Source organism: Mauremys reevesii, linkage group 3, assembly GCF_016161935.1.
Source record: "Mauremys reevesii isolate NIE-2019 linkage group 3, ASM1616193v1, whole genome shotgun sequence".
NCBI classification, from domain to species: domain Eukaryota; kingdom Metazoa; phylum Chordata; order Testudines; family Geoemydidae; genus Mauremys; species Mauremys reevesii.
The window spans coordinates 10554863-10676758 of NC_052625.1; the positions used below are offsets into that span (position 1 = coordinate 10554863).

At 44.1% G+C, this 121896-nt stretch overlaps 1 protein-coding gene and 1 pseudogene across 2 annotated transcripts; one reads left to right on the forward strand and one right to left on the reverse strand.

Annotated features, from left to right (window-relative positions):
- The first annotated feature begins 24679 nt into the window (after window positions 1–24679).
- On the forward strand, window positions 24680–118836 carry SNAP25 (synaptosome associated protein 25). Of its 2 annotated transcripts, none has more exons than XM_039532865.1 (8): window positions 24680–24863; window positions 78605–78740; window positions 80824–80865; window positions 92686–92734; window positions 103989–104106; window positions 108455–108580; window positions 111574–111718; window positions 117511–118836. In XM_039532865.1, exons 2-8 carry the CDS (start codon window positions 78669–78671, stop codon window positions 117577–117579), a joined length of 621 nt encoding a protein of 206 aa, XP_039388799.1. In that variant the 5' UTR covers window positions 24680–24863; window positions 78605–78668; the 3' UTR covers window positions 117580–118836. The 2 variants fall into 2 exon arrangements, with proteins under 2 accessions (XP_039388799.1, XP_039388797.1); XM_039532863.1 differs by lacking the exon at window positions 103989–104106 and adding an exon at window positions 104245–104362 and having other exon boundaries at window positions 24683–24863.
- On the reverse strand, window positions 39057–39748 carry LOC120400447 (annotated as a pseudogene).
- Window positions 118837–121896: the final 3060 nt, after the last annotated feature.

Here is a 121896-nt window from a genome sequence, read left to right on the forward strand (position 1 = left end):
TTTTATTTATTAGCAGAAGCAGGATGAAGACCATCGCAGTAGAGTGAGAGGCAGTTGTCCTTGGTGTCCTGCCCAGGCCTCACATAAACTTTCCCCTGATTTTCAACCCATTTTCCTTCTGGCCAGCACCTCTGAAAGAGAACGGCTGCCACTGAACTCTGGTCTGGTGCACGGTAGCAGTGCAGGTGAGGAGCTGCGGTGGACGATGGGCTTTCTCTGAGCCACTGCCCTCCATCTCCGAAGCTGGGGGACACAGGTCTTGTCTCAGCATCGGGATTCAAAATAGGAAAAGCTCCAAACTGTATTGGCCCTGGTTAACCTGCTCCCATGCCTTCTGGTAGACTCTGGTAACAGTGTCTAATCCCATAAAGTGCATCACTGCACGTGCATGGCTCTCATAATTGTTTTATTGCAACTGAAAATGTTAATATCATCATGCAGTTTTCTGGCCAGCCCCTGAGGAAGATTAAGCGAATGAAAGGAAAATCGGATTGCGTCAAAACACATTCGTTTTGTATTCTTTGCTGCTGCCTTTTTGTACAAAGGGATTGAGCTGTTATCCTGATGTGAAATGGGACAGCTTCCTGGAAACTAACGGCTGCTCAGCCCAAAATGTGACTTACTCCCTTGCCTTCTACCTGGTTGCAAAGTCCATGAAGATCTTTCTATGTGGCACCGTTCCCCAGCTCACCCCACTCCAAAACAATGTGTAAGCAGGCTCCCACGCTGCTACCTTTGTGGTACAAAGGGAGTGGATCCTGCCCACAATCCCCTGCTCTTATGTAGAAGAGTCCCCAGCGGGCTTGACTCCCTCTCCACAGCCCCTGGCTGAGTGGGAGAAGAGAAGAGTGGTTGAAGTGTGACATATTCTGGCTATTCCAGCTGATGTATGGTCACTATGAGACCACAGCAAGACGGTTCACTTTAGAACAGCTCCCAGTTGGCTCAGACTTGAGTCCAGGGTCATGCAGAGAAATAGGAAAACATCACTGGCTTGCTAACAGCCCCCGAGCAGAAGCTCAACTCAGTAGAGAATCTGGCTTGATGCTTTTAAAAATTGAATTAAAATAAAAAATTGCTAGCAACCCAGCTGTCACGAGCAATCCTGCAGTAACAAACTAGCAGGCTTGCCCAGTTAAAGGAATGGCTTGGTTAGGAAAAAGATTTCTGTTTCCAATCCCAGGGATGCTATTATCTAATGCTGGGTGAGCTATTTGTGTGTCAGAGCGGCCCAGACTCATTCACTTTAACCAAAAGAGATTCGAAGAATTGTTTCCTTTTGTGAATGAGCACATGATCAATTGTAAAAGATTTATTACACTGGATCCTATATGCTACACTGCACTAAAGAAATTGGCCTGGTCCTGTGGTCATTCCCTTACAAGTCCCAGTTATTGTAAAACCATCTCTAGGCATGGACAATCTTATTAGATTATCCATTTGTTTTGAAACTCACTAGTTTGTGAAAAACCGATGAGAAGGTTGAAGTGTCACTGTAACCCTAGTGTTTGTGTGTTCATAGACGCATATTTTAAAGTCAGAAGAGCCCATTCAATCAGTCTGACCTTCTGTAGCATACCAAATTTCACCCAATTACTTCTGTATTGAGAGCAACAACTTGTGTTTGACTTAAGCAATGGCCCTCAACCTTTTCAGACTACAGTATCCCTTTCAGGAGTCTGATTTGTCTTGCAAATTTCACCTCACTTAAAAACTACTTGCTTACAAAATCAGACATAAAAATACAGAAGGGTATTACTGCAAAATTGCTCACTTTCCCCTTTTTACTATATAATTATAAAATAAATCAATTGGAATATAAATATTGTACTTACATTTCAGTGTATAGTCTATAGAACAGTATAAACAAGTCACTGTCGGTATGAAATTTTAGTTTGTAGTGATTCTGCTAGTGCTTTTCACGTAGCCTGTTGTAAAACTAGGCAAATCTCTAGATGAGTTGATGTACCCCCTGATCAGAACTTCACAGTCATATAATAATACTTTGCATTCATAGATCACCTTCTATCTCAACCCGTAAATTTGCCACACTCGTGAAATCATTTAGCCTCCCCCCAGCTGTGGGGAAACCAAGGCACAGATAAAGCAACTTGCCCAAAGTCACATACGGGAAGTCTGAGACAGAGCCAAGAACATCCTGGTCTCTGCCCAGCTCTTTTTCCTCCCTTCCAAGAGAGGCTGATCCATTTGGAAGAACATCATGCACTGACTTATTGGCCTGGGATGAGGGCCATTAAGAAGTTAGGAATGTTCTGTATAACGGCTTCAATAAGCGCTGTGTGTAGCTTAGATTTAGCCATTTTTTCCTCCACTTCTGCATATTCCCTATTTGATCATCCCAGTTTCCCAGCTAGCCCAGTTCCACTTTTATGTAAATGAATTGAGACAGTATCCTGAAATCTACATATTCAAATGTGCAAAGGCAGTTCTTTAGTTTGCCTTAAAGAATACTGTTCTAGGTAGAGGCTAAACAGTTTTTTTTTAATCCCCTTATATTAGGGGAGTAAACACCAGAAATTCTCTAATAAATAATCCTTAGGGTTATAAATAGTCTTAGGGATATAGTAAAATATGTTGATGAGGGTGGGGGGAGACAGGTGGCAAGAGAAGCACTTCTGCTGGATTTCCTTCTCCATCAGAGCAAAGGAAATTCTTGACAAAGGACAAAATTAATTAGGAAAAAGCAACATTATTTCCAAGGTTCTAAGATCCTGTGACAGTGATGTATAACAATAAGGCTGGGATACTCAACGGGGCCTAAAGCCTTACGTGGCCCATTCTCCCTGAAATGAGTTGGGTGCCTAATTCCCTTAGGCACTTTTGGCAATCCCACCCCTGATATTGTAAGGGAAACACTCGAGTGGCAATACTCATATTAAAAATCATTGGCTCCGTTGTGAAAGCCCAGACTCCTATGACTCGTGCCTGTAATGTGAATGGGGTTACCTATGTAAGGAAAGGCTGAGCACATGTGTGAGGGCTGTCTGGACAGCATAGGGCTGTGTTCATAAAAAGTCGGCACTTGCATGCACTCTTCTTTTTAAATCATAGAATCACAGCATCATAGAAGATTTGGGTGGGAAGAGACCTCAGGAGGTCATCTAGTCCCACCCCTTGCCCAAAGCAGGACCAACCCCGACTATCTATCTATGTAACTAATCGTTGTATGCTTGTTGTGTGCGCAAGGCAGGGCTGCTCTGCAGTGCCTCCTTGAGGGCTACGTGTGGTGCATGGTTTGGCCACCTGCTTGGGGCAGGGTAAGCCTGAGCTGTGAGCTTGGCATAAGTCTCTAAACAATCAAATAACAAAAGAGCACTTCAGGATCCAGCTCCCTGTACCTTGAAATAAATGGGGGTGGAGGGAAGCCTTCCAGATGCAAACACTTAAATGCAGTACTTTGGGCAAGACCCCTGGCCTGGTTCCGGGTTAGCTGTGAGGAACTCTTCCTCTGCTCATGAGCAACCGCAGGTAAGCGTTTTTAACCGGCCTGCTGGTTCCTGATTGGTCAGTATTTCCTCCTGACCCTGCTAGGCCTCTGGAGGACTGTCTTGTTGGTCACTCGGTCTGAGAGGCAGAGAAGGCCTGATAGACCCGTCACATTGTGTAAAATGCTGCATGGACAGACCTGAAGCACAATGGTGCCCTGTGAATGGGCACATTGAATTGAGAGTTAAGTGCTTAGGAGCTTTTGGAAATCAATGGGAGTTAAATACCTATCTGCCTCTTTAGGAGCCTTTAAAAATCTGGGTCTTATTCTCACTGTGCCTCAGTTCTCCATCCATCAAATGGGCATAAGAGCATCTCCCTACCTCACAGAGGTGTTGTGAGGGACACTATGCTAATGGGGGCTATGTAAGCACCTAAGAGCGATGCTGCAAAGACATTTTATACACATATGCCTGGCCATGGACAAAGGGTGGGGGAAAGGAGCTAAGCATTTGATTTAGGTGGGACTGCTCCTGTAAGTAAAGTCAAAAACACGGGTAGGCTTCTTTGCATGCTCTTCAAATAAGTAAGACACTGTGCACAGAGAAGTAGTCATTAGCTTCCATTCCAGAGCCTCCTTATCACTGTTGTTTTTTATGATTAAAGCTGGGTATTTGTCTCAAGGATACTAGCATCTCCTGCCTCACAGGGATCTTGTAAAGGTAAATACATTCCAGGCCGTGAGATGCTCTGTTACTATGGTATTGGGAGTGAATAATTCCTAAGACAGGGAGAGAATGGAAAAAACTCAGACTCTCCCTATTCATTGGGGAAGGAGACCTTTGGGGGACACTCCAGGGTCCATGCTGAGGTGGATTGCTAAGCCAGATCACTTGCCTCCTCAACACCCTTTTCTCTAATGAAGATGCACCCATTGATGCCACGCTGTCCTCCACCCTCGGGGGTAAAGCTGTAGCCCATAGAGCGAAGTCTGTCTGGGGGCCCCGTCTGACAGGGCCAGCGAAAGCCATTTGGCGACACAGTCATTGCACTGCACTGTTTTGTGTGCCTGGTTTGCATATGTTCCATTATCATCTAATGAAGTTGCAGCCAATTTGCTGAGACCATAAATCATGTGTGGAGTCTTTTCAATCGACCTCTCAGGGACGATATCCCAATACAGGCTGATTTGTTATTTATTTGTTCATTTCTGATGGTGTGTTCAGCAGCAGGGTAACTCTACCTGTTGCAGTGTATGGGGGTAGGGGGCTGGCTCAGCCCCCGCAAGTTGCCAACCTGCTGGTTGATTCTATTGCAGAGCACACAGCAGTAACATGCAAACATAGCAGGAGCGTTGTAAGCAAGACACGAGAAGTAATTCTTCCGCTCTACTCTGTGCTGATTAGGCCTCAGCTGGAGTATTGTGTTCAGTTCTGGGTGCCACATTGCAGGAAAAATGTGGACAAATTGGAGAGAGTCCAGAGAAGAGCAACAAAAATGATTAAAGGTCTAGAAAATATGATCTAAGAGGGAAGATTGAAAAAAATTGGGTTTGTTTAGTCTGGAGAAGAGAAGACCGAGAGGGGACATGAAAACAGTTTTCAAATACATAAAAGGTAGCTACAAGGAGAGAGAAAAAAATTCTACTTCTTAACCTCTGAGGATAGGACAAGAAGCAATGGGCTTAAATTGCAGGAAGGGCAGTTTAGGTTGGACATTAAGAAAAACTTCCTAACTGTCAGAGTGGTTAAGCACTGGAATAAATTGCCTAGAGAGGTTGTGGAATCTCCATCACTGGAGATTTTTAAGAGCAGGTTGGACAAGCATCTGTCAGGGATGGTCTAGATAATACTTAATCCTGCCATGAGTGCAGGGGACTGGACTAGATGACCCTCAAGGTCCCTTCCAGTCCCATGATTCTATGAATTGCTCAGAGCAGCCTTCATCAAACCCCGTATCCTCTCTGACTGTGTCAGCACCACCTGTTTCAGAGGAAGGTGTTAAATATCCTGCAGTAGGTATTGATGGGATAACCTACCCCAGGATCAGTCTCTCCCTGACCTCCATTACTTAGAAGTTAGTTTATGCCCGGAGCATGTGGGCTTATATCCCTCCCAAAACGCTTGGCTTTTTAAAAACCCTTACTCTTTGGTTTGAAAGTCAATCCACATTCAGACCAGGGTCGATAACTCCCTTTCGCCCACCTTTTGTCAGTCTTGTCTATTTAGACTACAAACTCTACAGGACAGGGATTGACTCATTCAGTGCATATTTGCAGCCCCCGCCCCCCGCGCACGATGCTTGGCAAAGGCACTACTGTCATACAAATAATACAGAATGATATAGTATTATATTCAGATTGTGGTGAATTTTTGTTTGTTTGTTTGTTTGTTTTAAAAACCTAATAATGCTTCTGTGGGAAAGTCCCATAGAACACAAGAGAATGATAACCTTCTTATGGAGGTTTTAAACCAACCTATACAATATTATAGCAGAGCTATCATTCTCCAAGGCCCAGATAGTTGCAGTCAATGCTCCTGTACATAGGAGTAAGGGGTCACTGAGTTGTAATCAGCTTCCCATTCTGTTGCAGGGGTGCTGCCCTCCTACAGTGGTCTTGTGATGAACTGCCATTTACCCTGACTTCCATAGGCTGGATTAAAGAGAAAGAGAGACGCTATCATTCATCGTTACGTTTTGATTTTTGTAGTGATGAAGTTTGGGGTGACTGTAGCAGACTGCTGCCTGGGAGGGCTGCAGCTTTAAAAGCTGGGCTGATTGGGGAAGCCGCTGCAGCTGGGCCACCCCCCAATCAGGCCACAGCTGGCCTGTATAAAAAGGCTGGGAGCCAGGAGCTCAATAGTCTGTCTCTGTTTGTAGAGGGAGAAGGGCCTGGCTGCAGGGAGCTAGAGACAGGGTACCTGAGTGGAGCAGGGCTGGGGAGCTCCAGCCTGGAAAGCCCCAGGCTGCGGCCTAGCAGAAGGCAAATAGGTATTGGGGGTTGCGGAGGGCAGCCCAGGGGTAGGCCAAGGCAGCAGGTCCAAGCCCAACCTTGCCAGTGATGAGTGGCTGATACTGCAGTCGGGCGCAGGGGCTAGACAATGACTGGCAGTAACCTGATACTGAGGTGAGGTGGGGTTAGTGGTTGGGGGTTCCCCTGGGTGGGGAGACCCAGAGTGTGGGGGTATTTCCAGGGGGGCAGCAACCCAGAGAAAGGGGCACCAGGGTCCTGGGAGGGACCAGTGGTAAGGTGGATCACCAGCCTGCAGGGGGCGCTCCAGGATGCTAGAAGAGCTAATTCCCATAGAGACCAGCAGGAGGTGCCACAAGGGGTGAGTCCACACCCTTACAGTGACAGCCAGGGTGTTGCATTTTCCTGGCATACAGCTGTTTCCCAGGGCTTGTTTAAATGTGTGGGGTTAACAGAATGCAATGAATTAAGGGATTCTGGGACTATTCATAACAGATGAGCTTTGAATCAGATCTAATGTAATCTCAGCACAGAAGGACAAACCTCATTTGATCACAAAATGGGTCAGATGTTGAGACTGACCATTTTCAATAATACTGTTAATATTCTCTTCAGATCTCTTCTCCCGTCCCATGCACAGAAATCTAATGGTGATATATCATTAGCTGTCTTGGAAAAAAGATTAAAATGCAGAATTTAAAAAAACAACACATTCAATCAACACCTTGGGTAGGCATTTGGCAGTAAATCTGTTCTTTGTTGGTGTGTGGGAGAATTCCTTTTGATTATAGATTTGTACTTAGTACCATGCAAGACTACTGTGTCTGCCAAATAAGCAATAGAACTGGTGCATAGCATGGCAGGGCTCCCATCGGCTCTACGCAGAAAAAGAACAATGCCAGGGGTGCAAACTCAAGTGCTCTTTTTCATCCAGGTAAACTAGATTCATCTCCTTTTCAATGGCCAAGTGGTATGTGGTAGACTAATATTACACAGGGTGCTGCTGCCTGCAACGTCTACAGGTCTGTATGTGTGAAGAAACTAACCAGCAAAAACAACATGCACGTCCAAATTCTAATACCTTTACTCGTTCTGAGCTCCACCTCCATCCCTTGATGTCTGTGGGGCCACTCAAGGAGCAAGGGACTCTTCATCGTAAGGAAGGCCATGATTATTTGGCTCAGACTGAGAGTAACTGACGATCTAAAGCAGTTGGGCACATTGCACTGGTAGGCAGGCACTGTTGACTCATAGTCTGGCTGCTACATTGCTGAGAGTACTGCAGTGCTTTTAATAATCCAAGTAAAGGAAGATGCTAGACACTATAATCACTGTGAAAGGCTAGACCCTGTGCCCTTATGGCAAAGCCCAGGGTAACGGGCATGGCAGAGCTGCACTGCCCTAGAGAAACCACCAGGAGGGGTTCTCCTGAATAGCTCCTGCAGCTTCCCAGCATGCAAGTGACCATCCATCAGCTGGAAAGCAGACCCATCCATATAAGACACAGACCCTAATCAGGTAGAGAATCTAGGGCCTGATCCTGCACCCAATGAAGTCAGTGGCAAAACTCCCCAGTGTTGCTTTCTTTCATGAACCTTCTGATATTTGGTGGGTTTTTTTTCCCCGAAAGCTCCAGCTCTTGGACTCATGTGAATACTCCAGAATCTCAGCAGTCGTTTAAAACAAAGTAAGTTTTCTAGCCCTCATGACGGCAGAGATAAGCTTGGAAACATGCCCCCCAGAAAGCAAATAAACTGCCCTCCAAGGACTGTACATTGTCTTTCAAATCTTATGATGTTTAAGTCAGTTGTATGATTTGGGGGTACCCGACTCGTGATTGTTTAATGCTTGGGGTTGGCAAACCTGACTCCCGCAGAGTTCAGTGCTGGAAGATCAGGAGCTTAGTGTGTGCAATGATGCTGATATCTACCAAATGAAGGACTCCTGTGCTGAAAGCGACTTGGCTCCAGTTCGAGACTATTGCTGCCTTTGTAGGGTAGAATCAGACCTTACAAACCATGAGGGTTTATTGTATGGGAGATCTTAGGGAGGCGCTGGAGGGTATATTCTGCAGATAGATTCTCCTCTAGTCAGACAGAAAACAATGAGAAATGATATGCATGTACCTAACTCGCAGAGGCCAAGTGCCAAGACACCCGTAGGAACAGGGGAACTCTCCAAAACACAATCATAGAGCTTGCCTGGACCCTCTTCATCGTTGCTCTCTGCCCTTTTATGCTTGTTAGGCTGGTGCAGTGGGACCACAGAGCAGGCATATAAGCCCCCTGTTGAACACCCCAGGGCAGAGACTCAGGAGCAGCTGTATACTATTTCCAGTAGCCCCCGGCACAGGGGGTGTTCCTAGTGTGGCTGGAGGCTGGAGAAAAGTGTGCCATTGGTGGGCCAGAGTAGGGAAGGGCCATATCTGGATGGGAGGGGATGTGGCCAGGACATTCTCACTCCCTTGCTATTCTGCTATTGAAACAGACCCTCAGAGCAGCCCTCCGGGGCACCACACCAGCCCGCCTGCACCAGGGCCCAAGCAAGTCCTTGCCACCACTAAGCTGTGAAACTGACTCTCTTCTGTTCCTGAACTGATGAATACACCAGGGCAGGGATGAATTTGGCTTATGCTGTTCTCTTGACTAGGGAGTCCTGAGAAGTGCTGAGCATCCAGAGCTTCCACCCAGGGGAGTGGGTGTTGCAGGTGCTCAGGACCAAGCTATCACTCTTCTGACAACACCAGAAAGGCCAGTGTACAATGAAAACAAATCAATCAGAATTTTGGGGTGGGTGGGAGGGGGGAGAATCTTAACCTGTAAAATAAGTCACATCCTATAATTTTTCTAGAGAGAAGAGCTGACACTTCTGGCTCTGCACCGAGCAATCCATAGACACAAGGCAAGAGCAAAGGAGGGAAAAATTGCTTTGCAATATTTATTATAGAGGCTTCACGCACACGACCTATGATGATAGTCAAATCTAAACATAATCATAGCTGTGCGGCCCCAGTAGAGTAAAATACTACACGGGAATGAATGAATCACCTCCAAGGAATGCAGGAGAAATTACATGCTTTGAATCTACAGTTATGTCAGCGCTATAGTTATTTGTGGAGAAAAAAGCAAACCCTGACGCATGCCAATTGCTAACTAGTCTTAAATGCTAGACATGTTTCTGGGCAGTGCTGAGTGGTGTGCAGCATACCTGGATTTACATCTCTGAGCCTAACACCAGAGATGAAATACAAGGAGATGGCACTGGTACAGCATGCACCGTCTGTATGTGCATGGGGGGGCTTCTGTAGAATCACTAGGGTGGTCCAAATCTGCTGTAATGCATGTGACTTCAAAGAGAGTGACTCCAGTTTTACAATGCTCTCTGTTGCAATTAGTTTTACAGCAATGCTTCTCCGTTGTCCGAAGTCAGAACACTCCTGATTTACACCATAGGACTGGAGCATCAGGCCAATTTTCAGTTGTTTCTCCTCTGTGCTCAGCGCAGAGAGTCAGGGGAAGGGTACATGTTTCAAAAGGGGCTTTAATCCTCCTCTGTGCTCCCTGTATTCTGGGGCAGTTCAAGGGACAGCATCGCCTCGGTCAACAGTCAGAGGCGTTTCAGGGCTGTTCTAACTTACGCTTGGCTTCCCGTGGCCACCTAGGGGCCTTGGGAAGCAGAGAATAGCTGGAATGCATCGTACTGCTCTCACAATGTGTGCTCCTTTGCAGAACTGTGGGACAGAATGCACTAAACTGGTACAAGGTGTGAGTCATTGGGCACCAAATCATGGATCCCTTTAAAATTAGGAATCACGGACCCCCTTTTTGCAAGGATGAATTCACATTTAGCTATGATGCGGGGCTGAAAACTGAACCCTCTATGAGAGCCTGGTTAGGAAATAGCTATCCTGAGTGGCTTGGATGTTTAATTTGGTGTGGAGCACGTGTGTATTCTACATTACCTGGGTCTTGGACAACATAGCAGGAAGACATTTTGAATAACCAGCATCCTTGATATTTGAGACTGCTCTGATAGCCTGGGAAATGTATTTCCAGAAGAAATCTTCCATTTGAGTTAGATACCTATACCTAGGCTCCTATTACCACAATCTTTAATATAGGTATCCTCACAACAGCCCTGTGAGATAGAGAAGTGAGGCACCACGAGGCTAAGTGACATGCTCATGGTCCCAGGAAGCCTGTGGCAGAGCAGGGAATTAAACTCAGGTCACCTGCGGGCTAGGCTAGTACACTGTTCATTAGACCATCCTTCCTCCCACTAGCTGAGGCCTACTGGAAAAGCGGGAGATGCTCAGGCCTTTTTGCCAAAGTGGGTAAGGGGAGAGAGGACAAAGGTTATGCTTGGCAAAACCTGTGGAGATCGGCAGAGTCTAAGGAGCCTTTGGGGCGGCTCTTTTATTTATTTATTGGAGGGTGATGTTTTGTGGTGGTTTGTTACTGTTAAATCTTGTGCCTTGTTTCTCTCTCACTAGCATATGGAAGTTCTCATCGTGCCTTAGTTTTGCTGTCTCTAGGCCAGGGGCTCTCACAGCACATTTTTTGGTGGCCTCAGAGTGCGGCCACCAACTCTTGCTGGTGGCCGCTCTGATAATTTTTCCTAAAATACTTAATTAACTTGAGGAAAAACAAATAAATATGCACATAAACAGGTCCAAATCATTGTAATTTACTTCTGTAAGGTTTTGCAGACTCAATAATAAAATAATGTACAGTTGTCTCTATTCTTTACTGGACCGAAACAGAATAGAAACACAAATAATGTGCTTTGCATGTTTCACTTTTTTTAGTTGATTCTTTTTCAGACTTGCTAGCTAGTAGGCCTGCTACTGTGAAAACGGATAGTTGTATATTTGTTAATATCATTTTTCACACCAGACTTACTCAGCCCTAGCAAGCTGGAGGACAAATTAAGCCCTGGATGAGGAGGTGGAGGGGGGAGAGGGGGGTAGGGTGACCAGATGTCCCGATTTTATAGGGACAGTCCCGATATTTGGGGCTTTTTCTTATATTGGCTCCTATTCCCCCCCATCCTCCGTCCCGATTTTTCACACTTGGTCTCTGCAGGGTGTGACCCCGGGGCTGGAGCCTGGGGTGCTGCCGCACAGCTGGGGACTGGAGTACGCAGTGGGGTCAGGGCAACATGGGAGGGCGAGCCCAGGGCCAGAGCCCGAAGCCCGGCGGCTGGGGGATGGAGCCCACCACTGCACAGCTAGAGCCTGCTGCCCACCACCCCGGGGCTGAAGCCCGATCCCCACCGCCCCAGGAAGGTGGAGAACTCATACGGGTTGCCTGCCCCTGCGGTGTTTGGGGCTCCAGAATGGAGTAGGAACCAGGCCCTGGGGGAGGGGCCACTGCTTCCTCCCACCCCCATCATCCCCCAGAGGGTGTGGCTGCAAGAAAAGCCCCTGGTGGCTGCATTTGAGAAACGCTGCTCTAGGCTAGGCTTTCGCCATAGGCACTGCCCTGTGCAAGGGCTGGTGAGCGAACTGCTGTACTGCCCCAAGAGGCACTGGGACTCGGACGCACCCCTCCAACACAAAACTCCTCGCCTGCTTCCTCCTTGCTCCCAGGAGCTCGTCATTTACTGCTAGTCTACACCAACCATAAATTACTACCCCAGGCCGGCTCGGGTACTCTGGGCAGCGGACAGGAACGGGGGAGGATGGAGCCAGGAGTCTAACCACAGCTCACCTGCTTTGGAGGGGGAGTGAGAGATTATTCCCAGGCAGGTTGGCAGTGAGCAGGTTTGGGTGGGCAGCTGGAATGGCAGGTGGGCAAGTCTAGAAACTGAGCAGGCCGCAAGCCAGAGAAGGGTTGCTAACCAGCAGACACGTTAGTGTCCACAGCTATGCTGAACGGATGAAGAAGATGGAAATGAAGAGGTGGTGATGGAAGCGGAAGGAAGAAAGGTAGAACTATTGGAGGGGGCCACATCTTTGCTGTGATCTTTGATCTGCTTTTACCACAGTGCATCAGAACTAAAGGGCCATGTGCCCTCTTATCTGTCGATTATTTACTACGCTTTTTGCTGTCCAGCCTGCGTGTGCTGATCAGAGTGTCAGAAAGCCTCTTCTGTTGTTCTAAAGCTCCTCTGAGCTTTCTATACTCTTAAACCCATTATAAAGATTAAACCGCAAATCCTCACATATTAATTCCCCTTTAAAAACCAGGTGAACACCTAGCTGTCATTAACCCATCTGTTGGCTCCGATCTTGCTTCCCCTCCCAGCAGGTGTTCAGACCTTCTCCCAGGCGTTGGTTGCTCCTCTACGGGCAGCAGATTCCCTTTTTCCTGCCTTGTTGTAAGTGCCAGCAGCCTGCTTCCCTCAAGGGTCAGGCATCGGTCAGCAGCAGAAACCCAGATCGCCTGGAGAGAGCACGACAAGTCTCTGGGAGGGTTTCTAGTAGCTGAGAGGCAGCCCAAGGCTTACTTAACTCAAAAGTCTTGATCCTTCATCACTGGCATAGTGCTTCCTTTCTGGCTCCTGGGTAGCTAGGAGATCAAAACCTAAGGGTGAACAAATCTCAGGTGCCAAAGGAAAAGCTTGTAGGATTGTGACTTCAGGCACAGGCTTGAGTAAGGGCTGGGCTGGGAGCTGCCTCATGCCAGCAGCAGCCCTAGGAGGCACAACCCTCTTAGCCACAATGCTTCTCAACTTCCTCATTGCTCCCAGGAGCATAGTAATGCACTATCGGCCTTTACCAGCAATGAATTGTTATATTCCCTCTGTGCCAGCTCAGCTACTGTAGCCAGCGAACAGGTGGGATGGCACCCAGGGTTCACCCATTCCCGGACCACTTCTGACCCAGCTGCTCCCGTGGTCGATTGAGCTCCTCTCGCTCTTAGGAATCAGGACCCAAGTAGCTCCTGTAGAGGCATACAAGAAGGTTCCGGTTCCTTTGCCTGGGCACAGAGTCCAAGTGACAATCTAGCCCTGCGTGCGGATACATCAGCTTCATGAGCGGAGGGGTGAACTCACAACAAACCAAATACATTATGACTTTGGACTCCCCAGCCCCTTCTTCGTAAGTTAGGAGTGATGGCTGTGAGCTGGGATAGGTTTGGCAGTCCCAAGGCTATGACCATTTTGTCTTGCAGTGTTTACTGGATGCACACACAAGCATCGTCACTTGTGCAGACACTGAATATAGCTTTCAAGCTCTACAAAGGAATATGCCAGAAATAAGGCCTGCCTCCCTGCTGAAGCTGTGTCAACGCTAAGCTTCCAAAGCGAGGCTTCTAGAACTACAGCCAGAAGCCAGACAGCCCAGAGGTGAACTCCATCTCCCTATCACTCCACTCCTGATAGACCCCAGCAAAATCCCTTATGAACCTACAGCCAACTGCTCTCCCAGGGCCTGGCGTCACTGGGAGTCTTTCTATTGCTTTCCATGGGCTTTGGATCAGGCCCTTGGATCATAGGTGGCTGCTTGGCCAGAGTACCCAAACCATAGGAGAGATTTCTGGTCATTAAGGCTGTAGTTTTAAACAAACTATTTTGTATAACAATCCAAAGCATCCTTCAAATGTATACGGCTGCCTTAGGACCTGATCCAAAGCTCACGGAAATCAATGAAAAGACTCCCATGGACTTTGAATCAGGCCCCTAATTCGTTTTCTTAGTCTCTATTTTCTTGTTTTCTTAATCTTTGAAAGCACACAAGACAATGCAATCAGGCAATGTAAAAGCTTTCTCCTTACTCCACTAATGCACTGAAATCCTGACCTTCAGGAGCCCCTGCTAGGCCAGTACAGGGCTTATCATTGGCACTGATTATCCAGTACAATTACATTGAAGTGTTTGGTACTTATGTGATGTAAAAAATGTAGTTGAGGCATTAAGATGAGACCTCCTGGACTAATCTCTGTATTAAGCATTGCTGTTTCATGGACTGAGTGAATGCCAGTTATGCAACAAGAGTTTGTTTTATGCATATTGGACAGAGAGTTGGGCTAGTCAAAACATTTTTCATGGAAAATTTTTGATGGGAAAAATGGGATTTTGGTTAAATGAAAATTTTCACAGAGAAGTATATTTTTTTCCACTGGAAAGCTAAAAACCTGAAAACTGGGTGGAGGGGCTCAGTTTTTTTGCAGTTTTTGACAGAAATATTTTCAGTATCCAGCCTAAAATGTTTTGTTTCCATTTGCTGAACCCTGAAAAAATGTCATTTTTTGATTTTCTGACAAAAGGCCAAAATATGCTACTGGAAATTTGCAAAAAAAAATTGCAAAAAATGTTTCACTTTTATGTAAATTATCCATGGGGGGGAAAAAGCACTTTTTTTCACTCCCACTCAGTTCACACTCCCAACACTGCTGGAGAGGCATGGGGAAAGCTTCATGCATAAAGCAAACCTGTTAGAATGTGCCTTTTTGCTGGCTTGAAAAAGAGGTATAAAAATGGCCTTTTTGCCCAGTGCAGACTGAGAAATACCATCATGGATTATACTCAGCTTCAGATTTCAATATGGATGTGGAGAAAAAGCACAAGCTGTAACATCCTATTCAAAATCATTGACTGGACATTCATAAGGCCAAATTCTTCTCTCATGTATATTGCTGTAAATCCAGAGTAACTCCCTTTAAGCCTTTGGAGTTACTCTGGATTTATACCCACATAAACTGAGAATAGAAATTAGGTCACAACACAAGATTCCTGTGCTTTCTCCCTTTTTAACTTTTCTCTCTTTTCTGGAGTGTTATTAAACAAATTTCCTATGATGTGGGTTGTGACTCTGGAGGATACAGTGGGGTCATGATGGGTCTCCAGAGGGATGAAGGAGTTTACATGATTAACATTTTAATATCAGAATGATTCCGTTTCTTTAATAAAGAGGAACCTCCCCACTAGTCAATCTTAAATACAGTTCTTGTGTCCTGGAAAACGGTCACCTGCTGGAGTCTTGGGTGTGTGGGAAAGAGGAAACATTCTTGGTCAGCTCCCAATCAAACAAAATGGGAATCACTGAAATGTAAGCAACATGGAGGCTGTCCTGACTCTAATCTCTGAGCATCACAAGACCACATGGGCAATCTCCACTGTGGCATTTCCTGACTTTTGAGTGCTTAATCATGCCACCTGAACATGGTTTTTAATGCAGTATTACTACACTAGTCATATTCTAAGATATAGTGTCTACTGCATTCTTTGTACCCAATTTTCAATCAGTATTTTTCTCAGCTCTCATTTTGTGTTATGCCTGTTTTCCTGAAGAGATAAACAATAAAACTCAGGAGCAGCTTACATGATATGTTGTTATTTGTGTTATAGAAGTGTCCAGAGGCACCAAGCAAGTCCCATTGCTAAGTGCTATACATTCACGCACTAAAAGACAGTCCATATCTGAAGAAGTTAAAATCTAAATAGAAGAGGTGGGGGGAAAAGATAAGGGAAACCAAGAGGTGACTTGCTCAAAGTCCTCCAGCAGCTCAGCGGCAAAGTTGGGAGTAGAACCTAGGCCTTCTGAGTCCCCGTTCAGTTCCTAATCTATTCTGCCTCTCCATACAGCAAGTGAGAAGAGAATCTGATTCTCTCCAATACTGACAGGGAAAAGTAGCCTGTCTGGTCTGATGCATTAAAATCAAAGCAGGTTAAGTTCAAATTAATAACAGAGTATTCCTGACAGCTATCTGACAACCCTTCCTGATATATGATGGGCCCGGTGAAGAGGACAGGAGGTTTTTAGTTCTTTTAGGGTGTGTTACAAGCCCAACACATCCTTCTTCTTGAGAAAATATTAATAAAATCCTGTCTGGCATATTGGCTAGGAATAGTCACCACGTCCTTCTGACCTGCATATTCTGGATCTAAGAATGTTGCTTGGGCCCATCTGATCCAAAGATTCTAGCTGGATTTTGAACTCCCCACCACCCAAAGTCCAGAAGTGTTTTGATTTGGGGCTTGGGCCATTGAAGCGGTACAGGCATGGCATGAGACACACATCTAGATCTAAGCCTGGATTCCAGTTTTCCCTGCATTTCAGGGGAGGGGTTCATAGGATTATATTCTATACTTTTATTTTCTTTATCCTGTTGCAAGTGATTAGGACCCAACCTGCCGAAACACAAACCTCACTGAAGTCACTGAGACTATTCACATACTTATGAGCAAGCACAGGCATTGCTGGACTGGGGTCTCTTGAGTTTTTCAGGCTCTTGCAAGCTGATGGAGATCCATAGTCCTGTTAGTGGTGAGCAATAAGACCCAGACGTTGGTTTGCAATAAGCTGAAAATCTTCACCTCTTTTCCTTGAGAATTGCTAAAATCCCTGAAATCACAGTCAACATTGTATCTACAATACAATATCCATCTTTTTTTTCTCTATGCAAGCATGATCCTCCTCATTGCAATAATTTGTGAGCTCCAATTTAACCCCCCCCCCCCCCACTACCTTGCTTTCAGCTTGCTGAGTCACTTAGCCTCAAACTGAATTTTGACTCCAGGACTAGAAAGCAGCAATTCCCGTTACAGCAGGGAGGTCATTGGAAGAGAAGGGAAGGGTGGAAATGATGCCAGCCAAGGAGTACAGGGAAAGAAAAAAATAGCTTTATAATATGCCCAGAATAGGTGACATTTACCGATTTGTTCTGTTAAATGCTTCTGGGTTCCTCTAGGCTAGAGAGAACGAGCTATGAAATGAACTCTTTTCCCCTGTGTGGTGCAAAGAGAAGAGTGGGGAGTATTGGAGGAGGGATTGTACAGGAAGGCAGTTGTAAGGAATAAAACCCTATAACAAGGGAGAAGGCTAGGAACAGGGTAAATGAGGATGACCCAGTTTAAGGAAGAGGAGAGCATGAAATGCACTCCGATCAACTGCCAACACCCACCCAGCCTCCCACACACGTTCACTCAGATTCCTCTGTGAAAAGAAAACAGCAAGGAAAAGGAGCAGGAGCAAATGCAGCAACGGTAGCACTTTTTCATGCTACTAACTCATTTCTTGTGGTCAAAGATGGCAAATGGCAAGCACCACAGTGGAACAGGTTGCCTATCCCACTGGCTTGCTGCTTACCAGCATGCATGAGGTGACGAGGGCAGACCGCAGGCCTGGATGCACAATGCAGCTGAATACCGAGGCAGAGGTGGGTAAAAATGAGGGCCAGATCCTCAGCTGGGGTAATTGGGTACAGATCTATTGAAGTCAGTGGCTTTAAGCCAGTTTTTACCAGCAGAGGGCCTGTTTCTCTGTCATTTTAGTGGAAGCCTCTGGGGGCTTCTGCTCTTTCTGTCCCGTAATCTCACAATGAGGAGCAAAGAGAAGATAATACTTTTTCTAGGCTGCCTGTGGTCAACTTGTGGAATTCACTGCTGAGAGATGTTACTGAGGCTAAGAACTTAGCAGGATTTCCAAACAGTTCAATGTTTCCATCAACAACAACTATACCAGCTCAGTCCAGAGGTATTTAGGAGGAGCCAGGGCAGCTCCTCAGTTGTTGTTTAGCTCCATTCTGATCTCAGTTAGAGTAGTGCAAATGCAAAATAACTCTACTGAAGTCAATTGAGTCAGAATCTGACCTTCTATGTGAATGAATGTCATCATTAGCTTTTTTAAAATTAGTACTCCCAAGGGGAAATGAGTCTAGAGGTATGGAAAATGATTATTTACTTTGGATAAGCCAATCGGAAAGTAGGGATTTGCATATTCAATCAGATTAACCACAGAATAAATCCAAGGGATAGTTTTATCTGCTGCTGAGGTATGAATCAGGATACGGTCATTGGACAAGTAGTCTCATTAGTTAGCACTGTACTAGAATACATACATATTTAACTATTTTCAAACCAGCATGAGGCAAGATTTTATTTTCACCTATGTAAAAATGCACGTTGGTAGACTCTATGACATCAGCTCTAGGAATACCTTTTTATTCGGTCATGTTAAACATCTGCTGCCTCCAGAAATTCACTTTTCCTGTAGAGACATGAAATCAAATTCAGATATGACCTCAAGTGATACAACTTCCACTGAAGTCAATAGGACCTGCGTTCACTTATTCCACAGATAAATTTGACCCATCATATTTTGAGTGAGTACCCAAAGACACTCCAAGAGCTAGAGGTTATAGTGTGATGAAAAGTTCTATATAGGAGCTGGGTGGTTTTATTATTTATTCGTGCATGAGAGGTACAATTCCCATTGAAGTCAATGGAAGTCAAGCCAACACAGACTGCTTTTGTAAATCCCACTTTAAGGGGCTATCACAATGCAGAAATGTTCAGGTCTTGCACATTTCCATGTTGTTTTACAAATCACAGCTGGTTTTAATTGATATTTATATTAAAGTTGCTTCCTCTGGGATACAGCACTGTCTCTTATGGAAAGCATTAAAATATTATGGTTCTGCAGTAGAAATGGATTATTATTTATTACTAAGTTAATTTATGATACCTTTGAAAAAGCATGGAAGGGCGTGGCCTCTTTCCCAGGCAGCTCACAATCTACATTCTAGTTCGGACACAGCCAGCCAGGGTGACTGTTACAGGAGTGCTGTATGTTTGTATATATGTAAATAGTTAATTTAGAGAGAACATTCCAGTAGATGGCAGCCAAGAATACGTAATATAGTTCCTGGGGCTTGGAAGGCCAGTAAACATTATTGTGCAAATGCAAATGGCTCCCTTTGTGCAACCTTTACATTAGTTCTTAACAGTGACAAATGGTAAAGAAGCGGTGTGAGGACAGGCAAGGGTTACAGTCACATGGCCACGTGATTATTCAGTTTAGGCACGTGAAATAAGATTTTCGTTTCATTGCCCATTTTATATTCCCTAGGAAATCCATGATGAAATTGATTCACAATAATAGCCCTCCACACCGCTCTAGGTTTCTGCTTATCGGAATTTCCAGCCTTTGAAAATCTGTTTGTTAAGCTTGGGGCCTTCCTGCTCCATCACCGAAAGTTGATAACTGATTATGGGTAAGCATTTTTAAAGCACCTATCGACTTAGGAGCCTAACTCTTGTTGACTGTCAATGGGACTTAAGTGCCTAAGTCACTTGGGTGTTTTGGAAAAATGTTGCCCCATGTTAAAGCCCCATACATAAAAGGAGAAGAATTTATAACAAAAATATTATTTCTTTTATCATAAATGGTAGATTTTTAAACCTATCTCTCTCTTACACACACACACACACACACACCTCTTTCCACAACTTCTTAAATAAAACAGAGAGAAATAGAGAGCAATGTTGCCTTTCCTCGTTTATCAGTGTATATCATTCCCTTAATAGCTAGTGGGATTTGTCACAAGCCCACTTTTGATGTTAGTAATGAATGAGTAGTTTATTATTTGTCTTGATGGTGTGCCAGCATTGCTTTGATTGCATTAGGGTCATTTCTCCTTTGTGTTTATTTGCATTTAAGAAATATTGAATGACCCATGCTGAAGTTTATCATCATTGGAAAGATCTAAATTAGATCTACCACTAATTTCACTGGTAAAATATTTGACCAGCAATCCTTCATTACAAAGGTTTACTGCCTGAGTGAGAGCCACTCCAGTCTGCACTGAGCCCGTGTATCCAGACCCTGTGCAGGGTGAGTTCAGAGTAATTGGGGGTGTGAAATCCATTCCCAACCCAGGGCTGCCACACAGCACCCTCCTCCCCCCCCCCCACAAGCTGCTATTAATGCTAGTTGGACAAGTTACTTGGGCCATGGGCTCGGTGTAATTGTCCCTGCCAAAGGAACCCCCATGGAGCAGCTTTGTGAGGCCTGGGAGCTGAGGAGTTTGTGCTGACCTTCCCTCCACACCACAAGCAAATTTTGCCATTTGTGAACTAATACCACTCTCGCCTATAATAAAAGATACTGCCTCACCCACCTTGTCACTCTCGTCTATAGTCTTCCATATTGAAATTACCTTAGCAGTGGTGTTGTAGGTAAGTTCCTCATCCTACAGTTCATTTGAGCACATATCTCCCATGGAAGTCTTTAGAAGCTTTGTCTGAGTAGGGATGGCAAGACTAGGGACCAGAACTAGCTGTCTATTTTAGGGATTTATGTAGTCCTCATTACCATAATATCTGAACTGCTCACAGTCTTTAATGTACTTTCACAACACCCCTGCGAAGGACAGTGCATTTTACAGATTGATGTCTGTGGCACCAAGAGGCTAAGTAACTTGCCCAAGGTCACACAAGAAGTCTATGGCAGAGCAGGGACTTGAACCAGGGTCTCCCAAGTCCTAAGCTAGTGCCCTAGTTACTTGAGTGCCCTTCCTCTTTTTAGCTAGTGTCCAGCGAAGTCAATGGAAATCTCTCCACTCATTTCATTGGGCATTAGATCACACCGTACATTAGAATTTTCATTTTAAATCTCTTTCATTTTAAATCTTCACCAAATAAAGTTGAATTGGATCTTGGGTATGCAAATGAGATGGATTGAATCACAGATTCACTCTTTAAAAATATGGTTTTACTATGTTGTTCTATATCTGTATATCCTGAAGGTGTAAAAACAATGCAGCTCAGATCTAGTCAGGGCTGAAAATTTAATCAAATGCAGCCTGGAGTAGGTAGTTGCTGCTCTCATTTATGTCTCTCAGACAAATTCAGTGTAAGATACAAAGCAGCTATAAATTGGACATAAAGGTCTTGATCCTGAGATGTACTGATCACTCACATCTCCCATGGTAATGCTCAGCTCCTCTAATAATCAGGCACAAAACAAATGTAAGTGGTTCATCATATTGATGAGACAGTTAAAAATAAGGGGAGTTGAATGGCTATTCTTTCACAGACATTACTCGGTATAGGCAAAATGTCCAAATTTGGATGTACAAAGTTAAACACCTAAGGCAGTATCTGAGTACCTAAATAAAAATAGCTCAATTTTCAGAGCACTGACAGCTCCTATTGCTTAGCTGCTCTGAAAAGTAGGTCACTTGCATATAGGTGCCAAAATATGTATTTAGATGCATAATTTTATGCACCCAGGTTTGGAAACTGGTAGCCTGTGTGTCTTCAAACATTCAAATACTCTGTGAAAATTCACATTCCAAAGGAGAAAAGCTGTCTCTCTCTTTTGGCAAGTAAGTCAGGAGACTCTATTACCAGCCTATATATTTTCAAGCACAAATCAATCAATCAATCAACAGGATATTTGTTTAAGGCATTTCAAAAATTCCTAGGCTTGGAAAACGTGGACATCTATCAGTGGGCTCTGGATCAGGTCTTATGAGCACTGGTGTGTGTATATATATCACAAAATATAAAACCTCCCTGTTAAAAATTCTACCCAGCATAGCCTTGCAGCACACAAGCATTTTTGGAGGCTGCAGATGAAGAGAGAGATTATTTGTTTTGGGTTTTTTTAACCAGCTGAATAACTTTCACTATCTAAACCCAGAAATCTTTCTGATTTCTTGAGTGATGTATGAAAGCTTTGTGTCGTGTATGAAACAAAAGTGGTTTTCACACTATCAATTTGCTACAGGTTCTGCATTCAATATCCTCAGTAGACTCGCTGACAATAACGTAGGAATCCTGTTAATATAATGTACATTTGCATCCAGCAAAGCATGTTCATTTTCTCATTACTCATGGATTGTGCCTGCATGTTCTAGCTGTTCAGCTTGTTGAATATTTTCCTGAATAATGATGAGGGAGCTGAATCATTCTTCGACCAAATTTCGGTTCTTATCTCCTGTCTCTCCTGCTACCTTGTTTTTAGGCTTTGTTTCTATCCAGTCTCATACTTACTATGAAATGAATGTTTAAGTATTATCATAAAGAGGTGATAAACTGGCATGCATCTCACTTGTTCATTTTTTTGAAAACCAAGTATCAGACGAGTGCTCCTGAATCAGCTAAAATTTGCTTAGTAGTATTTCTTTCAATAGAATTCTTAGTGCTTGGCTGGAAAAGGCCGCCTCCTTGTATCTCTCAGAACAGATTATTCCACCTTTGTAAACAACATATAACATATCCCTTACCCATAAACACAAGATAGATAGTTACTCTCATTAGGACCACTGGTCACTGCTCATGGTCTAGTTAATTATTTGGTCTCACTTTGTTTTATTAAAATATGTGTGTGGTACAGTGGGTCTTGAAAGCTCATTTTATATCCCAATCCAATTTTCTTACAGTTGACCTTGTAGTAATGCTTTTGTCTGCGTAATGATACTCCCCATCTGTGACATCTCACTTTTTGCACATTTTGTATGGATTTCCCCTTCCTTTCCCCTGGGTCACAAAGTCTGCCATTAGACATTTTTAGTTTTTCTAAAACTGAACTTTATGTTGCCATCAGCACTGTTTCCACGCCCCCTCCCCCTACTTTTGTTATAATGGACCAAATTCATCCAGGGTTTAATTCTAATGGTCTGTAATGCTCCTCAAAGGCATTCTTTGGAATGAATCCAAAACCAACCAGGATTTTGCAGTGCTACTGACCTAAGCAAAGCAGCAGTTTATAACTTGCCTTTTGCTTCACCTCTTTATTCTTAATTATTGCATATTATTCATAATGATTAGCATTGCTCTTTTGGAAATCAAATTTCATTTCAAAGAGCCTGTCTAATAGACTGTTTAATTATTTTTACTTTAGATTTGTATTGAAAATTTACAAACCATAGTAAATGTATCTGCAGACTCTGGATTTTTGACATTCTGTATTTTATCTAGACAACTGGAATCTTTACCTACTCAAAACAATGGATAATGTTAATACAAACACGAGCTGGATGGAAAATGGCCTGCTTTTCAAAATTGGCATCGATGTTAATAAATCTTCTTATTAATTAGTTTTAAAGGGGATATTTGTCCAAATGTTTTAACTGGATACATGAGATCTACACAGTCATAATATATTTATATACTATTCTTACAAACCTTAAACCTGACCAGATGCTTTTCATGTGCATAGACTATTGGATACTGTCATGTATCAGAGAGCCCCTCTTGTCTGAGAAATTCTTTGTGGTATAATTAGCAAACTTTTGATGTCTTATTTAAATGAGGACATATTTTTGTGGGAGGGGGTATGAGCTGCTGTGATTGCCAGGCACGATCGATAATCACGTTTTTCTGTGAGGCACAACAGAGCATGAGAGGAGAAATCACCCGCATTTCTCTGTTCTCTCCCACTCACTCCACCAGACAACCATAACAGGAGATGCAAAAACAGCTGCATAGCATTTAATCTCTCTCTGGGTTTTCCCTGCCATGCCAGATGAATTTGATTAGGCTAGAATTATCCCTAATCTGGGAATTGCATTTTGACTCAATATTATCCACACTTTATTAAAAAAGCCTGTGAATTGAGTGTCAGGATTTAATGTGTGCACTGAGCAGTTACCAAATCGTTTCTGGTTACAAGAATGTCTGAGACTGGGAAATTAATGAAGCCTCTTGTCTTATATTTGTTTTAATTTTAGGTCTAGATGGTTCCATAAGAAATCATATAAATCTGTATAGAATAAGATGGGCGCTATAGTCAATGGCATGAGGGAGACCCAAATACTTTATTTAAAAACAGCCAACATTTCGTATGAAACCAGAGGACTCTTCTCTGCATTTTGTTTTCCAGTTTTAAAATTCAAATTAAATAAAGGAGTTGTTCCAAATAGGATGTGCTCTGAAATGATCATTCCATTAATTAATAATAAATAATACCTTGTTTCTCTTGGAACGGATTAAGCATTTTTATCCCTGCTGGGGGTGGGTTTGTTTTAATTGATGATGCTTTCCCCCAAATGATCAACTATGTCGTATGTCTTTAAATCTAGTTATTTGGTTGGTTTTGCTTTGAGGGGGGAAATGATCAGATTAATACACAGAGACCCCCTGACATGATGCTCTGGAAAAAAAAAAGGAGAAATCACATACAAAAATAGCAGCCCACGTAGATTGGCCATATATGGAGTACCAGAGCCTTCACAGGGATACCCTCTTCGGACCACCCCTTTGGCGAAAACAAATCACTACTGCATTCTCTCTCTGCCCTCCCCCTCCAAAAAAATGATTAAAGCAAAGCTTCGCTCAGCAGCCCCTCCCCTTCCCCCCGCACACGCAAACACCCCCCCCCCCCCAGAACACCAGCGGCTGCATGCTGCACATGGATGCTCACAGCCCATCACATGGTTGCGGAGCTAATTCTGGGGCCAGTTTTCTCTGTTATTCGCTGGAGGGGAAATGCAAAGGATTGCAGTGCAAGCAGCAGCCTCTGACGACTCAGGCTCCCACAGACCTCCCTCTCCCCCCTCCTCTCCTCCCCCCACCCCCTGATAGATGTCTATTAAAAGCTGCTGACGTGGGAAGGGACGGCCATCTTTGATGAGGGCACAGCTCCGGTTCCATTGAAGAAGGAGGCTTGGGGAGGTCAGGAGCGACTGTCCTTCCCTCCCAGCCGGAGCCGCAGCCCAGGGGCCGAGAACCCGCCGCCGGGCTGCCTGCACCGGCCCCCGCAGAAGCCAAGGTAAGGGAGCGCGCCCGGACAGAGCCCCTTGTCTCCTGCCTAGAGCCCCGGGCACGGGGCGGGCAGGGCTGCTGCAGGCTGCGAGGAGAGCGGTCACCTCCACACCAGGGTATTTCTGCCCGCGGACGGGGGCGAAGCTGTTTATAAAGCCCTGTTTTCCTGGGATTGATCGTGGCGCCTTTCCACCCAAGGGGCTGTGGAGCTGGCTCTTTTGCACGGGGGGGACAGGGGTTAGCGGTTGCATTATCCCCCCCTCCCCTTTGGGGAATTGCGCCTCTGTTTCCCTGGGGTCAGCAGCCTCCATCCCCGGCCGGCCGCCCTGTGCACATTGCAGCGGCGGCTGGGGGAGCATCTTGGACAGCGGCGCTCGCTCGCAGAGGCAGAGCCCGGTTCAGCACCTCGGAGAGCGACAGAGCCCGGGCTGTGCAGCTCAGCACCTGGGACAGCGACGCTGGCGGGGGGGCCACCGGTGCAGAGCCGGGGGGTGCAAAGGGGGCAGCGTCCCTGTGACAGACGCTGCAAAGTGCTGGGGGAAGGTGGGTGGGCGGGGGGCTGCCTCGCTCCCCCGCCCTTCCACACCCACCTCTACAGCAGCAGGCTTGGGACGGGGGGTGCGCCCGTCCGGATCTTATTTATACCTTCCTCTGCCGCCGGCAGCCCGGCAACTGAGCCGTTTGCCCAAATCAAATTGCTCGCCACTTCCCGTCCTCCACCCCTCGCCCCCTTTCTGAATCCAGCCGTATCTGCCTTCCTCCCCACACCGGGGCATAACACGAGTGTGCGCGCCCACGCGTGTGACCCCGGACTGCTCGCCTGTCCTTGGGGCCCTCCCGCACCGAACGGCGTGAGTTGCTAATCCGGGGCTCGAACCAGGGCACCGGGCAGTAGCTGTGGTTCGCGGATGTGCCCCGGGCCCGCTGTGTGTCCTGAGCCAGAGTCGGGCTGGGGCAGAGCCCTGGTCTTGTTCGAAGCACAACCCAGGCGAGGGCGCCCGTGGAACTATGAATTAACCCCCAGCTCCCCCCCCCAGGAGGGGAAAGGGGGCGTCCCAGCCTGCAGCCTGTGCCCCGGTGCCTGGGCACTGCAGAGCTCTGCGAGCAGAGCGTGCCCGCTTATGTAACCTATTGCTGGGCTGCAGCCCAAACCCTGCCATGTCCTGGAGGGGTGGGGGAGAGCAGAGCCCCAGGCCCGCTGCAAGGGAAGTGGGTCACTTTGCAGGGGGGCGGGGTCAGCAAGGGGGCGTCCCCGCCGGGTGGGAGAAGGGACCGGGCGTGCAGCGCTGGTTCGGCTTCCCGCGGCACCTCCCGCCCGGCCTCTCGCGTGGCTGCGTCAGAGGAGCGCGGCTGGCGCGCGGCTGCCCCAGGCCCGGGCCGCTTCCCGGGGCAGGAGCGCGGCGCGCGGGCGGGCGGGCTCTGCAGTGCGCCCGAGGCAGGGGGCGGGGGCGGGGGCGGTCACGGTTTTAAGGGCGCGCTCGGGGGAGCGTCTCTCTCTCTGGGCTGCTCGGAAACCCCGGGCCAGTTGCTGCACGTCACGTTGCCTTGACTCCTGCAGAGGTGGAGGCGATCTCCTGGGGGGGAGCGCCAGAGACTGGCTGAGCAGGGGGAGGGCCCCCAGGGGGAAGACACCAGCTCATGCACGGGTGCTGGAATTAGGGGGGGCTGCTGCACCCCCTGGCTTGAAGGGGTTTCCATCATACACAGGGTTTGCCGTTGGGTTCAATGGCTCTCAGCACCCCCCATCCCACGTTCACTCTGCAGCAACCTGACCAACCCCTTTAGTGTCAGTTGCATCTGCCAGGCAGGCTCAGGGCCGGATGAACCTTTTGTGGGCCTGGCACCAAACATATTTGTGAGCCCCCTGGGGCCAATGGAGCATGGCATGGGGGGGTTGGTCCCCGGAGTGAGGGGCTGGCCAGGGGCATGGCATGGCAGGGGTGGCCCTGCTCTTCCCAGCCCAGTGCAAGGGCACTATTTACAAACCAGCAGTTGCCAGATGCACAATGGCCCGCCCGACCCTGTGCTGCCAGCATGCCCCTTCCCCTCTGGGGCGGGCCCATGCTGCCCAACACCGGAACTCCCCCACCCCCTGTTTCCCTAGGACCAGAGCCCCCACAGACTCACTATGCCCAGCGCCCCCGACTGTGCCACAAATGCACAGCGCCCTGCACATCACCACAACTGCCCATCAACCGACACAGACCCCCCCCCCACTCACAGAGATCTTTCCCGTCCCCTCACAGCCCAGCCCCAGGCCCTCCAGTGACCCACTCTGCATGCCCTGCCTCCCGGCCGGCAGCACAACCAGGGCCGGTCCCAGGGCGGGGAATCGCTCTGGCCCCTCAGGAGTGGCGCAATCAGCCAGGCCAGGGCCTGCACCGGCTGGGCTCTTTCAGAACCCACTTGCCTGGAGGAGTCCAGCCAAGCCCCCCACACTGCCCTCCCCCAATTGACTGAGACTGGCCAGGCTTCTGCACCAGTTCCAGGCAGCTCAGCTCCAGGGAGACAGGTGGGGCCCCCCAAGGTGGTGGAAAGCAGAGACTGCCTGGAGCTGGAGGTGCACTGGGGTCTGGCCAGGAGGCAGAGAGAAGCCGGCAGGTGGGGCCAGGGGGTGAAGAGGAGACCTTGGCCAGTGGGCCAGCCAAGAGGAGCAAGTGGAGGGGGACCCAGCGGGCTGGCGGGGTGGAAGCAGAGGAGGCCAGGGCCCCTTCTGAGCATGGGCCCGGCTCCATGGCGTCACTGACGCTATTGTAAACCCAGCACTGGGCAGCTACGCTGGAGATGTGGGAGATCAAAGAGCGCTGCTAGGAGGCAGGGAGAGCCCCCTGCCCCTCTTACCCTGGGCTTGCTCCAGCCTTTGGACAAATGCAGGATCTGGCAGGAAATTGACCATGTCCTGGCTGGGTTCTGTCTGCTGCCTGCACTGGGTGAGTGACGCTGGCATTAACAGGACGGGTTTGCTGTCCCCTCCAGGCTGGACACGCTCCAGCCTGGTTTTACGCAGAGCAGGCAGGGCTTGGAAATGTACCTACCAAAGGGGTGGGGGGAGAGCTCTGCTTTGCCAGTGCCTTGCAGGGAAGGTAATTTTCCAGGGCTTAATTTGTGCTAGCAGGGCTGAGCCCTGGCACCTCTGGGCTTGGCAGTTCATAGCTCTCCCCCACCCCCTAGCACCTCTGGGTGGCAGTTCATAGCCCCTCCATTGCTGGGCTTGCCAGCTCAGTTATAAAAGTAAAAAAATTGCTTGAGCCCCTGAACCTAATTGAGCCTGGGCACCTCTTTCATTACAAATTAAGCACTGTAATTTTTCCCTGCTGGCCAGTGCCAGAGGCAGAAAATGTGGCTCAAACTTCAGTGCTGACGTGGGGGCAGTTTCATCCTTCACTGGCACTGTGACTCTGGCCGGGAGCTGTGGTTGGCAGGATAGAATGACATGACTGAAGCCCCTTCCTGGCAAGAGCTGGGAGTCCAGCAAGTCTGTTCAGGGGCCAGGGGATATGTGTGACTGCCAGGGAGGGGAGGAGGAGACCGCAGTGTGCTTAGCAGGGAACGCACCGATCCAGGGAGAGAAACAGAGTAAAAACGAGTGACAGAAGAACAGGAAAGGCAAAAGGAGTTAGGAGAGAGAGGAGAAGGGGAAGGGAGAAACGAAAGTGTTGCCTCTCTGAAGAGGGTCAGGAATCCGGTCCCGGGCTGAGTTATTCTTGAAGTCCACAAACCGGTTCTGACACCCTTCTGCAGTGTCCCAGCAGCTGCTTTTACTGTCTTTTTGTGCCCAAATCGTATTTCAAAATACTTTGCCAGATGCTAGAAAAACATGGCTGGGAAATCTTTCAGGAGCACTGCGTGTCTTTAAAGAAACCCCAGACTCCTAAGATCAATTGCATTAGCTGAGAAGGAAGAAGATGCTGCAGTAGAAGTGTGCGCGGGGAGGGGGCAATCTCGCCCCCTGCCTGCCTGGTTCCAAATATTTGGCAACCTCTTTGTAACATTAGGGGAAGGAATTTCTTCAGAACACAAAACACCAGCATCAATGCGAATCTAAACCAAATGGGGGGGCTGTGGGGTGGGTAAAATATGAGAGTTACTATGCAGACAGATGGTCTTATTATTTATTCAGAGACAAGGGAGCATCGTTTCTGGAGTTTCAAGGGACTCTTGCCATCCACCTTTAAAAGACACAGCTGCCAAAATAGAGTTCCACAATGTCCCATCCCATTGCCAAGAGATGCAGTCTGTGAAAATTAGAATGAAGCATTTTTTAAAAAAAATTGTTGGTACTTCTGCATAGTGCAGACAGAGGTCAGCCAGGAGGACATTCCCTGCGTGTTCAATGACTGAGATGACTCAGGAGACTCAGTTTGTAAAGGGATGACGGGGACACATCCAAAAAAAAAAGAGAAAGAAAGAAAAAGAAAAAAATAGATGGCCAGATTTTTCAAAGGTGCTGAACTCTATTTGCAGCTCCCTTCGAACTCAATGAGAACTGCAGCGGCCTAGCACCTTGAAGAAATCAGATCAATATTATTTAACTTACTGTGTCAACTGGAGCAAATAAAAGGGTGGGTTTTTCAAAAGTGCTTAGTATTAGCCTAAGGCGGTTACCACTGAACTCCTTGGGAGTTTTACCGTTAATTTCAGTGGGGGCAGAGCTAGTCTGATGCTGAGTCCTCTCGAAAATATCACCCTGAGGACTTTCTCTTTAATGAGAACAAGAACTGATGTTTTTTTTTCAGAGCGGCTTCCCTAAAACTGAGAGTCAACATGCAGCTGTAGGTTTAAGCAGTAAGGACTTGATCCAAAGCTTTCTGAAGTCAATGGAAAGTCTCCCACTGACTTAAATGAGCTTTGGATCCAGCCGTAACACTGTATTGTTAAGGCAAATTAAGCCTGGTCTCCATGCAGCTTTTGTGCTGCTTTAACTATATCTAAATTTAGAGGAATCCGCTATATCAATATAAGCACTTTTATACTAGTATAACTGCATCCACACTGAGGGGTTGTACCTCTTGAAGTGTTTCTTCACCAATATAGGTAAAGTGGCACAAAAACTGTGCGTAGACCAGCCTTTAGAAAATAAAATCTCCCTCAAAAAAAAATGACAATTTTTAATAGACTCTTTTATTTGTAACGATAAGGCGCAGCCAATGCGTAGTAACTAGGACTATGGCTCCTTTTTAATTAAAACATCATTTAGGGTCGGATCTTGCGCCATGGAGGTCCATGGGAGGTTTGCCATTCATTTCAATAGGAGCAGGGTCAGATTCTTATACAACCAAGTTCAGACTGGGAATTTTTTTTTACAATTTGTTAATCGTTTCTCTTCCAGTTGAGCCCAGGAACATAAGATATTTCAGAGAAAGAAGCAGCTGTGCAGCTAATTAGCTGAGCCCACATCTCTTATTTAGCAGTGGTACCCCACTAAGTATTGTCTGTTGAATTTCGGCCTTACTTCTCTGTAATATTATTTGAAATAGTTGCGCCTTGATCATTTAATCCCGGATTTAGCAAAACACTTAAGCACATTATTAACTTCAAGCACGTCTTTAAATTCTGTGAACTAAGAGTATGCTAAAATGAAGCCTGTGCTTAAGTGCTTTGCTGTGCTGGGGCCTTATTTCTGTATTTTGTAACTGATTCCCTTTGGGCCTGATGCTGCAGTATTTGCCCGGGCACAATTCCCATTCAGATCAGTGAATTGTTGGCCACACAGGAGTGCACGACTAGACACTTCATTCGCTAGAGAGATCACCAACATTCTTTTAGTGTCTGTCTCTATTTTATCTTAAACAAAAACCTTTTTAAAGGAACACCTTACCAGCAGTGTAACACAAGTGATGATACCAATATTACTTTCATAAAACAGCTTTCATCTTAAAGATTTATGAGCTGCTCTAAAGACAGTGGACTAGACACTTCCCACTCAGTCCCTCCGGTTTCTCATTGGTGTAACTCCGCAGTTGTCAGTAGAGTGACTCTGGATCTATGCTAAGAATATAACTTTATGTACAAGACTCATTGCTTCACTCACGGCTGAAATGCAAACCCTGCTGGGGACACTAGAGCTGGCAGGCCTACTCTTGATCAAAGTCAGATGTGAGCTTCCCTGGCCATAAATTGTCAAAAATGTAGCTCAGCAAAGCACTCGCGCATCTGTAGCCACCTTCCTTTCATCCCTAACTATTGCCCCAAAGCACCCCCAAGTTTGATAAACTTCTGTTTCTTACTTATTGGCCTTGCAGATGAGGCTGCTGCATTGCACTGCAGCAAGAGTTTTCCTGAAGTCCACATACATTATATTCATAGCGTTATCCCATCAACTCCTGCTTGTTCCTTCATTCCAAAGTACTTACTCATGTTCTTCTTTTTGTGAAGCCTATACTTAATCGGACCACAACTTTCCATACCTTGCCCTGTCCTGTCTCATTGTTGTTTCTAACATTTTCCTCCATAGTTGAAGGCAGATTTATAGGACTGGAAGTTACTGGCCCTCTCCTGATCCTCTTGGATGATGATAGTCATTCTCCATAGCTAAGATGGCAGGGCCCCTTGCATTCTGAGTGCTATTTTTGTCTCCTTTCTTATCCTAAAGCATTTTTAAATGTCTGTTTTTTAGGTTTTCCTTTGTCATTTGCCACTTTCCTTTAGCATTTTGGAATGGAACTCCATTTTGGTCTGAAGAATGTAATTATATTAACTTCCTAATCACCTTTTCAGTCATGAGCATGGCTGTCTGCAACAATAATCAAATAGGAATCAACGGATGTTATAATGAAATGTCAAGTATGAGTTCAAATGTCACGGGAGCATTAAGTCGATGGTCTAAAGAGAGAAACGCTTTTGCAGTGTACTAGGGGCCTGATCCAAGGGCACCTCCCATTGACTTCAGTAGACTTTGGATGAGGTCCTAAATGATAAGGCCATCAAGATTTTAACTTCTTAATGATGAGAGCAGGGGATGGACAGGTAACGAAAAGATACCATTCCCCAGTGCAACATTTACTGATTGAATACATTATCCGAATGGAAACCGTGCACACCATTCATCTTTACACCAGGGCTTTGTTGCACATTTTAGCAATTTAAATTTTAAAAGGGCCAGCAGAATGATCTTTGTATGCCTCATCTGAAATGTATTGTTATGCTGTAGTCCTAAAAAGAATAGCATTTATTAAAGCTTTATAGCTTTTCTTCAATGGTAATGATAGATATGGTATCTCATCTTATGCAAGAAAGGAGGTCGGATTCTAATCCAAATGAAAAAAAAAGAGGCACAAAGTAATTAATCATGGATGTTTCACTGTTCCTTTGGAAGCTGAATGCTCATTTGGCATTGACCAAACTGACTATTCTGGCCACGTACTTGGGGAGCACTTAGGTTTTCGGTTATTCTTTTATTATTGTTTCAAGCGATGGTTAGTTATTGGGCCAGATCCTCAGCTAGTGTAACTTAACAGAGATCAAATTGACCGACAGTCTGGCCACAACATTATTTTCCAGTCAATAGTTGCTCTTGAGTTTTAAATGAATTGATAATTTAGTCATAGGCTCGGAGACCTATGACTTTTCAAGGTATTTCCTTGGGAGTTGGGCATCTAAATACCTTTAAAAATCTGGTCCTAAAATCCTACTCTTTTTGCATTAACATTTTCGTGAAATTGAAGTTTCAAATATTATTCTTTAACAGAAAGATTTGGAAAAGTTTATATTTCTTATAAATGGGGGTGATGATGATGACGGTAGGAAGAAAATGACGGTGAAGAAATATACACACCTGTACTGATTATAATTCAGTTTTGGGTTCTGCTGCAGTCTTGTGGTATATGATATCAGCTGAACTTTTTAATGAGGTTAACAGCGATGAGCCAGGTTCGGTTCTCAGTTACTGATGTGAATCCATCTGAGTTTCAGCTGATGCCGCTGGATTTACCCAAGTGTTCAGAAGGTCAAATCAGAGACAAGAATCTGACCCAAGCACTCTATAAATACATGCATACACAAGTAAATCTGTTCCTCTAGAAAGGGTAATGCATTTTGATTCCTTATGTTGACTTTCCATGTCAGTTTATTAGTCCTGTCTAATTCTTCAGTTTTGCCATTTTTCGTTATCAAGGAGATTTGACAAATATCTTCTAAATGATAATCCATATCACTGCCACAGTACCAGATCTTTAAAAAAAAAAAAACATTTAACCCTTTAACTCCCACCATTTCTCATTCTACCAGCAGCGTGATTCAGCTGTCGGTGGGCTAAAGTAGAAAAAATGAAGCAAGGGAACTGATATTTTATATGTATTTTTTTTATAATTATAGTTTTCCTTCTGTTTTTAATATGGCAAAATTATGGTGCCCTAAATATACTAGTAGAGGCAATATTATAATTATCATAGTTCTGTGTAATTGCTAATAACAAAAATGTGTTTGCTAGCCCGTGATTACAGAAGGACGTTTCACATATGTGATTTTTGACATTAATGCACGATTTGCCCTTTCTTAGCTCAAAAACCTACCAATTAACAGGGAGGTGCATATTACCGCTAAAAACACTACAGAAGCACTGCATATATTTTACCAGTATGCTACAGAGCATTTGCTAGGGCATATTTGTAATTCTATGGTGATTGCTTTAATCTCATACCATAATAGCCTGATTCTGCAAAGTGCGGAGTGTTTCGTGAGGGATGGTGTACGCCTTCAGTTCTCGCAGAGTCTGACCCAAAGCCCGCAGAGGTCAACAGAAACACACCCGTGGGCTTCCGTGGGCTTTGGATCAGGCGCAGAGATATCAGAGTGGGATGTATTCTAAAGGCTCTCAGTACTATACAGCTTCAGCTGCTGCCATTCTTTATAATGTTTGTGGATCTGAAATCCTTTTAAATGAGAAGAAATTCTGGGGAACGTTTCTCTGGGTTGTGATATGAGTGCACCCAAATAGGTCATTTCATTTGTTCTCATACAAATAAATCAATCCTTTGTAGAATAGGTGAATTGCTTGTTTTAATTTTTTCCCCCAAGGAAATCACAGTTTATAATGACGCCAGTACACATGCCAATTTATCGCTCTGCTTATGAGTTTGCTTGACCTACAGTAGAAATCTATTTGAACAACAGAACTGATCTGTCAAAAACGGAATGACTATTCATAGATGGATGTTTTAAAACAAAAACAAATGAACGTTATGGATTTCTACTGTAAATTACACAAATAGGTGCCTTTTTACTTGCTATATACCATGTGTATCCCAACAGACTCAAGGGTTAAGATACATCAAATGCAAATGTTGCTCGTATACTTAACCTTTTTTAAAGGAAAGCTACTGCAAACTGATTCCTGAAAAAATGTTTTAGTTGCATCTACAGGATTAATTTGTATTCTGCTTTGCCTTGTTTTTTGTCAGTATTAATATTTTAGGTCCAATCCTGCTTTCATTCCTATCGGTAGGAATTTTGCTTATTACTTCAAAGGCAAATAGGAGAAGTTCCTTTCTTCAGAAAGCAGGGCATTGAAATTGATCAGCTGGTGAGAGTGCTTCAGAAATATACCCTACATCTCTCAAAGCTCAGAGTTTGGTTCTTGGACTATCCAATATATTACAAATCATGTGAACAGTGAAATTTGATTCTTAATTTATTAGACACAAACATCTCTCTTTGCAATAGTTTGTTCTTGAAGGAAATGCAAGCAACAAAATTGCTGTTAAAATAAATTTGGGCCCATGTGTACCAACTATTTTGTTATAGGAACCCTAGTCTAGTAATTAAAGCATAAGACTGGCAATCAGGAAATCTAAATTCAGATCTGGGTCTGCCACATGCTAATTGTGCGTGACCTTGGACAAGTTACTTTGACTCTCTGAGCCTCATTTCCCTCATCTGTAAAAATGAGACTAATGGCCTACATGTTCAAAAAGTGATTTTGTTTTGGGTGCCTCACTTTTTGGCACCCTACCTGAGACATTTTAAAGGGGACGGATTTTCAGAAAGTGCAGCATACATGTGCTCTTAAAATCTGGCCCCTTTAAATTTGTCTCAAGTTGAGCACCCAAAAGTTGAGACACCCAGAATATTTAGCCACTTTTGAAAATGTTGGAAGGAAGGTGCAATAGTATTCACCCACGAAAGCTCATGCTGCAAAACGTCTGTTAGTCTATAAGGTGCCACCGGATTCTTTGCTGCTTCTACAGAACCAGACTAACATGGCTACCCCTCTGATACTTAGCAAGACAAAGTACTTTTATTAAACATTGCTAGGAATGTATTATATTTATGGTAGCATAAGGAAAAACTAATGGGGGAAGGGAAAAATAGGATGAAATATGTATAGGTCTGATTCTGATCTCACTCTGGTATATATCAGAAGTAATGCCACTAATGTAAATGGAGTTACAGTGGTTTTAAACCCATGTGTGTAGGAAAGAATCAGGACCTACGGATCCAGCTCTGACTAACTGACACAGTGCAAATTCCAAATTGAGAACACTGCAGTTGAATGTACAAGTTGAAATTTTCTTTCTGTGAGCATTTGAGCTTGACATTTGCTTTGTGCAAGTATTCATACACGTGACACGCCAATGCTTGAAGGCTCTCAGAAAGCAAACCTAAAAGGTGTGTGAACACAAATCAAAATCCACTATCGAATTGCAGCAAATATCCACCAGAAAACATTCTCACTATTTGCTCGCCTGTATGAAAATGTTTGAAATATACACATTGTCTCTGCACAGCCTTTTCATGGATTTCTTTAAAATCTTTAGCATTAAGAAGTTGGTCCGATGAAAGATATCACCTCACCCACCTTGCCTCTTTAGCATTAAGAAACGTTTTCTTGGGTTCTGCCACCCACTTCTGCCCTGGCTGAAAAACATTTCTGTCTCCTATCATAAGAGGGTATTTTAAAGCCAGATTGGATGGCTCTCAGATGTGGTAGCTTTTGTTGTGGAGGCCTGTCAGTTTAGTACATTTTTGAGATGAGTACATCAGGGAAAAGACAGTGTGAAAAAAACCTCTTAAGGCTTTGAGAATGTGCTGAGTATAATTTAAAATGCTATATAGACAACTTCTTTAACGTAACACAGTAGGGACAGCTCAATGCCTCTTTCAAGTTATTTTCTTTATTAGCAGGGGATTTTGCAGTCATCAGATCTTCTAGTCGCTCGTTTCTCAATGATTGACTGTTCTTAATACTATGAGGCTGTTGTTCTGGGAGCAGGTAACTAACTTTCACAGGTCATGCATCTGTTCTGAGAATCATTTGCTGAATGTGATAACGCTACTATTTAACAGGTTAATGACTAAGAATGCAAAAGGGCTGCATGGACAGTGAAGTGGATGTTCATTACTGTAGTACCCAAATGGCCAGATTAGCCCCTGGGGCATTTAATGCTGGTATATTAAGCAGCCTGGCAGATGGTAGTTATAGAACAGGCTAGTGGCACTTCAGGTTCTCAGAGAGCATCAGCTCTGTAGCCTTTTTGTTTCTTGAAAATGTAAGGCAAAAAGCGACCCTCTCTTCCACAGTGCTTTACAGTGACAGTGATGTCAGTGAGGAAGCCACACACATAAGAAGAGAAGGACTTGTGGATCCAAGGGGAGAAATTTAAATAATAATACACTGCGTTTTGATATGATCAAAGCACTGTACAGACATTAACCAACTAATCCTTCCAGCAGCCCTGTGAGGTGGGTAGGTTACTAGGATTGCCCCTATTTTACAGACAGGGAAACTGAGACAGAGAGGTGAAGTGACTTGCCAAGGCCATAGGGTGTTTAAGTGGCAGAACCAGTAGTACAACTCAGGGCTGCCTGAATCTCAACCCTGTACTCATTTCTCCAGACCACGTCACTGTGATAGCAGTAAACACGGATGTTGTGTTAGCACCCCACGGTTCCAGTTAGGATCAGTGGCCTCATTGTGTTTGGTGCGTTCCAGAAAAGACAATCTCTGCCTTGAGGGCCTTACAGTGTAAAGACACAAGCAGATGAAGGGTAGCAAATGGGGGGACACTGTACAATCAAATGAGTCTGGTGACGAATTGGCTCAGCTTTGTTAGTTCTATGAATTACAGTCATTCTTCGGGTTTGGTTTGGTGTGATTGGCTATGACCCCTGCCTTCCTGTTTTACCCAGAGATTTAAAAGTCCATAACAATGTCATCATGGCTTACAGTTAATTGTGTTACATTGTACATGCCATGATATTACTTGTAATTTTAATAAAATTGTTACCTATGTTGGAGGATCTTGCAGCTTGGACATTGACTGTGGGAGGGGGAAATGGTGTTTGGTAGTCTAGATTTTTTTTTTTTTAAATTACCTCTGGAGGAGGAAATGAAGCTGGTTTTTTGATGCTGCTCCTTTTCAGATGGTTAGAAAAAGTATTTTCCCGATCTTTTCAAAATACACTCCTTATGCCAAGTCACACCTTCCACCTCAACTGGTAGATGGTGGACTTGCATGTCCTGTTTGGGAGCCAGCTACTGCATGTTCCTTCTCTCTTGACTAGATGTTTGATGTACTGGCTCTCTCCTCTAACTTACTGGACCTCAGCAATTCATTCCCCTTCTGTCTTGATTACTCTATTTCTCTCTGACATCCTCTCTGCTCATTTCTCACATACAGAAGATCCTTTTGTCATGTACCTTTGTTCCATGGATTAGGCACTGACCTCTGTGGCTGCCCCAGGATTCATTCTTCCATGTTACCTTCCATTTCTGCTTCAGATCCACTCCTATGCTCTACTGAACCCCACTGCTCTTCTCTGCACCATCCATTAACTTGATCATTACATTCTTCCTTATCAAGTTGATTCTAGAGTCCTGTTATTCTTTGCTGTTTCTCAAAATGTCCTCCTGAGGCTTTTCTTGTATTGCCCAGTTCTCCTACCAAAAAAAGTAGCTCTCAGAAGCTCTCTCTTTAACCAAGAGAAACAGCCAGAAGACATCTTACTGCACAGCACCATGGGACTGAGAGAAAGAATATTGCTGCTATAGTGATTAAAGGCAAGATTTTCAAAGCACTCAGTATTGGTCTAACTCCGCTTCCATTGCAATCAAATTCCCATTGGCTTTAACAGGAGCAGAGTTAGGCCAGCACTTCTTAGCGTATGCACAATGTGTCTCAGGTGACACGTGACCAAGATTCATCACCGAATTTGGTCTGCTGGTTGGATCATTAACTTCTCCATCCCAGGCGGGGTACTGATGGGGAGTACGATGTCAATGGTGATCCATGCTACCCAGGCCAGTACTGAGAAATTCTGAAAATCCCACCTCAAGTCTTATTGTTCATCTCCCAATCATTTAGCAAGGCGTCCGGATTGTAAACAGCAAGAGACAAGGACAAAGAAATCTTCTTGTGGTGACTGTATCTTTACATGCTAATTGCTCCCGCTACATACAATGCATGTGCAATGACAATTACTAGTTGTATGTTATGTATATAGTTTCTAAATGGTTAGTGTTTCATTTGTTGCTAGCAACCTGGTTTCTGTGGTTAAACTATTCTTGGAACTATGTTTAAATAAGGAGTAGTGTTTGGGTTACAAACTTCCTAGATTACTGTGGTTAAATTGTGTATATTGTTTTGCTCGGTAGGTTTTATTATTATTTATTCTGGCCTTTTTCCCTTCTAGACTAATTTACCATATATCTCGAGTAAAAAAATGTAGCCAAAATTTTAGCCAACACCAAACCCACCTCTGAATTGGTTTGCCCATTGCTTTGCATGCAAAATTAGACATGCTTCTCATTTGGAGCCTCAACACCTGGATCTGGACATGCAGAATGAGCAGCTGGAAGCCCACCCATCTAATTTGCTTTTGCATGTGACTATGTGCAGATTCAAATCGGTGCATGCCCATTTTGGCAGATGCAATCAGCTGGATCCACACATTGGTAGGCTGGGGCTATCCTGCTGTTTGGTGCGTGCATGTTCCATTTGTAGCAAAAATATTCCAGGGACATTTTCCTAAACCTCCTTTTTTGGACCTAAGTATGTAATCTGTCTGCCACTCAGACCTCCCATGGACTTCACAGGGAGTTCCGTAAGGAGGATGCTTGCAGGAATCGGTACTTAATATCTGATAAGGTAGATATATAAACTGTTGATTTTTATAGGTAACCCCTGCTTGCTTGGAGAGGCACTCTGTCACCCCCTAGAAACTGATTAGCCTGCTACAGCCTTGGCTAAGAATGATGTGTCATTTAGCTCCAAAGGTCCAAGGTTTGATCCCCATTGCCAAAGTCACTGTGAAACTGGATTATTCCCTCCTGGGAAAGGCACAAGTACATTCTTGCTGTATCTTTAAGGTAGAATACACATTTATGGAGCTGTGATGCTGGATCATTTGCCTCCAGTAACGCTGTCTCTTTATCCATTTTTCAAATAATCAGTCTTGAGAATGCCATGCCAGTATCTGAACACTCATGTTTGACAGTCTGTCCATAATGAATGGAGCCATCTCTCCCTGCAAATTCCTCTCCCTCTATGTGCAAGTATCTGGTGCTACCTGTTCGGGATTGAAGTCTATTAAATAGTGCCACTTTTGTCCCTGATGCAATACATAAGTCTGAATTTTTCAGTGATTTTGTTTCTTTTTAGAAAGTTTGGAGATGACTTTGATCCATTTACTGAGGAACACACCGATGTCACTATTGCCAGAGAACGTTTTTACTGATAACATGAAGTGCTTTCTCTTGTCTGAGTCAGAGATGTCCAATGTTTTGACCGTGCACTAGTTCTTTCCTTCCAAATTCAGCTGTTGCATTCCTTGGTTGTGGTGTCCTATTCCAATGAAAGCAGATGGTTGTGACTCTTGTTCAGCACAACCATCACATTCCCTTTGTTCTTTTTTTCTTCTTCTTCTTCTTCTTCCATCCACTGCCCATAAAATCATCTCCTCGTTTCCTGGTTTTGGTACATGTCCTGAGTGCCTTGTTCAGGGAGATTCCAGGGCACTAGATTACCATAATCCAGCCTGTTCACTGGTGTTGCAACACTATATCCTACAGTTAATATTATTCTAATAGGGCCCAGGATAATTTGCTTTAGGAAACTGATATTGTTCCAAAAAATTAGGTGCTATGTAGGCTTAGTAAAAATCTTTAGTACTTGAATTTCTGGCAATGGAGCCTCTAAAGGGTATTAATCTATTAGGGTATACAGGCTCTCTCCCATTGGGTCTGATTTTAGCTTCAATTCTGACTTAATCAGAGTCCTCTACTTTAGCTCAGCATCATAATCTGCGGTCACCATTATTCAGCCAGATTCCTAAAAATATCCACTCTCTCTTCACAGGGGTGTGGGCCAGCTCCCACTGATGTCAACAGAAGGATTCCCGTTGAGTTCAGTGAGTGTTGTTTTGGGCGTTAGGCAATTAGCTTTGCAAAGCATTTTTATGGCCTGGTAGGATGAATCTGACATCCCTTGAGACTGCTTCCTAAACTGGCCAGTACATTGACCAACAAAGAGTCCTAATTGGACAGATGCTTATAAACTTCCGGAATTTCTCTTCCTTAGCCCTAAACCTTACAGAGCCTACAAGGCAGAGTCCCAAGGCCTTTCTGCTAAACATGATCTCCACAGGGCTATGCATCCTGTCAACACAAAGATTCCCCGCTGCTCTGTTAGTGATGGTAATATAGCATTTGGGTCTGTATATTTGCCTGAAATAGAATTTGGGGTTTTGCTTGCCTGTTTGACTTTTGATATTCTTATATCCTTACTAACATGTGTGAACAAAGACACTATATGTTGCTTCTACCCAACCAGATGGGTTTGTTAGTATAATGAGAAGACTCTTACGGGTGTCTCCGAAGCACTATGCTGTGTATAGATCACCCCTTGCTCAGGACTATGCCTACAGGCATAAACTACAGCATAGTTGGCAGATTTCAACAAAATCCAGCTACACGTCTGCATGACATCGTTTCCCATCTGTGAATTAGCCCCTTGTGCCATTAGTTTTTGGCACAGCTAGAACCAGCTTACATATACATGGATGTCTGCAGGAAGCCAGTGTTTGCAGAGTACAACCATTGTATAATAGCAGCGTAGTTGTTTCTTAAACAGAGAGAGAGACCGGTGAGTGAAGTGGTAAATATTGCCATCTACTCCTTGGAAATGCACATTTCCTATACAGCTCTGAGTCAGGAAATCAAAGCAAGTCACCATGTGTAATTATCACAAGGGAAAAATTGGACTTTTTCTTTAACTGAAAAAGCAAATGAGATGGAATAAGAATTATATTTCAAAGGCTGCATACGTAGATATCTGTACAGAATCCTGGATGTGTTTTGGGAAAAGGCTTTGCATTAAAGTGTTGCTTCAGTGGAAACCATGATACAAAATGAAAAAGAGACTAAAAAGTGCATATAATAGAGGTGATCACATACAGCTGCGCTGGTAAGCAGTCACTCACAGTGTAGTTCCATTAGAGAAGATGATAGCTGTTTGGAAGATTATGTTTAGTAGCGACCTTATGACTCTGACTTCCAGGCTGTTAAAAACTATTGGTGTGACTAACTGCGCAGCGGTGCTACTCCCCCGCACTCCCGCCTCCTCTGTAACCCAAACCACAAACCTCCCTGGAACACCCATACCACAAACCAGCCCCCCTACCTAGTGCCCCAGTGCCACATGGCTGAAGTAAGCAAGGCAGCGACCCGCAAGCAAAAGGAAAAATCAAACCCAAAGCAGGCTTTTAAGCTTTTTATTGGCCGTGTGCTCATGCGCAGAGAAGAGGATTGCACAACCAAGAGCCAATCCGCTCTCCGGAGGGAAATTAAAAAAAAAAAAAAAGGTGGAAGCCCCTCCCCTCCCTGGGAAATGCCCCCCAAAAATCAACAAGCAAGTATAGGCACAATAGAGCAATTACACAAAGAAAGAAGCCAAAATCCGCTTACTGTGAGCAGGCTTGGCAACATTCTGAGTCGGAAGGGATTGACAGTATGGTCCTTAATCTGTAGCTGTAAACAATCTTCCAGTGCAGGTTCCTTTGCAGCCTTTAAGTTCCAGTGAGCCGTGATAAGGAAGATGGGCCTGGGATGCTTGCAGTTTGTTCCAAACCTGCTAGTAAGTTGTCTCATTTAAGAATTAATCTCACAGCAGCGCTGAAAATCAAGAGCAATTGATTAGCAGTAATTAGAGTTGGCTGGAAAAAGGTAAATATTTCATGACAAATTTAAAACAAAATTCATTCAGTTTTTTTTTCATGAAATTGTTCATTTTTCAATGCAAAAAGATTTTTTCTTTTTTTTTCCTCACAAATTCCAAAACATTTCATTTCGACAGGAAAAACAATATTTTCTCTCTCCTTTTTTACTTGTTTTGTCTTGTTTTCAGTGGAAAAAAATAAAAGTGTGAGAAAGTGAGGAATGGGAAAACTCTTCTCATTTATTTTGCACTGGAAAAAGGGGAAACAAGAAAAAATACTATTTTTTTTTCATTTTGTATTTTTATCAAAATGGAAACATTTTGAAGAAACAAATAGTTTGGCAAAACATTTTGATTTTTGTCAAGGCAGTATTTTCAATAATTTAGTTGAGTTTTAAAATGTTGACCCGCTCTAATAGTAACTAGATGGCTCACTATAATCATTCTGGGTCAGATTATGACAACTTTATTCACATTGAATAGTATCTCCATTGAGCAGTTAATGAGTGGTGTTACCTGTGGAGTTAAATGCCACCTAATATGAGTAAGGGTATTAGAATCTGGCTTTATAGTAACAACCAGGATTGAAGTACTATATGTTACTTCTAATGAAATGGATGATATTTGTATAATAGGTTTACTCCTATCTATGAGAGATAATGGATGTTCTTTTTCCCCTCCATGGTGACACCCAGCATCATATACCTTGTCTCAGTCCAAAATACCTATGCACATGTGCCAAGAGCACTTGCATTTTGCTCAGGCAGTGGGCTTTGATGGTTGGAAGACTGGGAACAAATTGTACCCATGTCCCATCAGCCAGAGGTATATTTCCAAGTCTGATCTCGCAGCCAGGTGACCTCCTCCAAATGTTAGTGAGATATGCTGCTGGGCTGGCACACTGTCGGAACACACACACATAATTTAAAAAAAAGTGGTCGATATTTTGTCATTATGACTAGGTATTTAGGGCCAGCTCCTCAGGTGGCATAATTCAGTGTAGTTATATTGCAGTCAAAGGAGCTATGTCAATTTATACCAGCTGAGGATCTGGCCCATTTAGTTTACAAAAAAAACCTGACAGAAGAAAAGGAAAAACATGCAGTTTTAGCTCAAGATGCAAGAACAAAAGACGGGCTGTGGAATTGCTCCTCCTTTATAAAGAAAGCTCAGTATGCACCTGGGATGTGTACTGTAAAAGGAGTAATTACGAGTGCATAATTCTACACATATACTCACAATCACCAGCAAAGGGCCAGATCCTCAGTACCGGCACACATCAGTGCAAAACCACTGAAGTCAATGGAGCTATCCTGGTTAACACCAGCTGAGGATCTAGCCCCCCAAAATGCATAAATATGTACATATATTGGCCTGAAGGAGGCAGAAAAAAAAATTTGATTACACACTTCAGGTGAACCCCTGATTCTATTGAAATCAATGTGGGTGGGGGGTTGCCACTGACTTCAGTGAAGCCAGGATTCCTGCCTTCATGTCAGTGAGAATTTGCTCAGGATATCTTTCTGAAATGGCTGAATATGAATGAATCACTCCTGATTAATCAGCTGTTAAGAAGAAGTATTAAGCAGGGGGTGGGTTAGCCAATTTGCTTATCAGCAACTCAGTAACCACATGACTATCTGAAGAGAGATACTTAAAGCATGACTCAACTGTCGAAGTGGGAGAATGATTAGCGCTGAAACGTTTATGTGGTGAATTTTCCCCTCTATTCTGGTTCATGAATTGCCTGCCACCGGATCATGATTTTCTCAGGCTTACTTGTTAGTCAAAGTTATTTGCTGAGTAATTTCTGCAAATAATTTTTGGTCCTCAGATTGTTCGTTGCACATATTCAAAATTCGAGCTGCGTTGCCTACTTTTAATAGTGCATGAAAGTCACATGACATGTTTCGGTTCCCTGATTGGATGACAGTAACTCTTAGAATCAGGTTGCTGGTGCAAAAGCTCCTTGTTACTGTAACAGAGTGGCCTGCCCCTTTTAGGGGCTTGGGGTCTGGGGCTACCCCAGCACAGTTCAATCAGCCCCACTGGTACCATAATTAACTGTATCCTTGCCTGATGAGGAGGGACTAAGGAAGTCAGGTGTTAGTATGGTGAGCACCTGAGCCTCTTAATAAAAAAGGCTTATGAGAACACAGAAGGAAGCTGAGGAGGAACCACAGGGAGGTGCCTGGATTCCTGTGGACAACCCTGGAGTAGGATGTGGAAGTGGGGCTGAGACAGTGAGGGACTCCCGGGAAGGACCCTGGGAGTCAGGGGTCTATCCCAGAGCCCAGAAGGGGCTGGGAACTGAGCCCACAGAGCGGGCTGAAGAGGAGCCCAAGGCAGTGCAAGACCCTTTTATTTGTGTTAACTTTTGGTTGGACTTCTCTTACCTGGAAGGGGGTTAGAACTAGATGTAACTTAGCTGGAGGGCTAACTCATGGACAGAAACAGGCCATCAGAGGCCGAAGAAGCAATCAGCAGGGAGTGTTAGCGGCAAACCCCCCTGCAATGCCATGCACTAATGCCAGGGGGTATTAAGATCATGAGTGGAATTGTTTACCATTACAAATTCCAAATGTACTTTCCAGGAATATCCTCCAATGGTCACTTATAATTTGCTGTTTCTACAAACATATCTGCCAGGAAACTTATTCACTAGAACTTTCATTGGAAGCAAAAAAACACAAGGGATGTGAATCTAGCATTATTTAGAGTCATCCGATGATGCCATTAAAAATAATATTGCAATTTCAGGAAGGTATTTTGGTCACATTCTCCCATATGAGGATACCAAGCCCTATTCTGCAAAAATAGCAATAGATACTTGAGATGTAGCCACCAGAGTACCACCCTGAGCAAGAAAAGATATTGAGGATGATGATTTCCCTGTTGAGATTATACCATGTCTTGCAGGAGCTTTAGCATCACTAAGAGATCTCTGAAAGGAAGATCACAGCAAAACAAGGTCTGGTCTGCACTTAAAATTTAGGTTGATTGGAATAATATCTGATTAAAATTTGCTAATAGCTCAGAAACCACCTGGCTAACCAAGAGCATGTTAAACATTAAAGATATTATTGAACAGACAGTTTTAGCCTCCTTCACATATCTTCATGATAAATACCAGCTGCCGACAGAGCAAGGTCCTTTCTACAATAAGCTTTGACTCAAAATTATGAAGGAGCTGGGGAATTGTTGACAGGCCACAAATAACACCCAACGTGAAGTGCAACTTAAAAGTACGCTAGCCAGAAACATTTTGTGGGTAACGTATGCAAATGGCTGAACTCCGTGATTTATCCTATTGACTAGCCCATAAAATAAAAATGGAAGAAGAAGCTAACCATCTCCATTTCCTCTGATGGGTGGGACAATGTCTGACACAATATATACAGGTTTCAGAGAGGTAGCCGTATTAGTCTGTGGCACCTGAGAGACTAACACATTTATTTGGGCATATGCTTTCATGGGCTATAACCCACTTCATGAGATGCATAGAGTGAATTAGGCCTGAACAAAGACTGGGAGTGGCTGGGTCACTACAAAAAATTTTTTTTCACTCTGTTGATATTCACCCCTTCTTGTCAACTGTTGGGAATAGGCCACATCCACTCTGATTTCATTGGCCTCGTTGGCACTCACCCCCAACTTGGTAAGGCAACGCCCATCTTTTCATGTGCTATATATTTGTACCTGCCTACTGTATTTTTCACTCCATGCATCTGGTGAAGTGCGTTAGCCCACGAAAGCTTATGCCCAAATAAATTTATTAGTCTCTAAGGTGCCACAAGGACTCCTCGTTGTTTTTACAATATATACAGAACATCCTGTTCTCTGTTTTTGCGTTTCTTTCAGAACAAAATTCTAAATAGATATTACTGGACCCCTGAGTGTTCGCATACAGCTGGACTCACCCAGCCCCAATGCAAACCTGTCTCATATAATCTTTGAATGTCAAAGTATATCCACATTTGGGAAGGAAGTATTTGATGCTCTATCTAAGGAGACTGGGGTCAGGATTTCCCCGATGTTTGTGTTTTGGGCATTCTAAAAGATCTACCTTGTTTGAGTCATGCCAGGAAATGGATTGCTGCAGGATTTATAGTGGCCAAAAGAGTCATTTTATGAAAACGGTAATCTGCTATCCTCCCCCCTCCACACACACACACATTGTTTGATTGGCTAACTGCGCTAACCAACACCACTCTCATGGAAAAACTGACATTAATCTGTAGAGGCACAAGATCCAGCAACGAAGACATTTGGTCTTTCATGAAAGCATTACAAACTGACTCCAGGTAGACTGGGCTTCTGATGTGTCTCCCCTTTTTTTCTTTTGGTGGGCATTGGTAGGGAATTACTTTTCATAACGTGCAGGAGTATTTATTTATGAATATTTGACACTGTGTTATTGTAACAGCTGTTGCGTTTTCTTTGTCATTATATTTGAATCTGTCAGTATGGATATATTAAAACTTCTGAAAAATAAAATGTAAAATCTTTATGTCACCATAGCTTTGTCATTCACAGATGGGAAAAATCCCCACCCCCACGCAATGGAAGAATGCTTCCTCGCTTGGTGTTTCTACAGAACTACCCTTTCTGTCAGTGTAGGCTCTGTCTATTCTATAGAGTTATGTTGGCATAGCTACAGTGCAGGTCCATTGTTGAACCTCTCTAGTCTGGCACCCTCGCCACCTGACTGGTGCCAAACCAGAGAATTTGCTGAACCATGGAAGGTCAATATGTATCGAGCAAGTCTCTTTTTATTTTTATCTCGCTGAGGCAAATAAACGGAACAACGCTTGCAACGCCACCTAGCCAAGGCTTACTGGATCTCTTCATAACAAAGTGTTAGTGTTGTTACACAATTTTACTGTATTGGCACGAGGAAATAAATAGATAAGGCATAAAAAACATAAAATAAAATCATGCTGGACCATAGATGTTGCCGGACCAGAGTGTTTCAACCTGTACTAAGATGTAAACGGAGCTGGACAAAAATTGAAAAATCGATGTAAAAAATTAAAATTCGGAAGTTCTTTTTATTTTGGAAGGTTCATAGAAGATATTTATGAATTTTTTTGAGCATTTTTTCAATGTCTTTTCATAATTTTAATTGAAAACATTAAAATTTAGAATAAGTGGTGTGGGAGCGGGGATTTCTGGCAAACAAAAAAGTCAAATGTTTTATAGCATTTTTTAATTTACAAAATTTTGAAAAAATATTGGGTAAAAAGCATGTATATTTTGTTAAAAAAATAATTGATAGCGGTGGTTTTGGGCTCTCATTTTGGAAAATGAGGCCATTTTTCAATGATCAAACTTTTTGTTTGAAAAATTTCTACCAGTTCAGATGGATGCATCCCATCTAGGACTTGGGGTGGGAGATGTACTGCAAGAAGAGAAGCCAGTGGTTCATGTGTTCAAGTCACTGTGCATAAATCGCAAAAGAGATGTCCAGCTGTGCACACTTTTCTCAATATGTGGCGGGGGGACTTACACAGGAGTCTGACCATATTATCTTTGGTGGCAATCATGCGAAAATAAATTGTGGCAGTTCCCACAAAGCTAAAAAGAATGATGGAGAAATGCAATGCTGTAATTAAACACAGACCAGGAAAGGATTATCAGTTGCTGATATCTTAAGCAGATTGTCTTGAGCAGGGCAGGACAATATGGAGGAGTCATTTGAGGAACTAATTAATTCATCTAACAGGTTACTTGTGTTGGACCAGAAACTGACAGAACTACGGCGTGCCACTAAGCAAGACCCCATTTGTCCACATTGCTGGAAAATATCCTGGCTGGTCAAAAGGAAAACATTAATAAATGCCCTGGCTTTTGAACCTGGTGGTTGTAGGCAAGTTCAGGGGGGTTACCACCACCTTTCATGTCTCTAAGGCTAAATATGGGAGGAACCTCAAAACTTGTTTCTTTTGTAACATGGAAGGTGGATAGTATGGAAAAGGCTGAGAACTGTGATGATTTCCACAGTAACATCCTATAGGTAGAAAATTGTTATGGAGGATTTGATTTTTAAAGGTCCAAAGTTCGTGGGTTCATGATCACCGAGACTGAACATGACAGAGAGACATGTGGGATTAGAAAAGTACACATAGAGGGCCAGAGATGGGTTGATAGCGGCGGTGTGAATGCAGGAATTAAAGATGAGATCCACCAATTCAAGCACTGTAATAGGAATGCTGCTGGGCCTCCTCTCTCCCCCAGGAAGGAGAGAGAGGGTATGCATGCAGAATGCTAATAGTCACTGGCACTGTTGCAGCCAAATTACACATGCTGAATTCCTATCTGGTACAGATGGACACTGGGGGAATGTTCAGATGTAACTGTGGACATTTGCTCACATCACAGGAAATCAGTCCTTTTCCTTTGTGATCATAACTCAAGAAGCTCTGTTTCCAGAACCAGATGTCAGTTTTCTTAACCATTTTACAAACACCTTTGACCATGCCTGAAGTTTTGCAGCCCAAAATTCACAAAGAAACCAAAGGACACACAAGCATGGTTGTGTGCTACCTGAGCTGATTGTATTGTAAAAGCACAGGAGAGATTCAGTCTATGAACATTTTGTAATGAAATTAATATTGGAATAATATAAGATGTTAAATGGTGATGTTCTGAAATACTCAGTAGAGAGAAATATCAAGTCTATGGAAACTAGATATACAAAATGTTTTCTTGTTCTTTCTCTGAGAAAAGGGAGTAATATTATTCTCACCAGATGGTATTATTACAGATCGTTTTGCTAGTTCGGTTTATGTGCAGGAGTAAGAGTTAGCTCTTGGAGGAATGTTTATTCCCAAGCAAGTGAACAAAATGAGGTGAACTCTCTGCTCATCTTAACTTCTGTCTTGCTTCTGCTTGACCTGGGATCTCTTCGGTAAAGGAGATTTTAATCTCACTGGCCCCTCGAAGCACAATAAATTCTTAGTGGTTTGATTTTAAAGAACCATAATGTCACTGGAAACCTCATATACATTTTTGGAGGGGCAGGAGGGATTCACAATGGATGTCCATAAAACCAGGGAAGTGTGTGCTGTGTTTTCAGGACACTTCTATCTAGGGAGATTGAAGGTTTCATCCAGTAAAGGGGACGGACAGGCTGCATGGCATTTTTAAAGGAGATTTAAAAAAAAAATTCCTTGTATAGTTTGTCATCAGTCTGTAATAAAATAAAACAGGGCTGCTTGCTTTCACGGCAGCAAATTATAGACAAGTCTCTGTATCCTTTAGTACCTTACACCACAAAAAGTCAGGCTTACAGCGGGTTCTGGGATCAGTGGCAACGACTTGCAGAGTAAAGTACTGATCAGTGTGAGAATGTGGGGTGGAATTCCACCCTCCTTCAGTTATACAACAGGACGGTCTGTGCAGTTATTTTGCATTACACTGAACAGGGTCCAGTCACCTTTTCCCCTCTTCTTCCTATCCACTGCCTTCCTCTGCTGCTCTCAATCTACATGCGCCTCTTCGCTCCTAAAGAAAGCTTGCCACTCCAGCATGTTTGTATCTCTGGTGTGGTAACAGCAAGGGGCAGTATTTAGAGCACAAAGGACTAGATGGGAAGGATGGCCTTGTGGCTAAGGCCCTGGATTGATGCTCAGGAGCAGTGGATTCAATCCCTCGCTTTATTACTGAGCTCCTGGGGTGAATCAAAAGATCAAAAGCAAAGTCACCACGAGAGAGAGCACGGTGTGTGTGTCTTATCTGCAACCTGCTGTATCACACCACCGCACAAAATGGCAGTCCTAGAAATGCGTCATGTATGGGAATAGAGTAGTATCCCTTTAAAGCATTTGTGTATTACCTAGTAGTAGCACTCACTGTGTTCTATCTTTTAGAAGCTGCCAGAAACTAGTCACAGCAGGAGGATGGATGCAGTTAGGCCTGGCATGTTTGTGTATATTTGGTAAACGTAGTGATTTGGGTGCCAGCTGGACCATTGTGGTTTCTTCATTTTGCTTCTGGTATATAAAGAGCAAAAACACAACCCCGTGTAACAGTGCAGTGTGCAGAAAAGTAATTGCTAACAGCTATGCAGCTTCACACTCCCTAATGGGAAGGGCAAGAGTGAGTAGATTGTACCACTTCCCCCATAAGGAGCCCAATCTGCATCCCTTTCCCTCCCAGCTGCCACACGCACCCAGACTGTCCCCAGGAGTGTGAAGCAAGGCACTCGAATTTCTCCAGCACTCGATCCTGTAGCAAACTACAAATTCTGCTGTAGCTAAGAACAAAGTCCAGAGAAAAACGTTTTGCTGCATTAAATATTTAAATGGCTACCACTATATACCCTGTATGGCTATGCCTCATCAGATTTAATACAACAGACACCTCTCTTTCTGCATCTGTTCCCTGCCGCCGCAGAAATTACAGTCACTACCGCAGAAGTTAGCATGGGTGCCCTAACAGTGGGTCATAACTGCAGAATTTAGACCCAGACTGACACCCACAAATCAGTCGTTGAATATTTAACTAGCAATAATACTCATGGGTTCTTAGCCGCTCAGGCCCAGCCCATCTTCTGCAATGACAAAAACCCCTTTGAGGGTGTTCTGGGGGAGGAAAACTCTTTGGGGTTGACTGAAGCCAGATTGACAGAACTCCACCTCACAGCAGCTGCCTCCTGAGCCCTACAGGAGGGTTCCAATGAAATCTCCATAGAGAAGGGGTTGTTTCCCCAACAAGCCCCTCTCACTTCCTCCACAGCTCCTTTAAGTCTCTGCCCCCTCCCCGGCGCAGCACCCAGACTCACAGAGGGACCTCCCGGGAATCTGCAGGAGGTTGGAGAAGATGTTATGAAGGCAGCTGCCCATCCTCCCTCTCTGTTTTCCAGGTCAGGTAGGATAGTCTCTGTGTTGGACCTGACAGAGGAGCTGATTGCAAGGGAGAATCAGGGAAAGCAGCAGGAGAGAGAGGCAATATATTGTATTCAGTACTGTGTATTGAATCTGACCTGGCACTGGAGAGAGCTGCTGCTGAGTTCTCAGGCTCCTCTGAGAGGGAAACGATGATGGTTTGCAATATACTTACATTTAGAGGAAGGGGATGTGACATTTTCCCTGGCAAATACCCTAGTTCCCTCACTGCAATAAATTCACAAACAGGATTATTTTATTTAAAAGTCGAGCATGCACTCCCACCTTCACCCCTCTGATTCCTTACAATGAATCTCACGCCTCTACTCTGTTCCGCCCGAGGTCATCTGGCACTGCCGCTTCGTCATTTGTCTCCAGATATTTCATGAGCCCATTGGACAAGTCTCGAGAGGCCTATAATTACAAGCACGCTTGTTTTGTTTGCATTATTGCATAAAGTGACTGGTTTAGGCTGGGATGTTCCAGAACATGGTCCTGCCTTCATAATGGTAGCGGGCTGTGAAATACGTGTCAAGCCACTGACCCTTGGCTGTGTGAAGCCTATAATGACTTTAATCAACATAAAAGTTTTTATTTTTCTAGCAATGACAATTTGTATATGCTTAAAATGAGAGGTTTGTAATCCACCAGATGCTCCCCAGGTCAAATGTCCTTGAGAATGCCCTTTAGATGTATATGTAAAGCTTAAGAGAGTAGCATCCCTTAAAGCTGCAGTCCTTAATTCACCGTACGGTCAAGTGTGGAGGAGGCTGCTGTACTGAAAGATCTTTAACATTGCTTGGATTTTCTGCAGCGTGCCAGCAGAGACTCTGATCTCAAAGGGAGGAGGTAATCATTGGGGTTTTTTTCCTATTGAAAAATAAATGTCACCATCGTGAAAACAGTCCAGCCTAAAACATCTGAACTAAGTACTATGTGGAGAGAGTATGTTCTATCTGAGGTATGGAATTGTTCTTGCCATTCAGATTGTTCTGCTGAAGAGCCAGAGACTCTCTGATTCTTTCCACAGGAATCTAGATTATGTAACCTATGAGGAAAAGGGATGTCTGCTTTAGATTTCCATTGTTGCAATAGAAGTTTAGGGTCTGATTCTGCTACTTTGCACATGTGAGTTCAACAGAAGTCAGTAGCACAGCTGATCAATATTATTTGGTCAGAATTTTTTTTTAATCAAAAAAGCCCTTGTTTGTGGGAAAAATTGTTGTTTCTTCCAACATTTTCCAGTTTTTTGACCAAAACCAAAACCCTCGAATATTTTTTGGTTTTCAAAAACCGAAAGCAAAGAAAAAACAAAGTATTTTTTGCTATTGTTGAAAACCCTGAAAATTTTTGCTAAAAATGCAGAAAACACTTACAGTTTTCCACTAGCTCTAGTCATTTGGCAATCAATCAGATTTTTTGTGTAAATAAGGATTATGGAGTTAAGTGCTAAGGAGTCATGGGTTTGGTCTGTACTCTGGAATTTTCAAGGAGTATAAGGGAATTTGCTACCCAGATCCCATTGATTTCCCTTTGAAAATCCCAGCTATTATTTGTAAGCCTTGCACAGTGCTTGTATAACTTCACCAGACAATGTATCAGCATGCTGCATTTCATCTATGCACAATTCCTAATGCATTGCTATTATCTTTGCAACACAACAAAATGTGTATCTATCTATTACTTAGAGACAATAGTGTGGATTTACATGGAGAGTTGCAAAAAGGAAGACAAAAGAAAATAATATGCAAAATATTAAATAAATGAAGTTTGAGATTTTAATCCCACTAAAGTAAGGAAATTCAGAGGGAAGGTCCCCACTGCTATCTTTTATCTCTGCCCCTTTGTGTGCATGGATTACAAACAAGGTCTTTCATCGCATGACATATGTTCAGCAACATGCTACGCGGAGCATATGTGCAGCTGTTCATCTTATCCCTACCCACAGCAGTTTATTAATGTCAAAATTAAATTAAGTAATTGCATTCAAAAAGCTAAAATCAAAGCAATATCAAGGGTAAAGGCCCAGTTCTGTGAAGAGACTTGGCACTTAGCCATGTTGCAAGATTGGGCACTAAGATTGCTGAGTCAATGTTAATTTGGCTGCATTGCACATTCTGTATATTTCAGTGGTTCTCAAACTTCTGTACTGATGACCCATTTCACCTAGAAAGCCTCTGAGTGCGACCCCGTCTTATAAATTAAAAACACTTTTTATATATTTAACACCATTATAAATGCTGGAGGCAAAGCGGGATTTGGGGTGGAGGCTGACAGTTTGCGACCTCTCATGTAAGAACCTTCTGATTCCCTGGGGGTCCCGACCCCCAGTTTGAGAACCCCTGGTATATTTTATGGTACTATATTCATTGATAACCTAACAGCTAGTCTGTTCCGCAGTGCTGGTTGCCAGGAGAACATTACCCCAGTGCTCCACTTTCTGCACTGGTTCCCTAATGAATACAGAGTCCAGTTCAAAGTCTCTGTCCTGATATTCAAAGCCTTCGATGGGACTGACCTTGGCCACACCAGAGATTGCCTCTCCCTCAGCAACCGTAACTTCCCACAATAATTATGCTCCATTGGAACAATGAAACTATTAGCCAACTGGGAGAGACTTGGGAGCATAGGAAACAGAACTTTCCCAGGAGCAGGAACTAAGCTATGGATCTCATTCCCACAGGAGAAAAGAACCTCCCCAGTTTTGGAACATTTCTTTGATTCAGCTTTCCATGCTCACCTACACCCAATATAAAACAGCCAATCAACAAGAAAGGAACCTCTTAACGACTTCTTCAGTGTGGGGAGAGAAAGAGAGAGTTATTGTAATGACTAATATTAGTTACTTGTTAGGAACTCAAAATTCTGTGGTGATGGGGGCTGATGAGGCTATTTACATACCTAACTAGCTAGCTAACTAGATCAAAGAGTAATATGCTAGGGTTTAAGTTTTGCAAATGAAGGAGGATTGAAAAATATCATATATGTGCTACTTGGCCAGTTTACTGGTACTGGAGCAATCTTACCTTTTAAAACTTCCTCACTATTGAGTGCTTGAAGTCACAGCTTTAACATTGCACTGATTCTCTTTCTTTCATTAATACATAAAATGTATGCTTAATAGCAATATCTCCTATTGCTTTTCTATTCTCACCCTATTTATTGATTGGCACATGTATCCATTACCATTCCTATACCTACGCATTTGCAGTCAGTGGTGTCGTCATATTCTTTTCCTGGCCAGACATGCTGTATGATAGAAGCTGGGCACGCTCAGCTCTGCTTTGTCATGGAGTTTGCCCTGTGGTCTCTATCTGTAGCTTTGTAAGCAAGGATGCCTGTTAATCCCAGTAGAGGACTCATGTTTTATGCCACTCTGGAGACAGTTTTATTGATAGCCTTCTGTCCTTGGGCTAAATTCTGCTCTCATTTATACTTAGGCTACATTTTTATCGGTAAATGTCAGTAAACATCAATTTCACCGAACATGCAAACCGATGAAAAAATATTTCTGTCAATAATCAAAATTTACAGATAGGCAAAATAAGAAAAATGTTGGTTGAGAACTTATTGAAGTTTAATTTAAGAATATTTACTTTGTATATTTTGACAATAGACTTTGTATATTGTTGACAATTTGTGTTTTGGTTATGAAGTTTTATATTTTTAAATCTCGGTGTCTATTGTCATTAAATAATTATTGTCTGATCATCCATAATTTCGCACAACTGTGAAAATTTAAATCGAACATTTTAAAATGCTTATAATTAAACATCAGTTTTATCCATCAAAAATATTTTTTTAAATCTAATTCTGCCAAGTCTATTTATACTTTTGTAAATCCAGAATATCTCCACTGAAATCCAGACTGACTCCGGATTTACATCAGTGGAAAATGAGAACAAATTTGGCATAATAAGTATGAATCTGGATGTGTTTTAGGAGTCTATGGGCTTGTAAAACAAACACCGTTCCATAGCTTAAAAAAGTCAAAGCAGCTGTTACTATTAATCTAACAGAAGAAATGCTTTATTCCTTCATGATAGCATCACTCATGCCTCTGGTCTTAAAGGCCCAAATTCTGCCACCGCTTACATCCATGTAGCTCCCACTGATATCAATAAGATTTTTAAGGGTTTAAATGATCTTTCTTTTATAGTCAGTGAAGCAAACTTTCTTTGCCCTCAGCTATACAATGCACATTTTGCTCCCCAGGCTGCAAACACTAGCACTGACACAGTCTCTTCATTGGCTAACTTATAGGGACACCTAAGCAAAGAGTTCACTGGTTTTCATTTACTTGACAGATTTCGACATTTTTTGCAAATTGTCCAGAACTGGTCAAAAAATTTTCAGACTTAACTGAAATTCTTTGCTGAATTAGTTCTTGGAATAATTCTGTAGATGGTTCATGAGCCACTTCACTGTTGTCATTCACCATCCAACATCCGAGGTGAGTTGGTTAGTTTTGATTGGACAAATGCTGTAAGTCACATGGTATTTTATCTGTTCTCTGAAGGGGCAAGTGTATTGCTTACAATGAAGTTTCCTGCCATTTCATATCCCCACCTTTTCTTCTCAGCCAAAGGAGCCATTTGGTCATACCATGGCCATTCCTTTCTGCATGTCCTCTTCTGAGTAACTCCCTTGCCTGGGGATGCTTCTCTCTCTGCACCACTTGAACATGGTGGGTAGTGTTTTTTGTGAAACTCCCCATTTTCTTTGGTTGATAAGAAAGCTTGGTGCGCTATAAAAATGAATGAAACGAAGATCCCCTTTGGATGTCAACAACAGTTGTACCCGCATTTCTCAGGGCAGACTTAGGCACTGAGCATTTATCGGGTTTTATGGGGATTCCTGCTTCATCTTTTCCCTTTGGAGTACATTGCCATCCGCTTTCGTCACACTGCTGGGACACTGGGCTCGTCTACACTTATGTGGGGATTGACGAGTGGCAATCGATGCACCGGCAGTTGATTCAGCAGGTCTAGTGAAGACCCGCAAAAGGGACCACAGATCGCTCTCCCATTGACTCCTGTACTCCACCGGATCGAGAAGAGTAAGGAGAGTCGATGGGAGGGCATCTCTCGTTGACATCGCATAGTGTGAAGCCCACAGTAAGTAGGTCTAAGCTATGTCGATTTGAGTTACACTATTCACCTAGTCAAGCTAAGCAATGCAATTTGAGTTTTCTCCTGTAGTGTAGACGAGGCCTAAGAGTCAGTTCTTATTTACTGTATTTACATGATCTAAATTAATCCCATAGCCAACTGTTAAACTGAACCCGATAGAGCATGAGCAGCCCGTCTCAGTACAGTCCATGTGCGCCTGGGTTTTCCCCTGAAAATTGCATCATTGCCTCGTTCAATCTTTTCATCTCAGTAATTAATGAATATAGACTTTGTCAGGGAAAGAAAAGCAGCTGCGGTAACTTTTACTCTTTTTCTTTCAGGGCAACATCTGCGGTTTGATTAGGCCTCAGTGCAAGGTATCAATTGTAATGCAATCACAAAGGTTAAGGAAGGGGCAAAATTCCCAGGAAAAATTTGGCAAACATTAAACTAACAAATAAACCCATTAGGCTGCTTTACTGAGAGAGGACAGCACCGTTCTGGATCATTGTGCATGCCTTTGAGGGTCTTAATTCCCGCAAGAACATGTGCAAAATGGAATGAAAGCAACTAAATACAATCTTACATGCAGAGGGAAAGATTTTGATCCTCTGTTAAAACAATTTGAGCAGAAATGAATCTGCAGCCTCTCAGTTAATCTGCCGATCACGTGATTGAAAGTGATGGCCTTGAGGCACAATCCAGACTGTTGTTGTTTAGCTGATTGGTTTTCTAAAAAATGCCACCGACAAACACCCAAAACCCCAGAGTAGATGGTGTGCTTTTATATTAATACAGCAGAAATCTTCTCATGCAAGGCTGAGGAATCTTTGGCATACTAAAGCTTGTGCATGAGACTCTCCATCAACCTATGAAGGCTGAAAATGTAGTTCAGTGGAAGGGGAGGTTTCTAAATCAACCTCAGAAGCAGTAATAAAAAATGACAAGTTCTCCTATGCTGCAGCAGGGAAAGCCAGTGTGCATGTGTTTGGCCTATTCATATTTATACTACTGAGTACTGAGAAGTGAGAGGCAGCTAGGTATTCGTCACAAGTATGAATCAGAGAGCAGCAGTGTGCCTTGGAAATGATTGAGTAAGTATCACAAGGCTGTGGGGCACTATTAAATATTCCTGTGGCTAATATAATTTTTTACTCAGCCTGGAAATGGCAGATGCTTTCAATATTCGACTTATGTATGTATGTATATGGAAATCTATGTTTTTAAACAGTCATCAACCTGGGGTCTAATAATCCAAAAGCAATACTTATCCCCACAATTAACTGTGCTTCTGTATTTACACCTGCAATTAAGTGTGAGGGTGAGTGCTAGGAGGCAGCCATCTAATAACCAGATCATGTCCCCCCAGTGAGACAGCTGGGCAGCTAAAGCCTGTCCCTTGCTCCTATAATCAACTGAACTAAAATCAGAGGCTGTATTTCAGAATGAGCTCCAGCATGCTCAGGGGCCAGATTGTGAACCTCTCACTCACAGTGGTAAACAGCGACTCACATGCGTAGTGCCACTGACTTCGATGGAGCTAAGCCAATTGACAGCAGCTGGAGATCTGACCTGGAATTTTTAGTGCTTTGTGGCTCTGCAGTGAGGTTTGAAATAAAGTCAGAGCTGAAAAACTATTAGAATAAGGAAGGGGTGCTCAAACTTCTTAACAGTATAGGCCACACTTTAATACAGAGATTTTCTTGCGTGCTTTCTCCCTTCTAATACGTCTGTCTGTCTGTCATCTGTCTATGCGAACAAAGATATAGAGAGACAGAATCCCTGGAGGTCTGACTGATGAAGGCATAAGTTAGTTAGGCAGATCATCTCAAATGCACAAATAATGGTCAATTAATCGTTATATCTTTACACCACTGTGTATCCTATATAGGCCCAATCCACAGCCCGATGAAATCAAGGGGCGTCTTGCCATTAATTTCAGTGGGCTTTGGATTAGGCCTGGTAAAAAGCTATTTCAGAAATGCTGGAGATATTTTTCCAGTTTTTTTTTTTTTGGTTTTCGTTTTGAAGGAGAGGGGCTGTTTGTCATTTCCCAAAGCCTCCCTGCAGCTTTAACTTGCACTTCTGATGTAAGTTCCCTGAGCGACCACAGGCCACTGGAGAATCAGGCATAGCAGAATCCAACTCTGTCATGTCCCCCATCTTCCTTTCCTTGGACAGGCTCCCTCCCTCCCTTCATGCCAGTGGGAAGGGTTCCATGGCAGGAGGCAGCAGAACCGGTGGCTTAGCTGGTCCATAGGCAGCGCAAAGTGACTTTCAGATGGGAGAACCCAGCCCTGCCGTCTTCTAACAGGAAAGACATTTAATGGGGCACGTTGGAATGTTCTGGAGTGGAGCCTCTTAGATCGCCCCACTGTTGTTTGCTTTTCCATCCACACACATTCACCATCCTGGGAGAAACTAGTGGGCAGCACCAGGGATGTGCCCCTAGACTGTAGACAAAGTCGGGTGCTTCTGTTTGGGCCTGCTTAGGGACGTGAACCTCTTGTGGATACATTTAGAAAGGGCTTATGTTGGCTTAAATGGGCTTCATCTCTTGTGCCCATTCTCTTCCCTGTGTTGCACTCCATTACCGCGAGATGGTGCACTGTGCCATCAGCGGCTAGGCTAACCCTACCCTGCCCCAGGGGTGTAACTCCCAGCTCAGGTCGATGTACAGGCCCTAGGTCTAATTGAGTGAGCAGCTAAAAATAGTGGTGTGGCCATAGCAACATGGGTGGCAACCTGGGCTAGCCTACCATGTACGATCCCATCTGAGATCCTAGGGCAGTGATTCAGCCACCATCCACGCTGCCTCCGTATTGTAGCGTGCTCACTTCAGCAGAGCAACCGCATGTCTACGTACCTGAGCTGGGAATTGCGCCCCCCCAGCTGCAGTGTAGACACGCCCTTAATGCCGTGACCCCCAAACTTTTCACATCACGCCTCCCCTTACCCCTGTCGGCTCCCTTCCCCCCTCACCCCTCAGAATCATGGTCAGGAATCGGGGCCAGGAGTGGGGCTGTGGCTTCTAGGGGGGGAGTGGCAGACAGGGGTAAGGGAGCCGAGGCTGGAGCCAGAGCTGCAGCCGGCCAGGAGCCAGGGGGTAGAGCCGGGGCTGGGAGCGGAGCCACGGCTGGGGGCTGAGGCTGGGGGGTGGGGCCAGGGCCAAAAGCGGGGCCATTGCTGGGCCGTGGTCGGGGCCAGCAGCCTGGGCCGCAGACAGGTGCAGGACCACAGCTGGGCTAGGAGCGGAGCCACAATTGTTGGTGGCTAGGGGTGGGGCCAGAGCAGAGCTGGGGGCAGAGTGGGGCTGGGTGGTAGTCCCTCCCCACCCCCCATGGGGCCTGGCCTGGGACTCACTACTCGTCCCCAAACATTCCTCCACAGTTTGGGACCCACTGCCCTAATGTCTGGCTGTGGACAGGCACTAAAATTGAGGAGCTCCTTCTCTTATTGTGGTTTATTTCTACTACTGTCAGATAGAGAGAGAGAGAGAGAGAGAGATGGGAATGGGGGGAGGGAGGGATTGACAGACAGATACTGAATTCAGTGGAGCTACTCTGATTTACAGCAGGTGAGGATCTGTCCCTCTAAATCAGGGGTCGGCAACCTTTCAGAAGTGCTGTGCCGAATCTTCATTTATTTACTCTGATTTAAGGTTTCGCGTGCCAGTAATATATTTTAACATTTTTAGAAGGTCTCTTTCTATAAGTCTATAATATATAACTAAACTATTGTTGTATGTAAAGTAAATAAGGTTTTTAAAATGTTTAAGAAGCTTCATTTAAAATTAAATGAAAATGCAGAGCCCCACCGGACCGGTGGCCAGGACCCAGGCAGTGTGAGTGCCACTGAAAATCAGCTCGTGTGCCGCCTTTGGCACGCATGCCATAGATTGCCTACCCCTGCTTTAAATCAAATGGTAGTAAAATATTCATTAGTAAAATATTCATCTTCATCAAATATCACAAGGGCTATGGCATCTTCCCTCCACCCTCACCCTCCAAAAAACCTTCTTCAGCTGAAAATTATACTATAAAAATAATACCAACCATCCTGTTTTACAATGTCTATATTTTGTCAGTAGCTAATTTGAGTCTGACGACTTAGCTAAAGAAGATTTGTTCTTTTGGCTAAAAATATATCAGGTCTCTGATTAAAATATGTGCACATTTACCAGCAAGCAAAACTGAGGGGATAAATTAACTTGAAATTTTATGACACCTCCCCCCCTTACCTATTTCTGGCCACTGTTGCTTATTTAGGTGTTCAGGGTCAGAAAATCCCTGAGGAGTCACACAGAAGCAGATATCTGCAGTAAAGGGTGAGATCCTAGCTCACGCCAATTCACCAAAATAGTTTCTCTTCCTAGTAACATCACCTCCATCTTTCCTAGAGTTAGACTGAGCCTAGATTCCTTTCACCAGCTTCCAATTTCCCTCATACACTGCGACAGCTGGGAATTACCATTATACCTGCTCGATGGAAAAAAATGATTTGCTTGGGGTTGTCAGCACATTGACTACACATCTCATGATCTCCCCTGCCAATTGAACATAAATGCTGGGCAAGAGAGGTGAAAGGACTGGGCTTATTAATCACTTATTCCAAAAAATACATGGTTATCAAGTTGTCACCGCACCTCTGTGGGTCACAACTGAGATACTAAATTCAGGACAAGCTGCTGAGGAAAAGGGCAGACACACCCCAAAGCTGGTGGTTATTCTTCCATGAAATATACCAAACCAGCAACAAAAGTAAACTTCTGTCTCACCACACTGGCTAACAAGAAGTCAAAAATGCAGTCTCCTTAGGTGTTCCAGTCCTGGATCACCACCAAAAACACTGAACTTAATGGTGAGTGGTTATATAAAACCAATTTCATCAAACAAAAGGGTTCTTCTGATCCTAAAGGACCAGCCACATACCCAGGTCAATATATAACCCTGATTTTACCCAATAATCACACTGTTTCCAATCCTCTAGTATCTAAAATCTAAATATTTGAAAGAAAGAAAGAAAGAAAGAAAGAAAGAAAGAAAGAAAGAAAGAAAGAAAGAAAGAAAGAAAGGTGAGAGTTAAAACTGGTTAAAGGAATCAAATACATAAAGTAATTGCAAAGTTCTCGGTTCAGGCTTGTAGCAATGATGGGATAAACTGCTGGCTTAAGTCAAGTCTCTGGTTGCTTCCAAATCATTGGAAGGTCCTCAGTCCCTTGGTTAGAATGCTCCCATTAGTATAAGTTCATAGTCCAGAGGTTTGACCAGGAAAGAGACAAAATGGAGATGTTTCCAGGGCCTTTTATAGCTTCTGCCAAGGGGCAGGAAACCCATTGTTCTCAATGTGGAAAATTACAGGTAACAAGATGGTGTTTGGAGTCACATGGGCAAGTCACATGTCCATGCATGATTCGTTTAGTCATAGCAGAATCCATTACCCATACTCCAGTTAGAACATTCACAGGAAAGTTCATTAAGTGTAGATAGGCATCTTCCATTGTGAGTTAAGTGTTCTTTGATGGGCCATTCCACTTGAATAGATCCTTCACAGCGTGCTGGCTAAACACCTTGTTGGCGTTTCCACATGAGCAAAGATTTGTTGCAGTTATATAATAGTGGTAGCAACAATGCTCTACATGGTCACATTTTAATCAGATAATGTCACACACCATCCCAAACATGCAAAGCCAGGCTCTTAGAAGTGTCTATTTGTGCCATACTGTTGAGTGTGTGTTTTTGAGCCCTTATTGTTGCAAAGAAAACATTGTAAATGTGAACCAAGTACAAACCAATGCATTGTTGTCTTCCTGACTCCATAAAGAGTCTGAAGCAATGACTTGGAGAGGTGTGGTTTGTCATATTTATCTCCATGAGCCTGAAATCTAAGACATGACCAATTAAATGTCAACATAGTTAACTATCTTACTGCCAATCATTTTAGCACAAATATCTAGCTATTATGCAATACGCACAACCCCAAACGTCTTCCCATGCTTCCCTATATACCAAAATCCACAGCTACCCCTCAGCCAGCTCCCGACAACACTAGATTCATCCTGACAGCTTCTCTGATGCAATTATGCATCATCAGGATAGAAAATGAAGGGACAGAACAAAATTAAGTGACTTTAATATCAAAATAAAGAACACAGGGCTACTGTACTGACTGTATCACTGTGACATTACCCAGGGTACAATCTGGACTGTTGAACACCTGTGTCCCCTCAGTTCTCCAACTTGGGGTGCCTTTTACACTGCTTTGCTGAGAGAGCAACCACTCCGGGTCTGCTCACACACAGCCTCCAGCATGGAAATTACTCCCAGCTATAGTGTATGAGGGCAGTGGCCAGCCCCTCTTGAATTACACTACAGAGCAACACCAGCAAACTCCCAGTCCCAGAGTTTCCCCCAGAAATGTGTGTCTTGTTCGGCCCAGCCCTTTCCTGTGCAACACCAACTCATATAAAGTCTGTCATTTTATCAGTAGGAAATGAGATGCACAAATCCTGTTATCTCAAACGGAGTTTCCCAAACACTTCAGTCCAAGCACACTGGTTTAGAGAAAACAATAAAACAAGTTTATTAAACAACAGGAAGATGGAGTTTAAGTGATTATAAGTAAGGAGTAATAAAAGTCAGAATTGGTTACGAGAAAATAAAAGTAAATGCAACTAATACCTAAATTAACAAGCTAAGTGAATTCAAAGCAAAAGTCTCTCTCACCAGCAGTCTGGCTGAATTCCTTTCTGCCAGGACCCCTCCCTAATCCAGTGAGGATTATTTTGTCCTTCAAGTGTTGTTGTCATGAGTAGCGATGAAGGGAGAGTTGATTTGGGGTGCCTGCTCCCCATTCTTTCTACTTTGTCCTCTTCTTTGAGAATTGTCTCCAGCTGGGCTTCAGGAGACAGAAAGTCTGTGGGGACAGGAACCTCCAGCTGTTTCTTTGCCAAAATGTAATTTTCTCACTTGTGCCCTTTTACCTGCCAAAGAATGGCCGCTTAACCAAGTGATAGTCCATGTGATTTCATTGACACCTGGCTGAGGGATCAGTTTGCCTTTTGTCTCTGAGGAACTGGTTTGTGGTTGTGTCCCCAGATTTAGAATATGTCTTGGTAACATCATAGAGTAGAATCATATAACTGTACATGAAATGTTGCCCCACACATTTTACCTGGACAGTAATGATCAGCAAATGTTTTTCAAATGATACTTCACAAGGCATGCTTTGTACAAAATTGATCATAGTCCTGTAAAGGGGGTGGACGTAGGGATACAGACTGTCACAATTACTCATTTTCCTATTTAATTAATTAAAAACCTCCCTGTTAATTAAAATGAAACTGCCACAGAATGTCCATTTGGTCTCATCAAAGGATTCTAGAACACAGAAACTGCAGTAATTAGGTCTAGCCTGCCACAGAATTTAATGCAAACAAATGCTCTGGCCTCCCTGTTTGGTTTCTCCTTATATCAGCCATACTGTTGGCTGATGTCATACAGAATCTGACTCTACTTTCATGCATGTCTTGGACCCCACTAAAAGATTTGGGGTCTGATTGGTCATTGCCTGGCATTTGGTATCATTGTTTACACCTGGCAGAGATAAAATGCTACCTTTCTGCTCTGATAGTGTTTTGCACCAACTTTGCACAGGCACGATGACTGTGCAAGGGTAGGGCAATGGAGACTCGGGCCCCTGGTTTCCTTTGAACAACCGCTGCTATTTAATGTCCTTCTGCCAAAGCACAATTTTCTTCTGACTCATCAGTTGCCAGTGGGCCTTCTCTTCTTGTTTTACGAAGAACCAGAACGGGGACCCTTAACCTGAGAGGGTAGAGTGACATCAGCAACTCTGGCTCTTAGGGCACTGGGCTTCAAGGCATCCAGACTGGCAACATTAAGAGCAAAAGAATTAGCCGACTTTGTTGAGATACTGCAGTTCTCTCATCTGATGTTATATGATATGTATCCAAAGTGCTCTTGACTCAGAGACACTGCCCGAAGCGCCTTTGGGGGTCTGAGTAGTCATTGGCACCGTTAATTTGGGGTATTATACAATTATCTTCTGGAGTCAAATCAAGGAATTCCTTCTGCTTGCATTTGAGAAACTGCCTAAATAGGCTGTTGGGTGTAATCTACCTGCTCCTCCATTACCTGACTTTCTTGTTGACTGCCGCCGTGCATATCACACTGAGTGCATTGAACAGTGAAGATAACATGGCATAGCTTAACCAGTTATAAAAAGAGCATGGTCTGATGCTAACAGGTGCTGAGCCCTTTCTGGGCTGGGACACGTCCCTCAGCACCTTGCAGAATAGTCTCTTTCTGTTCAAGTTGCATGACATAAATGAAGGTTGTCAGACTCTTGGAGATGCGCTGTCCTTCACATGGGACTGGCTCAGACACGCGTACAGTGCACTGACTGGAAACAATACCACTCTCTCGTTCGTCTTCCTCACCCGTCGTTTACATTCTGCTCTGTCATTTATTTTCATTTTCTCACAACCAGAAGAGATCCGCTGCATTATGCAAAAGAAAGGTGATCCAAATGTTTTGCATAATGATTAATAAAGATGTAGAAGACATGAGAATGTTTGGATTTCAGCACATCTCCTCCGTGCAGGAGCCAGCTAGGAGAACTCACAGATGAACTCCAGAACATCAGCCATATGAACAGTTGTGTATAAAGGACTTGATTGGGCCTGTTTGAGCACAGTCCCATGTTGGAGGGCAAAAGACAGATGCATTGCCCTAGTGAGCACTCCAGGAGATTTTATGTCTTCTGGAACTTCCAGAAATTTGATGGAACTTGGCTGCTGCTTCATCTTCTGGCAGAATCCAGAGTTTGCTCCCGTTTGCACCCAGCCAGAGCTGGGTCACCTCCACTGACCAACGTGGAGGTGGTCAGTCCCATGATCTTTGGAGCATCAGGCAGATACCTTTGAGGCCCTTTGAAGGAGGCAAGATCATGACTCTTGCCTCATGGACCACAGTCCTACCAGTGGCACCAGCTTTGCACCCAGTGAGAGTAAGAACCATCCATTCATACACACACACACTCTCATGACTGTCCTGCATATATTGCCACCAGAATGTTGTCATCCAACAACTAGAGTGAAATCCTTGCCCCCTGACATCATAAGAACATAAGAATGGCCATACTGGGTCAGAACAAAGGTCCGTCTAGCCCAGTATCTTGTCTTCTGACAGTGGCCAATGCCAGGTGCCCCAGAGGGAAGGAACAGAACAGGTAATCATCAAGTAATCCATTCCCTGTCACCAATTCCCAGCTTCTGGCAAACAGAGGCTAGGGACACTATCCCTGCCCATCCTGACTAATAGCCATTGATGGACCTATCCTCCATGAACTTATCTAGTTCTTTTTTTAACCCTGTTATAGTCTTGGCCTTCACAACATCCTCTGGCAAGGAGTTCCACAGGTTGATTGTGCATTGTGCAAATAAATACTTCCTTTTGTTTGTTTTAAACCTGCTGCCTATTAATTTCATTTGGTGACCCCTAGTTCTTGTGTTATGAGAAGGAGTAAATAATACTACCTTATTTACTTTCTCCACACCCATCATGATTTTATAGACCGCAATCATATCCTCCCTTAGTTGTCTCTTTTCCAAGCTGAAAAGTCCCAGTTTTATTAATCTCTCCAGTGACTTCCAGACTTGAACTCCCAGTGACTTCAGTGTGGCATGGATTTTATCCCTTGTTACTAGTGCTCTCTTTTAACAATGTTTAGTGACTCAGCAGTAGAAGTGTGAATAAGCCAGTGGTCCCCAACCTTTTCATCTGGCGAATGCCAGATGAAGGACTGTAGCAGCAATGGAGCACCCACCGAAATGCCACCAAATTTCTGCAGCGTTTCGGCGGCGACGCCTCTCGATGACGTCACATGTCGGCGGCAAGTGGTGTCATCGAGAGGTGTCGCCGCCGAATTTCTGTGGCGTTTTGGCGGCGACGCCTTTCAATGACATCACTTGCCACTGACATGTGACATCATCGAGAGGCGTCGCCTCCAAAACGCCGCAGAAATTTGGTGGCATTTCGGCCGATGCTCCACCGCCGGCCAGGATGCAGGCGCATTTAGATGGCCCCGCACTGGGGACCCCTGGAATAAGCCTTGACTTCTCCTAGAGGAAATATAATCAAAAGGAGAGAAAGAGTCTTCCTGAGGCCAGACATGTTTCTTTTTGTTTACTCTAGCAATTAGGGGTAGGGATTTTCAAAAGCACCTATGTGATTTAGGAACTCAAATCCGATACGTCAAGGGGACTTATATTTCTACATCACTTAAGGCACTTTTGAAAATCTCATCCTCTAGCTGAGGAAATTTCATTTGCTTCCAGGTTAAATTCTGGGTAAGGAAAGCAAACAAACTTTGTTCATTGAAAGTAAGGGTCAAGACATTTTCTTTAATTATCCACTGTCTGGAAGTAAACTACACCTATGACCATTTGAATGCCCTACACCCTGTGGTGATTCTTTTGTTTAGCTTCCACCACTGTGGTAGGTCTGTCACTTTCAGATTTTGATATCACTTTGTGATATTGTTTTGTTGCTGACAGAAAAAAATGAGTGGATAAATAGTTGTGAGAAATGGCTGTGAAGAGGTAAAATGTTGAAAGGTTTATTTTCAAAAGGTTTTGATTAACAGAAAAATGTACAGAAAGCAAATCAATTCTTTGAGATGAAAGAATGACAAAATGGCTGCCCTTAGCTTTCTTGTCTTCCGCATAGAAGCCAGCTAAAGAAAACTAGTGTGTGAATTGCAGCACATCACCCACCTGCGCTGTTGTTTAATCCTTATAAAACACAAGTGTTGTCAGCCCACTGGCAGAACAACAATGAATTGCTTTGTCATGTGGGGGACATGGCTCTGGGTGTACATTTTAGGTCCTATTGTTAAGCTCCGAGATATCAAAAGCAACTTTTTTTCAGCTGTCACTTCTATCCTATTTCAGTGCCTGGGGGGAAAAGCCGTGGGATGTGTTATTCATTGGCCCCTTTATTTGCAAGTCCCAGGAGCTAAGAGCATTTGAGTCAACAGTACTTGCATACTCCACAGCAACCACGCATTTATAAAATAGTGATCTGGGGTAGGTGATGATCCTTCTTATGCCTTGCATATCTCAGGTTTCAGCTTCACGTCGGGTTTCAGTCTGAGATAATACTGAGTGATCATGGCATATCATCTGTTATATTTAGCTCCAAAGAACCCTCGGACAGGTCTAACTCCACTACAGGTTGCAGCAGCTTCATGATTTTGGAGACTTCCAGTGCCAATGACATCCCTTTCCCCTCTGTCTTGCTCCCTGCAGAACCCAATATAAAAAGTCTCTCTTTTGGTGTGGGGAAGTATTTGTTGTTGTTATATATTATTTGTGTTACCGTAGCACCTAGGAGCCCTAGTCATGGATCAGGACCTCATTGTGCTAGGACCTGTACAAACATGGAACAAAAAGACGGTCTATGCTCAAAAGTGCTTGCAGTCTAAGTATAAAACAAGAGGCACAGATGGCTACAGATAGTCAGGGAAGTATCAGGAAACATCAGCATGATAGAAAAGTGGTCGTGGCACCACAGCAGCCTAACCATTGTCAATTTCTTGTAGGTATCATGTTATTCTTTCCCTTTGATTTTGGGAGAACTCTTGCCACAATATTTGGTGCTACATTTTCACAGAGGGCTACACATTTTTTTGTATAACTATGTCAGATAGTTAAAGTGGTACAACCCTCTACTGCAGATGCAGTTATACCAGTACAAAGATGCATACCTGTATGAGAATAAGCTATACCAATAGAAGTACATTTATACCAGTATGAGTATGTCTACACTAGGGTTGGACCACTTTAACTTTATCCGTTGTGATATAGTTATAGCATTAACCGCACAAAAATTGCGTAGACACCAACCCGTAGGAAAATTCATTTTGAATTTATTTTTCCAACATATTGGGTACGGTCTCATGATTCCATCTATTTATGCTTCAGCAAACATCTTTGTTTTGGCCTTTGAAGAAAGAATGCTCTTTCCAGTTAGATGTGCGCTCTCTTGTGCTCCTCAGGCAGTAACTGGGGGAAAGGTGCAGCATGGGGTCATATCACACCCCTGCTATTATTTAAAATGTCTATTACAGTAGCATCTAGATGCCTCAACTGAGATTAGGCCCACCTTGTGCAGGTTCAGTGCTTACACGTAGGCAAAGATCGACCCTGAGCCAAAGCGCTTGCCAGCTAAATAGACAGGACAGACGACGGATGAGAAAAAAGGAGTATTATTATTCCCATGTTACGGAGGGGATACTGAGGCACAAAGAGATCGAGTGACTTGCTCAAGGCCACACAGGAAGATTGTGGCCAAACTGGGAATTACACCCAGGTCTCCTGAATTCCTGTCTGCGAGATCATTCTTCCAATCTTTTCTAATATGATTCCTTTTCGAGGCTCTCCTCGTAGTGGTTGTTACTCTTTACTATTTTCTAAGGCAGACGGAGATTAATTAGTCACATACTTTGTTGACCTGTGCAGGTCCAGACAGGGTCCCAAGTGTTTACATTAGCACAAATTTGCAAAAATGTAGATGCTGCAGCTTTGAATTAAGCAGAAATGTATCCGTGGCAAACGCACTTTCTTTGGAATTGCTGGATAATACCAATTTCCCTAAAAAAACTGCAGGATCCTAGACAATCCAGGCAATGAGCATGACACAGTTTTTATATAACACAATTTTTACTCAAAATCTTGAACTCACATATTATATCTATTTATTTAAATATATTATCTAAACTGCCTGTCTGTTAATAATGCTTCATAGCAAAAGCATAAATCTTTAGATAGGATTTTTCATTACAGAACAGACTGGATAGTTTTCAGAGAGTCTCTGGCTCTTCAGTAGAACAATCTGAATGGCAAGAACAATTCCATACCTCAGACAGAACATGCTCTCTCCACATAGTACTGTTTAGTTCAGATGTTTTAGGCTGGACTGTTTTCACGATGGTGACATTTATTTTTCAATAGGAAAAAAAACCCCAATGATTACCTCCTCCCTTTGAGATCAGAGTCCCTGCTGGCACACTGCAGAAAATCCAAGCAATGTTAAAGATCTTTCAGTACAGCAGCCTCCTCCACACTTGACCGTACGGTGAATTGAGGACTGCAGCTTTAAGGGATGCTACTCTCTTAAGCTTCACAAATACATCTAAAGGACATTCTCAAAGACATTTGACCTGGGGAGCATCTGGTAGATTACAAACCTCTCGTTTTAAGCATATACAAATTGTCATTGCCGGAAAAATAAAAACATTTATGTCGATTAAAGTCATTACAGGCTTCACACAGCCAAGGGTCAGTGGCTTGACACGTATTTCACAGCCCGCTACCAGTATGAAGGCAGGACCATATTCTGGAACATCCCAGCCTAAACCAATCACTTTATGCAATAATGCAAACAAAACAAGCGTGCTTGTAATTATAGGCCTCTCAAGTCTTGTCCAATGAGATCATGAAATATGTGGACCCAAAGAGGTTAAAGGACAAAACGGGGCCCAGGTAGCTCTGCCCTTCCAGGCAGAGCATGCTCCAACTGGAGAGGAAGCTTAGAAGGAAGCCACTCAGCTCAGAGCAAGGGAGAAGACCGACCGACCTATCTACCTACCCTGAGGGATCCTGAACAAGGACACCAAAGAAGCCTCCCTGTGAGGCTGAACCCATTTGGGGATGAAGGTGTCACTGTTTTTTCTTTCCTTTTAGTATCTTATATTGGACTGGGAGACATTGGGGGAGATGGATGGTAGGAAGTGACCCAGGGAGGCAGCTCTGGGGCACACTGTTGTGTCTCACAGGGCCCTGGGTTGGAGCTCAATGGAGTGGGAAGGCCTGGCTCCCCTACCAACTTCCCTGTTGCGGCAGGGCATAAATCTCTAGTAAGGGGTGGGTAAGGGATGTTGAAAACTCTGAGGCAAGGATAAGCCACATACAAGGGATAGGATCTGGACTAAAGGCCCTGCCTGTTGGGAGGTGAGAGACTGGAAACCAGGTGCACTAACCACTAGGCCCCCTGGCCCTCTGAGGACTCTACTACAAGTAGACCGACGTTAAAACCTGGTGAAGAATTATAACCTGTGGGGGAGAATTTCAAGAGCACCCACTAGTTTAATAGCACGTGTTTTCATGGCATCTGTTTTTAGGCATGAGGGTCTCAAGACACTATCTGAGCTGGAATTCAGATGGGCAGGGCTTTGAGGACAAGGAATGGCAGGTCTACAAGGTGAAGCCTCATGCAGTAGCATTATTCTTCCTTGACTCAATGGGGTCTCCCGGACATAAGAAAAGGGGGGGTGGGTAATGCTCATTCTTGGCAGCGTGTGGAGCTACTGGAGTCCAAAGGACTTTTCCCAACAGCTTCATATTCCTGAAGTCTCAAAACAGCCTTTCTTTGCAAGGGGTTGGTGGACAGTCTCTGGGCTAGATTTTAGCCTCAAGTTTATGCCGGCTTCTTCTAGTATAACTCAGCACTCACAGTAGAATGTCTGACTTTAGAGGGCTGGCAGTGGTACAAAGGATTCCCCACCTGCCAGCCAGCACAGCTCCAAAAGTGGGCAGCGCTAGCTGAAGAGGAGACAATAATGGCATAGCAGGTAGGTGGATGTGCTAATTCCACATGTCACTGGAGCAGCCCCCACAGATGGGGCTCCTGTGAAGCAACATACAGCGGCCTTGTTCCAAGGATAGAAACCCTTCCTGTGCAGTTATGCGGGGAGTAAACTGCGGACACAGAACTCAGCAGACATCTCTCCCCCGAACCTGGCTCCTGATTACATCACTGATCCCTCTGATTTATAGTTTCACTTCTCTACAGTTTCTCTTCCTTATCTGGCGTTCTTCAATCAGCCTGTGCGTCGCCCTCTGTGACAGAGTGCAGAGAGCGAACGGGTGCGCCTGCACTCTGATCACTCAGATGTTAATCAGTTCCCCTGGAGGAAGCTGACGGAGGTCATTAGGCAACCAGGCTGGCCGGCTGAATGGGATAAGGTACCAATTAGCCCATCAGCCCAAGGCAGATAAAGAGGCAGGAAGGAAGTCCCAAAAAGGGAGAGAGGGGTTTAGGGCTAACACAGAGGCCTCATGGAAGGGAGACGTCTGTTCCCCTCAGGTACTGGGGGAGAGGGCCAAAAAGCACTGTTGGTGCTGTAAATAGACTGTTGCACGGAGGTTGTTGTGGAAATGGAGGAGGGACTTTAAAATAAAAGGATACGGTGAAGGTACAACCATAGGAGTCTGTGCAATTTCTGCGGGGAGAAGGCAGGAGAGGAGCCGTGCCCCAGGACATGCTGAGGCTTGTCCGGCAGCTGGATTGCCCTGGTGGTGGCCTGAGAGAGTACTGGGTGCCCGGATGATGGAGCAGACTCTGCAGCGGTTGGTGGGCCAGCAGAAGGAGCTGCAACAGAGCATGCAATCTTTCCAACAGTCACACCAGCTGGAGAGAGACTCCCTGCTGGCCCAGCAAGCAGCGCAAGAGAGGAGCTTGCAGGAGTTTATCAGGGAGCAAGCACAAGTGCAGCAGTTACTTCTGGTGAGTCCCAGTATGGGGAACGGTAACCAGAGCCCTGTGTAAAATGGGGCCTGCGGATGACCCTGATGCTTTTCTAGTGACATTTGAGAGGGTAGCAATGGGAGCTGGCTGGGACAGCGGAATGGGAGCGCTCTGGTTTGAACCCTATTTTTGCAGCGGTTCTATTCTGGGCTTCTCCATTGGCTTGCTCTGTAACTTTGGACAAGTCAGTCAGTCTCTTTGTCCGTCAGTTTTCCCCTCTGTAAAATAGGCATAATAATGCTTGCCCACCTTTGCAAGACTCTTCCAACGCTACAGAAGAAAAGTCTCTATATAAAGAATTGTTATTGGCAGTCTTCTCTTTTTATATATATATGTGTGTGTGTGTGTGTGTTCTTTGTGTAGAATATGCCAATGCAGTCAGCCTCTAGCTAAGAATATCCAGGGGAAAAAATAGATCTGCACTTTAATGCAGTGAGCGTGCTTGAAAAGAAACGGTTGCTTTATTGCGGTGTTGTCTTTGCCATGGTAAACTGCTGCATTTTCATTTTCCTATATTTATTGTGTTGAAGAGTTTACATCCCAGTAAAGTAAATATTTCCTTTTAAAGGTCACCCATTGTATTTCTCCCTCTTCAGGGATAGACGACGGTTCCCTTAGAGCTTCAGAATAACCCCACATAGATAAAACATTCTAGCTACCTGATTCTATATGGCATCTGAACTTTACCTGTAATATAATAAATGCAGCGTTCAAACTGAAGTAGACAGTGTGTTCGCCTCAGTCAGTTTCTTCATTACTTTCTCTTTAACCCTGTTTCCTACTGTTCTATATCGGAAATACAGCATCTGGTATCAGGGGGAAAAATATTAATCTAAATTGTAGGAGAATAATTGCTTCCATAAATCAAATCTGCAATATCTAATGAAGCTGAAGGGATTTTACCTGGCATCAGTGTTTAGTTTAGCTTAAACTGGGATAAGCACCCGACTCCCTTTGAATTTCAGTGGGTGTTGGGAATCTAACTAAAGAATCCCATCCCCAATGTATACTATCCCCTGTGCTTAAGGAAGATCATTGCAAAGATATGAGCAGTAACCAGTATCAACTTCAAAATCTACACAATTTCAGCCTGCATCTAGACAAATTACGTACCATATTGTGTGCCTCTGAGTAACCTGTATTGATTACTGGGCCTGGTTTTCTATAAATGAAGTTGAATCAGCACCGCAGTAGGGCACTCATGTTTATGACTAAAACATGATGTAAAATGGCTTGTCTGTAAGAGGGCTTTGTGATGTTTCTCAATCCATTCTAAGTGCTTTCCAAAAAACCACCCAGTTTCAATCAACCTGTCAAGTATAATCATTTTGCAACAAAACACCTCTGCAGTTATAACCTCTGACATTTTCTAGGCTGATGTAAAATGGGATGAATCTATCCCTAAATGTAAACATGGTGGGATTTATTAATCAGAAACTATAATAAGAGTAAGTCACAAGGGCTCCATATCTTTCTACTTTTTATCACCATCCAAACTTACTGTTCATTCATGATCATTAAGTGCTGTAATCAAGAGCCGGGTTGAGGGGAGAGATGTCTGCTGGAGAACTAATTTACATGTGCAATGTTTAGAAATTATGGTGATTCATAGAATCATTATTTTTGTATTAATTGCCCGAGAACTCAGCTCAGCATCAGTCTGCTCAGGCTCCGTTTAGCACCTAGTTTACACTGGGTATGCTCAGAGGTTTAAAACTGGTCCCATATTAGCATTGCATCATCTTATTTACCTAGCATCTCCCATGCTAGGAACACAATGCCAATCTTAGCAATGTAGCACTGGAAGGGATCTTGATAGGTCATCTAGTCCAGTCCCCCCATGCTGAGACAGGACTAAGTATTACCTAGACCGACCCTTATCCCCTTGCACCAAATAGGTCGAAAGCAGATTCTAGTTTCTTCTTCACCCACTCATATGAACGTTCAAATCATATCACTTCCTAGGCTGTGTCCAAATTAACCTTTCCCCCCTTAAAATTCACTCTTGCAACTCCACCAATGCTAGTGTAGACCAAGATGCAGGCAGCTGCGAGTATTTTAAGCACTGGGTCACTTAAGAGCAGGTATAGACAACATGGTGGCTAGAATTCCCAGCTCCTTGTCTCCCCTAGTGCTCCCCCCAGGGCTAACACTGTTAGCAATGATGAGAAATTCTAGAGGAGAAAGAGTAAGCAAAGCTCTGAGATCCAGTGCCCTCCACTGAAAAAGCACAGGAGCCCACTGATGTTCACATGTCATGGGATAACGATTCGCCAAAGCTGATTGGCAGCAAGCCAGCTGGAGACAAGCCACAAAGAGCTGTAAAGAACAGTATATGTCTCAAAAGTAATATGCACTGAGGGTGCACTGCCCTTACTCAGGAGGGAAGGCTCTCCCTGCATTACCTAACTTCTTGCTCCGACAGGGTGAGGTATTTGAAAATGCTGAAACAAACCATGGGGCAGGTAGTCCGCTAATGTAAATTGGCATAGCTCCACTGAAATCAATGGAACTAGGGCTGATGGGATCGGGGGGCGGGGGGAAAGGAGTAGGATACAGTGTAAATAAAGTAAAATGGGAGGAGTGGGGCGCCAGGACCATGACATACCAAGGCCCCACATTTTTCCTCACCAAGCAGAGAGCCAAGCCAGCTTACACCAGCTGAGGACCTGGCCCCAAGTTTGTAAAGAATGTTACACAGCTGTATAGCAGCTGAGTAAATCAGGCAGAAAAAATAATGAGGGGCTGTAAGTGAGAACTGATCCTTCCCCAAGTTCCCCTATTGCATCGACCCATACTGAGACCCCCACACAATGGAGAGAGACGCTTCCAGTCCATGTTCAGATCATTACTAGGGCCAACAGGCCAGGTAGAGAAACCCTATTCCAAGCCCTTTGTGGCACTGAAAATCCCAGAAACACTTTTGTACCCTTGACTGTTATACGTGCGTTTGGGCCTGATCTCATGGACCATTGACTTCAGTGGCTTTAGGTCAGATCTTTGGTGTTAAGTAGAGGTTGTTGGGAAATTTTTGATGGAAGAGTTTTCCACTAGAAAATGCAGTTTCATCACAATCTAAATATTTAGCAGGAACCTTGATTTCAATGAAACTGTCTATAGGAAGAGTAAAAATGAATCATTCTAACTTTCTCATTTCATTCCTGTAATGCTGAAACATTTCATTTTGACTGTTATTTTGATTCATTTAGACTTTTTTACATCATATAATACAGTATTAAAATTAATATTTTATATTTGTATATATTGAATATGTATAGCATTTAATATTTTACATTATATTACAGCATTTCCATATGATGTGTTCACCGTTTCAAAACACAACAAATTCAATGGTTTTGAATTGGAATGTTCATTCCATGGAAAATTTCAGAATTTTGGCGGCTTGTTCTGATTTGGGACAAAAACAAATTTTGATATGTTGGAATTTCCCATGGAATGGAAGTTTCATTCTCTGACCAGCTTTCGTGCCAAGCCAAACAGTGAGCTGTGCCCCAGGTACATGGTGAGGAAGGAGTCATGGGGCAGCCGGGATCAACGCTCTGAGATCTAGTAAAGACCCGCCAAATCGACTGCAGATTGCTCTCCAGTCGACCCCTGTACTCTATGCTTGACAAGAAGAGTAAGGTAACTTGATGGGAGAGTTTTTCCTGTCGACCCCCTGCGGTATGTCAACCTAAGGTACGTCAACCCCAGCTACATTGTTCACATAGCTGGAGTTGCGTAGCGTAGGTCGACTTACCGCGATACTGTAGACATAGACAAGGAGTCCTCTACTTGGGCTACAGAGCAGATGTTTTATGGAGGATACTTCAACTTCCTCTGACCACTTGCCTGTCTTCCTCACTCCCACATAATCCCTGGGCAGGGAGTGACTCCTCAGGGCACTGCACTCTAGGCACACAGCCCATCTAAATCCAGTGCAGTGGAACTGCAGTGGAACCACAGTGGTTCTGCCTCCAGGAGAACCTGTGTGGGCTGGGGCCTGATTGGCCCCTACAAGAACACCAGGGTTGCTTTAGTCACTCTCACAGAGTTCTTCTTTGGAAGCAGAAGGATCCCTGATGTGTCTCTGCCATGGAGCTCCTAATCCCTAACGTGCTCCCTATTTTTTTTTGATGAAACCTGTTTACTGCTGACAATGAGCATCCCAAAAGTGTCTGCTGTCCAACTGAATATTCACCATGCCATTAAGCCAGGCATTTGCATCAGCTAGGCCCATGGATGAATTTCTTGCAGTCGAGCCTTAATGCTGGTGAGAATTGCCCAGCCATCCAAAACGCCAGGTGGCACTGCCCACCCAGCCGCTACTCCGGGATATATTGGAAATGTCTAAATTTTATGTGACCCATCACAGGATGTTAGCCACCCTCAGGCAGGGATGTTGCGATGTGTTCACTGTTTGAGATTGATGTAAACAGAATGCTGTGCCAGTTGCTTGGGGGCTGGCTTTTCAGTTTCCTCTTTGAGATGGATTTCTTCCTGCCTTAGAATGAAAAAAAGCAAGAGAACCTCAAGTGAGAGCATAACTAATGTAAAAGCATGAAGGTCATACATTTCCCCCCTTATATAACAACAATCCTTTGTAGAAGCTGCAGAGGATACGTAAGCAGCTGACTGATTTTCTTACATATTCGTAAGCAGATAGAGCTTGATTCAGCAGCAAATATCCTTAGCCTTCTGATCCCTGGAAGCAGGGGCTGCTCTAGCTTTTTTGCCACCCCAAGCACGGCAGGCAGGCTGCTTTCAGCGGCTTGCCTGCAGGAGGTCACCGGTCTCACGGATTTGGTGGCACGCCTGTAGGAGGTCCGCAGGTCCCGCGGTTCAGCGTTCCCCCCGCCAAATTGCTGCCAAATCCGCAGGACCAGGGACCTCCCGCAGGTGTGCCGCTGAAGGCTGCCTGACTGCTGCCCTTCTAAGGACTGGCAGACCGCCCCCTGTGGCTTGCCACCCCAGGCATGCACTTGGAGTGCTGGTGCCTGGAGCCACCGCTGCCTGGAAGGCTATGGCTTCTGGCTCAGTAGAAGTTGATGTATGCAGAGGAAAAGTTGTCTCATTGCAGAAGAGTCACTGGGAAAGAAGCGGGAGGGAGGGGGAAAGACTAGATAGATTAACATGAAAGGACGTCTAATCCAAACCAGAGTTTAACTCACTGCCATATATTGGCTGATTGCTACTTAGACAGTTTTGGGTGGTTGGTTTGTTGCCTTCTGCTGAAATGGGAGCCAGCAGTTGTGTAGGCATCCAGCCAATGGCCTTTGGTTCGGCTTTAATTAATTGACATGTGTTAGCAAAGCAAACACCAGCGTTGCCGTCCATGGGGCACTGCTATTGTTGTGCAGCGCTCCTTCCACCCCATGCTAGTTCGTACACCTGCCTGGATGTTGTCTCTGATAGAGGAAGCAAATGCTGGCCCTCTCCATTCAGTGCAGAGGAAGTGGTATGGTTCTTCTGAGTGGGGGGCAGCAGGCAGGGAGCCCCCAAGGGGAGGCTTTTTTGCCCCTGTGTGCACTGCAGGGGCTCAGTCTGTGTGAGCTTGGAGGAGTTTTCACTGGGGGACCTACCCATGACTCTGTGAATCAAGCAGGCACATTTCCTCTCCTCAGCAGCTTTAAAGGTGCATTTCTAGCACAGGCTCATGGCCTGGGAAGGGGGTGAGTATCCCATCCGCTCTTGTCTCCCTGGAGCACCCCTGTTTGCAGACATTGTGATCTGGGGCCTTATGGCCCACTCCTGCCGTCCTTAGTCCGTACCCCTATTGGCTTCAGTGAGAGTATTGTCTGAGCGAGGACTGAGCCCATCTTAAATACATAATGGCTAGTTTTTATAGCCAGATGCTATCGTTTATTGGCTGTCAAACTCTTAGGGCCAAAGGCTGCCCTGACTCATCTTTTCCATTTGAGTGGCACAGGGTATAAAGCCAGGGCAGAAATTGGTCCCCACGGTGATTCTTGCTTGACACGGTTTACTGAAACGAGCTGTTCTGAAAGGAGCAGAGGAACAGCGTTGGCCAGGGAGTTCTGCAGGTGAAGGGGTGAAGGTCTGATCTTTGGGGTGAGTTTGTGGTCTGCTGTTGTGTGCTTGTTGCTTGCCATGTGCCTGCTTGATTGAAGTTTGGAATGTGGGTTGCTTGCTGTATGCTGAGCCTAGAGCCTTCCTAATCAGGCTCCAGCCTTCAATCCTTTGATCCCGGATCCCTTGACAAGGGGATGGGGCTAACTCAGGAGAACAGAGTTGGAAAAGCCAGCTTGTAAGCCAGTGATCTGGGGAGTTTTGCAAGGGAGCAAGAGAGCGGGACACACCTAATAATGGTCCCACGGCTTCGGCGGCTTGCTGTGGGAGGTCTGCCGGTCCCGCGGCTTCAGCGGCTTGCCTGTGGGAGGTCCGCCGGTCCCGCGGCTTTGGCATACCTGCTACCAAGTTGCCGCTGAATCCGTGGGACTGGAGGACCTCCCACAGGCATGCCACCGAAGGCTGCCTGACTGCCTCCCTCGCAGGGACCGGCAGGCCGCCCCCTGCGGCTTGTCACCCCAGGCACGCGCTTGGAGCGCTGGTGCCTGGAGCCGCCACTGGCTAAACCCTTTCAACTTCAGAGAAGTTTGACTGCAGCTCGAGCCCATGTCTAGTTACAAGTCATCCCTTCTGATTCTGCATTTTATAAGTGTTTGGTGCTTAACGGCAGTTGAAGTGTGCCAGGTAGAAAATACAAATGAATTCATTTCTCTGTAGGGAATGCAGTGAGGATCCATCTGTGCTCCTATACAACAGAGTGACTAATAGCCCAGGAATAGAACATCACCTTGAACAATCCACGAGCACTCTTTTGTTTGTAAGACTCACCAGCCCTGATGAAAGATTGCTGGCAAGAGCACTAATATAAAAGCATTTGAGGGGATTGACATTTAAGCACAAATCTGCAGAGGGCAGCAAGTTTAACCCCAGTATTTGTTCCCTATTTGCTGTCTTGCAGGCTCCCGGGCAGAACAAACACAAATTCTTGATTTGAAGCCTCGACAAACACACTCACAGCTAAAATGGCAGAAGAACTTGATATGCGCAATGAGTTGGAAGAAATGCAGCGGCGTGCTGACCAGCTGGCGGATGAGGTAAAACTAATGGCAAACGAGGAGGGTGGAAACACTTGAGGTCCTTCTTTCTGTCCACAGGCTACATCCAGAAATGTGCACAGCTGTAGCAAAGTGCCTCAGCAGCTGATTCTGCTTTACACACGTGTAATTTGACTGGACCAAATTCTGCTGTCACCAGAAGTCAATACACTGAAGTCAATGGAATTACTGTGGATTTACACTGTCAGTGACAGCAGAACTAGGTCCATTTTCTTAGACATTTTGGGCTGAGACCTCTGTGGAAAGGAGACGAAAGGGCTAACTTGGAATAAAAAATGACTCATAGTAATTCTGGAGCAAGAATCATTTAGACCATTAGATATCATTAGAGGCCAATCGTGGCAGGTGTGTGTTGATCTGCGTGAGTCTTTGCCCAGCATAATGATCATCTTTGGATGAGTTTGTCTCTGATATTAGGATCAATATCAGATAAAAGGATCCTAGGGACACAAGTTGCCATTTAATTTCTCTGGAGGCTCATCTAATTTGCCAAACCTAAGTGTAAGCAAAAACTATCAAATCAGGTAGTTCGGAAATTTTAACTGGAAACCACAGAAGCGATTTTTATAATAGTGTAGCAGTGATTCCAAGCGTGAATGGAACCAGTGGAGAGGACTATGTGGAAGGTCCATAACTGAGAGTTGAGGAAGTCACAAGCCCATTGAACAGGGGATGAATTTGAGGAAGAGCCGATACTGAAACAGCGTTAACCTGAATGGCTCTGTTAACTTGAGGGTTTGCAGTTCCACCTTTAACTCTTTACTGTGGAATCTGCCATATTGTTGAGGAGGAGAAAAAAGATTGATTGGAGGGAAGGGGAACTCTATGAAAACCAAAAATATTAAGAGTGAGGTTTCCAAAGTGCTCTAAGTTGACCTATCTCTTCTCCCACTGATGTCAGCGGAAAAGCTCTCACCAACTTCAGAGGGAGCTGAGTTAAGCTAGGTCTACACCAGAGCCCATGACAGCATAACCGACGTAAGCGTTCTTGTGCGCAGCACTATCTCGGCAGGAGAGCTTCTCCCACCGACACAGCTTCTGCCACTCCCGGAGGTGGTTTTATTAGGCTGACATCAGCGTGGAGCATCTTCACCAGACACGCTGCATTGGTGCTGCTGCAGCGCTGTACATATAGACCTGGCCTTAGACCAATGCTGAGCCGTTTTGAAAAGCTCACCCTAAGGGCCTGATTCAAAGCCCATTTGGGAGTTTTTTTCCATTTATGTCAGTGGGTTTTGGATTAGGCTCTTAGGCCCCAGTTCTGCACTTGCTTATTTCTGTATTTATTTATTTAGACTGATCAAAATCCACTCCCCCCACCAGGACTAAGAACTCTGCCCACTCCAGCCTAAACCTTCTTCAGACGCTTGGGGAAACATACATCTAGCACCATACCTTGTAGGTCAACAGGCTCAGGAATATGAAAAAAATCCCAGCATCAAGGGTTCCTCCTTGAAAATGCCCTGCCAGCCATCTGCCCTTGTTTAAACCAAGGGCCAGTTAGCTCAAGTGCTCCAGCTGATCTCAATTGCCAGGGGATTGGGTGGTGGAAAAAACGGGAGTTAAGGCAGAGTTAGGATCGAAGGGTATGTCTACACTGAAAAGAAAAACCTGCAGGACCGAGACTCAGGGCCCGGGTCAACTGACTCAGACTTGCAGAGCTAAAAATAGCAGTGTAGACATTTGGCCTTGGGCTGAAGCCCAGGCTTTGAAACCTGGCAAGGGCGGAAGGTCTCAGAGCCCAGGCCCCACCTTTAGATGGAGAAGTCGGGCAAAGCTAGGGCTATATTCCTGTTCTGGGAGCATTCATCACTGTCAGCAGTGCTACTGCTAGAGAGTGCTAGCTGCAGAATTCCAGCTACCTCCCAGGCCAGAGTGCCTGGAGAAATGCCATCTTCCCGCCTAGCACTCCCACGCTGGGATAGCTGTAATCTGCCTATTAGAGGGTGGGGAAAGAAGCACTCAAAGACTTCTGTATGAGACTATTCATGGCGTTTATACACTAGTGATGGACACGGCATTTGCCAAATCTAACTTGCTTTTCTCTCATTTTTTTTTCCAGTCACTTGAAAGCACCCGTCGTATGCTGCAGCTTGTTGAAGAGGTAAGGACTTACACTTTACCCTCCCTTCCTTTGTAGATAGAGGTCTGGGAAAGCCCGACACAAGCAAATGCCTGAGCCACCTGCCAATACTTCACACACCAAGGGCATCTCCATAGGTTTTTGTGACCATCTAAAATGGGGCACTTTCGAAAGGTGAGAAAACAGCCAATTGGTTTCCCAGTGTTCCTGGGAATTATCCAGACAAGATGTGGTGCAGTCATTGATAAAGCTGATCAAGCAGTCAAAAGACTCAACTGAACTGCAATGGGGAACTGTATTCGGTCCATATTTTAATTTTGGTTGAATTGAAATATTCAAGATAAAGCAATGAAACACCCTTTGTACATGACCTCTGGTCGGTCATCATGGGCCCGATACACACACTGGCATAAAGCTGCAGGGAGCCGATGAACTCCACAGAAGTCAATGGGGAGAAATGTGGTGTTGCGATTGGCTCCTTATCTATCTGTTCATCCATTTCAGGTCTTTATAGAGCCCCAGTCACCGCAGAATCTAGGCGATGCTTCTTTATCTTCTCTTAGAATGTTGTTAATAGAGGATGTTAGGGTTCATGAAAGATGGCAGATTGAGAGCCCTGGAGACAGAAGGCCTCTGATCATCCACAGCACTGGGAGTGGGAGTGGAAGCTCGCTCAGTCTACCCTGCTAATATGCCTCAATCCTCACCAGGTGGGGCCCTTCTGGGAGGGAGACGGTAGTTCAGTCAGGTGCCGATTCATCCTAATCATGGTGGAGGTTTCTGTAATCTGGGACACTGGATTCATGCCATCAATCAGCTATCAGGTCCCCTGGTCAACTGACCTATGATTTCAAACGAGGCTGTTAGACTTTGTTTATGGCCCTCAGACATTTAATAAGTCATCAACCTTGACAAGCTTGGTATTTTAGGGCACCTTTAACCCTCGTGCCTGATTTGCATCGACAACAATGGGAGTTCCAAGCAAACACAAAGGGAGGGAAATAGCCTTGAGTCATACGTTTATAAACCAGCATAAGCCCCAGCCTTCATTTCCTACCCTCATTGAAATCAGTGGTGGTTTGCCTGTGACTCCAACTCAAATGGAGTTGGGCCTTGTATTGTGAAGCCCTACACCTACAGATCAGTAATCACAACAGCTATAATTCTCCTCCTACCTACTTCATCTCTCTCTCTCTCTTGGCTTGTTCCCTCACAATTCAAGAATGCTTTTCTCTCCCCTATCCTGAAACAACCCCACCGTAACCCACCTACCTGTCCCTCTACCACCGCCTCCCTCCGCCACTTCACTCAGTGAACATGCCTTATGCAATCAATCCCTCACTTTCCTCGTCTCTAGTTCTACCCCTGAGCCTTTCCATTCTCATTTCCAACCTTTCTACTCCACTGAAACGGGTCTCGCAAACACAGAAGAACAGACAGGGCCTGCCCCAAAGAGCTTAAATAGCCGAGACAGACAAAGGACGCAGGGATAGCAAGTGCTTTGTCCCAGTCAGTCAGTATCATACCTGTGTGTCTTGAGTCCTAATCCAGTGACCTATCCACTGACTGTATCTTCCTGCATGGGTGGACTAGCCTATTGTGAATGCCACTGGAATGAAAATATTAAATAATAGTAATTGATCTCCATGAGAGGAAGACTGGGATTATTGAGTTTGCTGATCAGACCATATAGGAGCCCAGCACTTCCTGGGAAGAGCTCAGCAGATCACAGGATCTGTCTTTTATTCGTCTTTATACAGGAGCTTCCCATTCAGTCCAAGAATTTTCTAAATATAGCACTGGTTAGGCTGACACATCAGGAGAAATCTCTCGCAGTGATCTGAGCATCATTTCCATTAAGGTGACTACAGAAGGCCTTTCAGATTTCCTACCACAGTCTAACAGTTGGTTGGTTATTCTGACCCCATTTCCAGATATTTTTAAAATATTGCAGTATTTTAGCAAGCTAAGTTGAATAGGTGTAGGGCACGTGCATTTGAACTCAAACTTGCACTAGTCTGACTTAATAAGAGACAAAAATCCAATTAGAATTGGATTCAACTTGCTTCATTGAACTTGTCTAGTGTTTAGGAAGGAAAAGCCAATTATAGCATTCAGTGAAAGATTCTTGATTATATTCTCTTGCTACGATAAATCTGATATTCTTATTTAGGAAAATAAATCCATCTATATTTTTGTAGCAGTGGTAATATACTTTATTTGTGTTATGGTAGCACCTGAGGGCCCCAGTCATGGCCCCACTGTGCTAGGCATTGTATAAACATGTAACAAGAAGACACTACTTGCCCCAGAGAACTTATTGTCTTAGTAATTCTAAGTAGTATTCCAGCTACGTAGGACTGAGACTTGCCCTTCTGATACCCTGTAGGGGTGCAGAACATTCCCTTACTGCTTTGCATGGGCTATCCGCATTGCAGCATGGGACATCGATAACAACCTCTGTTTGGATGCCACTCCCATCCACTCCCTGTGTAGATGGGCAAGGAGTGGCAAGCGCAGAATGCACCTGCCAGGGGAGATGCGCCAAGGCGAAACAGAAAGAAGGGTGTTACTGGTCTATATTTTATAACGCTCTTTGCCAGGAGCAGATTGCTACCCACCCTGGAGCAACAGCAGAAGCAAGAAGGGGACTGTGAGTGAGACACCATTCATCCCGTGTCTGCTCCTGGGGCAGCGCAGCTACCCTCTGGCAGGGCAGGTTATAGAGTCTCGTCCATGATATGAACTGGACACTGACAACACCCACACAACGTGTAGTATATCTAACAATCAGCGATTATTCGAGCTAAGTTTGAGACACTCCATGGTTGTAATAAAGTGCTACAGATTTATATATTTTATAGTGCTTCTGTGCAGGGTTTGTGCCCCAAAAAAGCAATGAATTGGGGCAGAAGGACTGGAACTAAGCTATAGTCATGCACAATTTGGAGCCAACAATCCTTCATGTTTTCCAGTTCCCACTTTTCACCCCTGGGCTGATTAAATAATTAAATACAGAATAACCCAGTAGGGAAAAGACAATGTTTCTTCCATGGTTTCCCTATGAAACCAGCTTGGCCTTTAGAGAAACTAAATTATTATTATAGGGGAGGGGGGAGATGGTTTCTAGCCATAAAATAGAGGGGGAAAATAAATCAACAAGATCAGTACTGCAGAAATCCCAGGAAGAAAGTGCTGAGCAGCTTATCATAGAAGATTAGGGTTGGAAGAGATCTCAGGAGGTATCTAGTCCAACCCCCTGCTCAAAGCAGGACCAACCCCAACTAAATCATCCCAGCCAGGGCTTTTGCCAGGCCTTAAAACCCTTTAAGGATGGAGATTCCACCACCTCCCTAGGTAACCCATTCCAATGCTTCACCACCCTCCTAGTGAAATAATGTTTCCTAATATCCAACCTAGACCTCCCCCACTGCAACTTGAGACCATTGCTCCTTGTTCTGCCATCTGCCACCACTGAGAACAGCTGAGCCCCATCCTCTTTGGAACCCCCTCTCCCCCGCCGCCCTTTTCAGGTAGTTGAAGGCTGCTATCAAATCCCCCCTCACTCTTCTCTTCTGCAGACTAAATAACCCCAGTTCGTCAGCCTCTCCTCGTGTCATGTGCCCCAGCCCCCTGATCATTTTTGCTGTCCTCCGCTGGACTTTCCAATTTGTCCACATCCTTTCTGTACTGGGGGGCCCAAAACTGGATGCAATACTCCAGATGTGGCCTCACCAGTGCCGAATAGAGGGGAATAATCGCTTCCCTCGATCTGCTGGCAATGCTCCTACTAATGCAGCCCAATATGCCGTTAGCCTTCTTACAACAAGGGCAAACTGTTGACTTATATCCAGTTTCTTGTCCACTGTAATCCCCAGGTACTTTTCTGCAGAACTGCTGCTTAGCCAATCGGTCCCCAGCCTGTAGCAGTGCGTGGGATTCTTCCATCCTAAGTGCAGGACTCTTGTCCTTGTTGAACCTCATCAGATTTCTTTTAGCCCAATCCTCCAATTTGTCTAGGTCACTCTGGACCCTATCCCTACCTTCTAGCATATCTACCTCTCATCCCAGTTTAGTGTCATCTGCAAACTTGCAGAGGATGCAATCCATCCCATCATCCAGATCATTAATGAAGATGTTGAACAAAACCGGCCCTAGGACCAACCCCTGGGGCACGCCACTTGATACTGGCTGCCAGCTAGACACTGAGCCCTTGATCACTACCCGATGATCTAGCCAGCTTTCTATCCACTTTATAGTCCATTCATCCAATCCATACTTTTTTATCTTGCTGGCAAGAATACTGTGGGAGACCGTATCGAAAGTTTTGCTAAAGTCAAGGTATGTCACATCCACCACTTTCCCATATCCACAGAGCCAGTTATCTCATCATAGAAGGCAATCAGGTTGGTCAGGCATGACTTGCCCTTGGTGAATCCATGTTAACTGTTCCTGATCACCTTCCTCTCATCCAAATGCTTCAAAGTGGATTCCTTGAGGACCTGCTCCATGATTTTTCCAGGGACAGAGGTGACACTGACTGGTCTGTAGTTCCACGGATTCTCCTTCTTCCCTTTTTTTAAAGATGGGCACTATATTTGCCTTTTTCCAGTTATCCGGGACCTCCCCCGATTGCCATGAGTTTTCAAAGTTAATGGCCAATGGCTCTTTAATCACATCAGCCAACTCCCTCAGCACCCTCGGATGCAGCGCATCTGGCCCCATGGACTTGTGCATGTCCAACTTTTCTAAATAGTCCTTAACCTGTTCTTTCACCGCTGAGGGCTGCTCACCTCCTCCCCATACTGTGCTGCCCAGTGCAGCAGTCTGGGAGCTGACCTTGTCTGTGAAGACCGAGGCAAAAAAAGCATTGAGTACTTCAGCTTTTTCCACATCATCTGTCACTAGGTTGCCTCTCCCATTCAGTAAGGGTCCCACACTTTCCCTGACCTTCTTCTTGTTGCTAATGTACTTGTAGCAACTCTTCTTGTTACCCTTCAGATCCCTTGCTAGCTGCAATTCCAATTGTGCTTTGGCCTTCCTGATTATACCCCTGCATGCTTGAGCAATATTTTTATACTCTTCCCTAGTCATCTGTCCAAGTTTCCACTTCTTGTAAACTTCCTTTTTGTGTCTAAGCTCACCGAAGATTTCTCTGTTAAGCCAAGCTGGTCGCCTGCCATATTTGTTATTCTTTCTGCACATTGGGATGATTTATTCCTGTGCCCTCAATAAGGCTTCTTTAAAATACAGCCAGCTCTCATGGACTCCTTTCCTTCTCATATTAGCCTCCAAGGGAGGCTCTCCTTAGGGAGTCAAAGTCTGCTTTTCTATAGTCCAGGGTCTGTATTCTGCTGCTCTCCTTTCTTCCTTTTGCCATGATCATGTCATGGTCACTGCTGCCCAGATTCCACCCACTTCTACTTTCCCTACCAATTCTTCCATGTTTTTGAGCAGCAGGTCAAGAGGAGCACGGCCCTAGTTGGTTCCTCCAGCACGTGCACCAGGAAGTTGTCCCCAGCACTCTCCAAAAACTTCCTGGATTGTCTGTGCACTGCTGTATTGCTCTCCCACCAGATGTCCAGGTGATTGAAGTCCCCCATGAGAACCAGGGCCTGTGATCTGGAAACTTTTGTTAGTTGTCTGAAGAAAGCCTCATTTACCTCATCCTCCTGGTCTGGTGGTCTACAGCAGACTCCCACTACAACACCACCCTTGTTGCTCTCGCCTCTAAACTTAAACCAAGGAATCTCACCAGGCTTTTCTTATGCAGACATAAGAGCTGCTTTGTAAACCCCAAACCAAATGGAGCTATTTTCTCATATTGTTTTAAGATTTGGTTTTACATTTAAGCTCATTGACATTTCAGAATGGAAACTGTAGGGTATAAATGTTTCATTGAATAATCCTATGATGCCATTTCAAGCTGGATGTTTAATGTAGGGTCACTATTTTAATTGATTTTCACATACATTAACATGCCTTCATCTGTAATAGGGAAATGTTTCCCCATGATATCGCTCTTTCATTCTGAATGTTCCTCAATGGTAGCCTAACAAGTACCACATAAAATAATGTTTTGGACAATGTAGGGCCTGGTCCAAAGGCCATTGAAGTTCATTGCAATAATCCCTTTGATTTCACTGGGCTTTGGACTGGGCCCCTAGTCAAGAAAGAGTATTACTTAGTTAACTTGCTTCCACAGAGATACATTATCTGCCAAAAAATGAAGCTGGATCCTAAAAGATTATATAGCATGCCTTGTAGCAATAGACTCAAGGAGCTCAATCTATTTAGCTTAACAAAGAGAAGGTTAAAGGAAGTGACTTGATTACAGCCTAGAAGTACCTACATGGGGAACAAATATTGAATAATGGGCTCCTCAGTCTATCAAGAGAAAGGTCTAACGTGATCCAGTGGATGGAAGCTGAAGCTAGACAAATCCAGACTAGAAATAAGGTGTAAATTTTTGATGAGTAATTAACCACTGGAGCAACTTACCAAGGATCATGGTGGATTCTCCACCACTGACTATTTTTAACTCAAAATTGGACATTTTTCTAAAAGATCTGCTCTAGCAGTTATTTTGGAGAAATTGTCTGGCCTGTGTTACACAGGAGGTCAAACTCGATGATCACAATGGTCCCTCTGGCGTTGGAATAGGTGAATTTTGGTCTCAATTGTAAGTATGCAGGGCCAAATCCTTCAGTGGTGTAAGCTGGCATTGCTGCCTTGAAATCACTGGAGCTATATCTGTTTCTGCCCACTGAGGATCCAGCCCACAGACTTCAGTAGAACTACATTGATTTACACCAGCTGATGTTCTGGACTATCGGGTGAATTCCAGTACTGAGAGAATGGATCAATTCCTTTACTCGGACCTAGAGAGACAACACTGCACTGCATAAAGCTACTGCTAACTCGAAAAAGGGGCTAAGGAAATATACTATAATGCTACAAAATGCTTTGTTAGCCAGACTTTTGTCTTTAGGGTATTGACACTTTTCTTTAGTGTCTTTGTGGATTGCTAGCAATGTCAGCCTGTCCTGGTAGATAATTGTCTGCATTAATTTATTCAGAACAAAGTCTATAAGCCATATTGATTGAAACAGAATTCTTTATTTAACTGCGTGTTTACATCTGCTATAGGATTTGGTCATGATCAAGCATATATTTATTTTTCAACGTATCTACTGAAACGTATGGAAAACATTTGCTGTATTTCTGATTCACTAGCTGATATATTTTCTGGGCTAGATTTCCTCAGTGCCTGGCACCTTATGTCATCCTTTGCACCTGTGCAAACGAGAAGTGTGCATAGACCTCCACTATATCAGAAAAGGTGCATTTTGCAGCCACTTAGCACAGGTGTGAATGTCTGCACAAGGTGCAAAGCAAGGAAGAATCAGGGCCATTCTGTTTCTGAAATGATTGATGTGGCTTTTGAGTAGTTTTACATTGTCCTTCCCAGTTTCATTCCCTCCTTGGGAAATTAAGCCATATAATGATAATACTTAGCAGCTATATACCAATGCATTTCACCTTCAAAGTGCTGTGGAAACGTCAATGGGAGTCTTTCCATTGACTTCAATGAGCTTTGAATCTGACTGTAATAAACTATTGTTAACATTACAAAAGATTGAGGGTAGTGTATGTCATTATCACTGACGTGGTCAAATTCTGCTCTTGGTTACACCGATTACATTGAAGTTATGGCAGATTTATAACGCTATATCCAAGAGCAGAATTTGACCCATAGATTTTAAAATCATACGCCACTCCAGATTGTACTTTTCTAATCAGGAAATAGAGCCAGCAAAGCATTTAAGCATGCGCCTCACTTTAAGCAATGGGTTGACGCACATGCTTAAAGTTAAGCACGTGTTTAAAATCTTTGCCAAACGAGCACCTTTATGAAAAGGCTACTTTATTAGTACTTAGAATGCTGGAGCTTAGCAGTACTGAATATGGAAGAATAAGAACTTATTGCTCTTATACATTTTTTGTTTTCTATTCTATTAATGCAATTAATTTCTAACTAATCAGTCACCAGTTCAAATGCAGCTCAAGTGCTTGATGACATAGTTTTTCCATTCAAAAAACTCTAATTGGCCTCCATAGAAGTTCCATTTGTGAAAGGGACTTCGGTCAATACCATCTGATGGCTGTTTGGTGGTTTATGTGAAATGTGTTGGTGGTGTCAGGCCAGTCCTTAGTGGATATATGTCCACATTGCAAAAAATACTATGGCAATTTGCATAATTGGCATCTTGGCATTCCCAGCAGAGACCCAAGACTGTGTGGTCATGGAGACTGAACTACTCATTCCTAGAGTCAGGGCTGAGAAATGTATTGAGGAGATTGCCTTTCTGCTGCCCATGATGTACCTGTCCTGTGGATAAACAAAGGATTGCAGCCTCCAGAACCACCAGTTCAATACCTTACAAAAGCCCTAGAGTTGATGATTTATTTTTCTGAAGACCAGATATATAAAATGTTCAGGTTTTAATAATGCTATGGCAAAGCATGTTGGTCCAAATGCTCTTCTCAGGTACAATGGGAAAACAAAGGTCGTCTAAGTATTACTGAGAAAAGACAGTTGCATATTTTAATTCGTTAGCCCAGATTTGGAAAACCTGCTTTTATGCTACTTCAACAAAAGGAGACCCGTATCCTATGTATAGGCTATATCTCTCTGCTCTGAGATACTTCAAGAATCTGATCCTGCATTTATCAAGAAACTAAATCTCCTGTTGCCTTGAATGTGAGCTCCATTGTGCAAGAAATATAGAATTGAGCCTGGAGTCTTTATAAATGCATCTATTACACAAGTACAAATTTCATGACCTTAAGCCCAGGATAATTTCACCACTAGCATAAATGGGTGCAACTCAATGGATATTGACAGAGTTTCACCCTCTTATCTCTACAGTGAATTCTGGCTCATGTGTGAGATTCTCGTGGTTGTTTTCTGTGGGCTTGGAGGGCATTTTTGGGTTCTGAATCATAACCGGAATTACAGGGGTGTCACTTTCCCATTCCAGTGTCAGCAGCACTTCCAATTCTAAAAACCTGTTTTCAAGGTTTATGACCCACTTGCTATAATATTCTTCTGGGCTGAAACTTGGCAGAGTCAGACTTACCCTAGAAGCATATGGTTTAGTTTGTCACCTCCTTACACACACTTTCTAACCACCAAAATCCCATTTGCCCTTTATTTTTTAGGGTGGGATTTTTCAACAGCACTCCACACTGCCCTCTGCTCCCATTAACGTGAATGCGAGTGTTCATTCTTCGAAATCAAGGAGGGTTTCACGGTTTCAGATGAATCCTCAGTTTGCTGATATTGAGGATTTTCGAAGACGCTCATCTGTGTTTTGGCACCAAAATCAATGAGGAAGTCTCCAAAAAAAAGCTCAGCCCATATTGGACGTTGAGCTGTTTAGAAAATCTGGCCAGAGGTGTCTGTAACAAACCGACACTGTCATTTGGTTTGTCTGTCTGTGCTGCAAACTGGAATGTGAGCGCAGCACCTGGAGACCTTGCTTTTATCTAGCCAGCTCGTGTACCGCAGCAGCACAGGCTGTATCCAGGACCTTGAGTAATTACTGAAGTGACTAGCCCACGCTGAAGCCTGTGCTGCTATTTCTCCTGGGGAATTAATGCACATTTGCAACATGTACATGGCCTCCTGTGGAGCCTGAAGATTAAACCTTCTGTTAAGAAAATGACTGTTGTCTAAAATGTTAATTTCCAAATGCATGTATGACGACGTATGCTGCAATCACATCCTGTGGCGTAGATACACCCACAGCATCATGCTGTGAGGTGCTGGGTGAAAATCTGGCTCTTCTTTAAGTCCCTGTAAGGGAGCTGAGCTCGTTTGAAAATGTGGGCCTAGCCATTTAGTCATGTGTGGAGGAAAAACAGCTGAAAACAAATGATAAAAGAATGTTGGGATATGAGTAGATCATCACCTAGCACCTGATCCCGCTTCCATCTAAACCTGTGGGAACCTTCCTCTTAGTTTCAGTGGGCTTTGCGTCAGGCCCGGAATGCACACAAATATATCCGCTGTGCACTCATTTAATAAATTCTATATTAACCCTGTGGCAGCCTGTGGAACAGGCCTCCTTGCTAATAAACACAGAAGTTTTTGATCAACAGAAACGGCAGCTATGGTCAGGTAGGCAGAAGAAAGTTGCACTCATTTTCCTCAGTGCAAGGATTTGAACAGATGGACTTGCCACCAAATGCAAATCATGGAGTCCTTCTCCCGGCACAACTCCCACGCATGCTACCAGTCTCACCTGAGTAGGGGTTACAGGGTCAGCCAGTGCAGCCCGGTATTTGGCAAGGATGTTTTTCATTGCATTTGGCATTTTTAAGCCTGGCAGTGGCTGGCTTTGCTGAAAACTGACACCACTCGTCACGCTACAAAACAGCAAGGATCCTGGGCAAGGAATTCAGTCTCCTTATACTGCTGCACAATGGAGGTAATAATCCTTATCTCCCTCACCGGGGTATTGTGATACTCAGTTAATAGATACCAAGGAGGCAGTTAAACTGTGCAGAAAATAGTTGCATGGGGCCCCTTGCTGGCAGCCTTTATTTCCCGGCAATGTGTCAATATTACAGTGTAGGGCCATAAAGAACTTGTTTCCTCTGCTCTTGAAATGCAACAGACATGAGCATTTTCAGACCCTCAGTTATACGCAATGACTGTTATTGCACTGAGCAGGAAGAGTCTAATTTAGCCTTAGAAATTAAAAATATGCCATTCTGGTCTATGGTATAGTTTAGGGTTGAAAAACCAACAATATAATGTATCTCCTTCCAAATCGATGGCAATAATGGCAAAAGCCGTGTTTGTAAAGGGCATTATGCCATTTGTACACGTAGGTGGGATTTTTAAAAGGGCTCAGCATTGGCCTTGGAAGTCAATGTTAAAACTCCCACTGACTTCAGTTGGGAGCAAAGTTAGGCCAGCACTGAGTTGTTTTGAAAATCCCTCTCCAAACTGGACCCAAAGCCCACTGAGGTTAACAGGAGACTTTCCATTGGCTCCAGTAAGATTCGGATCGGCCCCTCCATCTGTTAAACCTTTGTGCCAAAAAATGATGCATACAGGCAGTCCTCGACTTTACGACGGTCGAGTTACGACGAATGGCACTTACGACGTTTATAAATTGTGATCGTGTTTTGACTTTATAACGTCAGTTTCGATTTTATGACACTCGAGCAGACATTATTCCTTTGGGAAATTCAAGTTACAATGTTTTTGACTTAAAATGCCATTTTCAGGAACCAACTGCGTTGTAAATCCAAGGACTACTTGTTTTCATCTGGAGTATTAGCCAGTTTTCTGAAAGGTTTCCTAATACATAGTGAGGGAGAGTAATATGTCCTCATGGCTTCATACAGTTGGTTCCAGTCCTCATACTTTACCAGTTTTTCCTGGGGAATTAATGCACATTTGCAACATGTACATGGCCTCCTGTGGAGCCTGAAGATTAAACCTTCTGTTAAGAAAATGACGGTTGTCTAAAATGTTAATTTCCAAATGCATCCCTGGGATTTTCCATTTTTTTGTAGTAGCTCTGTACTCCAATGAGTACTAAATGGCTTATGGCGCCATGGAGAATTCTCGGTTTCCATTACGGTATTCATTCATATGAAGGCTTCCAATTATTCAACCAGCCCCTTATGACCTTACCATACTTTTCACTGTTTTTCCTTTGTCTTCCTAAATCCCAAATCTAGGGCTAATTGTTCCCTTACTGATCTCTCTCTTTCTCTCTCTCTCTCTCTTCTCATCTTGCTTCCATTACTGGAATGTAGAGTAAAGATGCTGGTATCAGGACTTTGGTTATGTTGGATGAGCAAGGAGGTAAGTTCAAATTGCTTCAGTCAAAAAATAAAAGCACTCTCAAAGAAGTGTATTAATTATGTGCAATTATAAATAATCACTAGTGCTCTTAAAACACACTTGTGTGTATTTGTGTATGAGATTAGATCTGTCATAGTCTCACAGTCTCTAACCTCTTTGTGTAATAGAGGTGGACAAAAAAAAAGGCTATTTTGCCTTTGATCTGTGTGTATATGGCACCCATTCATGTAAAGGGACCTGTTCCAACATCCATTGAAGTCAATGAAAATCTTTCAATGGGCTTTGGATCATGCCGTAGCAACATACAAATGCGAGAGAATGTGTCCCTGAATACTTTGTTTCAAATACAGTATCATTTATGCAGGCGCTGTATGATTTTTCCCTTTTTAGCTGTGATTCAAGAGCAGGCAGCAATCCCAAACCACAGAGAAAAATAAAGCAGGCGCATCAGATGAAGTCAATGAAAAGTGATGGCAAAATATAGCTCATTATGATGTACAGAACAGAAGCTTATAGGATTAGAAGGGAGCTCAATGTATGGATCTGATATGGGCAAAACCAGAGTTGGATGTGTTTAATGACACTCTTTGCCCATTGTAATCTTGATGACCAGTAAATGGAATGTTTTCAATAAAATTAAGAAGCATCCATTTTGCTGCAGTCCCACAGCAGCAACAAAATGGTATCTCCAAAAAAAAAAAATTCCCCGATGTACTGTTAATTCCTGCTGCCCTATCTCATACCAGCCTCCAACGTGAGGCTTCGGTACATCTTTGAATAGAACAGAACATGAAACATTAGTGGAGAATGTTTTCTAGACACTTAACAACACTATACTACAGAAAAAAGCATCCGGAACAGTCTTGTATTACTAAGGAACTGAGCAGATAACATAACAGCCCTTTTCTTCTGTATTTTGTTTTTGGTTTTTTGCTTTTATGATGAATGCAACATTATAGTGGAATCTAAATAGAAAGTATTTTTCCCTCTTTGCTTTTTTTTAAAAGAGCAAAATCTCATATATTTGATCAGTGACTCACCATGAAATTACTGTCTTATTAAGTCTAAAAAGGGAATTTTCAGATCTGGGTCCCAGTGTGTACAGAGCCACCTCTGTGTAATATTTGCAGCTCCTGCTAATAAGGCAGTTGTTTCACTGTGGAATTCTGATGCCTGGGTAAGCTGCTCTGTATCACAAATGGATGAACGGAGGGGCTTCTTCACAGAGCTGCTGCCAGTATTTCTCTTTAAAGGGACAAGTGGGAATGTGCTTATAATATTATGCCAAAGAGCACAAGGAAGGTTTGGAACCAGATCCTAATGGAGCTGGGCCAATTTACACCAGCCTTGTAGTTGTTGTCTTGTGTCTCTTTTTGCTAAAAGTCTTACAAAGGCTTTAAGCCCATAACATAAACATCGTTTATGATCCTCCGTTAATAACAGCCTATTTCTGATCATGCCTCCCTCGGGCATCCAAAACTCTCAATTGAAGTCAAAGGGGCTACAGGTGTGACTGCAGCAGGCAGGAGTTGGCGCTGCAAAAGTACAAGTCTAGAGGCCGATACCACATTCCTTGGGCGCTGAAAACTCCCACTGACACTATCTGATAAGCAGGATTTGCCCCGTAACCATTACGTATACCTGCTTGCGTTCAGGCCTCTCATGTTTGCCCTGCGATAGTTAAGTAGAGCAGTGTGAAATATCTGAAACCAAAGTGAAAGCTCCTGTTTTGTGTTCCATTCCAAACTCCAAACTAACTGTACTGGAAAGTGTGCTAAGGTTCATGGCCTTTTAGAATGAACCTGAGCCTCGTTTTCTAGCTTTTTGCATCAAAACCAGACAAAACTCATTGGAGTTTCATCTGCTTTGGGGTTGCACTCAGTTCTACTTTAGACACCAGTAAAATCCAGAATAATAAAGTACAGAAAAACACATTTCAAAGTAAGGGATACGTTCTCCTCTCTCACCACCTACAGAGCTCGTGACAACATTTGTAATGGGAGTCTCAGGAATGGATCAAAGAGAGAATACTTCCTAAGCCTGTTTTCTTTTAGTACAGAATTCACCCCTCTGTACTGGGCAGCACAAAATCTATGCACCATTTAAGTCCAACTTCAGCTCAATTTTGAGGGTTGAGTGGAATTCAAGTGGTTCATAAGCCATATGTAGAATTCTGCACAGGAGTGAGTCTCACCCTTAAAGCATTAGATAAATCATTTTTTCACATACGATTTTTATTGGAATCAAGTTTGCCCAGCTCAAACTTTTCATGAATAATACCAGCCAAGAGACTCTGAGATTAGAAATCAAAGATTAGCTGTGTCAAAACAGATAGTGTCTGCATATATAACGTCTCCTTTATGATGCATAGAAACGAACTGCACTTTTCAAATAAATCAATAAGCACAAATATTGTGAGTGAAAACCTGTAAATATCCAAATGAGTCTATCCATGCAATTCTCATTCCAGTCAACTGAGACCTTACTGCAGTGCTACAACATCCACATACGAGTTAGGAAATTGACAGATGCTGTTTCTCTCTCCATGAATGGATCTTAAATTTTCAAGTGCAGTTAATTAAAGTTGTGCCACACACAAGAACCCAGACTAGAATCAGACTGGGAATTTCAAAATAGTTTAAGGGAATTAGGAGCCTACCTCGCATTACATTTCAATAGGATTCTGGTGCCTAACAACCTTCAGCTCCCTTGAAAACCCCAACCTATATCCACAAGGCCTGATCCAAAAAGGTCAGTGGGATTTTTCCACTGACTCGGCTAACTGCTAAAGTAGCACGTTATCATCTAACTGCTATTTTCCATTCACCATATTTTTGTCTCTTGAATATTCTTTGTTTTCAGACCTCTGCCATTTAGGTCTGATCCTGAAAAGCCTTATACATACGAGCAGTCCTGAGTCATGTGTGTAGTCCCATTGACTGGTCACTTGAGCAAGGATTACATACATAAGGGTTGCAGGATTGGGCCATTTGACCACTTTATAATCCAGGAATCTCATTATTAAATTCCCGTTGAACATACATGGACATTGTATGATCAGGTACTCAGCCAGTCAATACAACCGGAAAGACTCAGACAACATAAAAGCTTCCTTAAAATGGTTATGGTCATGGTTTAAGTGCTTCAGTAAATTACTCTGGTAATTATAGATTACAGCTTTCTCAAGTAAAAGAGACTGATCATGTTGCAAACCAAATATTGTAATCATGGCACTATGTTAAATGCATTTTAATTATGTTTGTGTCATTTTTAGCAGCGTGTCGTTCTAATAATAATTGCTGCAACTTGTTTTTTTTAAATTGTGATATACTTATTATGTGTAATTGGGCAAAATATACCTCTGATGGCTTTTAAAACCCTACAGTTACTCCAGTGTGTGTAACTCACGGATGTCTCAGCAGATTATCAGATGAATGAAAGCAGTTGTTAACACAGCTGCGTGATCTTTTTTCAGCTGACCTGATGGCACAAGTTACTTAAGATTATTAGGTGCCATCTAGACAAAGAACATTACATTGATCTTTCCAGTGGGTGGCTAACAGAATAGCTAGTCTTTCCAACCACCCTTTGGATTTTTCTGTTTATAGGTTTTCTAGACAACGTATTTGCTTTGATGTTGTAGACATCTTACTAGAGACATTCTTCTGAGACAGCTTCAGTTTCAATAGCACAGAGCAGAACTCACTTTCTGGCATCAGTAAGCAAATGTCTTTGAGATCATCACTGCAGAGGAAAGAGGCCAATGCATCTTTTTAATAGCAGGTATTTAGATGGTTTTCTGGGTAAAAAGCAGTTTGGCTAGCTCCTCTTGGCTGGAAGAGTTCAGTCTAGTCTGCAGACCAGCAGGCTGCATTGTATCCCTGCAGCCAGCTGCTGCAAGGTGGGTCATCACCCTGCCCTTTGTTGTAATAGGCCCCCAGGGGGCCTGGTCCCGTGCCCACTGAAGTCAGCGAAATCTTTCCAATGATTTGAATGGCCTTTAGATCAGGCCCTAATAGATGCAGAAAGATACTTGGTACCCAAAACTCCCGAGGGGCCAGATATTCCTTCCAAAGCCATTGGGATTAGCCTCAGTAAGGAATAAGTAGAAACTGCCCCTCCCCAGGGGAAATCCACTGAAAGATGCATAAAGGGAGAGGAGGTTCTCCTTCTGGAGATTTCGTTCCAGTCATTCCTCCCCTCTATGGAATATGCTGCAAGCCCCATCCACGGGCTCCGAGGATCCTTAAAGGTCCCTCACCCATCCACCCAGCTGCCACATGGTTTAACTGCAGCTCTAGGTCTCCATCAGCCCACCAGTGACTCCAATGGAGCTGCTTGATAGAGCTCCCACCACCAGCAATTGTTTCTTCCACCCCTTAAAAGGGCATGGCAGTGTGAGAGGAGAGGGGTGGGATAGAACATGGCCTGAGATTACATCATCTTCTTCCCTGATCTCTGAAGGGTTCCTGGGGAATGATGCACATTTTGCTCCTTCCCCCACTCCCCCACCCTGCCCACTCTCCCCTCGCAGGTCCTAGTGCATTCTGCAGGGCATGGGGGGACAGTGGACACTGCAGTAAAGGTGAATGGACCTCCTTTTGCTTATGCTGAGATCTCTGCATGTAGGGTTCCCTCTGCTCATAGGCCTAGATGGTATGAGGACCTCAGAGTTTGACCCACTGACTTCAGTGAAGATTGCAGCCTCTCCATGCTTCCCGGGATCAAGCCACAGGATACTACATTGTTTTGCTCATGTTGTAGATCTTATCAAGGAAAAAGCGGAGGAAATGCACTCTTGTGTTCTCCATTTAGGGTGTGTGACAAGATGGCCGATGTAGTATGGCAAGTCCTGCGCTTTTCTTGGTGGGGGGCTAAGATGCCACCCCTTGCCCTTGCTCTTGGGGCACCAAGGGCCGCCCTAGTGGCCCGGGAAGGTGGTAGAGGAGGGAAGCGGGGGAGGGGTCTGGGTCTCCCTTACTGCGGTTTTCTGATCTTCCAAGTCTTACAGCACACCTCCAAGCTCCAGCCCTCCTCTCCTGACTTCCTGAAGCAGGGGGTTTTATTAGGTTGCTAACAGGGCCTTAACTGACTACAGGTGCTCCACTTAACCTGTAGCAACCCTCCCTAGTTTACAGGAAACCACATCTTAATTAGCCGCGGGCTTATATACTTCCCTTCTACCACTCTCCCACTGCTCCCTGGCCCTCCTGTATCACAGGTGTTAAATACATGCTTAAGGCGCTTCTTGAGATTTTGCTTTACAAACCAAACTCCATCCGAAAGTACCAAATTACATCTGCAATCAATGGGCGTTAGGCATCTGAATACCACTGAGGAGATAGGCTGAAGTGACTAAGCAGCCTAAGACCTATTTTCAGAAGTGGCTTAGGGCCAGGCATTTAGGCAGACAGGCAACTAGTAAGATTTTCCAAAGCACCTAGGTACCTAAATCCCCTGGGTTATGACTCATGAGTAAGCTGCTATGGTGCTTTTGAAAATCCCTCTAGGCACTGTCTGAATCTATAGACACCCAAAATACCTTTTAAAAACCTGGCCCTAAGTCAAGTGAAAATGGGACTTAAGCTATTAAGTCACTTAAGTGCTTTTGAAAATGTTCCCCATACAGGCCAAGCCAGATCCCCCAACCCACAAAGTTTCCTTATTTGTCAAATCATTCAAATATTGTATGTAAATCTTAAACTCCAAATCTGTGGTGCAATAATGGATTGTTTGTGCAATGACAATGGCTGTCATTCATTAACTATTTCTCCAACAGATGCTAACTTTAAAAATATGTTATAATGCAGCTGTAGTTATAGGGCGATTGTTCAAAAGTAGTTCGATATAACTCCTCGCAATTTAAGCTGACAGTGGGTGACGTGAAGTGAAACCTGGCTCTCACCCATCAGCCTAATGGAATGACAACGTTCCCAGAGCTGTAGTTCTCACCCTCCAAGTGGAGAGAGTGCCCTTTCTCACCCAGGAGCACCATACTTGGATAGCATCCTCAGACAGGGCTATCCTTGACAATGGGTGCAGTGATTCACTCGCATGGTATGCTGCAGAAGGAAATAACAGGCTTGGTTCTGCTTCTGCTGAAGCCAGGGAAAGTTTTCCCATTGACTTCAGTGAAAGCAGGATGTACCATTCAGGAGGAAGGCCTGGGTTTCACACACAAAGGTTTCTCCCAAGACAAGACAGATGAATGCCTATGTCTCTCATTTGTCAGCCACTAGGAACGCAGTGCCCCAGTAAAAGAAGCCAAGCCTTCTCTGCCACTGCAGCCACAAACGCACAGCCCAGCAGAGCCCTTGTACCAAGCAAACAGGTTAATCAACCCAACTGCGTAATGCAAACGTCGGACACAAGCACTGGCCTCTGTGAAAAGCGCTCTTCCTACTCCACAGATAACATCACCCAGATGAACTCTATGAAGCAAAAAAATCTACATCAGAGCAGTTGGCTTTAGCTGCTCTACCATGCCTGACTCTGTTTGGCCCTATCAGACATGGTGAGAATACGTAAGCTGCCACCACCTGGAAAACAGACCCTTGCCCCTCCTGCATGGTGAAAGCTAGCAAAGAACAAATCTTCCCAGCAGCAAGCAGGACTCATCAACCCTTTAGAGAAGAGAACCCGTCAACCCCATTGAAAAATGCCATGGGCTGACTAGACCTCAAAAACCCAATCCTTGATGCAGACCATGTCTTCTCTCCCATTTCTAGGGAAAATTGCTGAGAAAGCAGTGACAACCAAGCTCCAATAACCTGTGACATCTGCCACTGCCTTGGCTGCATCACAACTGGGCTTCAGACCAGGTCACAGCATGGAGACATGGCATGACCTCCACATGGCAACAGACAGAGGTCATATTTCAGTGCTCCTACTACTTGCCCTCCTTGCAGCTTTTGACACAGCTGAGCAAAAGGAACTGCTGGCCCACTTTCAGGGCGGAGCTGGAGAAGGTGTTGGCATAACTACAACGGCTCCAATCAGTCCTCTCCAAGAGGACAGAACAGTGACAACTCCACCTGAGGAGTCCGACAGGGATCAACCTTGTCCCCATCCCTTTCAGTACCTACATGCGACTACTTGGAGTAATAGTGAGATGCCAGAATTCTGCCACCGACAGTCCTCCAGTCACACCCAGCTGTAGCTCATTTTCCAAAGATGGCACCAACGCTGTCACAGAGACGTCAACAGTTGGAAGAAGAACAACTGGCTCAAATTACCCCTTGGCAAGACACAATGATGCTGGCCAGGAGAGGGGAAGTGCTTTGAAGAACTAGCCAGGACACTGGCTTCCCTCCCATCTGTACCACATTGGTCACTGTGGGGCAAAACTTCAAGGATCCTGTGGATTCATCCATGACACTCACTGACCAGACAGTGCCAGTGTCGAGAGCTGCCTTCTCTTTCCACTTATTAGGAGACTGCACCCTTGTCTCTCTCCGATAAGGCTCTGGCCACGGTGATCTGTGTGGCCATCATCTCCAGACTGGATTCCTGGAATTCATATCATTTGTAGCCATTTGAGATGGAGAGTCTGTTACACTAAATCACTTGGGAGCAGACCCTTTGCTAGTTCAAATTGTCATAGCCTCTGTCCCAGCTGATTTAGTACAATAGAGAGAATGGTAGATTAGGGGAAACAGTTAAATATATCTGACATTCACCTTTTGTTAGCCATCAAATTCTGTATCAATAAAAAAAAAACAGTTTGGGCCAGATTCTGAGCTCTGTTATACCAACGTAACCCACAATAACCCCACTTCACTTTTATTCCACTGTAATGGTGATCCGGATCAAGAGTCTGTTTATCCGTCTTGCCTGGTGGCCCAATCTTCAGCTTGTGTAAACTGGCATTGCTCCATTGAAGCCTCAGGAGTTAGGCTGATTTAATTCAGCTAAGAATCTGGCCAATTGGGTTTAAATTAAACAAGCAGTTTTAGAAGGAGCAGCCAGATGTCGAGACTGCTGGGCTACTAGTGCAATACAGGCTTTTTGGACTGATGAGGTTTCCCTTAATGGAAGATAGATTGTCTGTGTGGCCCTTGGTTCCTCGGGAATAGCATAAGCTCTGATGAAGGCTGCCATCAAGTGAAATCACAAACAGCAGCACACTCCCAAATACTGAAGTATGATAAATTAAAGCAGAGCTGAGGTGAGAAGTATCATTTAAAGATAAGCCCTTGAGCCATGTAAAATACACCCTTCTATTAAGCCTTGCCTAACCGGACATTATGGGGAATCTCTTGGGAGTAAAAGTTCAAAGGCCCCCTCCTACTCTTGACTTCAGAGGATGTTTGCCTGCGTAAGGAATCCAGGATCATTCTCAAGGTTCATCATTCATATTTGATCCGTGATTGACCCTTGCTGCCTTACCCCAGTGCTTTTACTGGTCAAATTATGTTAAGAACATATATGCAGTTATCCTCTGAAAAGGAACTGTAAAAATAGCACCACAAGGTTCTGTATGGATTGCCTCTCTCAACGATTGCCGTGACAACATTTTCAAGTAAAAAGATGGTTCTTCTAACTGAGAGCCCCGCCTGGCATCAGCAAGTCCAGTTGTTTCATCACTGCCAGTAATAAGTAACCCATAACTGGGACTTAGCTAGCAATTCTTGACATGATGCATGGGTCTGAATAGAATCCAACTCACACTCCCACAGCTGCAAGGGCTTTCAGAGCTAAAGAGCATTAGCCAAATAGTCAGCAGCAGGTAGGACTTTGAATACCCAGGGAGCAGAGCAGGTGAGCAGAAATGCCATTTTTACATCACATGGGCACTTTTCCGAGGAAAGTGCCACTTTAAGACAGAACTGATGATCAAGTAAGATAGTTAAGTTCAGTATGTGAGGAATCTAATGATAAAACTCAGAGCAAAGCTTCTGTTAAGCCTCAACATCAAAATTATATTGTTTCTCGAAGCAAAACACCCATTTTATTTTTGGTTCTTCATTCAACAGTTACAGTTGACAAAGGGGGTGAAATACGTTGCTCAGGTTTTCGTATCAATGTTTAATTCTTGAACCCCGTGAAGTGTATTCCTTCTAAAGAACACGGTCAGGTAATTTAGGCCCCAAAATGTAGGGTTTAATTTAGATTCAGACAGTTCCCCGCAGGGCCGGCTCCAGCTTTTTTGCCGCCCCAAGCGGCGAAGGAAAAAAAAAAAAGGTAAAGCCACGATCAGTGGCAGCTCTACCGCGCCGCTTCATTCTTCAGCAGCAATTTGGCAGCTGGTCCTTCCCTCTGAAGGGGACTGAGGGACCCGCCGCTGAATTGCCGCCGAAGACCCGAACGTGCCACTCCCTTCCATTGGCCGTGCCAAGCACCTGCTTCCTGCACTGGTGCCTGGAACCAGCCCTGGTTCCCCACACCTCTGGGAACCCAAACACATGAACATCCTGATAGGGGATGAGACCAAGAAAAGTGAAACCAACATACAGCCTGTTGACACACCTACTTTCACTTTCAAATTGAAAAAAATTAGTGTAAATACTGAATGGTAAATTCAATGTTTAGAATTCTTTCATTTTAAATAATTGGGGCTGAGATTATGGGTAAAATGCCCAACTCCCGTTAAAATTAATTAAAATACATTACGTTAATTGTAATGGGATATGGGCATCTAAATACCCCAGGAAACTTTGAAAACCTTAATCAGAAACCCAAGGAAGAAATGAGGTCTGTTCCTCTTCCCACTGAAGCCAATAGATTTCCGCTGACTTCAGTGGAGGCATGACGGGGCTCTCGTTTCTAAAATATATTATTTTTATGTTGACATGGTCCATTTAACTTCAGGCATCGCATTGCACTTCTATTGCATTTTTGTGTTCTCTAGTCCTTTTTTCCCCTCAGATCTACCACCTGGAAATGTCTGGATGTATTTTCTTGATCCAATGCAGGAAATGTGAATTCAACCTTTTTAACCATTGTTAATCATTCCTTATTTGTCTATAGCCAGGATTGCTTCAATTGACTAAAAGTTCTGATGGATTAAAAAAGCAATTTTTGTCCAACACATGATGCTTCTTTCCCTTTAAAAGCAAACTAAAGCCCAGAACCTCAGCTGGTGCAAAATGGCATCGCTCCGTTGAAGTCAAAGTTAAGATCCAGTATCTCAATGGAGTTACGACTATTTGCAGCACCTAAGGACCTGGGCCTAGGATTTTACATTACTGCATATTGCTGCTTTGGACCTTTTCTTTTCAGCTTTAGTTTCAGTAAAGAAATTACTATGTGAAATTATTCTCAGCCACAGAGTCACCTAGAAAAACGTGCAGCAAATTCAGCCCTAGTGTAAACAAGAACTCCATTGATGTCAGTGTCTGTATAAACCACGTTATTGGGCTGGATACTTCACTCACTAGTTCTAATGCAAATCTGGAGTAACTCCATTAAATTAAATGGAATTATAGTGGCATAACAAATTGTTGTGAACTTCACTGAGGGACCTAATAAAAAGCCCATTGAAGTCAACTGGAATCTTTCCATTATCTTCAATGAGCATTGGTCCAGGTCTCTAGATTTGCATAACTCCCTTGACGCCGGCAGCGTTACTACTTACTTACAACAGAATCCCAGAGAGAAGAATTTTCTGATTAGAGATGAACCAGAACCAAGTTTCTGGATCTCAACTCCCCCAGTCTCTGCAAAAATGTGTACCCGGACATAGGTTTTAACTTGACAGCTCATACCCATCCCTAACATCATTACTAACTGTTCCCTCACTTACTCACCCACAAATCAAACCAGTTACATTGTCAATCGTCTAATTCAAAGGCATTTGTAAGTGTAAGTAATTAAGGTATTGTCCATTGAATGAGAGTCTCTCTTTTATTAATGTGCATAAATGCAAGATGATAACCCTATCTCTTTCTTTCTCTTGGATGTCATTGGCGTCTTAGTAAGTGGATGTACTGTATTATGTTTCTGGACTTTCAGGATTATGATCGTGTTTTCTTTCTATGTCATTACATCTTGTTTAATATATTTCAAACATCTCTCTCTTTTCTTTTTTTTTTGCTTTGTTTTGCTTTACTCTACTCATGTTAGTAAAAGGCATCATACTTCAGCATCTAGCTTGGCATACATCCCAGCAGCAATGCATCAGCCCGGATTAATGCATTGTAATATTGCTATTAATTCAGTTTCCCATGGTCATTTTTCATGTTCTGTTGAAGACAAACAAACAAGCAACAAAAATACAATTCATTCCATGCTGTCATCCCTTTGTCCTGACCAGAACAACTCGATCGTGTTGAAGAAGGCATGAACCATATCAACCAAGACATGAAGGAGGCTGAGAAAAATTTAAAAGATTTAGGGAAATGCTGTGGCCTTTTCATATGTCCTTGTAACAAGTAGGTACTGGGTACCGGCTCTGCTATGTGGTGTCCAGTTTTTTGTCACAGTGAATGTCTGAAGTTTTTTGTCTTTTTTTTCTTTGTCCTTTTCCATCTGCTTCATTCTGTGGGGATAAAATACTTGTGTTTAATCAGAACAACTGGAACGCATCGAAGAGGGAATGGACCAAATCAATAAGGACATGAAAGAAGCAGAAAAGAATTTGACGGACCTAGGAAAATTCTGTGGTCTTTGTGTCTGTCCATGTAACAAGTAGGTGCTGCCTGCCTGCCTGAATCTTTTTGAGCACTCAAGGCCGATCTTGAAAGCCTTGTGACGCTCATCCTTGCTAGACACATGGACAGGATGAGCATGTGGCATGCAGATAGAACGATTCTGGTTCCAATGCATTCATCTCATAGTGTAGACAATTCAGTGGGAATTACTGTAGATGCATTAAAATCAGGCATACTGCAGTGAAAGCTTTACTGTAAACACCTTTTAAGGATAAAAGTTTCAACATTTTACAGAAAGTGTACTCTGTGGGACTACTACCTAGTTGACAAATATCATGGTAACATCAGGGGTGTTTTTTTTCTGGAGACCCTAAATTTTAAAACACGTTGTCATGATCAAGCTTAATAAAGTTTTTAAGACTCATAGTTCAAACATGCAGAAGAGGTCCTTTGGGACAAATATATCTCTAACAATTATGGAAGAGAAATCACTATCTTCTCATTGCTCAGCAGCTATCTCCCTTGACATGATCTTGAAAGAGACATATTGTTTTGCAATTTGATCTCAACCTACAGTATTTACTGTCTTGTTGCAAAAAATCAAATTTTAGAACCACTAAACTGGTCATGCAAAATTTCTCTCCATTGGGTAGAGCGTACACTAAGCAGAAATGTTGAAATGTGTCTAGTTTGCTTGCATGCCGTCACACTCAAGTGAAACTCTTATCCAAGTACAACGAAGTTTGTTTCAAATGCAGCAGAAAAATGTGATATGTGGTTGGGTGGGTAAGGAAGTGAGGAAATACACTGGAAAGACCAGATTTCTTGATGATAAAAGACCAAGCATGCAGTCAGGCAATTTGAAGGATATTGAGAATATTGGGTTATGGAGAATACATTTATAATTAACCAACCCAAAGGTTTCAATGAGGGTTGGGTGATTATACCATGTTGCAGTCTTCGGAGGGGCTTGATTTAGTTCACAATTGGGGTCTTATGCTGCTATTCTTGGGCAAAACTGGTCAAAGCTCCCCTAGAATTCCCTGGGAATTTTCCCTGAGTAAGAACAGCAGGATTGGCATTTTTCTCTTAGCAATCACCGGGGTTTTTTTAAAGTTAATTTCTTGAGAGGAAATGTAATCCTGGTATTTGTCTGGGAGAGGGGAACAGGACATAAATGCAGTGGTTGAACTTAAAAAGTCAATTTTCTTACTCTGATGTGCTGCACTAAGGTATAAATACCCACTCCGGTATATATGTTGCCCCAGAGTGTGTCTAACCTTGCCTGGGTGCACAAGGTAGTGTTGGGGAGAGAACTCAAGGAGACACACGTGCGCCCATATGCCCTATGAGGGGCTACCTGCCACTTGGACTCTAGCACTGGTGTGGAGTTTCAGTTCTAGCCCTGCCTCCCGTCTGCACTGGGGTGTGGAGCTGCAGGGAAGGAGCACATGCTGTTTCCTTTCACAGGGTAGATCAGTAGCCACATTTTTCCAGCTCTCCTGGAGTCATTGTACCTGAGATAGGTACAATCCCTCTGGGAGTTCCTGTTGGGGAGGGAATCCTCTGCAAACCCTATGCCACAAGTTAGCCCTTTAAATACAGAAAATCCCATGGGCTACTGCAGTAAATCTTGACTTTTTGACTGTATCATCTGTCAGGAAAGCCATTAAAAACGCAGGGCCAGATCATCAGCTGGTGTGATTCAGCTTAGCTCCATTGGCACCCACACAGCTGTGTCAGTTTGCACTGCCTAAGAATTTGGCCCTCAAATATTTACCACTTCACGGTGATGGCAGTACCATGGACTCTCCTGAGTGCATACAGAAAGGATTCTGCAGGGTTTTGGGGTGGTACATATTAGTTTTTAAAGGTGTCACCTCACTACTGATTGAGATTACTTGTTCAAAGTATCACATGGAGCCAGACACAAGAGTCTCAATAAGCAAGTGATACGACCATTCAGTGGGGGTCCTCACGTTTTAAGGCTGCAGAATTGGGCTTGTATTGCTTTTAGCGGCAGTTCTCACAGACATCAAGCCAGGAATCAACTGCTTTAGAAAGGGTGACTGTTATTAGAAGTGCCATTTGGCAGGAAGAAAAATCCATAAGGGCCTAAATACCAACACCACTACAACATGTTCCCACAATTCCTTTTCCTGGGTAGCCATAAATGAGGAGACACTTTCACATATAATAATTCCCTGCTACATGTAAATAATGTTAAATGAACCATGTGTTCTAATTTAGGGCCCATTCATACTTTCCTTTAGCAGCTAAAATTCTCAATGGGTGAAATCTTGGCCCCATTGAAGTCAATGGTAAAACGTCCATTGGCCGCAATAGGGCCAGGATTTCACCCATTGATTTTGGATGGGAAGTTGGCATGCAAAAAAAGTGTAGGAGGAGGCACTAGGTGGGATATAAGAACTCACTGGAGATATCTTACTCTCTGCATGTGGCAAAGGTCTAAAAGAAAATGCATAGCAATAACTCTTATGTGCAGCATTTGGGGTGATAATCACTAGCCCTGTTTACAGACATTTCACTAACTCATTTCCAGAAATGAAGGTGTATCATACATTTCACCTAGCAAAAAAACCCTCAATTTCTTTTGTATTACTAAATTCTAAGAGGTAAAAACAGCAGAATTGATGACTCTCCAGGAAACCCCCTTCAATGCTGTTTTATCGATACCCTTTTGGTACGTAACTCATCTTTGCACGAAACAAATTCCTAGCAGCTCCAGGGAGTGTGGAATTACATGATGGGAGTATCTAAAGCTTAGTTCAGTAACCTCCCCAATTCATCTTAAAGTCTGTTCACTCCCTCCACAAAAGTGCAAGCTGCAGGGCTGTTTCTCACGCACAGTCATAGGCGTGTGCAGAACGGGGAAATTGGAATTGGTCATTCCCAAGAGCTTGGCCGAAAACAGGCTCAGTTTCTGGAACAAAATGAAGTTCTTTGGTTACAGACCCAAAAAGCTCACGATTTCTACTGTTTAAGTCTTCTGATCACTTTAGTGTCAGAACAACCCAAAGTATGCTGCACATCTTAATATCTGCCACTGCTGGTATGCCTGGATTTTAATTTTTCTCATATGGCGGCTCAGTCAAAAATGGCTCTTGGAAAGTTTGCAGAAGCTAAAGAAATGACCCGTGGGAAGGCAATTTTTTTAAGTCCTGAGGTTTCAGGTTCCTGAAGAAGGCCAAGATCTATTTTTGCCTGGGCGTTGCTCATTGTGAAGGCTGTTACTGCTGGTGCATTAAGAGTATGATGAACCCCTGGGGCAGTTGTGCTTAATGAGAATGCTTCACTTCTTATTCATGCCTGTAGCTGGTGCATGAAGACACTCTAAAGGAATTTCCCTTTCTGATGCTAGTTTGCTTGTATTTCTTTTCGCCTGCACTCATCCCACTTCTGCCTATTTTACTTTTTGTCTCTGTGGACAAAGGTTTGTACATCAACTGTCGATGTATGGTTACTATTTTCAAGTACCGATATATTATTTAGAAATCGAATGAAATTACAGTCACTGACTCAAACGCTAAAAACAAGTCCCTCCTCCCACAATGCTATATATTTAAAAAAAACATTGGAAAGATTAGGGCCTGAGATGCCCACTATGCCACAGATTTTTTTTTTTAAAAAGGACCTTTTTGCATGAAAATGTGTTAAAATCTAGCCTAATCTATTTTTCTCTAAGCCAGTGTGTTGCTGTGATGTGATGTACACACTATATTTGGCAGTTTTGTTTTTATGTCTGTCTGCCAGTGTGTTCTCTGTGTTTTATGTCAAAGTACACACGTGTTGCTGTAATACAATTGAATGTTCTCCCCGTTATCGTTATTTTTATTTTATTTTTTTTGTTCCAAAACCCAGTGTGCAATGTTGCAGACTCGACAATTGCAATTCGCTCTATTGGAAACGAAATCTCGGAGCACTCTAGTTGTTGTGGCAGTGGAAAAAAAAAAGTTTTGTTGAGGTTTATGATATATCGGTATACGATAAATGCCCCTTTAGCTTAAAACTCATTTGCTTGATGTAGCTCTTAGCTTGGAGAAGTAAAGATTTTTGCACTTGTCTCTTTCTACTTGGTGCTTTCTTGCTCACCCTCTTTTTTGCATAGGCTTAAATCAAGTGATGCTTACAAAAAAGCCTGGGGCAATAATCAAGATGGGGTTGTAGCCAGCCAGCCTGCACGTGTTGTGGATGAGCGGGAGCAGATGGCCATCAGTGGTGGCTTTATCCGCAGGTGAGCCTTGTTATCCAGTTTTCTTTCTATTTTCCCTGGTGCTGATATATATAGATTTCCTCCATATGGTCCGAAATCCTGTATTCTTCATTAATTCACTCTGTGGCACTGGGGAAGTTACTAAGGCCAACATTTTCTACTAATGAGTTGGCGTTCTGTGATTTTCAGAGGTGCTGAATACCAGCCGCTCCTGTTGACATCACTTGGACTTGTGGGTGCTTGGCTGATCTGAAAATCAGGCCCTATGTACCCACACTGAGTGGCCATTAATCGCTCTCCTTCAGTTTCCCCAGCTGTAAAATTGGACGAATGATAATAATTACTTGACCAAGGAATTGCTAGTACTCAGGCACTGACCCTGCAAAGTGTAGCACATGGGTGGACTTCTCTGCCCACATGGTCCCCATTGACTTTAACGGGTTTCTGCATGGGCACAACACTATGCAAAAAAAAAAGGGGGGGGGTCTAAGTAATTAATGATTGTAAAGTACTTTGAAGATGAAAAATGTCCTATAAATGCCAGGTTATTATTACAGTTCCAAGATACCTAGTGGTTATCACTGAGCATCAGCACTGGAGTGCACCACCAGATTTAAAACCCCTTATTTTCTATCTAAGGGTACGTCTACATCCAACCTCCCAGCCTGGGTGGACAGGGTTGGGCTAGCAGAGCTCACACTAGGTCTGCAAGAATGGCTGTGTAGACAGCACTGTGAAGTGGTGGCTTGGGCGAGAGGCTGGAGCACAGGCTCTGATGTCCACACCGCTCCCTAGGCTCCAGAGCCCATGGTGCAACATCTGCACCGTGTGGCAAAGTCCCGTCTCAGTCTCCCCAGCCTCCGCTGTTTTTTTAGCCTGAGAGACCGGCGCTAGGGTAAGTCCCCCCCCCCTCAGGGGAAGTCTGTCCCTGTCTCTCTTCCAGTCTTAATAATTAATTTTTTTTTTTGCCTTGTGAGAGAGCGTCCTGCCGCTGCCTGGGAAGGCTTGCTGCTTCAATACCTCTGTAGCCAGGCTCTCTTCTCTCTCTCTGCCCCCTTCCCTCCCCTTCCTCCCAGGGAAAAGGGTCAAGCAAAAAGTCAGCAGCTGCCAAGTTGTATCCTCAGGCTCACCTCCTCAGCCTCCCTCAGCTTGCTACCTTTTTGCCCTTTCCTACCTGCCTAACCTTTTCTCAGAACCTGCTGCCTGACCTGTTGCCTCTCAGGAGGAGGGGAGGGGGACCCCTCTGGACCTCTCTCCTCCCCTCCCCCCCCCTGTCCTGTTGAGTTTATCACAACAGCTATCTTTAGGATGGGACCATGAGCCCCACCAGCCCCAGGCTGTCAGCCTGGGGTGGAAGGCTCATGCTGCGTGCTATGGAGATGTTCCCTAAACGAATAGCGGTGCAGACTCCCACTCAACAAGGCCCTCAAGTGAGTGCATAACTTAAAGCACATGAGTGGTGCCGTTGTCTTCAGTGGAACTACCCAAAGCTTAAAATTATGTACAGCCGGATGCTCCTTGCTGAACTGGGGCCACAGTGCAGTATCTGGGATGCTGTGGTGCACTGACTGCAGGTTAATGTTGCCATGTAATGGCCACCTCTGGGTATGTGGTGCTGAAATGAAATCCACTGGTAACAGAAAAATGTGCTGACTTGACTTCCCACCTGCTAACCTTCTCTTTTAGCTAAGGAGACAGTGGTAAGTAAATATTGATTACAGTGTCTATAAAACAGATATGTAGGTGGAAATGCTATCAATTAAGTTAATAATGACAGCTGCTCCCCAGAAAGGCCTACCAGTATGCAAAGCTTTGCTCTATGGAGACTGAGGTAACTGGATTAATAGATAAATATTCTTCTGTCAACTACTAACCACTCGCTTTTTGGATGCTGTGATGAAGGGAGATGTGTGTACTGTGATGGGACAGGAGGATGTGGGACTGGTGGAATCTCCATCCTTAGAGGTTTTTAAGCCCGGCTTGACAAAGCCTTGGCTGGGATGATTTAGTTGGGGTTGGTCCTGCTTAGAGCAGGAGGTTGGACTAGATGACCTCCCGAGGTCCCTTCCAATCCTGATATTCTATGTTGTGGGGACCCAGCTGCCATTGAAGTACACTGAGACTGCCATTTACCTTTCCACCCCTAGAGGGCGTCCCCTCCCAGTCAGGTATGTGGCACAGAGGTGGACTATCACAGGGGAAGCTTATGCTGCTGTTGCCTGTGCCATATTTGTTCTGTGGCTAAACGGACGACATCTGCCTTGGGGGTTATCCCTCTGCCACCTTTTGTGATCCATTAAGAAACACAAGAGATGGTGAAAAGCAGTGACTTTCCAAGCCGCCCAAGCTTTTTCCAGTGTTTGAATCACCGACCAGTGACTCCCTGCATAACTGGCCAACTATTAGAGCTGATGCATAATTCAAGTCTCAAAGGCTGAGTTCTTTTGCAGGGTCTGCTCGCCACCAGCTAGAATTTTCTCTTTAAGCTGCAAAAAACAGATGGGTTGAATGGGGGCAACGGGAAATGTATACTGACACTGATGAATCCAAGAGAAATTTGATGCACTTGTTTATTTTTTTAATTACTTAAAAATTCATCATTTAAGCCAAAAGCTCCTCCGTAGTGCTTTGATTAGGCTCAAATCTGCCAGATGAGCACTGTCATCATGAGTTAAGCATAGGTAACAGGTGGATGGGATCTCTTTGCTCAGCATCCCAAATATTCTGCTCACTCATAAGCAAAACCTCAAGTCCAAGAGTAGCAATGCTCAGAAGAACCATCACTAAAGGCAGCACTGCTGGTAGTGACAGCCCAGTACTTCTGGCAGTGGCAGGATTAGAGTGGTTGATGGTGAATGGCCCAGAGGAAGGTTGAACAGCTCCAGAGCAAAGGGAGATGTCGGGAGGGGTAGTAGCTGGCAGGGCTGAATGGACGAGGGCTGCTGGATAGCTGCATAGGTACCCAGACTGGCTGAGTCCATCTCCACTCAAAAGAATTGTGTATTCCCTCACAGGGTAACAAATGACGACCGAGAAGGCGAAATGGACGAAAACCTTGAGCAGGTCAGCGGCATCATTGGAAATCTCCGTCACATGGCCCTGGATATGGGCAACGAGATTGACACACAGAACCGCCAAATTGGCAGGATCATGGAGAAGGTGAGGGCTGACTTGCCTCTTGGACTAACAACTTTTCCATACTAATCCTAACAAATCATGTTGCTCAGCAGTGCCGGACAGAATGCCCCCCCCACACACACTCCTTTCAGCAAGCCTTCACCTGCAGCATCCTGCCAATTCCCCACCTCCAACCCCACAGAGACCCTTCAGCAATTACTCTGCAGAGACCCATTTTTTTGGCTCTGGGAAGAGGGAGCTGGGCCCAGGAGCTGGCAGATCTCTGCCAGATTCTAACCCCCTGCCCCAAAAAGTCCTTCTGGGTGCTACTACAATACAAATAATCAATATTACATTTGAAATCGCTATTAAAACCATACCTGCTAAAAAAAGTCAGGGCCACCATTTCAACACCAGACCCCTACTGCAGATCTTTGGCGTTTGGGTCTTTTTTTCCATTCAAAGAGCTGACAACAACTTCCATGCTTCACTAAGAATCCATTAGCAGCCTCACATCCGAAAAGCCACATAGTTCCTGCCTTTGTGTTGGCAGATCTCCCGAAGGGAACTGAAAGGAAAGTAAGGGGGCAGAACCTCAGGGGCGTAAATCACTGTGGCTGTATTGACTTCAGTGGAGATTTACACTATCTGAGGATCTGGCCCGAGAAGTTAATGCTGACCTAAGCCAGAATAACTTGCGTTACTGAGCCTCCTCATTGACTAAATCAGAGACCCGAGTGCAAGACATATGCGCACTCAGGCATAGGTGCTGGCACTAGGGGGGCTGCCGCACCCCTTGGCTTGAAGTGGTTTCCATTAAATACAGGGTTGACAGTTTGGTTCAATGGCTCTCAGCACCCCCACTATAAAAACTATTCCTGCACCCTGACACTCGGGGACATGTAGCACTTTGTGACGTTCCTTGTCAGATTGCAAGCCCAGGAAGCAATGAATGAAGGGCCTCATGATTTGATGCCAGTGACTGCACCTGTGACAGACATCAGGGTGGGTCAGGTTATGTAAAGGACATGTTTTCTTCAGACCAGCAAGCTAAACTTTATAAAGAAAAGGAGCTGGGATACATTGAGAAACGCACGACCGTTTTCACGGCACCACCTGTAAAACTTCACACTTCTGGAGTGAGGAAAACTGACATGGGGGGTTATGTGATTGCTAATATTCAGCTCAATGCTGAATGAAAATTGTGTATCACAGTGTTGCACGGCATGTGTCATATCTGTCTTGGAAATGGGAGGCATAGTACACACGTGCTTTTTTAGATGAAGTGCAGGAGCGCATGCTATGCCATGCTAGCAGCCAACAGTAGCATGACACTCACACAGCCTTACCAGTAGGTGATTTAACACAGATGACATTTTGGTGTGTGGCATTTGTGCTTACGGGACGTAACGATGCACCGAATACTGGCTAGGAATATCCCGTTGCTGAGCAGAATCCAGTTCTTGCTTAGAAAACATCCTGGCTGATGTTGAAAACATAGGCTAGGCACTTTGTGTAGGTAAAGCCCGGGGGCAAGATCTTTAGCTGGTATAAATGGATGTAGTTCAGGCATTATTTCACCTGCACTGATTTATACCAGCTGGGGATCTGGCCCTCTATGCAAACCTCTTACACAGCTAGGTACACAACAGGCTACAACCTGGCTTCTTAAACTAACACAGATGTTTAAATCCAGCTGGAGGTACAGCACTGACTTGGCAGGATTCTTGGTTTCTCAGCTTTTGGCTGAGAACGCTGAGCCATGTGCTTCTGAATAGTGGATCTGCACACCATGCTCACGGAGCAAGCGTTGTAGCTTTGAAAAGGTAAAACGAGGCAGTGTTCGCTGTGCGCCGAGCTCTGCGTAAATTCCCAACATCCTTCCTTAAAGCTCATTGTCACGGGAGACCATTTCCCATCCATAGCATGTTCCTTCATTCTAACCAAACACCTGCAATACAGACCAACACAGCAAAATAGGCTACCACCCAGCTCACCAGGGTAAGTGCATCACACAAATATAGCATGTTAACCCCCTACTCTGGATCAAGAGAAAATAATGGATCCTTAAATTGACCAAGTCCTTGGCTCATGAAAACAACCAAGGAACAGTACCAATACCATTCCCTCTAACCCTGCTTCAAGCTACGAGATTTAAGACCAGCAAAGCTGGATCAGGTCAACTTCGAGGGAAAACCCAGGTGGCTCCTGGAAGTGGTGATGGTAACTCAGTAGGGAGGACTCTTCCCCAGGGGTCAGTAATGGACTAATGATCTGTCCTCGTGGTATGGGGCACTGTGCTGCTGAAGGGGCTGTTATTCAGAGGAGATGGGAAACTGCAGCCTTGCTCACTTGGAGTCATTAAAAATCCCCCCGCTGACACTCCCTGTAAAAGCAGAGGTTCGCAGCAATGCCAGCTCTGGGTGCTTATACGGCACTGGACTTAAGCTGGATCTGTGAGCAACTTGAAGCTACCTCAGAGGACTGAGCTCTTGACTGACCTATCCAACTACAGAGAGTGGTAAATAAAAGCCCTTTGCTGTTTCCCTCTCTTAACTCAGAGATCCAGATATAAAAACTCAGGAACGTCCTGGAGATTTGACACATTCTCCAGAGGACTTTGGGTTACAATGAGCCATAAATATGGGGTGGGCTTTTCAAAAGGGCTCTGCTTCAGCCTACCTCTGCCCTCACTGAGGTCAACTGTAAGACTCCCACTGAGTTCAATGGCTACCCATGGCCTTTACCATTTTCAAGGAGACTGTCGTGCCTTCGTCTTTGAGGAACTACAACCTTGCCCCAGCATTGTTCCTCTTCCTTCCTGGAAAACTGTTCACGGTCTTCCAGCCTTCTAACATTTCAAAAGAAGCACCATTTGCCAGGAACAAATGCAGATATCCAGAGATACCTGAGGCCAAAGCCGCATCCAGTACAAATGCTCCAGTGATGTCAAAGGACCTATGCAGATTTACACTGGCTCAGGGGCTGGCCCACAGAGAAACCAAAGTAGCACCGCATTCATTACGGTACTAAAAATATCTTTCTGCGTAGCATTTGTCAAATCAATTATGGGACACAAGGCAGCAGACACTAAAGAAAAGATTATCGGCATGTCCACTTATAAAAAGAACTTGAAAGGCCCATGTCTGGAGAAGTCACTGCGCTGCTCTGAGCCTCAGTTCCCCCACCTGTAAAAAGAGGATAACTGTACATACCTCTCAAATTCAGTAAAACATATTTTATATGCCATAGAAAATTGGAGACTGCAGCAGATGCTAACAAACAAAGGCAAACCACAGAAATACTAATGCATTTTCCAAAAGAGAGGTACAGGGTTCTCCATTAAAATCTTCACAAGTGCCTGAGCAAGGCATTAATGTTATCGGAGTATTCATGGCATTCTCTAACCTATAGCACAGAAAGAATACTACCATGTCATTGTCAGCTTACAAAGGCTAAAACATGTTAATGGTGATGAGTCTAATATTAATGGCTCCACTTTATCAAAGGTGCAGAAACATCAACAATACCTAGCGCTGAGCTAACGCTTTACAGAGGCGGTAAAATAACACTACCTCACTCTTACCCAGTGCCTTTTCATCTAGCTCGCTGGATTATCCGTATCCCCATTTTGCAGCTCTGAAAACTGAGCACAGAGAAAGGAAGTGACTTGCCCAAGGACAGCCAACTGGCTAGTGGCAGAGCCAGGCCTAGAACCCATTGCTCTAGCCGCTGCTCAGGAGAATCATAACAGGAGGGGTGGTTGGTTTGTTCAGGAGAGGTAAAAGTTCTCTTCCCCAGCGTTTTTGTACCTGGGAATGAGCAAGAAAGAGGCTCCAGAAAGACCCATGATTTCAGACTGCAGCACCAATTTTTCCACCAGCTTTTGTTCTATACAGAATCTTTATAAACCCAGGTCCCACTTCTCCGGCCACAGAAATGACGGACAAAACTCCCGTCAACACCAGTCGGAGCAGGACCAGACCTTGAAATGACAGAACCATGTTGCCATAGTGCTACCTGGATAGTCATCATGAAAAGCAACACTCAGACAATACTGAGCTAATAAAATGAAATGGACACTGGCGCATTTGAAATGAATGCTAACAGAGCAGTAACGCCATTCTCACCCTTCCCAGAGGGTTACCAGCCTCCCAGGACTGTCCTGGAGGCTCCAGGAATTAAAGATTAATCTTGAATTAAAGATTATGTCATGCAGTGAAACCTTCAGGAATATACACAGCTCCAGCTGGCAACCCTGCTTCCCGTACCTATATACATTGGGCTATCGACACTGAAGAACATTTGGGACTAGATCCTCAGCTGCTGTCGATGTAGCAACATCCACTTGGATACAGCTGCACCGGTCGACTTCGGTTTCGATCATGCTCTTTTATCTCCAAAGCTGAATTTGGGCAGTTACCACAACCCACAGTCAAAGGGGGATCCAATTAAAAAAAGAGTCTCAGTGCCCAAAAAAAGGGGAGTTGTCTAATTTTCAAAAATACTGGGCGACAATGGCGTTATACGAAGGATGAATTTAACCCACTGTGTTCAATAAGATCCAGTCTGATTATTTCAAATGATATTTACATTTCTCAAAAGGAATTGCCATCCTGTTCTTATAATGATATTCCAGTGAGCTCCAAGATGGTGAAACCTGTACTCCTGGACTCTTTCCTTCCACATAGAGCCCTCTACAAAGTGTTGCAGGGAGTGCGCTGAGTGTCTCTTTTAGAACCAGTGTTTGAGGAGGCACCAGAAATCTTATCTTTTTGCTTCTTTTTGTGGACCTAATCCTGCCTGACATTCCCATTAACTTCAATGGGATTTTGAGGTGCAACCACATATGAGGAGTAAAGGATTGGGAGCATTGTAAGTCCTTGTATACATCTGACACCAGAGCATGCGGTGAAACTGATGGGCCAGATCCTTGGTCTCTCTCAATTCCCCTTTGTGCTATTATCTGCTGGTGAAAATTAGAGTAGCCTTGAGGCTGCTCTAATTTGCACCAGTGCCAGTTGATCTTGTGGGACGGGTGAAAGGGTGGCATAATGCCTCCTATTCCCTTCCCACCACAGGTGCAGCAAGTGCTGCTCTGGCCTGAGGATTCAGTCTGATATATTTTCAAAAGAAACTTGTCTCTTCTCAATGGCTTTATATGAGAGCACAATCTAGCTCTCTGTCCTGATGGGTTCTCTGCTGCTTTGCCAATGCAACAAAAACAAAAGTGTTAGGCAGCCTGGACAAGTTTTAGATCATCATGCAGCCAGGGCAGAGCCCAGATCCGTGACATCCCACATGCTTATATAATATCAAAGCTGAACGCAGCCTTACGTCAGTAAAAACAGCACATCTGGTACAACTGTTGATGGATGAATTTCAAACTGGGTCAGATTCCTAGCATTAACTTCAATGGTGCTATATCAGCTCACACCCGCTAGGGATGTGGCCTAGCATTTGGAAGCTCAGAGAAAAACCTGAAATGTGAGATGCTTATCCAAAGTTTACCTGAATCTCTTGGGCTTGCAAATTTGGGTGGGACTTCCATGCAAACAGGTGATTTCTATTAGTCGCAGAATCACACAGTTTAAGGTCAAAAGGGGCCCAATCTACAATCTAGTCTGTCTTCCTGCTGGGCCCCCAAAAATACAAGAACAGCCAATTTCATGGTATTTCTGAGCTTCTCCTTCCTGAGTTGGCCAGGATCAGGAAGCAGAGAGGTAGGTAGCAGAGAGGGCCCCGATGGGTGAAATACTCTACTACATATTTAGCAAAGCAGATGTTCTCTCTCTGCTATGTAATCAGTTGTTTCTTTCCTTCCTTCCCCCTAGGCTGACTCCAACAAAACCAGGATTGATGACGCCAACCAACGTGCAACAAAGATGCTGGGCAGTGGTTAAATGCCATGTAGTGCATTTCCCTCTTAGCACCGTCCTGGACGGCAGTTTCTTCACGCTTTTCTCATGGTATTTACCTACTAGGTTTGCACACATGCACATATCAGCCCCCATTGTAAATGTTGTCCTGTGTAGTTTGTCAGCTTTCCAAAAATGATACTTGTAATTATTTTTTTCTAGATATCTTTCTTTCCAAAGGTTGTACATAGTGCTGATCTGATGGCTCAAGCTCACTTTGAAGTTTGGGGGGATTGTTTGGTTGGGGTTTTTTTCGTTTGTTTGTTTGTTTCGATTCTCTCTCTCTTGAGTTGCTTTCTTTTTCTTTTATGATGTTTGCTGAATGACAACAATGTTGGAATGCTAACTGTGCTGTTAACCTTTAAATATACAGTATTGTTCTTGTAAAACTGTGACATTCCACAGAGCTACTGCCACACTCCTGTCTTTGGGTATCACTTAACCTTACTGTCTTCTGTTCTCCATTGCTGTCATCTGTTGTTATGATTTCATGATAAGACAATGTGGAATTATATAACTATAACAAGCATTGCACTAAAAAGTGATGTGATTTATGCATTTATGCATGAGAAATAACTAGACTTCTAGACTCCTACTTAAACAAGACTTTTCCCATGGCAGTAGCACATCAACAAACGACAACAAAAGCATGCTCGGTATTGGGACTGTGTTATACCAGCAAGTATGCAGTAGTGCCACTTTTTTCTTGTTGATCTATATACAGTTTTTAACCATGATCATTTTTTTTTAATTATGGAAAAAAAGATGGATTGGGCACTCACCATTTCATCATTGCCAGTAAAATTGAACCTTTGGCTGAAAATATGTCAAAGGCAAAAAGAAATAGGTGTAATATATTGGGTTTGTCTGTTGCTTTTGAAGATTATCTTTTGGAGGAAACAACTACCATAGGAATTGATGCAAAGAGATGTAATTTTTTATAAGGCTCTATCTTACTAGTCACTATCCTCGTGTGGTTTGTTATCAGTACAGTTCTCTGTTGCTTACCTAGGGCTATGCACACCAAATCGCTGAGATGTTTAGTAGCTGACTTAATGAAAAATAATAATAAAAAATAACCTACATGAATGAAATCTAGATAAACTGTGAGATAAATATCATTGCCGCATGTAATATGAAATTCTTTCTGTCTCCTGTCAGTTTGTGACGTGATTGACATTTTGTAGCTAGTTTAAAAATTATTAAAAATTATAGACCTCGGAATCTGTGCTTCCATTATCCATTTGTCGGCCTGTGTGTCAGTGATACCTTGTTATTTTCCACCGGCGTGTGAAAAGGGAGCCAGGGATGTGGTCCAAGGGCTCTTTGCAAATCACTGGTATGTAAGGGCTGGCAAGAAAAGATTTCCATTTGGGATGCTAATTAAAGTGACAGGGAACTATTCCGAACAAAAGCGGTTTGCACCGAGCAAACTGTGATGTGATTATTGTTTTAAATGACCTGGTTTGGGGAGCTTGCTGAATGCTGAGATGAAACCGTCTCCCTGTTCTGGGGGAGAAAATAGAATCCATGTGCCAGATCCCCAGCTGGTATAAACCGGTGTAGCTTCACTGAAGTCAATAGAGTGTTCTTCATTGATACCAGCTGAGGATCAGGCCTCGTGTTATGAATATAGCTGTGTTCATAGAACCCTAGTAACTGTAAAATTTGTATAGCCTGGTAGGAATGCCTTTAACAAAGGATTAAATATTTACTGACAATGAATATGGTTAAAAATAGGTTTGGTGTATATTTTCCAGGTATTTTTCTTATGGGGAGTCCAGTTATTGTCAGCTCTACGTGAGTGACCAATTCATTCACATGGCCCTCTGTCAAAACATATAAGAAAGCAAATGCCTGGCTGTGGTTGTTCTTGCAGTTCTTTATTTTTAGTATCTGTTATCATTCCGTTTGTTCCCCCACTTTCTCTCGCTAAAGGGTAAACTTCTGGCAAATATTATTATGGATCAGACTATGCTAAAATTAAAGAGCTACGTCAGACTCAGGGAAATGTGCAAAACCATGGGCTTAGATTTCCAAGAATGGGTGTCTACGTTGAGAGTCCTAAAGCCACATTCACATGATTTATACCCCCTGCAGATCTGGCCTCACGTCCTGATGTTATTAACACCCTTCTAAATAAGTGAGCAAATTGTCAAAACATAAAAGCATCACTGATAAAGTTGGCAGATGACGCAAAAATTGGCGGCATGGTAAATAATGAAGAGGGCAGGTCACTCATGCACTGCTAACTGGATTGCTTGGTAAGCTGGGTGAAAGCAAACAATGTGTGTTTTAATATAGGCCAAGGAACAAAGAATGCAGGTCATACTTACATGCTGGCGGGGCTCTGTCTTGGAAAGCAGTGACTCTGAAGAGTTCATGATGGATAAAAAGCTGAACATGAGCTCCCAGTGCAACACGGTGGCCAAAAGGACTTACTGCAAGGCATAAATGAAGGAATCTTAAACAGAAGTAGAGAGGTAATTTTACCTCTGTATTTGGCACTGGTGCAACCACTGCTGGACTAGTGTGTCCAGGTCTGGTGCCCACAATTCAAGAAGAATGTTGATAATCTGGAAGGGTTAGGAGAAGAGCCACCCAAGTGATTAAAGGATTGGAAAACATCTATTTATCTTAACAAAGAGATGGTTAAGGGATGACTTGCTCACACTCTGTAAGTACCTACATGGGGAACAAATATCTAACAATGGGCACTTCAGCCTACCAAACAAAAGTATAACAAGATCCAACGGCTGGAAGTTGAATCTAGACCTGTGGTTTTCAACCTGTTTTCATTTGTGGACCTCTAAAAATTTTCAAATAGAAGTGCAGACCCCTTTGGAAATCTTAGACATAGTCTATGGGCCCCCAAGGGTCAGCAGACCACAGGTTGAAAATCACCGATCTAAACAAAATCAGACTGGAAAGAAGGTGTAAATATTTAACAGTGAGAGTAATAATAACTTACCAAAATGATGAATTCTCCATCACAGGCGATTTTAAAATCTTTAAAGTCTTTCCTAAAATATCTGCGGTAGTTCAAACGGGAATTATTTTGGAGATGTTCACTGGCCTGTGCTATGAAGGAGGCTGGACCAGATGATCACAGTGGTTCCTTCTGGCCTTGGAATCTGTGACGCACGTGTAAATGCCGAGATGCACTCTCCAGTCACTAATCTCTAAATGTAAATCTTCACGCAGAGCTGAAGTCCTACCTCAGCTGAAATTCACCCCAGGTGGGGAGGTCAGTACAAGGCCTTACAAAGGGACATATAGGGGGAATGTTAGCTGAGTAAGCAGCCAGGCAGAGTTTGTATGGGGCCGGTGTGGGGCCCACCAGAGTTTTGCTGGGTTCCACAGATGACTGGGTTGTCCAGATGCCCAGCCTCATCATCTGAAATCTTGCCCCAAAACTCAGATCTAACCAAACATTTGTTGATCTCTGTAGAAGCACGGCTGACATCTAAAATCATGTGTTGTTTGTAAGCCGCATATTACAAGTCCCCCTCTGTACTGAGCCCTGGAGGATATGAGTTGGGACAGCCCCCAGTTACAGAGACTTGGCTTGTTAGCTCAAGCTGTAGCAGCTTGTGCTTTTAAGCCCTGGAGATCATTGATTCGGTCCCCAGTGTGTAGGCCAAGATGGAGGCCGTCACACATCCTGGCCACTTCCTACTCTCAGAAGGAAACAGAAATACCAAATTACCATAACAGAGGCTAATCTTGGGGGATCTCTGACCAGGGGGAAATTCCGAAGAGGTTAGCTCATGAGAAAGTCAGTTTTCATGAGATATCCTGCCTGATTTCTTCAGCCAGAAAAGTGAGGAGAACGCTGAATCAGCTTTGTATGAATTATGTAGGCTTCTGTGAACCAGACCTTGAAGCTTTTGGAACTTTGACACTCATTAGCATTACATAGCTTCAGCTATTTTCATCCCCAATTACAATCTTCTAGTCTGACCTCCTGCATAACACAGTTCCAGCGAATTTTACTCAGCGATTCTTGCGTCAATCCCGCCTCATTTATGGTTGAAGTAGAGCATAAGTGTGTGTGTGTGGGGGAAATATCCAGTCTTGCTGGAGAATTGGTCACACCTCTTGGTCAACATATTTGCTTTTAATTATTATTATTTTGAAAGGGGAAAGGTAACAATTAAAAAACAATAAAGAGCATAAACTTTCGGAGACAAAATTAAAACTCTCCATTTTCATGCACTAAATGTGATGTATCCTTCGATGCTGTCACTAGGTAGCTGGCCCCTCTGAACGAAGAAGGTCCAACGTCCCTGTGCCAAAGCA

Bases quoted from the DNA above. Each gene is read 5' to 3' on its own strand.
- SNAP25 (XM_039532865.1), top strand. From the start codon at position 78,669: ATGGCAGAAGAACTTGATATGCGCAATGAGTTGGAAGAAATGCAGCGG. The intron at 80,866-92,685 runs GTAAGGACTTAC...ACTGGAATGTAG, and splicing joins TGCTGCAGCTTGTTGAAGAG to AGTAAAGATGCTGGTATCAG. The intron at 108,581-111,573 runs GTGAGCCTTGTT...ATTCCCTCACAG, and splicing joins AGTGGTGGCTTTATCCGCAG to GGTAACAAATGACGACCGAG.